Here is a 144,179-nt window from a genome sequence, read left to right as displayed (position 1 = left end):
CATAAAGGAAAAATCAAGTTTTTAAGAAGAGTATTTCTGTCACTTTGTTGTCAAGTCAAACAAGGCGGGGACACAGGACTTTTCTCTTGCCCTTTTTCTAGAAATTTTCTCACAAGGTGGTCCTAAACTGTTTGCCCAAATCCCAGGGCTTGGATCCTTACCAGCCCCATGGGAAAGTAACAGTCATGCAGGCAAAAGAATTTTGGTTGATCTTACATTGATGGAGGCTATGGGTACCATAAGAAACTAAATGGCTATTCAGCAGATAGATAGCAGCAGCGTGAAGAAGAAAGGATTTTGATGCAGGCTGCATTTAGATGTTTAGCTGCGGTGTGGGGAATACGTTGCTTCACACAGCAGTTTGCACTTTATCATGTGGAAGCTGAATTCTTTGGGGTTTTTTCTTAGGCAAAAAAATCTTGCTGTACTGTTCTTAAGACAGCAGTTCCTCCCACTGGAAAAGCCCAGGCACCTCAGCTTTAATTCTTGTGATCTAACCACTTGGCTTGCCTGCTCAAGCAATCTATTTGTTTGATATCGTAACTCAGTAAAAACAGAAATCACAATAAAATCTTCAAAATATTTAATAGAGTGGATTTTGACATTTCGTAGATGGAGATCTTGGGAGCCCTTTACCCTGTAGCTTCAATGAAGTACTTTGCATCTGAACAAATTTAAAAACAAATGTATGAAAGGATTTTGTTTTCCATGATTTAAGCATAGTTGTAAAGAACACTTAGCACCTACTAGGTTTGTGTAAATGTATAAGCTGTTGCCAATATTGTTTAATCTGTATCTGTATTACCTTGTATTTACCATCTGTTCCTTGAATGGAACCTCTGCAATGGATTATGTTTAACATTAATTTAATGAAGAAAAATGGACCTGTAATTACGTTTTCTAATAAACTGTTGTCTCAGCTTTATCTTTAGTGTCATTTACAGCAGGTGGGAAATGGCAAGGGATTTTGCGACGGTGCCTCAGCAGCTAAAGTGGGTCTTGGTTAGGCCCTCTGGAAGGTCACTGTCTGAACCTGTCAGGATTAGCTAGTGCACTCCTGGGGTAAGCTGGCCCTATTTCCAATGCAAGGAAAAATTCAGTAGAATAGGGCATATTGGAATTCCTGACTAAATAATTCCTTATAAATAATTAATTGCTAATAGTTCAGTTAAATAGGATACACTTATAATGAACACATCTGTTAATCTGCAGGATTCCACTTGATAAATTCAAAGTTATAGACGAGTGAATTTAAACCTGTTCACAGCCCAGTGAGTACACAGAAACTGAGTCTCTGTTTATCAGGCTAGATCTGATGGTGAGTTGAGCCTGGTTTCACTTGTGCCTGACACTACCGTGCTGTTACACACACCTTAAAAAGCTGCTCAGCCTTATTCACTTGGTAGATAGCGGTATCAGGGAAAACAGGAGGTCGCATTATACCTGGAACCCAAGTCACAAACCAGGATGCTGTGTCTGTGGTCCACCATGGTAGGCTTTTGTAGTACACTTGTAGACTCCAGCACTCTCTTCTGTTTCTCTGGCACACACGTGCAGTCATCCTCCTTCGCGATCAACACTCCTCCGGTCAGTACCCTTTCCTCAGAGATCTCACCCAGATGTTGGAGGACTTCAGGACTGGGGAGAGAAAAAAAATTAAAAAAAAAAACCAAAGCCAAGATGCCACTATTACGTGAAAGAATCTTCTCCCATATTTCTACCTATTGGGTGTCCTGGTTTCAGCTGGGATAGAGTTAACTGTCTTCCTAGTAGCTGGTACAGTGCTATGTTTTGAGTTCAGAGCGAAGAATGTTGATAACGCTGATGTTTTCAGTTGTTGCTCAGTAGTGTTTAGACTAATGTCAAGGATTTTTCAGCTTCTCATGCCCAGCCAGTGAGAAAGCTGGAGGGGCACAAGAAGTTGGCACAGGACACAGCCAGGGCACCTGACCCAAACTGGCCAACGGGGTATTCCATACCATGGGACGTCCCATCCAGTATAGGAACGGGGAAGTGGGGGTGGGGAATCGCCGCTCGGGGGACTGGCGGGGTGTCGGTCGGCGGGTGGTGAGCAATTGCACTGCGCATCATTTGTACATTCCAATCTTTTCATTATTTCTGTTGTCATTTTATTAGTGTTATCATTATCATTATTAGTTTCTTCTTTTCTGTTCTATTAAACCGTTCTTATCTCAACCCACGGGTTTTGCTTCTTTTCCCGATTTTCTCCCCCATCCCACTGAGTGGGGGGGAGTGAGTGAGCGGCTGCGTGGTGTTTAGTTGCTGGCTGGGGTTAAACCACGACATTGGGTTATCCTGTTTAACAAACAGCTCCAGTTAAGCCCTTCAGGGACACCAGCTGTGGGAAGGCTCCACAGCTAATTGCGTTCTACTTACATCAACATAAGGGATATAAAGATATAGCAAAACAGTAGCACAGTCAAGTTCCTTCTACCCAGATTCCTTTTTTCACTTTAGGGCTGTGTCCTTCCAGGATCCTTTTTCTTCATCACCTTTCCAATGTACAGTACCTTTCCATTTTATCACCTAAGAGTTAAAAAAAAAAAAAAAATGTAACAGATAGCCACCCCCTTTTTTCACCAATAATTTCTAGTTTCCTTTGTCAGCTGAATACCTTTAATTAGTGGGTCAGTGTGGAATAAAATGGAACAGAAATCCCTGTTACACTGTCAGAATGACATAGGTCCTAAATACAACACTAGGCCACTGATTAAGAACAACCATTTTTCTAGACTGAATTAAAGAAATCTTGCGATTCTGCTGCTACTTCTGCCACGAACTGAGACCGAATGCAGTCTCTGAAACCTAGAAAATAATTTTCTTTAAGCTCTTCTCTCTAGCTGATATTATTTCCAGGAATTAAGGAGGCCCATCCATACTATGCAGCTGAGAAGTGTGCAGCGAGTCCTAAGGTAATGCTCACACGAGACGTGAAGCCCTAGACGCCGGACGAAAGGGGCTATCTGACGAGTGACAGCTCAGATATCTGTGCACCAAAGTCTCTGGGTTGTTAAATTATATCTCTATGTGTAGGGATTCCTGATGTGGTACAAAGCCGGAGCAGGGCTCTCCTGAAGTATGCCTGTTTGCTCACAAATCAGGATGTATAACTGCTAGAACCTCCTTCATTAAGCCCTGGATGATCATCAGTCACACTGATGGATGATTCCATTACACAGAGGCATAATGCTGGAAAAGCTGAATTGACTGTTATTTCGTAAAAGAGGAATCCTGTTTCAAAAAATTAAACTGGGTTAAATGTCATGGATCTTAATGGGCTTCCAAAGTTTTAATACATTACATTCTACTTGGTATGGCATATGTTATAATTTATAAGGATTAGCTCATCTAATTTCTGTCCAAAATCTTCATTTAAAAAAGAATTTGGGGAGAACATTTACGTCCATAGTCAAAGTTGAACTGCTTTACAAAACCCTGCAGTGGCTGCCTATGATAAAGAATCCCAATCCCTCCCATACCACTGTATGACACATACGGTGAGCTGGGAGCCTAGGGGAAAACTTCCTTATCACATGCATATCCCATGCACCGCTATGAAATGCTGTATTTTTACCATCATATTCAAGAATGAATAGAGCAATCACTAGGAACTTCCTTGCCAGGCTTTTTTCTGAATGTTTGGGAAAGCTTCTGTTAGTTTACACTGTAAGCCCTCACCGGAATATAAAAATACAGAATTGCCATGAGACCATGTCAAAATAACTAATAAATTACTCACTTTTGAGACAATATAGCATATTGCAGCTGGAAAGGACAAAACTATACTGGTAAGTCAGTATTTTCAAGTGATGCATTTATTAAGATTTTTCAATTTGAAATAGTTGTCTTCAGAAGGTTTTAGCAAAGAAAATGCTAAGGACATGAATAGTCACTGTATCATCTGATAACCCAAGCCATTTGTATCAAATGGGACACCCCAAAACTCATGAGCCCTGGATCTGCGGCTGCTTCTAAAGAATTCTAGCTTAGCAGTACAGTCCCAAGTGCACTTACAGGAGAGTCCTTTGAAGACTAGTATGTCACATTGAGAAGAAAAAGCCTGGTTCATACATTGTTTTGAAATTTCTTCCGTGCCTCATAGAGAACATACAAACAAAAAGAAAGTAAAAATATACAAATAAATCTTCCAAGAAAATGTTGCAATGAAAGAAAATGACAAAGGATTTCCTTTGTTTGAAATAGTAAATACAAAGAAAATCTCTACAAACAAACTCCTTTCAGTAATGATACGAGTTAAGTTCACAGCGTAGGTCACGAGATCCTGAGCCATTAATTCCATTTCGGGAGGAATTACTGGAAGAAATTCTTCATAACCCCGGTGAAGTCTGTTGTATTTGACAGCATGGCAAGGTCTCCAGCTGACTATAGAATTATCACACACCACCGCTGTATCTGCTTCTTGCAGTTTCTTCAGGAGAAAACAAGCCCACTATAGAAAGCTGTAACACTTCACAGATAAATAGGAAGTCTCTGCGATTTTAAGATATCGGTCACGCAACATGGAGACTGCCATCTTCAGGTCACTAGTTAAACTATAACACACCAACATCAGCTGGATCCGATGGCCCTTGTGAAATCAACTGAGGGTCATCGCTCCGTTCCTAACGTGTCCAGCCGCCTGCCTCAGCAGGAGGTTCTGCACACAGCTGGGAAGGTCAAGTCCATCTGGAAGCCTCCTTTATGCCCACGGTATTTTTTCCTATGCTTCAATATCTTCCAATTCACTGATTTAATCTTAGTACTTTTTCCAAGAGTGCTTAATTATTAAACAGCGTACTCTTGAATTTATCCTAGCGGGATCCAGCAAAAAGCTAGAGTTTTTTCTCAACCCTTTATCTGTGACGAGTTGATATCTATGTGAATGATGTATGGGAAAAGGAGCTCCTAGAAGATGCTGGTCACTGGCTCAGTGCCAACCAACATTGTAGGCTGCACGCTGTGTGAATGCAGCACATCTATTAAAATGCAGAGGAGATTTTTTCCCCTGAAATACCTGTGGAGAAAGAATGCCTTCACGTTTATTCTGTATTTATTGGTTTAGCTGAAAACATGCAAAAAAGACATTTAAAACCTGAATTTAACAAAAAGGACACAAGCAATCTCTTTCAGCGCCTTCTGTGTAAACCTCTGGACATTTTCTATATGAAGGTATCTGAACAAATATTTGTTTTCTTCACATATTTAATTGAAAGTGCTTTGCTTTTTCCAGCCATTTCTTCCAGTCACATAGCTGTGACCACACTAATGTCCTATTTCTTCGGTATAGCTGGTATTTCACTACAGCACTCTGAAGCAGTAGACTGTAAATCCAGGGAGTACCCAGCAAATGTTAAAAGAGGGAATTAAACTGTTAAAAATGCCCAGAACTGCTTCCTTTCTTTTTTTTCTCTCTCTCCCTTTTTTTTTTTTTTTTAAGTCAATTAGGGAAGATCCAAAAATGGCCAAAGCCAGCAAAAAAACCCCAACACTACTAAAGGGAACATGCAAAGGGCGCTTTAAACATGGACCTTTTAAAATCTTCGTGTTTTATTATATAAAATGAAATGTTTGAATGTTTACTTTCTTACCTTTTTTTTTTTTTAACTTTATTTAAAATCACAGTTGTCACTCTGTTCTTTCTCTTGATTTTCCGTGTGGGGGACTGGTACCAGAGGCATTGTGAACACTTGCTCCTGAACAGAAGAGATGGGAATAGTAAACTGTATAAAAAGTTGCTTTAGAAACGGTTTCTAATGGTTAACTTCAAATTCTGAGCCTGCTAGCCAAGAACATGGATGCTTTTTGAATACAGTGGAAATAATATCTAATTTTAACAGATGAAATAAATGGAACTAAGCATGTAATAAGTGTACTATTCAGTATAAATACAGCAGAGATGGTCCAGTAAAAATTACCTAATGAGCATTAGATTGCCTCCTCTAGTTACAAAGTAAAAACAAATAGCTTCTAACATCCCGCATTAGTAACAGGCCCTCAGGAAATGCCCAAACCCAACTTTAAAACATCAATCTCCAGTGTAGAAAATTTAATCTTTTATTTACTAGAAATGATGCTACTATGTACTCCTTGTATGAACATCAAGAAATCGTACAGCCTAGTTTTTCACTGTCTTGAAAGCAAGTGAAGACAGCCATGAGAGTACTTCCAGATGTTAAATGAACCCGCCACATTTCACGGATTCAGGGTTTTCTTTTTAAGACTGTTTATAGAACTTTGGAAAGAGCACAAGGTATCATGTTATTAAAAGGTAGGGAGGAACATTTTATTTTTACAACAAATTAAAGACATGACTTAGTTTTTTGCAATCACCATTAACATCTGCATTCCAAAAAGGAAATAGCTCTAGGTACCTATAACTAAGTAAGTTCCTACCATTATATTAATGAATTTGCACCAAAGAACATGTCCTAAACTTGGATGTAACAAGTTGCAAGGCACCCAGACATTCAACTGGGTCCGATGTTATCATGAAGTTCACAAAATTTATACCTATTTAGGCTGCCATGTTCAGTGCAACGAACTTTGTGATCCTTTAAGTATCAATTCCCAAACAACAGCAAGAATTAGAGAATGACTTCTCAGAAGTATTGCAGAAAAGGGGTATCTCTGTGCCATTGTAGGAAAACATGCTAAGATCACACAACCTTCCTAGAGCAAAGCAGGAGCGGTAGCCCATGGGTTTCAATGCTTCATACAGCATTTACTGTCTCAAGAAGAATGCAAGAGTATATACAAATGATAAGAAGGAAGAGAGGAAGATTAGGAATACCCACACATTAAAATAGGAGTATCGCCATTTAAGACAAAGTTGAATTAATTCCTTTACTCTGAAGTTGGATTTAGTTTGATGAGAATTGGAAAGAACGATCATCATATTTAACAATTAACATGGTCTGCATTTTACATTAACAGGCTGGCAGTAAGCCAAGTCAGTTTGGTAGCCTTGAGCTTGCCTAGTTCTGATTAACTTATATCTTTTATGCAAAAATTAACTCACTTCTGGCATGTACTGTTCTTGCAAATACTAATCATGGCATAGATTAGATGAACATGAAACAGATTTAGCATATCAAGTTCTACTAAAGATTGAAGGTGTGCAGTCAACAGCAACGTGCTTGCCAAAGGCAGCAAAACAGGGAAAATAATGTAGAAAACAAACCCTCGTCTGCTTAGTTACACAGCACCATAGTCCTACTGTGTGACAAAGAACTTTTATGGCAACTGGCAAGCGACCAGGAGTTTTAATGATCACTCTGTGAGATGTCTCTATGGAATGATCAAGGTTATTCAAAGCAGGTTCCACTTCATGAAGCTGGTGACTGTATAATAAAGTCATCTACAGGTCCTAATCTAGAAATTATTCTTCTTAGATGATGAAAGTAGCTGCATTGTTTACGCATACATTAGTTCTGCTATACAGGAGCAAAAGTTGGTGCAGGTTCTTACAATGAGATCAGTAAATCATACTTTTCAAAGCCTCGTATGCAGCAGGTTGAAGATTCACCTGAAGCTGAGCTTTAGTTCTCTTCCTTTCTTCTCTTTTACCCATGACAACTTAAAAAAAAAATAGCCATCTGGCATCCCATCTGGCTACAAGTCCAATCTTACAGTTTCTGGAGTTGCTTTTATATGTCTCCAGCACTGCCTTTGTGGAAGAGAAAAGAGTCCCTCCTGAAACTTTACATAATTTGGGACCTTTTGGAAGCTCTGAAACAAACCAGAACACAAGGATGGAAGTCTACCATTCTAGTTATTAATAACTCTGAAAAAATTAAATTGTGCTGAAGAAAAATGACAACACCTGTTCTTGCCTTCCAGGTGCTTGAAACAACATAGTTGCTGAGCTTCAGGGATTAAGGAAAGAAATTGTATTTGCCTGCTGCAGTTAGATACGGAGTCTTTAGGGATTCCAAAAACTGCATGAAAACATGGAGGAGAGAGGAAATAAATCACATTTATGGAAAGAAAATCAGTCAGACCATCTTTATAGTTTTCCACTCAGACAAGAGAGCATACACATAAGCCCAGTTGGTTTCTTACAAAGAATATTATTAACAGAGGTGATTTTTCAGCCAAGTATTAAGCTTGCTTTAGGAGACAGAAATCAACATGATTTACTAGATGATAGAGCCCATGGACCTTTATTGTATAGGTTCTTACATATAGCAGGGCAGCTGGTGCTGGGAAGGGCACTATAGGACTTAAAGGAATCTATCATTCCTTCTCAAAAGTTGCAAAAAGTTGAGCCATTCCTCACATACTGATTTTAATGAAAGGAATTTTATCACTTATATTTATCCTGTTCATCTGTGAGAGCAGCATCTGATCAGTAACCATCATCGCCCGTAAATATGTTAACAGCCTCTGTACTGGGAAGTTTTTAGCTAGCGTGAGTGAAATCCTTCAGCTGAGACACAAGAATCCTTTTTGAATGGGAAAGTTACTTTCGCATCAGTGTGGTGGGAATTTGGCATCCTACTCCCTTAAACAATACGAAAAACTTCAACCTGAAACAAACGCCGATATAAATCTAACAGCACCCAAATATATCACATGATGGAAAGCCTTTAAGATCACAGCATGAACAGTAGCAGATGAAGCAGATGGACCATCAGCATAAGCAGTCAATGACATGGGTACAAAAGTCTTGCATTTATAGAGCGCTTTCTTTACTCTAGAGAAGTTTTACACCACAAAGTTGTGCACAAAGAAAGGCTGTGTGCTTTCCTTCTGCAAAAAGGGAAAATAGCTCTGGAATTAAATAGATGGGCTTAGGCTTGTTGCCACAGTAAATCTCTCCTAAATCCTTTCACCCCACTCCAAGGGTGGGAGTGGGAGGCGCAGGACACGGTAGGGTTAGCCAAGACTTCCATTTCTCTCAAGAGGACTGGGATTGCTTCAGCTGCTAGGATGAGGAACATGGATTTATGCAGCATGTTTGGAATAGCACTTGTGTTAAGTAATATATATTACTTAAATTATAAATCTTTTTTTTCTTCTCTAGCATATATGACATGCCTATACCATTTCTGGAGTAAGGAAAAAACCCCCACATTTTGAGTCGTTTAAGATAAATTCATACAAAATTGCTGCATAGTGTGTATGATGCTGCCCCACTGACGTTACAGGGAGTTGGTTGTGTCTGAGGATCCTGACTGATCTCTTCTTGTTTACCCTTTTGATAACGATGCCAGGCACTTCCTAAAGTTACACTGCATTAAAAACGGAGTCAATGGAAATTTGCTGATTTACACCAGCTGTGAATTCATGCAGGCTTTTAGTGGAAATATCACATGATTCTTATAGTGGAAAAAATAAACTCAGCATTGAAATTGATCTCTGTATTATTCAGGTAGTCTGTGTGTATATAGAGTAACATGATGACCTGTTGCTCTTTATAGTTTTAAGAAATTAACAGGTGACTTCAAGGAAAAAAGTCCCTCCTGTCCCTCCAAGAAAAATCATTGGTAGTCTGCTAGTATGTTTTCCCTTGAAATGTTTTTAGAATAATGGATGAAGTGACACAGAATCTGTAGGTGAATTCAAGTTATAAAAAGTTATAGCTGTCTTCTTTATGTAAGTCAGGTTATTTATATCAAGTTTAATATAGCCACAGTTTCAATCCCTGTTATTTTAACTTATTTATTTAAAAATTAAAGAATGCCTTAGGTTGCCTGCCAGCTGTATCACAGCCACATAGGCTATCGTGCAAGAGATCAGTCATTTAAAATCAGTGCATGACAAAGTGTAGGAAAAAGAAATATTCCCACAAATGCAAACATTATGAGGGAAGTGCTTTATATGTTGTAAGCCACATAGTCAGCTGGCTGTTTTAACTGAGACATTCACTTCTCTCTCCATGTTTATAAATAGCATTATGAAGGGTGTGTTATATGCTCTAAACTACCCCAAGAACATAATTTTAATATTCCACAATTCATATGTTCATTTACATATGGTGAGAGAATATAATGTTAACATTCAGATTTGGAAGCCTCTAAACCCCATATTGTCCTGATGGAAATAATTATGATGAAAGCAAAGCAACTGCAAAACTGACTTCCAAAATCCTGGGTGACACAAGAAGTCGCTGAGCTCCACCATGCACCAAAGCACAAACTTTCACCTCATTCGCTTAACTTGTTCAGGAAGGTCTCTAGTGTAAAAAAATGAACTCATGCCTCGGTTTCTGTGACAGGTCAATTTGGTTCTAGTTTAATACTGATGGGGAGTTACCTTTCAGGCTGATCAGAAGAGACAGAAAAAAAATAGCAAGAGAGAACAACTAGACACAATCCCATTAGTCAGTTGGGAGGTGATGTCAAAGGCAAGTTCCAGTACAATTATTAACTGTGGTCACGTTAGCCTAAGATAACAAGCCTTTATTGAGGAGTAGCTGTAACCAGGCGTTAGGCACAAAATGCCCAGAGGAAGCAATCAATCAATCCTCAGAGCCGTTGGCTGTGGCCGAGATGCTCACGGTGAAGGTCACCATGAACCCGGCACAGCTTTGCCCTGAGGGGATCGCACCAGGGACGAGCCAGGCAATGGTCCCCGTGCATAAAACAGGGCAGGAGTGGACACGAGGCTGTGGTCTGCCTAGAAATATCGTTATACCAAGATGACCAGGCCTGGGGACACCAGCTCAGCAGGGGTTTCTGGAGCCAACCAGCAGAAGAGGCTTGCTCTTCAGGCCCTGATGTGTTTTTCCATCCCTAGGATGAATTCCCACTCCGAAGCAGAGGGACTGGTTCATCACGTAAGAGACAGCAACGCAGTGCCCAGGTAAAAGGTCCCAAGCTTTGAGCAAATTCAAGTGCAAAGGGAAGTTTACAGATGGAGACACGGCTTTGAGAAAACATGAAGGAAGTGGGAAGGGTTTGGGAATGACACCTCATTTTTAGTGTTAGGAGAGGAACGAAGGTCCTACTGTGCTCTGGTTATTGAATGTGAGAAAGCTGATAATGAGAAGGCAAGAGAAAGTCTACTGGAATAATAGGAAAGGGAAGACTCTTCCAAACAAATGAAGCTGGGTTAATGGGCAGGATGGCTTATGCTATGTGAGTACAGACCTGAGCCTTTGATTTCCGAAAGAGTGGCCTCTTTGGAGAACAAAGCCAGGCACATAACCCATGCATGAGGAATTTAACATCCAAATAAGTACAAAACTTAGTGGATTTCAGGACAGCTGAGGATTTACATTTCCAAGTGAGTCAATGGGATCGCAGATGCTCAGCTCTTTGAGAGTCAGGGGCTCATCTATCGTGATCTGAGCAGCTCCAGTGGGGGAGGAATCTGGTACCGCTCTCAGAGGAGCTGAAACGGGCTGATTACTGCTAATGATTCCACTTCCCACAGTATTATCTCCATATGTTTTTGACAGAAGGCTGTGTGAGGCTTTTCCACCTGGGGTGTGCAATGGACCTGAAACAGCTGAATCACAGTCCTGGATTATTTAAATGTGACTTAGGACATAGGAAAGTTTTAAATTCTTTCCTAGGAAAATTCAAGGTAACTAAGTAAGCATCCAAAGAAACTTCAGCATCTGCTTTCGTGTGTAATCAGGCACACAAAACACATGCAAAGTTTGGACTAGAGGAATACAGGAAGCTGAAAACACTGGCCAACTAAACTGGATCCACTGAGATAAATGATGGGCATCTCTTTTCCTAATTACTCCTTGAAACTTATTTCTCCCCTATTTGACAAAACTAAATCATCTCAGTAAATCATCATCAACCAACCATCTAATTATTTTCTGAAGACCCCATGATTCTCCCTCTTCGCTGGTCTCTAAGAATTCCATTTCTGCTGCACAGAACTTGAACCTAGAAGTCTGTAATTCTCGGTGTTTTCCAGAACTAATTATCACAAATAAGAATGGCTATTTGAGAAATGCAGAGTGTTAGAAGGTTATTTGAGAAACACTGAGTATTTGAAAGGCACAAAGAGTTACTGAGAGGAATAAGGTTCCCCTTGCATGTTATGCTGCTATTGTTTTACAAAATTATATAAAACCAACTGAAGGTCTAATGAACTTACATAACCAGTTTTGGTAAATTGGTGTAGAAAAGGACATTTGTGAGACTGAGACACACAAAAATTTTGAGATCATTCAACTGAAATATGTCACCTGGATCCTGTTTAAAACCTAAAAGTTTGCTGGCATAATTGGGTTGGTTAGGAAGACAGAAAGGAAATCCATGCCTTGCCAGCAAAGTTCAGCTGACTAACAACCTAAAATCAGTGTAATCATTGCAGCAAACCCCACACTTTTAGCAGTTCAATTTATTTCCTTTGAGGATCCTGTGTATAGGCATACTATTCCACCATTTCAAGTTCCATCTCTCCCAACGATACTGCTGATAAGCTTAACTGATATATCCTTTCTCATTTACTATGTGAAGGCACAACAATGAACAATCCTTCCAAAGAAAAAACCTCATATACTGCTAATCTAAATATCATCTCCTTAATCTGAACTTTTACAATAAATTTAGTTGGCAAGCATGGTCTGGAAGAGATGGAACAATTAGCCTGCTTTACTGGGATAGAGTTTTATAACTGCCATAAAATGACCTTGTTTAGCCTGTGTTTTTTTGCCATTCAAATGAGGAAGCCCAGCTAGGAAATGGCAAATGATAAATCTTACCCACATTTTCTCCACCAGACTGACTGTAAACTCAGCTACGGTGATGCTAGGTAGGTGACAAAATGGCTCCTTTGGTCTTATTAAATGACCAAAGGTATATACATGGGCACTGAGTAAACAAAAAAGAAATTAATTTCAGGAATGCAGGCATGTTCCTATATAACTGGGACTGCACAGGGATCGCAAGACAAACAGCCACCGCTACAACCAACAACAACTTCTGTATGGTAGAGAGGATCACTTAAATCCGAAGACTAAGCTGGAAGTTCCTACACACCAGCAGAAATCCATTTCATGGTCAAGATCTACCCTGTTACATCATTTTCTTCCATTGCCACCATTCTGTAATATTATACTTAACTTACTTAGGTTCCAGAGAAGTCCTGCTGGGCCCATCACAAACTTGGATTACACTACCTGCTATCCAAATGAGCATTTTAGTCTGATCAGCAATGAGAGTTGACAAGATTGACCTTTGAATGGGTTGTCAATGTACCTTCTGCCATCATCTTCTCAAAAGTGGCTACAGCTGCCTATCCTAAAGTTTGTCTGGTTGCAGGAAAATATAGAGAAGCTATTTTTAAGTGATATCTTTAATTCAGTTAATGTTGTTATGGGTTGGAGTGTTAAAACTGATAGATGATTTTGTCTTGTGTGGTCAATAAATGATGCAGCTTTTGCTTCTGAAAACATACTCTTTTTAATAAAAAAAAAAATTAATGAAATCTAGTAGTCCCGAGATGTTCTAGATCATGTCATCTCTTTGTATGGAGTTTTATGCGTTGTATTTGTGATGTAATACCAAAAAAGATACCAAAAATCTGTTCCTGGGTTCCATTTTCTTTTTAGAAAACAATCTACCACAAAGTAAACACTTTCCTCTTTACACAGTTTCTCTTCATGAATGTGATCTCCTTAGAGAAGACAGAAAGAAGATTACTTTCCAGTTCTTATTAACAGAGGTTCTCTTTGTTTCAGCGATGTCTCCATTTTACTATTTATATCTATTTTAGAGTTCTCAACAAATATCAGCACATCACATAAATTAAGAAGGTTAAATAGGGGCAGCACTAAAAAAAGCAAGCCAGGCTTAACCCTGGTGTAAAGGATGAATTAAGCACAATGACATCAAACAGGAACAGGAAACTTTGAAAAGCACTAGGTGATTACTGTCTCTTAATTTATGAGAAGGATTAGAGCATAAATGCTTGAAGAGAGCACACAGAATAGAATAGGTGCTTTTCACTACAGAATAATTATGCAATGTAAGACAAGGACGTCCTCTGCCTACTCATCTTAGTGCAAAGCACTCATCTCTAGCCATAGAAAGCCTAAAAACTTCTGGTGTTTTAAAAACTTTTTCTCAATTACATAGTAATGAGAAATTCAGCCCTCCCAATAAATCACTTCAACCTGCCCCTTTTGTTCAACACTGCGTTCCCTTGTTCCGCTCTTTATTATTAACTTCAACTCCACGGGGCATTACCATATTTAACATCAAGGACTTACAACCTGTACTCCATCACCCACAGAGCTGACAAAGGTGCGATGAAAGCTGTGCATTGCTGATGTTGTGCCTTAGTGATTTTCCTCTATATGGTTAAAGCTGTAACTAGTGATCGATGTGATCCAGCCTGACCTTTTTCCAACCTGTCTTAGCAGCTCCCCTCTTTGTATGGCCCCTCTGACATTTCTTGATTTAAATACATAATGTACAGCTAGACTGTTTTCTCATTCCTCTTCCAAAAAGATTAAAGCATGAATGAGGGGACCGTGATCGTTTAAAGGCAGGGCATATCTGTGATATTTCGAAACAAACCAGAACATTAGAAAACCACCAGGAATTTGAGATTATCATTATAGAGCTTGCTACATTCAGGAATTTCAAAAGAACCCACCACAAGAACTGTTGCAAGAAGCAGCCACAGCTGTATCACTGAGAAGACATACAAGCATTTTTTTTTTAATCTCTCTTTGTTTTTAGTAAATAAATATCCACCTTTGAGACACAAGCTGCCTCCTGAAACTGCCCAAAGGACCTTGCAGGTCCTGAACTTAGCTTTGTTGTAATTGCTAGCACAAAGTTCTAATGGCAAAAGGTACCACGTCTTGACATCTCTGTGGCTGTAGTTGGCTCCAGACTAAAAATATTTCACATGAGAAAATGAAAAGCATCACGGAAAATCTTTGCCTTGATCAAAAATGAAGATAATAGCTGCTTTACTTTTATTCTGGCAATGTATTACATTGTATTAAAAACACATTTCTATCTATTAATTGCAAAATGACATTCTTTTTTTCTTTTTTTGGATTGTCCTTATTGAGGCTTCTGGGAGTACTTCAAGAAACAAAGGAGAATTGATTTTTCCATTTAGTTGTGTCATCCTTCAGTTTTCAACAACATATTCAGACCACTAACTGAAACGTTTTGTTTGACCACATCAAATTCATGCATTCTGATAAACTACTGCAAATATCTTACTCTTGTCTCAGCATGCCTGCAACAGTGTATGTAAAAATGTCCTTAAAAGAGGGGAAAATCACAGCAAGAGGTAAAAAAAAAAAAAAAAAAAAGACGGTAGAAATGACATATTAGCAATGAAAAATGTTACTAAGAAGAAATATATTTTTGCTTGGCACAAATAAGAGCCTTCTTTTTCATTGCCAAAGTCAAGTCAGATTACTTTTCAGAGTTATGCAAACCTCAAAGTTTTGCCTGGAGGAGATCCTGAAAGAGAATTTGAGGAAGGTTCATTCCAATTCCTGCTATTTGATCCACAAAGGAGAAATACTGCTGGCATTAGCTCAGCACACCCTGGGATGCTATTGGCCTGTCATCCTTGAAAGAAGAGAAGTATTGCTGGTAAGGAAAAAGGCAAGTGGTCTCCATGCGTGACTTTCAATGAGCCCCAGACACAGGTTATTAGAAAACTAGACCTTCACCAAACAGGATTCAAAATCCAGTGTGAAGTTAGTTGGCTATTTTACATCAGTGCCGCTGTCATCTTCAGTATTTTTTTGTATTTCAGCTCCAGTTATGGATCAGGATCCTTTAGTGCATTTGATAAACATAAGAAAACCATCAGTTTCTGTGCAAAAAGATAGAAATGACCTTTCCTTTTATAGTTCCAGATTTTACTACCAACATGACAGGCTTTTGACAGCAACGGGACGTCTTTTGTTTGTTGGCATTCCAGTGTCCATTCTGTGACACCAAGAAAGATGGAAAAGACGCTTTTGGCACTCGCATACTTGTATCATGCTACAGCTTGCCAATAGGAAAGGAACAGAACCTGAGCCTGCAGGGACAGCCTGTATTAATGGTCCATTAATCCAAAAAGAGCAATCGGTTACCTGTCAGACAAAAAGAATTTAGAAAACACTTTAAGTAGCTTCTCTGCTTATCAGCAGCGTAATGAGCACAAATCTGCCTTTTTCTACAGTCTTCTAAACCAAAATAAGTCCCCTGCACTTAAAGCAGGAGAGCAGCCATTAAACTTTCAGGAATGTGTTAATACAACATTAGTGCTTCTTAAGCAAAGCAACTTTTCCCCAGAGCACTGTCCCCCATAACTCTTTCTTCTCCCTGACAGAGTGGAACTTTATCGTGTCACTGACTACAATTTGAGAACAATCTGCCAAATGTAAAGAGACAAAGAAATTGTTTAATCCTCTTATTTCCTTTTCATCTTGCTGTTAGAATTAGTATTCTTTTCTGATTGCTTTTGTCGTGGTGTATAGCACTGACTGTAACATTGCCTATAGTCACATCATCCCAGGAGCGACAGCAAGACGAGAGTAACGTCCCATTACTGCTGGGACATTTAATTCACCTCTGCCATGTGAGAGATTAGTCTCTGGACTGCAAATTCAGTAGTGTTTTACAGGACACCAGTGCATAGCACTGCACACCTTTCTGCAATATAACAGAAGTGAGAAGGCTACTTGAGACAGCAAACTTTGAGAAGAAAAATTCTCTGACTCATGTAGGACAGTGAAAATATTTGAACAAATCACAGTATATGACTTGAACCCATGTCCTAGAATGGCAGACAGACATATATCCTGTCTTCTCTTTTCTTTCTTACAACGAAATATCAATATAGAGTCGTATAGAGCCATTTTCCTAAGTTGACTTTTCACTATGAAAACAACCCATGGAAGAAAACTTCAAATGCTTAGACTTTTAATCTTCATTTTGCTAAACCTATCAGAATCCCGGGGTTTGTAAATGTCCCCTCAGCCTCAGATGGTCTCTTTAGGTTTTTTAATTGTGTATTTTTTATATTATTCCAATGAAGGGAGGTCTTTCTTTTGCTGAGAAAACAGATGTAAAACGGTAGAAGCTCAATGATGTGTGTTACACTGTGCTTCTCTGAGAAGCAAACTTGTAAAACTGGCACCCTGGGATTCCCTATTTATTACCTTGCAATTATTTCTCGATCAAACCTATCCAGTTTAGCACTGAAAGGATGGGTTTGCTACTGCCTGTCACTGAGAGCTCAACAAAGGAAAAGCCTGATATTTTCTGGGTCATACTCTCTGAAAAGATCTTATAATGAGAATGTTGAAAAATCTCACTCACAGTATGTGAGCCAGAACCCCAGTTACCTTCCACTTCTACAGGACTAAGAAAACCTCCTAAAGAGTAGCAATAGGTTATTTAAAGACCAAAGTAAATAGATCTGAGTCTAAGTAGACGCAGGAAACAGATCAGTGTCTCTTGATTGCGCCAGGGGAGGTTTAGACTGGATATTAGGAAAAATTTCTTCACCAAAAGGGTTATCAAGCATTGGAACAGGCTGCCCAGGGAAGCGGTTGAGTCACCATCCCTGGAGGTATTTAAAAGACGTCTAGATGTGGTGCTTAGGGACATGGTTTAGCGGTGGACTTGGCAGTGCTAGGTTAACAGTTGGACTTGATGATCTTAAAGGTTTTTTCCAACCTGAACAATTCTATGATTCTGTGATGGCGAAATCTGTACAGTAAGTTTGTGACAAGAGCCCCAAGCTGGGTCTCATCCAACAAAAGTCTTTCCACCGGGTGTTCGTTTAAGCCCATAAAGATGCAGATTAGCTTCAGCCAGCTCAGGGCAGTGATGTATTTTTGTATATCCTGTAATCTTTTATCATTGGGGGGCATGACTACATGGTGTTTTTGTAGGCAAATATAACCCAGTTCCACCCCTACCCCACTCTCTGCAGTTTTTTTCCCTTAGAATTACTCCCATACCAATCATGGCTACATGAACTCCAGTTTGCTTGGATCGGGGGGAGAGAAAGACCATGCATGCTAGTAAAATATGACGCAAATACATGCTAGAGCCTGCAGCTAGAGTCCAGGAAAAGGTTTTTGACAAAACAAACACACTGTTGTGGTCCAAGACGTCTACAGCTCCAAGCTGTATTACTGCCACGACTTCAGACCACTGCTGTGATGGGTTTTATAGGGATGCAATGACATTAACTAGTATTGTACATAACCGTGGTATTTTCCTAAGTTGTTACAGATGTAGATGAGTTAAGTCAAACTTTCTCATAGAACTGGACCAGCTTTGTGGGCACAGGGCTCCTTCACTGTGATTCCATTTATTCTAATTTGCTGTACTTTTGGCTGTGTTCATGAGGATCAGGACACCCAGGGGCCCAGGGAGAAGGGGCTGTTTTCCTTTAATTTCTCCTTGAGGCTGGGGCTGCAGCAGAAGCTGTCCTGCCTTGCCACGCGTGCTGCTCCTCACGGCAGCTCATCAGCTGGGAAGGTGTCAACCATGTTAAAACCAAGGGGCGAGTTTATAAAGTAATCTAGAGGGAATGAGAAATTAAAAGACCTAATCTGGAAGAACTGCATGTGCTATTTCTGTCACTGAAACACTGGAGACAGCCCAAAAGACAGCTGAAAGAATAATATGACCCTCTAGAATATTTAGAATAATTTTAGAAGCTAGATCTGTTTAAACTTCCAAAGGTGACCTGCCACTAGCTAGACCCTAGTCTGGAGTGATAGGGATAAAAAAACCCCTGATATTAGAGGATTTTTTTAAAACATATCAGACAAAGCCATACTAAGACTGAAAGACTGGAAGCTGAAGCTGCATAAATTCAAACTGGAAAAAAGGTGACCACTTTTACTTGATAGCAGTCAATCACTGTGAGAACTTCTCATGCACAGTTTCCCCATCACTTCAATCTTTTAAACAAAAGTGGATGTCTTTCTAAATTGTATCCTTTTGTGGAATAATGCAGTCTGCCCTGTACTACCTAGGCAGTCAAATATTCCCTTCTGACCTTAACCTACGAATGATTATAAACTTGTTATATAAAGTTACTTGTTCCTATAGAACAAGTTTGTCTCCTCCCCACTCAAGGTGATGATATTTTCAAGACATCAAATGAAACTAGCCAAGACAAGGTGTGTTTGACAAAAATGTGCTGTTAGCTGGACTTCTGTGAATCACAAGTGTACCTGTGGGGATGTTAGTAAGTAAATCTTGAGGCTCAGATCCTAAAACACGCTAGGTAAACCGCCGGTGCTGTGTCACACAACTGGGTGCAGTGCATCGTCCTGGGCTGTTCTGGAGGGGACAAGCAACCCCTTCTGCCCTTTCTCCACCCCACCCGTGCTCACTAATAACGGGGATGCAATTTGCATTCACGTTTACAGTGACTATTGTGTGCGCCCATGCTCATTTTCACAAACAAAACATACCCCATCAATAGGTGCATTTTTTTTTCCTGCCTTGCAGATGTTGTTGCAACAGCTTTGCAGAGAAGTTACAGGTGGGCTTTGCACTCCCGTTGGGTCCCGCTGTAGAGAGTCCCATACAACAAAAGCTTGCAGGTGTTTCCCATATCTTTGTGGTTATTCCTTTTGAAACGCATCTGTTGAAACGCATCTTGCCTACTGCTTAAAAAAATACTGCTTGGCAATGCGGGTTGTTTACCTTAGCTTTAACTGCCCACCCACACTGAACCAGAGTGCGTTTTATGTTATTTAGAAAGGCCGCGGGTACAATGCGAGCCTTTGAACAGCGAGGCTTCCCTCCCGAGTGGGAGGCTCGGAGGGGAAAGGTGACCCAGAGATGTGGTAACATTTTTCACCTCGACTTCGCTTTCCAAAAGGGCAGTGCTGTAATCGTTGGCACCGACTGCTTTACCACCTGCCGTCTCCTCAACATCCCAGCAGAAAACTGCACAAAACCCAGCTTGTCTTTAGGTAATTGCACTTGTAAAGTAGGAGCAGGTCACTTCAGCATTACACATGGCATCTTATTAAGCACCTCGTGATACATAAAATTAAGACAAATGAAAGAAAATTTCCTAAAACACTTCTGTGGTCACAGGCTGTATAGCTGACTTGAATTTGGTAAGGTTTCCTAGGCTATGAGTCCATACTTCCTATAACCTTTTGGAAAAACTTTGATTTAATTTCATTTCGCTTCCATAGTAATTACTGATATCCTGTGAAGCAATCAAAATAAAACAAGCGATCGAAGTAGGGCATAGGAAAACAGGCCCAAAACACAGCTAGCCTAACGTAGATGGGGGCCGTACACAATTTGCTTCTGAATTCTCAACATGAGCTAATAACTAAGTTAGACTTGCAAAGTGGTCCGGAAGGGACCTGGAAGTCAGAGGGTTATATTGGACAGTACTAACCTACTTTACTCTGTTAATTTTATTATGGGAGCAGCACAATGTTGGATTTTTTTTTTTTTTTTCAAGACACGGTTTATAAACTACTGGGATTTGTTTGGATGCTGCCTTCCAAATTCAATGCTTTTATTTTTTAATATCGTCATTCACTGGATAGGCCAGTACTTGCCAAATTCTAGCCAGTTCCTTTAGAAGCAGTGCCCAAACCAGGCAGGACCTCACTAGCACCTAATTGCTTTTGGAAAATAAACATTTTACTTCATATTTCCAATGTTCTGCCTAACAACATGGTAGGTCCTCTGCTTCTCATGCATGAAGAGAGATTAATGAGGACTTGAGTACCCACCCCCTCTTCAGACAGCCATCTACGAATAGGTGGGAAGAGTTGCTACCTGGTGCCTACCTCTTTCCTTTGCCTAAACTAGACAGTTAGTTTGGTATAGGATCCTAACTTTTAAACAGTTAGTGGCTAGTGCAATAAATCCTATCATCTCTACTGTGAAGTTTAAAAAGTTTTTTCACAGAAATGTTTTGCACAGAAAACGGCACTGTTAACTGTAGAAGTCTATCAGCATGCTCCTGACCTTGAAGAGCAATTCTCTAAAGTTTCCATAGGACAGTAATCTACACATTTTTTTTCCTCGTTGCCTGCTAAAAAAGGAAACTCTTTATATTTTTGGTACAATAGATTCCTTGAGATGTACTTCTTTGTAGCCAAATGCTCTGTAGAGCACATTCCTGCTACTCTGTGCAAAAATTATATTTCATTTGCTTCCAGTTTGGTTAATTCTAAGCAGCAGTGAGACCTAAGAATAATGACTTTTATGTACTGGTATGTTATGCATAGGAGTCCTAAATTCCCTAAGTCTTTTATGATTTCCAGTATTGTAGTGGTAATAATAGAAGTTTCAGAAGAGTTGCATATGAGCAACTCTTAAGCAGGCAAAATTCTTCCAGTTGTGCTAAATTGGTGTAGGCAGCTACCACAGACTAGTGGGTCTAGTCCATATTCCTGAAACTAGGCTACTAACTAAATATAGTTACTTAATTACATTACATACCTGAAAGGTAAACTTTCTTATGGATTTTAGGATTTTGTGTATCCACAGATAACATCCTATATAATTCCATTTAAGAAAGTCCAAAACAATTGATGTATGGTGATAGTTTAATGAATGACAGTCTACTTTCCAATCTCTCTTATTCATCTTTTCCCCCTAGATACCTTGGTCTTCATGCCACAGGTACCCAAGCAGTTTTCATGATAAGATACACTGTCCTAGCCCCTTATTTAGAAGCTTTTTAAAATGTACTTTTACCCACAAAGTACAGCTCAGCTGCATTTGAAATAATTGCCCTTAAACAAATCCAGCACGTTCTACTTCCTTAACAAAGTTGTCCTGTATCATTAATGAAAATTTGGATGGGCAGGGAGAAATAATACACTGCATAAAATTTTGAGCTACAGAACCACACACTTGATGCCTCCATCCATAAACGTTCCCTCATTTCTAACAACCGGTGACACAAGGCTGTACCAAGTGTTATGCAGGGCCATGTGGTTACCTATTCAGGCAAATGAAAAGTAACGTTCATAACCAAAGGCTCTTGACCTAATGATGACCCACTCGCTCCCCTTCTTAAGAGACTTCTATGAGGAAAAAAAAAAAAAAATACACTAAAGTGCTTGTTTGGGTCGTTTTCTGAGGAGAGGCAGGTGGAATCTCGTTAACCTTGAAGGACATTTTTCTGAATCTAAGAAACACTCCTTCGTATTTTTCAGATTCATTATACTGCTGTGGTTAAATTAACCAGAATAGCTTTCACATGCCTGTGCAGTCATTTATGAACAATACTGGTCATTCTGTCCTAAGATGCACTAAAAATGTGGAATGGCTCTTTCTATAGCATGAAAGCAAACATAATGCTGAAGCGGTCTAGATGAACAGAGAAACACATGGAACAATATAACCTAGGTGTTACCTCAGTCACCTTAAATATTACAAAATCTCCTTTAGATGTCTGTAGCTGGAAAAAGAGCAGAAGACAAAGAAACTGAAGAACTATCAGTGGGAAGGCTAACCCAGGTAAAATTAAATCTAGTAAGAGAAGATGGAATTGACTCCCCTGTAAAGCCAGATAATTTAATTTTCTGCTTTAAACTCCACAGAACTCACCGATGGAACAACAAATAAAAGACATGAAAAAATTGAATGGGAAATATACAAGTTAATGCTGTTTGAATACAAAGTGAAATCAGGCATCCAAAGGTGGTAGTATCATTGCAAAGGGCATTTTTACACACATTTCACCTCAGAGGAAATCCCGTTGTTATTTCTGAGGGAGTCACCCAGGACCTGTTCTACAGAATGAGCACATACCTTACAGAAACCCTTCCAGTGAAATGCAATGAAAATAGAGCGAAGTCCTCTACCAGAGGAGCTCTGATGTACACCAGCTGAGGGCCACCCCGCACAAGGCAGCTCCAGGAACAGGGGTTCTGTATTAAGGAAAGCGGGAGACAGAAAAGGAATGAAGCAAAAATGTAAGAACATTAGAGGCTTACAGTAAAGATTTAGTAAATACGAGGGGAAAAAGACCCACAGAAAGACAAGAAACTTCCTTAATATGTTAAAACATATCAAAAGATCTATATAAAAAAGATACAGAGCCATCGAATGGTTCATAATTTTGCACCTTTGTTCAAACTTTGGTAAAAACTATATCACTTAAATAATATAGAAAGTATATTGTTTAATGCTGTTGAAATCAGTCCAGCTGAAATTTTATGCTCAGCTTTGAGAAACTGAATATAGTTTTTGACAAATACTGATGATAGAAAGAACAACAAAACTGAAATCTGGGTTGATGGTTATCATTACTAGAGAGTAACATTATTTGGAGGTCATCAGCATGAAATAAAAATATTCCATGTAATGTCACCTCAGACAACTTTTTTCTTTTTTAATTGGGCTTAAATTTCACCTAAGTCTTTGGTATAGGCACCAAATTTGGCTCCCCAAAGGTGAAAAACATAAGTGAAATATTTTCAAAACAATTTTTGAAACAGTTGGTGCAGAAGAAGATGATCTGTTATCAGACAGTACAAAACCAAATAAAATTGTTTTCACAGGTAGCATCACCTCCTTTTTGCCAAAGAGTTTTTAGTTCGTTCTCACTGTAGCATTCAAACCCAAATAATTAACAAACCAAAGTCCACTGGTCATTCAAAGCCCTTTACCTTTGTGAAGAATGCATTTCAGATTAAGTCAGTCCTCTGCAGAACAATGTTACACTTATGTTGCATTGGAAGTAGAGCAACACTTTGCATTTTCCCCATTTCTGAGCTTTGGGAAAATAATGGCTGGATCTGCAGCCTCTTACCCTCCTACAAGTGCTGGCCTCTTCAGCAAATTCTTGTTCCTGTCTTGTCTTCTGGGAAAGCCTTAGATGTAAAGGCTTATCTTAGTGATTTAAACACAGCTACCTAAGGACGTGATGGATTTCCTTTATTTGCAGTCTTCCAGTCAAGACTAGATGGATACCTAAGAGACATGTTATAGCTCAAACAGAGAGAGAGGTGCCTGATGCAGAAATTACAGGGTCAGATTCAAAGGCCTGTGTTATGGGGGAGGTCAGGCAAGGTGAGCTCGTACTTCAAACCAGTGCATCTACACTATAAATTTCAAAGCTGTCTGTAAAAGTATGAAATGCACAAGGAATTTAATGCAAAGCATTTACCTTTTCCTTTGTCTGAGCTGTAACCCAAGGCTTTGCCTTTCTGCCACATCATTTTGAAAGGAAATTAATTTCCCTGCTCGCTAGTGCTACTGAAATTATTTAAAGCAAATTCTCAGCTACCACTTACTTGAGCATAGAAACTTTGTTAACCCCAAAGCTCTCTCATTTCAACACTTCCCTCCAACAAGAGCTCCACCTGAAACAAAAATAATTTCTCTCCTTAACCTTTCAACCCAGAACTCCCTATTCAGCTTTAAAAGTAACCTCAGGGAAGAGGATTTCCTTCTCCTTTTTCTTCATACTAGATAGTTACTCACTTACCTGTTTTCGTCTAGTCTTTCCTCATACCGTGATCCTGAAAGGAGCTGGTTCACAGGACAGTCACGGAGCATCACTGAAAGTGAAGAGGGACTACCGATGGGAAGCTCCTTGAAGGGTAGGCCTACGTTTGGGAAATCTTCAAAGAAAGGATGGAGTGGATACACACACATATAGCACACTGGTGTTATGGAGCTTCTGCCTGTCCAGGTCTTCTCGCTATTATAGAAATGTAAAATTTAAAACTCTTTATATGGTGTTTACTACACGGCTGTGGGGCAGAAGTCCTCAGTAACTCCTCAGGCTCCCCTAACCGTCTCAGCTCTCTGTAACTTTGTGGCTTTTTCTGCCCCTTTGGGAAGGGGTTGGAGAGAAAAGAAGGGGGCAATAGAAAGTGGGTCCACTCTATCAGACTAGACGTATTCAAGGGTGATAACCAAAGGCTGAATTAACTTGGCTGTTACTGTCCGCACCTAGAGCCAAAGGCTGCATTTGGTTACTACTTTCCTCACCTAGAACCAGGCTTTGCTCTATAGCCAAGAGCGTCAGCTCAGGGGAAACACTGACAGCGTCCTATGAACACATTGGTTTCTCATGTCCTAACATCTTCTGAAGATCAGGCAAGGACAGCATGTGTCACATTTAACTTCTGTACAGCTGCGAAGGAAGAGTAGGCACGCAGCACGCTGGACCTAACTCTAGGGTCATTTCTGGAACTTGAGGAAGCTCAAAAAGAGAAGGAAACAACACTAAAAAAACAAGCCTCCTGCTTTGGAACAAAACAAGCCAAGGAAGTGCCAGGTTATCGTGAAACGGAAGCAGCTGAAAAATAGTAAAAGAACTGATACTTGCATTATCGAGAAAAGACCTCATTCGAAATACAGTGTTGGGGGGAAACTGGAAACTGAAGTCCTGTAACTCTGAACAGAAATGGGATCTTGTTGGCTACCTGCAAAAAATACAACTGTAATGCAAATCTCGGAAAGTGAGAGCTGCGAGCTGAGCAAGCCTCGGTGGGGGGTGGCAGCGGCTGCCCAGATTTCTTAGCACTGGGCCTTTATGAGCTGAGCACTTTACTGAGCATGTTTTCTTTAATATTTATTTTCACAGAATCAGCCTGATCTCATGTTCCAAGAATGAAACCCTGGCATGGAACTGGCATATCTGCTAGTTAATGTCAACATTTGATGTGCAATCAGAGAGCAAACAGGATTTCATATTGTGGTAAAAACTGAATTACTATTTGCTTTAATTCTATTTTCTTTGTGTCCGATACATTAAGAGTCTTGTAAAATAGTGAAAGAATTTCATTCTTACTTGGGGGGGGGGGGGGGGGGAAGTATCTACATCTACAAGTTCAAACAAAATGTTGTAATATCTAGCTAGTAATGAATAGCTTGAAACATCCTTTGCAGAAAATATCATAATAAAAGACCCCAGTGATTTGCAGAGTACTAAACTATTAAGGAGGGAAAGAGCATACTTAACTGTGAATGAACTACCCTGTAGTAGAAGAAAATTCCTCCCTGACTTAAAAACAGGCAAGGCCAGGCTAAGGTATCATACTGAGTGGGTACAGCTGGCTGTCTAGCTCTCACCAGCTATAGAAACTATGCCCTGCAAGAATAACCCAGTTTATCTGTGTGTTTTATTGTCCTCTACTCTTCTGGACAAAAGCTCACAGGAGATCATGTTTCAGACCATGATGTCCCAAGTCTGGGAAGAACTGAGCTATTGGGACTCCCACTGCTATAAGGTGGTGGCTCAGAACCACCAGGATTTAGTCTTAGGCTCACAAATACAGTAATGAATGACAACCACCACTGGCACAGCACTTCTGTAAGTCTTCGAGCAGAAACACCTGCGGCATATCCCACCCTGGCAGGAAAATGGAGCTGGTGACCTAACAGTCTTTTCCACCTCTAACTTCTGGGGTTTTATGAATTGTCAGTCACACCTAAGTGTGATATCGCTATAAAAATCCCAGCCATGTAAGAAAGCTGGCAGAAGTCTTTGGCTGTGCAACTCTGTGGTTTCATGCTTAGCTGTGTCTGAAAGACTGCAAGGAGGTAGAAGACTTTTAAGAATCACTGTTGACAGTTGCCTTCAGATATACTCAAAGACACCAAATCCAGATACATAGACAGCAAACTCACCTGCAGTTTGGGCTGTAGGACAGACGCAACTTTGAAAAAGACAAAAAAGGAAAAAGAAAAACAAAGCAAACTCCCTCTAAACACCACCTGTACGGAGGAGAGACTGATATGGCTTTGGTGTTCAAAAGGTTGGCAAGGACTTCTCAGTGTTGCAGGAATTCCCTAGAGCAAGGCAAGGGAGCTAACGCGGACACTGTACCCACTGCCTTTCTGCTGAGACATGGCCATGTAAGTCCATAGAAGTGATTGAATATGGGTTATCCATGACACCTACCTGGCCACTGCTGCTCTAACACTGGGGCAGAGCTCAGTCTTTAGTGCATTTTTCTGCATAATATGCTGCAGTAGGAAAGTTTCTTTGTTTCAAGCACAATAACAGTTTAATGAAGCAATAAAAATATGAATGGAGCAGAGAGGCAGGACTGTTTTCTTCTCCCCCTCAAAAATCCTGTAATGGGAAAAGAAAATGCTGGAAACCAGGTCTTCAAATCATACACCAGTACTCTAAACCTGGGACTGTCCTTCATCTCACTGTATAATCATGAAACAGATTTGGTTGTATATTGTATATATGTACATGGCATCTGTATTTTTCCAGAATTTGAAAGTGGTTGTTCCATAGCATGGTTTAAATCATGCTTTAGAAAAGGGCCACTCAAAATGTAGAGCTGGAAAGCAGAACTGCTGAGAGCCCTCTGAGGGATTTTAAACGAGATTTCGGTCCAGGTCCCTCTCCACCATGTCCTTATGTTGGGAAAGTATATTCAGAGCTGACATGGCTTTCCCAGGTGTTTTCTACTGGGACAGAGTGCAGACTGGGCAGTTAATCATGAGTGCATTCAAGTGTCCTAAGGTCTTTGGGTGAAAGCTGTTACAGACATTGAAAAAGTGTTTAATAATCAGAGCCCCATGTCCTGAGCGCGAGCTGGGTTCACAAAAGTTCACACACCTCTTAAGAGGTTTAGGCCAAAATGTAAGCAGGCCAGAGTCAAGCTGCAATTTCAGATGGCAGCAGGGACTACACGCTGCTCAACTCCCTCCCAGGAAAATCATGGCAAGTATGTCCAAACTGCCCTTTGGGGTGACCCATGCAATGCACTTGAGATGTGAGCAGATCTCAGAAGGTGCACAACACCCTCTACCCAGAGAAACACCCATTCAAATCACCACTAAGTGATCTCTGCCCAGGGGCACTCGGCTTGAGGTTTTCATTTTCTTTTGAAAAGAGAGCACATACTGAATTTCCAGGACCATGACTACGTCGTAAGGTGTATGCTGAGTATTACTGCTATTATAAACTGCAGGCACGAAGTTACTGCGTGCCGTTGTTTACAGTTGACAAAAAATACTTTTTATCACAACTACCTTGCTTTCAAATAATTTCAGTTGAAAATACATACAATGACCATCCTCGTGAGAAATCAGCTCAGAGTCTTTCAACTAACTGCAAATGCATTGGCAAATCGAAACACCCTGTTCTTCCTCATTTGCAGTATGCTCTGATAAAAAGAAACTGGACATAAGAAAGCATTTGTCCTCTGGAGGAGGAGGAGGAGTGAGGATGAAGACTTTGCTTCTCCCTCTCTCTTTTAAGCTGAGGATGGAACAGATTCAGCAGGTTCTTCTCACAAATACAGACAAATGCAGTGCTCTGGTCCAGTGGGATAGTAATGTAACAGACACTGTATTCCATGGTATTACACTATATGGGCTGTTATGACATAGCAACCAAGTTGTAAAATGCACACACACACACAAAAAAAGAAAGAAAGAATTTTTGACAAAAGAAATGAAAAGGTGATTTCTATTTCAATTTTATGTGAATAGAGGCAATGGGAGAAGAAAAAGCTAAAATCACCATAAATGAAAACGTCACAACCACTGTGACAATTTCCTAGGGGTTTTTTTCCCTAGTTTCATCTGATGTACTTTAAGATTACAATTGAAAAATGTTTTTTTATTATGTAAAAACCTTGGGCAGGATTTTTTTCCTCTTATGAGACAGGAATTACCCAAACCAACCTTAGATGGCCAAAGGTGAGTTCATCTGCAATTTCTGTAACAGTTAGAGAGAAGATAAACTTTTCGGTTCTCCAGGAAGTAGGTGTGGAAAGGAAAGAGATTATTACCCTGTACAAATCAACATATATGCAAGGAAGTATCTGCAATAAGGCTGGCTTAGAGAGTCATGTCAAAAAAGTATTAAATGCCCATTGTATTCTCAAGTTAGAAGTTCCCCACACAGGTAGCACCTCATGCCACCAGGGCGGGGGTAAAGGCAGTCTTTTTCCTTTCATAAACTTCTGGCAGCTGCCCGACTGTCCGTACCCTGCCGAGCAGGAGCTCTCCTGCAGGTCTGCAGCGGGGCTGGGACAAGCGGGACACGGGCCCTGAGGCAGAGGGACCGGAGGGGTGGCACAGCCTGGTGCAAACATCTCAGGTGGACAAGGACGTCAGGGTCTGCATCCACTGCTCTCTTCTGCAGGGTGGAGGCTCGCTGCTGCCCTCCTCATCCTCCTGGTTTAAATGCTTTGGGGTATTGCTTGCATGGGTTTTTTTGACGTGTATCATATACTCTTGTACACCAACCGTATACAGTTTTTGTATCGCTTTAGACAGCGCAGCAAGCTCCTTAACACAATGCTGAACCGTGCCATGGCACTGGGGTTTTTTTCTGCCGTAAACCGATTAAGTATTAAGAGAAGTTAATCATTAGACGGCTAGTTGTACATTAAGACAGACTCCCTTCTTTGTCTTCCAGCGTTATTAAATGCCTTCTTCTTTGAAATGCCACATAAAAGTGAGAGATACCCTTTCTTTAAAAGTCAGGCATCTAGTCAAGTTATGTTTTATATTAGTTCAGCGACAAAGAGCCCTCCTTGTTTAAATATAGAAGCGTAAAGCAGATAAGGTTAAGTAAGCTGGCTGCTGTGAGAGTGCCAGGTCTGCTCCCTGTTCAGATAAGCAGCTGGAGGGGCAGGGGAGTATTCGCCCTGCAAGATTGCACCGTATGACTTACAGCGTGGAGACAAGGGTACGAGGCGAAAACAAATTAAGCTGAGGCCAAAGATGCAAATGGTCAAATATATTTGTGATAACACGATGGAAGGCTGTTGGCATCTCCTCAGGACATTTAATGGGTTTTGAAAGATAGTTTGGAGCGGAAGCTGCTTCTTAAAACAACTTCAGAAAGAGAGCAAACGCTCCCTGCGTACGCTGGAAAGGGGTGTACGTGTGTGCCTGAGTGTGCTTGCTTGCACGTGTGTGGGGTTTTATCCTTCCAGTTAACATTTGTGTTTAGAGAGTTTCAGGAGTGCTTTCAGAAGTAATGCCGTCTCCTCAAAACACACACACACACACAAAACCCTAAACAAGAAATGAATGAACAGGGGGGAAGAAAAGCAGGACTGAGCGAGACAGCAAGCAAATCCCCTTCCCGAATCACTAGAAAAAAAGTTTCTCCCCAGAGGAATGATAAACTGTATTTTTGCTTACCGGCTTTTACAAGGCAAAACTGTTGCTCAGGAGAATAAACACCTACTTTGTGTGCCCCCCCTGGAACCACGAGGCAGTCAAGTCAGGGCTCAGCTAATGTATGATCTATATTTACCTGTCAAAAAAACCCCCTTATTTAGGTTCTTGATTTACAATCCCTAGTTTTCATAAAAGTCAGTCATTCCTAGTGAAAGAATGCAGAGTAGATTTATAGGATTTGCATTATGCCTTAAATCTTAATAGCATTTTTAGAGCACTTTTATGACTCATCCTAAGTAATGTTTTCCCTCTATTTTCAAGACATTACTGTGTAAAAACAGATCCAAATCTTTACCTTAAAAACAAGATCATTTTAACCAAGCATGCTGGCATCAACTCTACTGCAAGGATAAACATTGTCAGCAATGTCCTTATAAGCCTCTGTTTTCAAGGGTTCATAGCTTGAATGTAAACCCTGCTTTGTACTAAGGTTTGTCTGATAATATCTCAACCTGCATGAGCACTGAATTTGTTTTCACCATCACAGTCAAAATAAAATAAATCTCTGGAGGCTTCTGTAAATTAGATGAAGGTAAAGGGCCTGACTCTGTGCCTTCTCCCCCACGCCAGGCTCCTCTTTTCTTTGAGAAGTCTGCTTGAAATATAGGTCAGCTCAGGTTCAGTCCAGTTAAGAGCAGAAATATCCCAAGTACATTAATCACAGGCATACATACAAAAATGCTGGCTGGGCACACGTGTTTGCATCCGTGCATGGACACAGCGAGGCAGTGCTGGCTGTTAAGCAGCTCTCTCAAGAACTGATGTCCTTTAGATAGAAATTTAAATATTATGAAAGAAATAAATAATTAAGAGAAGTGTCCTAAAATGGATTTCTAGGGAATGAGTTTCTTAAACATTTTTTTAGGAAACCAAGCAGCAAGTCGGTCGTGCTAATATGCGATTAGAAAATATAAATATATATATGCTATACTCACTAGTAAGACCTTTCAGTAGGACTACTGACAGCAAGCACAACATTTAGGAGATGTATTTGCAGAAATGAGGTCCTTACTTAATGATGGATTGCACAGAACAGAGATCTCCGTATGGTATCTTTATTGCCAAAATCGCAACCAACAATGGTTGCGTCTTTTGGAAGAGTCCTACAAGAGTTGACTTCACCTGACAGAAACAACAGTGACGGGGACCAAACAGGTATCCCCAAATTCTCCTTGGGCACAAGCCTGCCTGCCTCCCCCCTTTCCTTTTAGCTGTATGAGGCTTGTGTTCCGGGCTGCACAATAATTCAGCTTCAACAAGAGAGATGGATGACACCTCGGCACAGAACAGTCAAGAGCCTGGAGTGATTCGCACAATTTTGGCAGAACTAGGAACTGTGGAGGCAAGACAGACCATTTCATTTACCTCTCAGCTGAGCACTACTGACACTATCCATGGCTACAGCAGGCGCCGTGCCATCCCGGGAGGATGAAGAGCTCCACGAAGGCAGCCTGGCCAGGTGCTGGGCACTTAATTTTCAAAACCTAGGCAAAACACAAGAGACAAAACCGAACTATCATCTGGATCATTTTCTTGGTATAGGTCTCTCAATTCCAGTGAGATGCCATTTTGAGTATGTAAATTTTCCCCTAGATTTTGCCATGAGGGTCTTCAAAATGGCTTCTTGGAAATACAGACGTAAACATATCAGAATCCATGGCTCAGACTAATCTTCAATAGTTTTATTTTACATTTTTTCTTGAGATCTTACCCTTTTCTTTATGAGGAAAGAAATTGAAAAAGTTTGGGGTTTGTTTTGATTTTTTTAAAAAAAGAATAAGTTCTAACATACGGTTACTTAACCTGAAAGTGTTCCAAATGAGTCAAAAATCTCTGTTATACACCGGGCTATTATGAGCTAGAGTAAGTATACATCAAATACTACCAACAGAGAAAGAAAAATAAGTTGGGAACAGCAAACATTTCCAGTAAATTATAAATATGCTCGAATAACATTTCAAAACACTCAGAATATTATCCCACTAAATCAAGTATTTACTCTGGATCCAGTCTTGCAACCTTCAGTCAAGTAGTTTCATCCATAGTAACAGGGTTGCGAAGGTAAAGACCACTCACTCGAGTACACATTTTTAGAGCCTGCTGTTTTTCCCTTAAATGCTTTAAAATTAAAATTTTCCATTTACAATAACATTTGATATGAAAAATAGGTTTTAAAACATCAATCTCCATTCCAAGCTGGTCAAACTTTACAGATAAAAATCAGTCATAAACACACAGCTATTACCTTGGTAAATATTTAGATTTTTCAGTAGTCTTTCTTCAAGTGTCAGAAAACAAAGCAATTAATTTAATTTTTGTGTAAATAATAATAAAAAATCAGTATCTACTATGCATAGAGAAGTGCATCAAAATATACCATCACATCGTGACACTTTATATTAAAAATACCTTCTGCTCAAAGAATTTATGAATCAATAGTCATAAAGCCTTTTGACTGGTAGGTGTTAAAAAGCAAATCATAGTTTGGATACATACAGGCTACTTCTAAAGCCACAAAAGAGGTCAGTATCTACAAGTAAATAAACTCAAAATTCCTACCTCCTACATTCCCAACAACAAATAAACATTGATATTTGTATACAATCTATTAAGCTAAATTCTGAGAGAAGAATAAATAAATAAAGCAAGAAAAAAGAAAACCCTGGGGACTTATCAACAGAGCTCAAATTACTTTCAGACATCCACTATTGATTGTACATACATACTTTAACAGGTATCAACATGAGATGTGATTATACAATATTCAGAGTTCTTGGCTTTGGTCAGCCAAATAGTTAAACAGATGCTTAAACTGGAGTGTGTGAGGAGCCGTACTGAAACATCACGTAACTGCGTGCCAAACACTTAAGCTCTACAGACTGCTACCCCGGAGCGGGTTTTTGCTGCTTTTCAGCTATTTGCAGTGTTTAAAGTTGAAACTCGAGTGCAGTTTCTCGCATCTTTGCAGCATGGGAGGTGGAAGAAATAGCTGCAGACCAGGCTGAGGTCCGCGACCCAGCCTGAAAACTCACAGCTGGCAGCTCGTGGAAAACGTGGGCTTAAAGCCTCTGAAACCCTGATCAGCTCTTCTGTGATGGTGAAGGCTCCTGAAGCCCCTAGGAAAGCTCCTTGAGTCTAGACAGGGACTCGACTGCAAAAGCTCCATCTGGCACTCTGAACGAGCTACTTTTTTCTGCTACCCTACCTGCTGGACCTCACCTAACAGGCAGTAGCAGAGCATCCCTGCCAGGTAAGACCCCACGTGAAATACTGCGAAGCAAAACACCAGCAAGAATTCCTGTCTGCTGACTTCCAACAAGGGTCCAACCAACAGACTCCTGCTCGCTTTACCTCCTGGAATTATCTTATATTAGTCGGAATAGCTCCATCAGGACAGATTGCATAAACACTCTCCCAAAGAAGGGCGGTCTAGTGACAAACTCTGCCTCCAAAGACCAACGGTGTACGTTCCTGTCTTTTCTCAGAAAGCGAAGTGTCTCAAAGGCCACTAGTGGTCACTTTTTCCTCATGATTTCAAATATCTAGAGTCAAGCGGCTTAACGTGCTGACAGAAAAGCTTTCCCTCGTAAGGCCGGTGGAGCAGGTTGCCCCAAGAGGCTGGGAGGTCTCTGTCCTTAGAGGTTCCCAAGGCCAGACTGCAGGGAGCCCTGCACAACCTGGCGTGATCCCAGAGCTGACCCTGCCAGAGCAGAAGGTTGGACTAGAGCTCTCCTGAGGTTCCTTCCAGCCTGAATTACCCTGGAGTGCTAAGAATTCATTCTCCCTCCCTCCTTTGTCCTCCCTCTGCCCCCCAAATTAAGCTTTCTCTAGGAATATTGTCATTTGTGCCTTAACATTTTCCTCAGAAAGCCTGCTGACATCTAAGGAAAGCTCAGTTTAAGACAGAATTACATCTTTATGAATACCGTTAGCTATCATCTCATCCATAGACTGTTACTTTGCGACTGTCAAAACCACAATGATTTTTCCCCCCAAAGTGAGAGCTGCCAGCTGCAGCTTCCAAATGACCACTGTAATGAAACACTTTTTATTTTCAAACATGTCATTTACAGAAGCAGGAAATGTTTTTCACCTCTTGAACTTTCCAATAGCTCAGGAGCATACTTTTTCCCTCTTAACAAAAGCTTTTAACAATTCAGATGTATAGTCTGTGTGGAGGAGTTTATGGCTGAACACATTGGAATAGCTGGATGCCAACTGAAACTCAAAAGGCAACGTCTTTTAAGCTAAACTAGAGAACGTAATTTATACAGAGAGTGAAAATATTTTATGCAGACAGAAGACTAGAGTGTAAGAGACCATGAGAAGCCAGTCAGTCTTCTGCCCTTGGACAACCAACCTGGGCTTTTCCAAGCATATGTGTGCCTTGGTTTCCTTAAAAATAAACCTTCTCTGGTAGAGATTCCAAAATCTCCCTTAGCAATTTGTACTTCAAGATGTTAAACGACAAGGATATTATCACATGCTCTGATGGCTTTGGATCTCATTGTTATTTGAAACATATCTCGTTTTCGGTCTGATTTTTTTTCTCTCACGTATATACCATCCAAGTGGAGCTTATACACCAACTGACCTTGTGCTAAATAGCCATGTTTACATGCTACCTCACTAATCCGTACATGTGAGGAAACCTATTCTCTGACAGCTTAGGAGTTGTTCATTTAAGCATTGAATCTCTTGACCACTAAGAGCTGAACATTCATTTTGCAGGAGATAATAGCATTGACAAGTAGGGGCAAGTTATCAGCCACAGACACAAAAATGCATATAACTTGTTGAAGCATGAGTTACTCTTGCTCTAGGATTACATTAGCTCACACATTCCTCTCTTGAAAGCTTCCTTTTATTAAGAATACACTGTGTATGCCTTAAAGCTAGCACTCCCTTTTTGGCTTCATCCAATTTGGAGTATGAATAAACCACTTCAGAGAAAACTTCTCTGGAGATGGTGAGAATAGTATCGGCTAACGCCATGTACTCCCTACTTTAACATCTTGTCCCAATGCTGGCTCAAAGTCTGTTGATCTGGTTACCTTATTGCATGATCATAAGCAGACATTGCAAAGGTCTTTTGTGAGATACTGGCTCAGCAAAGATGTAACAGGGTTTAAGCCCGAGTCTCCATCCCAGCTACAGAGAGGCTGTTGGAGGGAATGGGAGGGGGGAGAGAGAGGTCAGGGGGGATTTTGAATTAGGAGTGACGAGACAACAGGAATTCATTCTGCAATAGTTTGGAAAAACAAAAGGTTATCTGTGGATTTTTGCCCCCCCATACAATGGGAAAGCAAATACTTCTGGAGATTTAATAACCTGGTGGCCAGCTACTCACTTGGTGGTCAGGTGCTCACAGGTACGTGTGACCTCTGGGCTGCTGAGCTGACTCTGATGTCCTCATTTGACCGAGTTCCATCCTAGCCATGACAATCTTAGCCGTAAGATCTGGTTTTGGAATCAGATGCATTGCTATGAAAATTTCAGTCCAAATAAATTGCATTTTCTGGTGAAAATGCAACCTTTTATTCAGCTTTCACCTTCTGGCCAGCTCCAGGTGAAGTTTGGTTACAGGATAGATGACTTCTTTATCCGGGCCACAGGATCAAACAAACATCTGTCAACAGAAATGCAGGCTTATGGGGTGATCAGAAGTTATGACTACTTTCCAGAGCATAATGTAAGAGGCAATAAATTTTTTTTAGAAGATGGTAAAGAAGTATGTGGGACTTTAGCCAACTGAAATGGAAGAGTCACTTTTTGATCAAATAGACCTCTACAAAACTCTCAGTGTGCTGTGGGCCAGAAGTTGTCCGAAGGTCATGCAACTTCTGTCCTCCGTAAACTTAGAAGACGAGGTATAAAACAACACTAAATCAAACACCTGTGGATGGCAAACATCGCTCCTCAATATTGCAGGTACCATAATAAAGGGGAAACCTCACAGTACATTATGGACATCCCTGGCAGGAGAGATCATTTCTGTTTCCTCATGCGACAAGGTAAAATTCTGGAGTGAAGGCTCAGTGAAGAGCAGCTCTTATGACTTCTTTCCAATGCTGGCATACAACAAAGTTTCATTGATTTCAGATGACCAGAAATGAGATTACAAAGTACCTCAATAAGGACTAATTAATCTTTCTGTGCCTGTTAATTTTGTGATACTGCTGTATATCTGAATGGATTTATAAGGGAAAAAAATAGCAGCATGGCTTCTTTATTCCCCCCCCCCCTTTTTTTTTTAATTGAGATTCTGATTTGTTACCTTTTTAGAAAAAAAAAAATCAAAATATATGAACAGATTCTTTAAATTAGGCCTGGGTCTGCAGAGAGAACAAAGGGAATCTAAAGCAGTCATCACCTTAAGTAGTTCATGGTTTGGTTTGGTTTAGAGGATTTTAAATTTGACTCAGAATGCTACCCGAGCAAAAGTATAAGCCACAATCCCCAATAAACTCAAATCTATAAGGATCACCCATGACAATTATAATATATTCCACTTGCAGTTTTTTGTATGAATACAATTTCACATACAGCAGAAAAAAATGGAAGTTAACAGAGGAAACCAGACCTGGTTTAGGATAAGGTGTTTTACTAAATGCAGTCTTTGTGTTTCATCGATATTAAAATAAGCATCACTAACCTGTTGTGCATTCGTGCACACCTGAATTAGTGATGATGAACACAGTTTAACTGCCTGCATTTAAACAAAAGCCTCAAAGGCTTGAGAGGGGTAGTTAATCCCTGAACAGCAAATTCTGACAGTATTCACCATGATTCAAAATCATATGCACCAAAAAACTCACCAGGCCTCACTGACCCACCTACCTGAAAGTTTTTACTAGAAAATTGTCTTGCTGCTTTTACTGCACAGTCAATTTTGGTGAATTGTGTATATTTTTTTATCAAGGTTGAGCCAGACAACACTGCAAGAGTCAGGACAAGCACAGATTTATGGGTACAAGTTCTTCCAACTACTTAATTTGCCTTGCCCTAAGATGATCCCTGTTGCTTATTTTTAGTGAAATTGTCCTGTTTTTCAGGAAGCCAACCTACTTTATGTCTGTTTGGAAGAGCCTGACCAGTCTTCTCAGAAGATCTGTCCTGCTTTGGAAAGCTCATCCCAGCAGCTTTGGGCGTTTCAGTCACAAGAACGTTTCTCTGCCACTAACGGATCAGAAACAGCTCGTATACTTGGAGGCTGTTGACATTGCTTTCTTATGTTACTAGTTTGTTATGAAACCTTAATTTCTTCACCTTGGGATATTTTAGGTAGCATTTAGGTTTCTGCGTTGCAACCTGTGCGTGAATCAGTGGTGGCAAACACGTCACGTTCACAAGAGATGCCCACTGCAGGATTCAGTAGAGGTTCAATAAATATGACTACTGCAGTATTTTCTCATCTCATGATTTTGCAATAGTAACAACCAATTATGAAATAAAGTACATAATATGGCTTTCCATCTACTTTGTCTTTTCAGTGCTGAATCTGCCACTAGGAACCTGTAAACTCCTACTCTGTTATGTAGCATTTTTTAACCTACAGATTTCAGAGAATTTGCTATAGGAAGACAGAAATCACCCTCACTTTACAGACGGGTGAGCACAGGAGAAAAAAGCAACTGACTTGCCCACATGGCAGCTCAGGGGCAGAGCAAGGTGTAGAATGCAAACCTCCTGCCTCCTCCTGCTCCTGCCAGGAAAGGCTGGGACATTGCTTTTGAAATTATGCAGTCGACAGTCCTAAGGAGAAACCTTCCTATGGTAAATTGTTTACTGATATTTGCTCAACTGTACCTTACTTAACCGCCTATCCTGTTATACGTAACCTAGATAAGTTAGTCCAGCCTTTCAGAAGAAATTGTGTTATGCTGTAGGCAGAAACTAAGCTCCGCACCAGGAGTGCTCCTCCAGCCTCTTTCATTAGCTTCATGTCTGACTGACTTAAAACATTTGTTACAATTTTCCTGGAATCTTAAAGTTTCATTTGGAAGGCAGTCACGGTAAAAAGAATCTGCTGGGTACATAATGTGAAAATATGATAGCTAATAAAAAGTGCTGATTTACCAGCAAGAAGACATGACAGCTTCTGCTTAAAAAAACCCAAACCAACCAAACAAACAAATCCATCAACAAACACTAATGATTCTACAATGTTTCCACTCAATTTGAATTCATGCTCTGGATTTCACCTGATAGCATGGGACAAAGTGAATCCTTGCAGCATCATGCCAAATGCGCTTTAGACTGTCCATTAAATGGTCTGTAAACAATATTTTCAAAAAGTGAACCATATTCCTTACAGATATCAGTTGCAACTGCCACTGGAAAGTTTGTTTTATTCTGTGACCAGCAGTGTTGAACACGCAAGTAATTTGCTGCCTCATAGAAGGGAGCAGTGAAGGTTGCCTGCTTCTGAACATCATGCTAGGAGGTCATGCAGAAATGGAGAGCAACCTTATAGACACAAATCTAGGTTTCTTTATAACCACTGATATCCATTAAAAAAATAACAGATCAAGCTGCTATTTATGTCTAGAAATGTCACCAGAATGTGCAACTAAGGACACATTAGAGCCATCGCTTTCTATCAATTAGCAGCATGGGAAACATCTTCAGCGTATCCATGTCTGGATTTTTCTGCTTTGGGTAGGTAACTTGCCTGGTACTACAAAAGACAGCTTGATGAAAGTCTTTACCAAAGGAATCACTACTGCTGGGAAGTTCAGAAATGATTTTCAGAAACTGAAATCTGATCACAATAAAATCTGCGTTCGGCTCTCAGACAGACAGCAGTAAAATGATGCCTCGTGAAAGCGCTTCTAAGCGGGAAGGAGATCAGCAAGCCGTTTGGCAAAACTCGCATGCAGCGTTTCGGCAGGGGTCTTCGAAAGAAAGAGAGCAACTCTGTTACACAAAGACACCAGAAACGCTGAATTTCACCGCGCGCATCGTCTTAGAAAACAGCCCTTTGTACTTTGTAAAGAGCTGCAGTGGACAATGATTAAACTGTGTAACCAGGGGGAGGTAGCAGTGAAAACCTTGGGGCACGTATACATCCCGCTGTGCCCACACGATACGCCGGCAGAAAGCGGGTCGGCTCCGAGTCGGGTGCTGGGGGACCCCGATAGCGCAACGCTACGTCCGAAGCCATCAGCCTGGCTCAGGGGGTCGGACCTGGCTGGCATCCAGCAGCTCTCCGGCTTTGACACACAGGAACGCCCTCGGCTCGACTTCGTGATGAATGGCTAGAAGCTGAAACTCGACTAATTCAATTGGGAAATACAGCACATGGCTTTTTAGCAGAAGCTGTAATTTTAAATGAGACTCTAAATCTGGAGAGGGCATCTAAGAGATGACCTCCTACCTAACCAGCAGCCGTGGGGCAGCTGCGGACTCACATGGCATCTTGGAAGACAAGCTGGCTTTTCTACCCTAAGAATTCATGTGTATCAAATATGAACTTCATTTTTATCCTTTCCCACTGTCCAGAGATGTCAGAAATCTGTTTAATTGCGTAGACTGTCAAGACTCCCTGGGAATTATGTGTAATTTCTCTCTCTCTCTTATAGAGAATCCATCTTTGCTCTGAATAATTACTGCCAGAGCTGAATCGGAACCTGCCAAAGTTGTGGAAAAGAATCCAACCCTTTTCTACAAACTTTCAAAGCAAATATGAATTTGCCTTGCTAGTCCTTTTTTTTTTTTTTTTTTAAACGTGCACTGTCATTTGATTCTCTTTGAATAACTTAGCATGAATGAATTTAGTGAAGGATCTCCGGGCAGATCCTCAGCTGGTATACAATTGGCTTCAGAAAAGCTATGCTCAGTTACATCCTGAAGATGCATCACAGCGAATTTGAAAAGCTCTCTTGGAGATTATTCACCTCATGTGAATGCAACTGTTCCCATCAGCTATCTTATTTTAAGGATTTTAGCTATTGAGTCAGAGGACAGACAATAGTATGGGATTGAGCCCAAGCAATTAACTCTTCACTCAGTTTTATTACTGAATCCTGAACTGGACTCCCACAGAGAACCTGTAACACTATTAGTCAAAGAAAAAAGAGCAAAATTGTAAATAATCAAAAGTTTGGAAGACAAAATTAAACAGCAGCCCATGATTTGCACATAGACCGTTTTTAAAAAAACACAAACCCAAAAGGACATTAATTGAAATCTTTAATCCCAACAAAGCACATTCTGAGATAATTACTGCCATAAAATCCTCTGCCACAGAGACACTGACAAGAAAACCATCTTCAAAAGTTACATAAGCAGCATGGAACTTGAGAAAAAAGTTGGCAAGGATGAAACCCTACAGAGATGTGAAAAGAAGGAAAGATTTTGGAGGGAATTGAGCCTTTCAGCATAAGTCATTCTTCTGTGAAAACATGTTATTTAGAAGACTCTGAAACAGGAAAAGGATGGGGAAGATTTGCTAGCAGAAAGCTAGTTCCTCTTATAAATAAGAAACCAGTGGGTAAAAAACATGAATAGCAACAACTGGATCTTGAAAAAGAGTTGAGTCAACTGTCCACAATACAGGTGATTAAAAGTGAAATTACACAATTTCTTACTCATGGCGCATGAAGTGCTATAATCTAAAAAAAAAGGAAGGTTTTTTTCTGCTATTGGGATTCCTCCATTCTTTCCAGCTACAACAGTTTCCGAGATGCGCAACCTTAAAACTGTCACTGTCCTTTGCTCCAGTCACGCTTATTTTGGCACTTACTCAAGGATGATAGCAACTCTTGGAGCAAAGCAATGTTCAGTCCCTGCCATAGCTGTGCTTCATAAATGTTGGGTTTGGTTTGTATTAGTGGGGAAATGACACGTGCTTTTTAATATAAACAAGGTTGGCCAATATCTTAAATCACTTTCTCACTCTCTATGTGCTGGCTAAGAAGCTTTAGACTGACAAAGAAATACTTGCAAAGATCTCCAAGGCGCTCTTTTCCTCAATAGCAATATTGGTACAAGCCCCCAAAGAGCGGTGCCCATCGGTACCGTGTGTTGTGCCAACAGCTGTCCTAGGAAAACGCTTCAGTCCATCCTACCAATTACTTACTCTTATACACATTCAGATAAAGATGCCTTTGACGTAAGTTTTTGCTGAAAATTCTATATGGCAAAGGGATATACTCATCATGGACAATATTGTTGATATATTTTTAAATGTTTTTAAGAGTTTCATAGCTAGTCAAACATCTCTACAAACAAATATAATTGCTGAAATTTCAAAACAAAACAATTTGGGCTTTTTTCCCCTTTTTCTCATCAAGTCTGATTTTATACTTTGGAAGACAGATATATACTTGATATACAGAGAGATAGCCCTCTAAAAGTTAAATTGAGTTACTGTGAAAAACATTCTTTCTCTAGTAAGGCCAAAAATACATACAATATAGAAAATGTTAGCAGTTGGTTTTTGGGTTTTTTTTCATCTTGCTGACTCTCAGTATTCTGAATATTATGCCAAGGCATATGGGCGGGTCCAGAGTTTGGTAGTCATTCCCATGAATTTAATGCAAAGTACCACATAGTTGCACTGCCATTGTAACAAAAAATTGCGTACATCTTACATGCATAGACCCTTTCAGAAGCCTGCCTAAAGAGACAAGATGTTCAACTGCCAGCACTGCTCTAAATATCCATCCTGATGAGGGTTGGAGAACAAAGACAAAAGTTACTTTAAGCCCTAGAGAAAATTGCTTCAGCTTCCTCTCCCACAGGCTTAGAGACACAGAGGCTGAGCAGGCAAAATCAGGAGGCAAAACCATTCCCTAGCTTTCATTTCTTACTACTGCTGATGCTGGGGAACAGCCCTGATTCCTGATTCCCTATCTGCAGGCAGTCCTGTTTCTGCTAGCCGCTGCTCCCCAAGATTTTCTCTGTCGGGGCTCTTCTGCAGAGACACAAGTTGCAGTCCCATTCGGTGTGTGCGTATATTAGACAAGCAGTGTTCAAGTGCCCGTGCATCAAGCATTAGGTACAATTTTCAAGCTTGGTTTGGTTTTGTGGAAGTCTCAGTAAACTTTTAATCGGGTTGCTTGTCTTCATGAGCCTTCTGTCCTTTCCAGCAGTCAAGGATGAATCGTGACATTTATACTTACCTGTGAATAAATCTACTGAAAGGCGTCTTTAGAAGTTCTCACCAACAGAGCGAGAAGCCATGAGAAACGTATATTTTAAAAAGAAAGTGAAATGGACTCCTTCAGAACAGATATTCCTGATTCATGCAAGGATGAATGACAAAACCCCAGAAAAAGCCAGACCTATAAGCACAGACCAGGGGAACCGACGTCGCCCTGCCAGCAGTGGCCCCACTTTGCTGCTGGGAGAGGGAAATTCATTTCTTGGACCTCTTATAACAGAAGAGCTAAGCACAGACTGCATCAGTGAACCCAGAACTGCTTTTGGGAGGGAGTTTCTCCGACATCGCCAGTGTTTACATCATCTTTATTTACGTAAGCGATTTATCACTCTCTGGGCTGCAACCGCTGTCAGTCTGAGCTGCCTTCAAACTAGACCTGCAGGTGAAAGACTCAGTAACCCTCATTACTCAGAGCACCTTACTACCTCCTCAAACCCCATGGCGAACAAGTCCAAAGTGAGCACGGCTCCCAGGAGCCAAGAAAAAGCAGCCCCCAGACCCGTGGGGCGCGGGGACCCCTTTCCTCCCTCCCCGCGCCGCGGTGGGACCAGCTCCGGCCGACAGCCGCGGAAACGCTGCCGTTCCCTGGTCCCTCGGGCAGACACCAAACAGGACCTCAGAGTAAATGAAAAGCTGGGAGGAGGCCAATTCGATAAGGACTATGAGCTCCTTATATATAATCATTTCTTAAAGCCCTAGATTCAGGGCGTGAGCAGGTCCGTGCGTTAAAATAGAATTAGTTGCTTCATGAAATAAACCATCTGTACGCGAAGAAAGCATTAGCCAATACTTACCTTCATGTTCATCACAAACCCGTCTTCTGTAAAGACATTGCATAGTATGTGTCTTCAGGGGTTTTGGTGCATTTTCTTCCTGGTTAGTTATGCTCTTTTCTGAGAAATGGTGTGAGTGACACGCAAGGTACAAATACACCTTCCTTGGTCCCCAACCCATATAACTCGTGAGCCTGCAATACAGAAAGGGCAAGGAAACGAAGGGGTTCTGGAGAGGTCAGAGGATGGCACAAACTCCTCGGAGATGCTGTCAGGATAAAGGTGAGAGTACTTTCGATATCAGATTCATCGCTGCCCTTGTTTTCCTACCGCTTTTGACCGTGTTAGCTGAAGAACTATATCTAGCAAGTGAGATGCTTTGCTTTAGGCAGAAGAGCAAACCTCCCCGTACCTGTCATCCACCTAAAGCTCCACGGGGATAGGCACATAGTCGGAGCAAAACCATGTGCTTTGCGGAGCTGAGCCTCAAGAATCAGCACCGCTATGGATTCTCGTCACTAGTTGCAAATATTAGATGCTTCTACCAAAAAAAATAAACCCGTTTCTAGGTTGGTTTTCTGGCTGAAAATGCAGGGATTGCTTCCTGCTGAACTAAAACTGCTCTGGGCTCAGAATCATCTCACAGGGCTTTAAGCACCGTGGCAAGTCTGCACATTGAAAGAGAAATAGTTCAGTTTGGTTTCCCTTCAAAGGGGATGCCGATAGGAGTGTTCAGCATGTGATGCAAGAGTTAATAAGCTTTAATAACAATAATAAAACATTATTTCAGCATATCTGTTGTTCAAAACACACCGGTGCCTCCAGTTGGTTGTGCTCCCAGTACTTTTTAGTTTACTTAAATATGCTAAAATCATACTAAAATTCACAGACAACAATTCACTGCTCACCAAAAACACGCAAGCCAGCAAGTGCTGAGGTATATATCTTTTGAAACCATCAGAGAGAACTTTTCCTGTCATAAATTTTCTCTGCTCCTTTCTTCTTCCTACACATACACACAAAAAATAAGCTACTGTGATCTCTGCTGGTACGCAGGAATGTTGCCAGCAATTTACCGTGGATTATTGGCACAAACATCCTCTGATTCCCCAGGTAAATGCAGAAACAGTTGTCACCTGAAGATAGGATACACTTGCTATAATTTCTGCGCGCAACAGATCTGCTCTCAGTATTTTCTAGAAAGGAAATCCTCCCTTTCTTTTAAATAATGAATAATTAAGAGGCAATCCTTCAACACAGAAATAAACTGAACTAGACTTGACCACAACCAGCCACCAAGTTTTAAAGCAAACTCTACCCTGCCTGCATTAGATGCAAAGTAATGTTTTAAATCGTACTTATTAATGCATTTTCAAGCATTTCTTACTTGCCAAATCAAAACAGATTTCGAGTGACTTGTAGCCTCGTGTTTAGTAACAACCCTAGCTCCTATTCCTTGCTGCCTTATAAGAAAACTGAACACTCTTGATGTCCTTCTTTCCAAAGGGCCTGTAGCTATTTATAAATGACACTGAAATCCATAACTGAGATATTGCTCCTGCTTGGCTGGTGCCTTGGAGCTGCCACTCTTTAAGGACTGAATATAAGGAAAGAAAAATCCCTAACCCTTTGGTTCACGTTATTTCACTGTACAAGTGATGGTCCCCCCAGCTCCTGCATTTGCTGATCTCTGCTGCCCTCTCCTGCAGGAGCTGGAAACTCTCCTTCGAGGATTTTAATTAAATAACACGTTATTAGGGCTGTTAATGGTGACGTTTAAAGCCCGAGGGGGATAGGGCAGGAATTTTAGGATTAGGGAAAACTGAAGCTGAGAAGTGCTCACGACAGCTTACTGAATGGAGTAAGGGACAAAATAATAATAATAATAATAATAATAATAATAATAATAATGAGAAGGAGGAGAAGGAAAAAGATATATCAAAGTATTGATGTGTATTTGAAGGCTCTGCTAGGGAGATATCCATCAAGAGAACAGAAAATTTAAAAGTGGTAAGCTTCTCTATTGTATGTATATAAAGAGGTAAATGTTCTGTTGCTCCCATGAGAAGCAGAGCAGCAATTTTTTCTGCTTTTACTTTCTCATGTAGCCACAGCATCAAGCTGAAGCCCAGCCCAGTGCCGTTCCCTGGCCTGCCAAGGCAGTCCGGTGCTTCGGGAGCGGGATGCTCTGCTGGGCTCTGCTCCCCGTGGGGCAGCCACCGCCTCGGAGATTCTCCAGCTACAGCTCCGAACTGAAGCAGCCCAGCCTTCACACTACCTTCGGGTGGTAGAAGAGGATTTTTGTAGCTTCTTCAGTGTATAGAACAAAAGTCCATCTTATTCTGCATACTGAATCTGCATACATCTCTCTCCTTTCCTGCAGAGTCCGATCTTCTCCTTTATTTCTAACCTCAGTCTCAGCGTTTCATCCTTCACTGACTTTCACTCTACCTACTGTTTTTTTGTTTGGGCTTTTTTTTTCCCCCCATCCTGTCTATCTTTTCTTTTATTATTTAACTCGTTCAGCATTTCTTTCAATAAAAGCTGAGGAATACTAAGAACTAGATTGCCTATGAGATCTGCTTGGGACAACAGTTTTAAGACTGATTTCACACTACCTCTTGGCTTTGAAAGCTGAAGTCACATAAGATCTTATCACAAAGTACTGGAATTTCACAGAAACACAAACATTTTAAAAGTTCATCAAAAATGAAAACGTGGTGGAATGGGAAAGAGAAAAAACTGGACTTTGCAAATAATTTTGTGGCTGAGGAATTTGCCTGCAAAGCAGTCAGAAAGGATAAACAGATGATTTCAGTTCAGTTCAAAGAACGTGTCTTGGCTTTTTGATGAGATGGTTGTGGCATAAAATAATAATAAAACCTCCTACACATTGGCTTAGTCCTACTGGGAGAAAAAGCTGCTACCAGAGAACATCACAACCAGGACCAGGCGATCACTGACAAATTACCTTCCTGCTCTCTTTTCATATTAGCAAGGCTGCTTTTTCTTGCAATGCATTAATCTGCCTTTCAGCTTGCTTTTTAATCAAAACCAGGCTTAACTTTGCAGAGTGGAAAAAGAAAGCAGATGCTGAGGTAAACCACAGAATAGAACTGGAAGAAACAGTCAGAAAGAAAAGTCTCTTTGGCTTGATAAGTATTTAAGAACTATTTTTCTAGAGGGAAGGGAAAAAGAAAATACTCCATTTTGTTCATTTGGGAAAAATGGCTGTGCCTGCCTTCTTTTCCCAAATGTAGGAAGAATGAGCTGGTTTGTATGGTATTGCATGCAGCAACTCCTATTTAGTTGTGTAACATTCAAAAAGCAAAAAACCTATGTTGATAGTTTGCAAAACAGTCCTCTCGGATTGTGGAAATAAAATTTTGGGGGAGTCAAGAATTAAAAACCAAGCAAACAAGTACTCCAAATTAATCAGTCGTTCTGTGTTCAGCTAGGGAGGGATTGTATGGAAGCAACCAGAAGTCAAGATACAATACTTCAATTACTGTAAATACCACTTAAAATTTCAGATGCAAGAAATGACTGCAATAAGAAGATGGTAAGGTAAACGAGACTCAGATATTGGTAACTTCATACCTTGTTTTTTTTCTTTGTGTTTTTTTTTTCTTTTAATGATTTCCAGCTACTGATGGTACACACCATGAGCATCTGATGTACACTACCTCCAATGCAAATGATTGCGTTGGTATCTTCAGATATAGATGTTGCAAGTCAAATTTTGTAATTCAAAATAAAAAACAAACGCCTCACATATTTCTCTCTCCCCAGAGGTTTCAGTCGAGAGCAGGGTTTCATGTCTGCACAGGCAACCTGAAGCCAACCTACCCTAACCCCAAACCCTCACATCTGCATTCACCTCTGTGCCTTTGTAAGCATATGGTGAACCAGGCCAGGGAACTGATCCAGCAAAACGTTAACCTAAAAAACCACAAAGACCTTAAAACAAACCAACCCCATTATTTTCCAGCCAGTTCAGCCTCCAGACCTCTCTCGCGACTCTGCCACACAAGCACCAGCGCGACGTGAGCGAGGACGTGCGGAGAGGAGCGTGGGCGCGAAAGAAGTGAACATGGGCACGAAAGCACATCATTTTCTGATCCAGCTGACCAGGCACTGACTTAGCCCTGGGCTTGTGTGACTACGCAGCTCCTAGCCGAGAGGATGGACAGTGCATGCTCCTTCATTCCCGAAAAAGACATTAGATATAGCCACAGTGCTGTAAAGATATGCCAGATTATTCAAAGAATTAAGAACAGAACAGAAAAGGCATTTGGGGGAATTCTCCTATCAGCCACGGGAAAAAAACTAATTAATGCTCTTTATATTCAAGACAACTGGCTTATCTCAAATTGTTCAGGAGAAACTGCAGAGTAATGGCGGGGTGTTCTAGGCTCAGCAGAGATGCGGATGCTCGGGGGAACTTTTCTTCAGCACGTGGCTTTAGGTTGAAACCCTTCCAACCAGGGCGGTTCTGCCAAGTCTCCTCTCTCCAGCCAAAAAGCATGTGCTAACAGCACAGCTCAGCCCTGTTTGGCCCCAAACTAGGGAGCAGAGCAACAAATACGTAGCAAGAGAAGTGTCTAAAGCCACTGACCTCTTTAATTAGAAAAATCCTGCCTTGTCATTCTGAGAGGTCAAGAAAAGACTTTCTGATTTTGTTTTCAGTTGGCAAAGGCCAAAATTAATGCAGAAGTTGTAAGGGTTCTTCTGATTATGAGGAAAGATCAAATTATTCTTAAAATATGAACTTACGTTCACATGACTCTTGACATGCATAATTCTCTGGTTTCAAAAGACGCTTCCTCTGGCAGGACAAGGAGTGGAAATCCTGTGCAAAAGGGAGTATAAAGCTGCTGTATTCATAGCTGTGTACCAGTGCCCAGGATGCCCTTATCGCCCAGAAATTAATTTGAAACAGCTTCTTCGCACATATTTTCTCAGGCAAATGGAATTCTGTTAAAGTGGACAAATAACTTATTATTTAATAAACCATATTTTCCACGCCTAAAGATCCCCAATCGTTCTCCAAACATTAGGTCCATTGCTTTAATACGTGTCCTCTTGTTCCCAAGGCCATTTTCTTCTGTGACAGAAAGGTGGCTGGTTACCAAACCACCAAGCAGTACACAAGGAAGAAGTTCATCTAGGAGCCAGAGAAGAAAACTGATCAAGAAGATTGCATAAAATCTGTTTTGACAAAAAAAAAAAAAAAAAAAAAGCATGAAAAGAGTTTCTTTTAGCCCAGATTATGAGTTTTATGAAAACTTGCAAATCTAAAGTGCAATGGACAGTGTGGAACTTGACTGATGGAGTAAGTCAACATACTTTAAGAAAGTCTTGCATTTTATAGCTGGAGGTGATGAGTCCTGAACCACCCTCTCTTGTATGTACAAAACTAAACACTGTGATAATGGCAGAGCAGCTTCCTCAGCAGAAACAGAGCAAGCTGAGGTGGGGAGAAAGACAAAGATGCCAGCGGTGCTCCTGGGCAGAGCCAGGTTTGCATGTCCTCCTCCTCCTCTTCATTTCCCCAGCATGGACTGGAGCTTTTATTGTCATAGCACCATGCTACAGCTCCAACTTGGCTTAGGAGGTGGTTGCTTTGTTTCATTTACTGCTGCCATTTCTGTGCTGGTGTATCATGGCTTAGTAGTAGCAAAGAAAGCAAAAATGGGAGGGTAGCACAGAGGTAGAGCTAGGACGGAACAGCCTATTTCCAGGGTCATTTTGCTGCCATTCATCTGCCCCTAACTTCATACTTTGCTCTTCATCTGAAAAACAACTTCTTTGTAAAAAAAGGGGGAAAAGAAAAAAAGAAAAAAAAAAAAAGAAAAACCCCACCTTTCTCCCAAACATAAGAAAATTATATAAAAACCCACAAAAATCAAAACAAGTGTTCAGAGGTGGAGTCCTGAGAACTGAGGTTGGAAGATAAGACCAACTTTTTGACATGGTGAATAAGGAGTACAAGAGCAGAGTGATGTGATCAAAGCTGTGGTCTTGGAAAGTGACAGCTGCAGCAGCAATCTTGCTGGTTTTCCATAACACAAGATAATGCTAGGGCTGAAGCAAGAGAAAAGAATTACACAGTAAATCCAGACAAGAGATACAGAGCCTGAGGAAGATGCATTATATGGAAACCATCACCAAAACTTTCTGACACAGCTCAGATATAAAGACTAGATAGTAGTTCTGCAAGTAACATAAAACACCAGACTAATTTACTGCTTATATAAAACATTACCAGAGGCAGAAACCAAAAAGGTAGAGAGAGATGTATCTAAATAAGTGGCAGATGTAGAAAATTTGAAAAAGAGAACACGGATACTTGACAATTACTGTTCTCTGGCATATTAAAAAAAAAAATCTGTCTCAGTAGCAGAATGGCCTGAGCACTTGGAAATGTGCTGAAAGGAGTTAATATTTTATTTATATTTAAGTATTATGCCTCCAAACCTGCATGTGTTGTACTGCACTTTGCAGTGAAAATATGTTTGAAAACTTGTTCTGACTCCCAGATAACACAGTGACCACATTTCACAGATTCTCCAAGAGAACCGATCTACCTGCCAGAGAGACATCTCACACCTCCTGTACAGACCGCAATCTGAGATGCCACACCAGAATGAAGAAGAGAACCTGAAAGTCTTAAGAGCCCAGCGTACTGGAACAACCTTGAAGACAGTAACTGAAAAACATACTCAGAAAAGACAGGTACGTAGAAATGCAGTAACCTTTGCCTTTATATCAGTGAGCCTCTAGATCCTGCAATCATCAGCGATGGCAGAGCATCGCTGTGAAACGGCTAGCAGTTTCACCGGGAGGGGATTATGAATATCAGGTATTATACTACCAAGGAACTGTGATCTGTGAAGACATACGCTGTGCACATTTTTCTGAGTCAAGATCTGTGACTGCTTGTTACAGGCTACTGTAAAATTTCATTCACAAACAATGGTGGAAGAAATATTTTCAAAGGGTCAAAAATAAACTATTATTCATGAGCCTATGATTGGATTCAAAAAAACGGGCCTCACAGCAATGAAAGATTGACTCACTAGGGTCTTAACTATGAAACAAGTGTTTGAAAAAAATGACCACTCACCAAAAAAAAGCACAAAGACAACCTTCTTTTTGCAACTGACATTTGTTGCCTATAGCTTTTTATTAGTTACAGCATGTGAAATAGGAGCCAGGCAAGTCTAGTATAACTCTATTATCTCCTGCTACACTAGGGTGAAAAGTAATGACAAAACACAGCTTTTTTTTTTTTTAAAGCACCTGTTGGCATCTAGTTTGAACAATATATAATACTCTCACTCAATAACCCTCTGGAGAGCACTCACTGAAATGGAGTTTGTCAGTGGGAACTGCACTGAACTACAGTCAGTATTTGCTAAATGAAATAGTGGTGACAATGACATGGGAAAAAAGTATTTTCAACTTACGGATCTGATTCCCAGAAAGAAAACCATTCGGTTGGGCCAATAAAGTCACTCTGAAGAAGCATTTAAATGTCCTTGCCTTTACCCCCTGCTGAGTTTGGAGTCTAACAGACCACCCTTGCTTTACCTGCAGCATCTGCTGCCCTGCTCATGAGCCGCTCCGTAACGCGGGTGATTACGATCCCCTCCTATCCCCCACCATTCCTCCTGCTGCTGCTGCATTAACAGGTAAGGAGGAGAAAATAGGAAGGTGGAAGGGGAAACTTCCCCTGCGAAAGGGGACCAACAATTTCAATGACTATCATGGAAATAAACCTAGTATCACGTAATCACTTATGGAAGATTTTCAAGCCTGAAATCAAATTTAAACTTCCCTTCCTCCAGCAGGCATAGCGGGGCACCACTTACCCTCTGTAATTGCATTTTGAATATGTTTGTTGGTTCCCTTCCCTGAGTATACACGTTCTTCCTTTCCTTCCACAATTGTTATGTCCAAGCTAGAAAGCCATTTAAATCTTAAAACAAACAAACAAGTTAACAGCAAGTCAAACACAAAGAAATTCTAGAATTTTAAAAAAATTTAAAAATCTAGGCGCTCTAATTCAGGTATATTTGCATATTTTCTATTATTATTCTGCCAGAGCAGATGGAATCAGACAGATGAGGTACCAGCTGTAATCCCTCCTAAGGTCTACCTATGATCTACACCAAGATGTTAATGTTACCCTTTTCAGTCTTCCACAGTTTAGTTGTCTGGTCATTCCATACCCAACGCATTACAACTTGATTTGTTCGGATGGACTGAGTAGACAGCAAAGTAAGAGAGAGCTCTGAAAAGGTCAGTGTTCTCTATGATAGGAGGTTGGAAGCCTTCTGGTAGTTGATTCTTTAGAACAGACTGCATCCCTGCAACTTCAAGCTCTCTTCATTGTCTGTTACTGTTAAAATTTGCAGGAAGTAAATTAGTGTCTTCCATTTAAGTTGTCAGCATGTACTTTCATAGGATCTCTTAATTCACTACACATAATAAATAATTGTCAGAAGTCTGGCATTTTTAAAAAGGTAGACCTTGTCTTTTGATCAAAGGAGAAAAATACAATAGGGAAGGACAGTACTTTGCATGTGGACAGCAAAGTTTAATTGTATGTACTGCCAACGTCTGCCCATCCTTTAGGGAAGCCAGGTTTCAGATCTGCAAAGAAAGTTTGTACACGGGTTCCACAGAAAATAACTTCAGTGTGTCCAAATCCACCAGTCTGCTTCAAAAAAAATTCAATTTCAGATTTTATCAAGGTCCTCCTTCTCCCTTTGAATCAACAGGTGTGGACAAAATACATTTTGCCTGTGGTGTAACTTACTATTTCTATGAGATTCCACCTACACAAAGCAACATACGACATACCAGCAACTCATGCAAGTAGGTAGGAAGTTGGAAAAGAATCTGAATTATCTTGGGAAATGAACATATGCCGACTTTGCTATTGAATTTTTTAGCACTACAGCCTTTGAAGAGGTAAGAACACAGTTCTGCTGAATCTCTTTATGAATAATCCTGTACTAAAGCTGACACCTTTAAGCAAAATGTTTATGCCTTGCATATATGCAAATACATTGTCAGCATCCATCCCAACTTTGTTTTGCCATTCTCCCATTCCTACATTTTAACAGAAGCCTTTTAAACACTCTTTCTGCCCGACACCAAGAAAAAGGACTTTTAAAGACTTTTCCTCTCTAGTTCAATTTAAGAATTGGCAAGTTCTGCTCCCTTCCCAATTTCTGTTAGTTTTTCTCATTCTTCTTGGAAATTTATGCTGAGCTTTGATATCTTTCCACACCTGCCTTACTGAACAAGGAGGCAGAGACTGTTCTTCCCACAGGATTGTCTCTGTGCAGTAAATAGCTGATATTCTCTCACTTACAAATACAGCTCAACGTGTGAAAAATTGTGCAGGATAAGGCCTTCACACAGCCAATTCCAGTCTATTCGATTTTCCGTTCTCTGATTTTTCCGACTTAATACAGAAATTTTAGGTGCCAGTTTTCACTAGTCCTCATACAGTGGAATCATGAAACAGTAAGACATGCCATGTTAAGCAAACTAAATTACATGCCAACACTTCCTAATCTTAGCTCTTTCCTTCTTAATTCTGCTTAACATTGCTGCCTTCCAGCAGAACCAGATGAGACACTTAGAAACTATCACAGCTGTGGCTTCTATCTTCAGTGTTTAAGTAGAAACTGAACAACTTACTATCAAGAAGTCCCAATTCAAAAATACTAATGGGTGAGCATCAGCCTCATTAAAGAATTTTATGCCACTACTTAGATCTATGGATACAAAATTTTTACCCTCAACTCATTAATGAAGTCTCTTACCAGGTTCACATTAGTATCAAAGTTGTGCTGAATTCTGCAGAGAAAGTAATAAATAAAATAATTACTAAAAAAAAAAAAGGCCCTTACTCTTTTCCAAGCTGTTGTTATTCTACTGCTCGCCATCAATTAAATTTTTAATTGAGCTTTTAGAATACAATTTTGGGCAGCTAGCGATCACCCAAATGAAACCCATTTCTCATTAAAGAATCTGTGATCGTCCTTGTTTTCTGTCTCTAGGGTCAACTGCTGCAAAACACCATCCCTTAGATTATTTACTCGGACACTGAACACATCAACATTCTGGACCAGGTTTCCTTGATGTATAATATATGCCTCTATCTGGCTGCAAAGCCTCTAAATTGGCAGACTGTTTGCATTTTAATGAAAGTAAATTATAAATAATTTGCAATACAGTACTAATCATTTTTACACTGCAATAAAATAATTCATTTTGTCATTTTCCTTAGATTATTCCCCCTGAATCAAATGTATGTGTGAGTGTGTGTGTGTATATATGTATACACACACATACACAAACACAATATGTAACTAAATTTTTGGAGAAGTACTTCAGAAGCTGATCCAAGTTAGGCAATTTTAGACACTGTTAATCAATAAGATTAATTTACAGAGACTGGCTTTATTGTGAGGCACATCATGCTCCAATTAAAACTCTAATTAGGGCTTGCTTATACTGAAACTAAGCTGCTAGACTATTTTCTAGATTTTTTTATTTACAGCTAGAACAAGTAAATCCATTACCACAAAACTGAAATAATTTGGACTTTAAGAATCACATCAGAAACTGAAAAAAATAACCCTGTTTTTAAAATGAAGTACTGTCACAAGAGTCCCATGATAATATTTACCATAAGCTTCTCTCAGGTTGGAAAACCACTAGTTGAATGTGAGCACACAGATCTAGAAAGAAAATGTCTGCAGGACTGAATGAGCTTCACACAGATGTACAAATTTCAGAATGTTTCACTGTAACGAAGACAACTTATGCATCCTTGTAGACTCAAATAATTTGCACGTGTTTGTGTTGGTCATACAAGACCAAAACGACTCGTATAATATTATGACAGGGTAATCATCCTAGTGATGCTATAAAATGTTCTCCATCTAGACAACCCAAAAAACCCTCCTTATTTATGGACAAAGGCCCTGGCCTTTTGCAAATGAATCTTAAAATAGCTACCAAATAATCTGCTCTGATAATCAAACATCATGCTTAATTAATGTAAGACCCATGTTGAAAGACAAATGAATAAAGAATCTTTAATACATTGGCTTGCAAGCTCAATTCCTCTACAGTTTCTTCATTGCCAGGAATGGTCAAACACAGGTTCCGGAATTATGGCTGCGTTACAGACTTCACTGCTGACAAAAGCTTCCAAATGCAAAACCTGGAAAATACAGACTATAAACTTCAGCTGCTACTTGAACTATTCACAGTGGTTTGAGGAAGGAATTCTCAAAGGGATCTAAAGGAGTTAAAATCATATTTATTGGAAACTTTTAAAAATTCACTCCATTCACTTTCTTTCTATGTTCCAAACTCTCGGGCTTGTCCTTCAAACATACAAGTGAGAAGCTTCACACATTTCATACTGTACAAGCCAATTAAACATCAGACAGTTATCTGTACGTTTTTTAAACAACTTCTAAGCCAAAGTGACAAAAGAATCCTAAGGGGCATGAGGAAAGTTATGTGAACTAGGAAGGAGAAAAACAAGACTGCACTGGTGTGGATCTCAGCATTGCTGAATGCATTTCATATTTTTGAGAAGTTGATTACCTACATTGATATAAGTGTACCTGCCTCCTAGACAAAACCAAGATGTGCAATCTCGCTGGCATCAGCTGAGAAGCAAGGAAAAGTCTTGTATTACTGTCTGCAGGGTAGCATGAAGACAGAAAGGAAGCTTTTTTCTTTTATCACTTATTTCTGTGCTTTTAAAAAAATCAGAGAGCGCAGACAATGACAATTTAACCTGTACAAATTTTATGTTTGCTAGTAAAGCTTGAGACTTAATACTACTCAAACCCAATGTTTCATTAGTACTAATATGGAAAAGGTGACTAATACGTACAAAAGATAATCACTTCCTCTACTAATACCAGCCCTGAGCGTTGTGCCGGCCCAGAAGGCAAAATGACAACAATTACACAATCAGCATTCAATCCCAGTGCAACAGATGACGTTTTTGTATTAAATAAGGACACAGAGATTTTAAAAGTTTGTTTTTATTATTGTAGTGTGACTGCATTATTATCTAAATAAACTTTTCAATCACTTTTACACTCTATTTTCATCATAAAGGTTTCACTTGGGAATGCCACACAGTATTCTGCAACTTTCACACTTAAAGTTTATAGAAACATCCAGTATTAAAAGGCCTTTGCAATGTGTTTCTTTTAAAAACATTACATTTATAAATCCAAGTGTACATTAAAGCAGATTTTTTTTTCCAGAGACCCATTGACAAACAATTCTAAGAACAAGTTTGCATGTGCTTACATTAACTCTATAGTAACCTTGTCCATGAGTACTGCTACCAAACACAAGAGTAGGAATTGAGGAGTGTTGTAGTAGTCAATGTGACCCAGAATTTAGGCCATTGTTAACGACAAGTTAATTTTGCTCAACTCTGTTGCTCACCAGTTAATACTTAAGGCAAATCTCATTGTATACTTGTCTTCCCAAGCTAAAGTAACTATATAAGCACTGTTCATAATACATTGAACAAAGTATTTTGTGGTGTATGTAAGATGTGGCAAGATAGATTGCAGTTAAAACACTTTTTCTATTTAGGACAATGAAACTCACATTTTCAATTTGTATAAAAAACATCATTATTGAAAAGCCTAACCTTTCAAATTTTATCAGAAATGCTATTTTAGATTTGAACTAAAAGTTTTATGGAGTTAGAGATGTCCCGAAGCTGGTGCTCCTTTAGGAAGGAGTGCAGAATACGTATCCACAAATACTCAAACGTAAGGAGAATGCAGACAAGCCATGAATTAGATTCAAATGAGAGACCTTTTACCTGATATGATTGTTTTCACTACTGCGTACTAAACTTCAGTAGCTCCAACAACTTTGTAAAAAGAATATTTTTATTTTTTTTTTTAGCCAAGACTGATCTTCACATGCCACAGTCATCAATTTGCAATGGCAATTGAACATCAGCATCCACTCCTTGGCTGTAAAATTGCTCGGTCAATCAGTAATAAATAGAAAAGATATATCTGACATACGAAACAATAATGAAAACAAGTACTTAAATACTGAAATACTGGCACAGAAATGAGAAAAGATGTGACTGGTGGCATCCTTAAGTATCTAGACCATAAGATGTGTTAGCATAAAAAGTATCTAATTAAAAAGCCAGCATTTTGGCTTTGCACAATGGTGGGGGTTTTTTTACCTATTGTTAATCACACATTCAAATAACAAACAAAACAATAACTGTGGAGATAGCGTTAGCAGTCTCCTGAGTATTCTTGCAGGAGCCTACCTTGCTGCTTTTGAGGTAGGATCTTCTCTCATCCTTTGATCCCATGAACCAGTCAACACAAGGCAGAATTTAGTCCCTAAGGTGTGCAGGGAGTGCACGCTTAAGAATAACATGGAATATAACAATACCTTAATTGAAAAAAAGGACGTTTCATGGATTTTTTGGAATGTTCGGAGACTTTCGTAAGTAAACCTGTTAAAGATTCCATTCCAGACAGTTATGAAAATGACAATACAGTGAACTGATTTAAAATAACAGTAATTTTAAACAGAGAAATTGGATTGAGAAAACACAATGTTCCAGGAAAGAACTGTGTTTTGTGATCTCTATTTATTCTTTAAATATATTTATATTTTTATAGTACAGATTGAATCATTTATACATATAAATACAACAGTAGTGAAGAACTATAAAGATTTCATTTTTAAAAGTAAATGGAGTAGACTTTTACACAGGTATAGAACTCTTTCAGCACATTTTTAAATTTGATTTCTTCTATAGTTGAAAAAGTTGGAAATATTCTTGTGTAATATTGTCATAGGCTTCTTCCCCCTCTCGTGAAAGTGAAGACAATTTTAACATAAAAATAAACATAAACCAGTTCTTAATCTTGCCTCCACACACATTTAACAATATTTGCTCAAATCACACATACCAGCTATTACAGCGATTCAAAAGAAAAATGTATTTTCACACAGTGGAATCTCAGTCTGATAGACAACCCAAATCTCCTCATAATCATAAAATTCTTACTCTTGTGTCACTTCCTCTTTAGGCTGTTTGAGCTCAGTCAGTAACTCTTTACCAGTTTCTCCTGCTTTTGAGGCAAAAAGAATAGCTCCCTGTTTAAAGCCCAGAAGCTTCAAGCTTCTGGCATAATCTGCATATACAGCATGGATCAACTTATGTAAAGGAAGCATTAAGGAAAACACAAATTAATAGCAAAATGAAAAAACTTGGAATCTTTTTTTTTTTCCTTCTCACTCCTTAGCTCTCCCAAGCTGAAAATGCTGAATGTTGCTGCCAATTGTGCTAATTCAATATTTTTCAGCACAAATAAAGACAAAAAAGGTGCTTTAAATTCTACTATTGAATGCATATTAGCATTTATCAGGTAATATGCAGAGTGCTATAAACTAGAACAGATATATTTCAGACACGCGTAAGTACCTACCATAACACCATGTCATAACTTGCAAAAGAACTTAAGAAATTGTAAGGTCATACTACAAGATTTGTTCATTAATTAGATCTGGAGTGACCTACATGACTTATTAGTGGCTTCATCAAGCTGACATCAGTGATGACTCCATAAAACACAATCAGGTATTATTTACATATGCATTTGTATTATATGCAATAAATAATAAATTAGAGTAACTGTTCAGAGTTTCCAGAACATGAGGTTAGATGTGCAGACTGTATTGCGCAATCAGCTCATCTGGTCTCGACCTTTCATTTTCTTTGTTTTCACTGTCTCAGAACTGACTCCTTCATAAAAGACTTCAATCACTAAAACAGTACGTTGGTGTATAGAGGGGTTCAGTGAAGGGATTTTTTTCCTGAGATACAGTGTTTAGAAGATAACTGAACCACTGATTTCACTATACAGGCTGCAGTAATATTTCCAAGTTCTGCAAAGAACATTTTATCATCCGTTCTTTTCTCTGCTATGATTATTTTTTTTCACTTTTACTTTGTACACCGGTGCCACAGGCCTCAAAGAACACCAGGAGGAGGTAGTGTTATGGATTTATGCAAATGACTCCTTTTCACTTGTTTCCTCACACTACCTTCAAACTACACAACCTGGAAAATAAAAATAGGAACTTCTATTCCCGTGCAGTCTAGTTCATCTAACATTGGCTCACGCATACTCACTGTGTATGAGCACACAGATGCAAAAACAGGATTTCAGAAAAAGGATATTTGTATCGTCATTAACTTCAAATGCCCCATACTTCAGACAAGCTTCGACAAATAAAGCCGCTCTATCAAAGTACCTCATACTGTTAAATGGAAAAAAAAAAAAAAGAGAATAAGTTGTTAGGACACAAAACAGAAGAGTATTCCAAGACATCGCATCAAAACACTTGCACACAGGCTTTCTAAAACTTTGCACCTAGGTCTGGAGTGGCAAATCTCTTCGGCACTGAGGGCTGAACAAGGCTTCCGATCATCACCAAGGTCAAACAGTATCACCGTTTAGCTGTCACTACGGCACATACCCACACTCCCACAACACACGCTGCTCTCAGTTTCAAGTGTTGCTCTACCTTGCCCTCTGCGCCTTCACGCTTCCCAGTCCTTGAGCGTTCACGACATCACAGCAGTGCTGAGTGCTTTTGTCACGGCAGTGAATGCTGCTACCCTGGTCCCGGGCAGTAAGTACCAACAGGTCATACTGTTCCCACGTCCTGCCTCGTGCTCCCCTCGCACCCGTCAGTCTGGCGCTGCCCTCTCCCCAAGCTTCTTGCACCCCCTCTTCCTCCTTGCATGCAAGTAACTAACATTTGATGCAAAATTTTTGAAAGATCAAGGCTCAACTTGCTCAGAAACAATCATAGCTACTATAAACTGTTCCTGCTTGGTCAATGGGTGCTAGCAATCTTAAAGTCTGCAGTAAATTAAATGCCAATATATTTACTGAAACTGCAACAAAAAGATCAGTTCAAGCAGACAGAAATGATGTACTCCTGAGGCTAAAGTTCATTAAAGAAAAACACGCTAAAATAGAAACAAATGTCAGAAATCGAACTGCAGACCCCCTCCCTCTCCCTTGACTTCTGAATCACAAATGCTTAAATAACAAATCTTGGACAAGACAAAATACAGATTGTGGTGTTTCATCTTTACCTATGCAACATCTCTGCGACTTTTGTAAAGCATCCAAGTGACAAGAGGACAAGAATGGCTTTGGACTTCTGGTTGACTTGTGGAGAGCAAAGGTGGTCTACCCAACGCTTTAACACATCAGCACACTCCTCTGAGTTCAAACGAACCTTTAAGAGATGGGAAAGCCAGTTATGAATTCTCAGCTGCTAACTAAAGAGAGCATTCTGCTCCTGTTTCATTTTTTTTGCAGTGAAACACTTTGGGCAGAAGTAAAAGCATCTGAATTTACAAGTTTTTTTTATAAAAAGTACACTTATCCCTTGGATTCATACAATATAAAGGAAAATAAGAAATATATAGGTATAAAAATACTCCACTCAGTATGGAGTGGAGTATGGACTCATATGGCCACTTCATATTTACATGATTAACATTATTTTTACCACAAGGCTTTTCTAAAACCTCAAGTATCAAGTTAGAAATCTTTATCCTTTCTGAAGAGTTAAGGACAAAACATCTTTATTTTTCTTAAGAGTGGGATTCATTCATTTAGAAAATCTGAGTATGACTTTTTCCATACTTTCTGCAGGAAACATAAGAGAAATTTTACTTAGAGACACTGAAAGATCATCCTTACTGCTTCCTGTCCACTATAATTTGGAGAATTAATGCTGTGTCTAAGTACTTTTACTGTAAAGACATGTGCATACCAAAACAGAAGTTGATGCAAATTTACGTGGTTGGTGCTAACTTTAAAATCAGTACACATGCTACACGGAGCTCAGCACAAAGTCACTGCCTAATTACTTATCCACTTCCAGGAGTCGTTTTTTGTAGCTGTTTATGAACTCTGTACTGCTGCAGCTATATGCAACTTCACAAATCACCGCTCAAAAATTAGCAAACTGAGTATTCCAACAATTTTTAAGCTCAAATCCTGTCATTTGGATGACGAGGGCAGACCCCCGTAGTCAAAAGGCTGAAGAAGAGTCTGTCAACACTGACTGAATGGACTGGCTTGTTATAGGTGAACACATGGAAAGAACTGGTGATGATATTTCAAATTGATGTTTCAGTTTTTTAACTTTGGAGAACTTTAGTACCCATATCAGCCTTCATACCCACATATAATAAGTAGGTCATTTACGTTAGCAAACTGAAAATCGAGAAATTACATACCTTTGCAAGCCATGCTGCACGATTCCATTCACCATAAGTTTGCAAGTAGCGACAAGCATCAGCAGCCTTATCGATCAGACACAGTAACTGTACACCTTCTGGAAAATAACAAGCACACTATATAATAAGTTAAGGGAAAAAAGAGTTGCTATATAAGTGTGAGCAGATCATTCATCCCCAGAAAAAGGACCTTCCTTATATCCTTCTTGGCATAGGAAGATGTTGAAAAACCCTAATTTCTACCACCTGGCTCTCCATATAGCCTGGTTGTCAGTTATCATATCTTTTTCCTGGGCTACAGAACTTAGGACATCACAAAGCTCTCATTTATCTTTGTCCTAAATACAAATGACAAGGAGTTTACTGGACTTCTCATCATAAAGAGATAATGATCTTTGTAAGTCAAATAAACAGATTTCATAAATCATCTTTTATTTTAATTTAATGTTGCCCATAGTGTAATTATTAAGAGTGAAGTGTTAATTGTCCACAGAGTGGAAAGTATTTTTCCAGGCAAGTACAGACATTTGTACTTTCTCTGCATGTCTTTGAATATTTCAGTCAATCATCATGTTGTGAACATCTCTTGCATTAAGCAAAACTAACCTGCATATGGAAGCGAAGTTTACCTGTACATGTAAGTAAACACACTTTTTGAAGCACGTTCTGAACTGGAAAGGAAACTAAGTCCGTATTTCAATTTCAGCAATAAGAAACTATTTTTTAATTAATTCTTTAATTAGGAAGTGGAAAATAAGTAGCTTTATGTGCTCAACCTCTTTCAGTGCAAACAGTTGCTAAGAGAAGTATTCCAGAAATACATTTTTCCAATGAAAATTAATCAATACAGGTTGAACTTTATAACTTCAGTTACTGCTCATTTTTGTGGTAAGTACTCTAGATAGTGCATACTATAACATATGCAACATATGAGATGTTACAACTTTCTGCTCTCCCATCTCCATCAGCAGCCTTAATAAGATCAGAATTACTCATTTATAAGCAAACATAAAATTAAAGTCACATTTTACCTGCAAGCTTTCCATTGGCTATCATGTTGGTTGCTACCAGTTTAATGGTACTTTGAGATGGACCTGATGAGGTGACAGTTGTGACCAAGCAAGCTTTGAGTGAATCGCAGTAATAATGTGCATTCTCTGAACTTGTTTCTAACAGTAGTTGTACTGCTCTGTCAGTCTGGCAAGAGAAAAAAAATACAACTTTGACCACAACATATTCACTTTTAAACAAGTCTTTATATTTTTACCCTTTTAAAGACATGGAACAAATAACAATAATTCTCAATATTAACTAAATATTATTATTCAAAATACATTCTATATATTATTATTATTATTCTAAATATTATATTGTTATTCTAAATATGTTAATAATTCTAAAACAGACTACAAAAATATCTACCAGCATAGTAATAATTAAGATCCTATTTCAATAAAGCATCCTTAGTAAGGATAGCATTTAAACACCCATCATGAATATAATATTTAATCACAGGCTAACATTTCTAGAAGACACCAAAGAAAAATTTAATTCAGAATATTTATTTCCTTTTTTACATAATCTTTTGCAGAGTTATAAAAGGAAGAGAAGCATTTAAAATAAGCAGAGAAGAAATAAAATTGTAAAGATGCAGAAACTGGCCAGGATCTCAAGGACTGATTCAATACTTGATATTTTAAAACAAAGGTAGAATTCATGCATTTAAAATGTTTAGCTACAGCTGAGCACCTAACCAGTGGGGCTCATTACACTGGCTGCAGACACCTGTCTCCAAATCAAATGAATCACTGCAGGCATGTCATCTCTGCCTCTTATTAAAATGAGGTGCCTGACTTTTACAGAGGTCAATTTGGTGAGGTCAGTCAACTGATGGCTTAGATAATTACAGAAATAATGAAAAACCACATTAAATAGAGATTAAAATACAGTGATTCAATAAACTGGCATTTTTTAACTTCTGTAAACTGGCATTTTAAACAGACTATCTACAGACTAAATATTTCTGGCATCTTTTACTGGTAACATTTGTTGACATGCTCAAATGTACAGTGGCATAGAAATCAGTTATGTTTGAGCTAGTAACACCAAAGCTATTTTTGGAAATAGATGCAGCACAACTGCATTAGTAGGGAACAGCTCATGATATATACTGTACAAATGCAACAATATTCTTATCAGGGTCTCAGTGAGCAGCTCTGTGTGTGTCTGTGTCTCACTGCTCAGTACAGGTCTGCCAGAAGCTTAGGTACCTCCTCTGTTACCTAAAATGAGAGTACTGAGTGCAGACTGAGTCATCCCAAAGATGTTAAGTTTTAGTTATTTCTGGGAAACTCAAAATGTAATTTTTGCTTTTCTAGTCACAAGATGGAAAGAAAGATTTTTACAGGGTTCCCATGAAAATGAAATAATCTTACGCAGGTAACACCAAACATTACCATATACCATTTCATTACACAGAGTCTGCAGTGTAATAACATATTAAGACAGCACAAGGTCTATGCACAAGGTGAATAAAAGTATGAAACACCACATATGAGTTAGACAAAACTTTACTTGAATAGCGTAAGTACATAAAATGGACAGGGAAGAAGAATAAAAAATTCAAATATTACCCACAAACCTGGCCCAAAAGAAGAAGTTGATCAGCACATTTCCTGGTATGATCATACGTTGACCTCTTCACTTCCTGGAGATTTACCCTTTCAAGTTGGAATTTCTGCACAAAGAAGGAAAGACATTTAAATGTAAGACTACCATAAGAAATAAAAACAAGCATTTAAAAGATATGGAAGTATTTTGAGAGTTTTTGGAACACCGCCTATTTTTAAATAATAGGGAGTGATTTAATTCAGAGTGGTATGTTACTAATAAAAGTGAAATATGTATAGTGAAAAGCTGTAAGATAATACGAAGGTTACAATGCTGAGTGTTTATTGTGCTGATGACATTCTTATTAAATATATTTTTGGACTCCTTGAAATACCTGGAAGTAGTAATTTTCACACAGTATGTCATAGCATATATCCAAGGGATTAACCAACTGTTCCTGAAGGATAGCTGTGTCTGTTGGTTTTGCAGGCTTTTCCTGGGATAAGCTGTGCAAATAGTGGGCAGCAATAGTCCAGAAATGCAGCTCAGATTCATCCCCATACAGTCTGAGAAGATACAAATCAGGATGTGAAATATGTTCGTATTTTTTCAAATGCCACACAGAAATATTATACATTTAAAATCTCTTTTTACAAAGACCATGCATTCTTGTTGGCACCACAAGTACTTCGCATTATCAATAGGACAAACTACAAGAGAAGATTAAGGAATGACATTCAGCAAGCTAGATAAGTAAGACAACTGTTACAATAGTAATTAAATTCAGTGAATGTTCAGCATATAAATATGTGGAAATCGATATTTTATTATTATTTTACACTTAATCACTAATACCCTCTTTCAACTACAAGAAAGTTACTAAGTTTGAAAAACACCTCTGAATATAGACAGACTAAAATTAGCTACAGTTTAGGCAGAACAACAACACAGAACAAATACATTTGAAATAAAAAACAGGCCTTTACCTGTTTGCATATAATTTATTGTGTGTTGTGAAGTTCTGAATTACATTTTTGGACATTGTACAACTAAATGTAATGTAGTTAGCAGAACTGCATTTATGAAAATACCACCAAGACTGAAGGAAGTTCTCTGCATCCACCAAGCAAATACAATTGTTTCAGTAAAGTAACATGTCTAGTCTCAGTCCTGAAAACACTAATACATGGGTAACAAAGTAGTTTAGGAATTGCACTGAGTTAAAGGAGAATTAGTTGAATACTTAATAGGATCAAGATTTTATTAGGAAATATTTGATATAGTTATCTGAATCTCTACTACCTGGCAACTAGGAGACATCTTTGCAAGAAAGTAAAATCCGGATCAAGAAAAAGTTTCTTTATGTCACTGCAAAAAGAGAAGACCATAAATAATCTGTAAAATGCTGTGCAAGTTTTTATGTTTGGTTGGTTTTGAACACAAATAGGATATTTCACCTACAAATTGAAAAAAATCAAACCCCAAAATACACAATTTCTTTTCTGAAATGAAAAAATGCATCTATCAAAATAATTACAACAGGAAGTATACATAGTTCGAAACATAATTGATCTCAAGAAGCAAGTCACCCTACCAGTTTAAATACAAACAGTGAGTCCATCAGGAACACCTTATTCTTGTAATAAAGGGAACAACCACAAGGGTGTATACAAAGCTATAAATTAGTCTGCAGTGATTCTACAAATTACAAGATTAATTTAATTACAAGTAATTTTGCAACTATGTAGTGCCATAGCATAAGAGATCCACATGCATGAATTTAGGTTTTCTACAGATGTTTTAACTGGATAAAAATACACTAAGTTATCTTTTCCATCCTACTAAATGAAAGGACAAAAGGAAAATGGAAAAACTTCCGTCTACTAGCTTCAAGTATAATTTTCATAGATTAAATGGAATGTCAAAATCTGTTTTCTGTGTAAGCAGAGCAATGTGCGTGAACATTACACTGGAAGTATATCTTCAATAAAAGGTTTTTAGAATTGTTCGTCTTGTCTTCCTCAAAGCTTAAAGATCTTAACAAACCTTGGAGCGTTTAAGTAGCAGTGTCCAATGCAGTCTGGACCAACATCAAAGAACCATACATCACGGAGAAGTGTTGCCTAAAATATTACGAATGCTCACTGGTCAATTACAAATTATATACTAACCCTAATCAGTATCTTTAAATCTCTAGTTGTCAGCCATTACTATGATAAGTCCATGTTAAAAATTCAATACTGACTTCCATCACACTTTACATATTCAGAACAGTACATTTTGACTGTTGAGTCAATATTTACCAAACTACTTTGAGATAATTTGCTTATTTAAAAAAAATATTTTTGAGATTGTATTATGGTTTTTAATTAGAAAAAATAGAAATAAAAATTTTAAATCTTCAATAAAATGAATAAAGCACCACCCTCAGTAATTACATAAAAATAAAAGCTAACTGTGTTTAAAATAAAAGTTGTCATTACTCAAGCTTATCTTTAGAGAAGTAAAAAGCATTCTTTCTTCATTAAGTTGTGAATTGCCACAAACTTCAGATTTTTTGCCTTCTCTGAATTCACTAACTTACTCAAATTTTAATAGGAAAAGTCTTACTTGGACAATGAATTCAACTGCTCTTGAAGAAGGTTTTTAATATTTTCATTCTCCGGATAATCACTGGATTAAAAAAAAAAAAAAAAAAAAAGGTTCCTGTATTACCAACACAAGAACATATATGGAAACTATCTAACAATCTTTAATATTCTTATGGCAAGCCATTCATGCAAGATTCTTCGTCTAGTTACTAGTTCCAAAATAGTAACGAAAGATTGTTTTTGTTTTCTCTCAACCTCAGAGTCAGTGCCACCAATCTTTCTTTTCCCACTTTTCTTTTATTCATTAACCTTGAAATTAATGAAAATGACAATGCCTAGCCCATTATTACGTGACCACCAACAGCACACGAACACAATAAAGGATAGAGAAAGGTGTTCCTACTATGATGTGAAGCATGGTGCACTAGAAGTAAAGACAGGCCTATTAGACTATCAGTTAGGCTATCACTTCCAATTATACTTTAGGAACCAACTCTGACTATAATTACATTAACTTCTTGAACAAAGAGAACACACAGTTGTTCTCTGAAGTAATATAACCTGTAAATGACATTAAAATATTGCCAGTACCTTAAAGACAGCAGTTTTCAATAGCCAAGTGCTACTGAAAGTCAAAAGAAATAAAACACTTGACCTTAAAGACTTTTCTATTTATTACTTTTAGTAATAAATAGTGAAGCTATTATCTTTTTGACTGTCCCAAAGAGTGAGGAAACTTATATGTCTAACAGTTATTTGCACAGAAAGACTAACAAAAAATATAGGATTTTAAAAAAGACTAATATTTTATATAGAGATATGTATTTCTTCTTACATGTTTATAATATCTAAAGAATATTTCTCATTCCACGGCTGATGCAACAAGAATGCTTTCAAAGCTAAAGAAGCCCTTGGAACAAGCAGATAGGGACACCATGCAGGCTCTGAAACAAAAGAAAAACATTCATTGTTGAGTGGCTAATGTGCAATAACACTGTGTTCAGTAACCATAAAATGTACCACCTTGTTTGCAAGCACCAGAAGAAAATCATAAATCACAGTCTTTTCATATACATAGCATTTTACTAGACGCAAAAGCTTATCTTTACACTCAAGCAAAAACATTTCATAGAAGGTACAGGGTTGTCAACCATGCTCAAGTGGGAATTTCAGGACACTCCATATTGAATTTAGCCACAGACTTCTGGAATACATTATACTGGCATTAAGTAGAGCTGTATATGATGATTATTGCTATTACAAGGACACGCTGGAAAATAAGTACAGCTATACCAAAATGTACCATAATGCATGTTTTAGTTTTACTTTGCAGTCGTAGTTTCTACAGTGTAATACAAGGATTAATACCCATCATCCAAAAAGGATGTTGTGAAGTTTAATACATGTCTATATTAGCAAAGAAATTAGATGGAAATTATAGTACTAACTGCTGTCATACAAATTTAGAAGTCAGTAAGTCTGTATTCAGTACAAGGTTTGGATGATATGTAGTAAAAGCTACCCAGTGACTTAGAAGTAAAGCAAGTACCAACCAGCTACATTACTAAATATTCAGCAATTCCCTGTACTTCATATGCACTGAATGATGTAGGAATCTTTTAATTACAAAATCACATTTACAAGACTATATCACAGTGTAGAGGCAGAAGGACAGCTAAATCACAGGCAACCTTAACCCTGGCATATCCTAATTTCAGTGTGCTTGGTTTTAGAACATTAATTTTTATAGCTTAATATTATACAACATTCATTTGATAGTAAAAATAGCTGATAGTGACAAAGTATGTGTTTCCTCAACTCCCACACCACAGGTCCCCACATCACAATTTTGTTTATTACACGCCTTAGTCAGAATCTACATGTTTTAAGGAAATTGTATGAGTAAAGGCAGGATTGACCAAAAAGACCAAAACAAGAGGAGTCATTTGGAACACCAGTAATAAAAAAAAATTAGAAAAATATAGCTTAGTTAACTATTTAAATAGTTAAATATTTAAATTCCCTTCTTAAACATATGGCAAAAAAAGTCAAACAGCACTGATATTGCTATTTTAGAGTTCAGTGGGAGAATCTACTTTGAAAAGCAATGAATCAGTCTATAAACTGTCTTTGATATCTGGAAATATCAGAAAAGTCATTTTCACACATTAACAAATGTTTCAAAATCATGCAACGAATATCAGTGATGTAGGTACTGATACCTAATTGATGTACAGATGCTTTTTAGGTCAACTTGCTAGACATCCGTACAAAAAGCTCTTATGTTGTTAATTTATATTCCAATTAAGATATTAAAAAGTATAGTTTATTTAGGAGATTAAACTTGTACAAAAACCCCATGCATATGACCTAAGCCTAAAAAATTTATCTGCATCTATGAAAACCACTATAGGGACACCTAACCCTCTGCATGTGACAATTCTCTGTTCTAACAGAAGTGCTGAACATTTTTATGGTCCACTTTCAAAATGAAGTATCTAGCAGTCAATAGCAAAAAAGAAATCAACATACCTATTAAGTCCTGTTCATCCATTCTAAAACATGACGGTTTCATGGACAAGTCTAAAACTCTAATGCACCCATCATCTGATGCCAAGACCACTTTGTCTGAAGTGCACCAGTCCACATCCAGGATTCGGAAATTGACGTTTCTTCCACTTCTTAAACTGCTCACCATTTGTACCTTGAAAAGTTGAGTTATTTTTCATTTTTAGTAGGCTCTCCATCACACAGTGTAAGACTCTGTCACACGCCCACAAGGCACACCACAAGATTTGCAATAAAAGGTGTAGTTGGTCATAAATCATTTTAACGATGGTCTCTTCTGGAGAGTAGGGAATTTGGAAACCTTGGAGTAGGGCACATGGTTGCCCTGAAACAATACTTTTTCCCAATTGAGAGCTGAGAAAAGATCCTTTTGAGCACAGCTGTACAGCTGCCTTTTTTGTTATCTTTTCTGACATAAAATTTCCATGGTAAACTGGTAGAAATTTGCACTCCCTCTTTAATTCCAGTCCCTGATCTAGCATATACATCAAGGCAGAAGTGAGGTTCTCATTAATTAACTCATGCTCTTCATAAACCTTAATATACCTTCTTGATAAATACTGACCTTGTCTAGAAATACATTTAGACATACTATTAACATAATATTATGGGACTAGGATGATTTATTGTCCACAAACAAAACAGAGATAAACAAAATGTTCTAAACTGTACTTCTAACCACAGGTCAGTAGTTAGACTTTTTGTAACCCTTCTGTAGCACCACAGAACATTACAATTGTTAATATAAGGAAATATTAACAAAGCTTCCACTGCAATCAACATTCCTTTCACTTGTTCTAGAGCAAAGCATGGAGTCAGAGAGATGTAAGGGACAACAGCTCTAGAGCATGATTACGCTTAGCAGTGAGAGAATTAGAGAAAAATGTGAAAATATCAGACAACTGGTTGTAGGCAGAGCTGAAATTCTAAAGAGAGGATTATATGGACAGATAATAAGACTGAGACTATAAAATATTTCTACAGATATTCTGGGAGTTTTTCAGCTGAAAATGTGAATTAATTTTAAATGCTTTCCTGTAGGAAACTTCCTTGTCCCAGAAAAAAGAGTGGGAACAGCTACAGGAGGAATACCCTATGGCATCAAAACTATTCAAACGTACTTCAAGGAGAGACTCATGGGATAATATTCTGCTCTGCCAACATAATTCACAGTTGTTGGTCATATCTGCTGTCCAACTCTTATCATCAACAGAGAGTTTCACATTGCTCAAATTAAGTGTCTGAGTTCGGAGTTGGTACTCATTACAAAGTGAGCAGAAAAAAATTAAAATTACTGTTTCATACCCTCATACCCTGAACTTACTCCAGGGGGCTAAGTTAAAACGGTACAATTATCTTTCCTTCCCCATGGTACTATAATCCCCTGAAAGACCTATGAAGCAAACCCCAGAAGATTTGTGAACATTACTACAGAATTTCTGAGTAAGATGAGAAGCTATACAATGTTAATTAACAAGTGTCTAGCTTTCTGGTATTTCCTAACAAATTAAATCCATGCACTGAAGAATACATACTCTTGACTACGCACAGAAGTTAAGAAACCTGTAGTAAAAATATTCTCTTGTCCACAGATTAAATTCTAAGATTGACAACTCCCCCTTAAATTTTCAATGTCTGCTTCAAAAACATTACAAGAGAATGAAAGAGTATCTCAGAGACATTGTCAGCTCTATGACTGAAAGGTACTTTTCACTGACGACAGCTTAAAAATGCTTTATAGGAACTAAACAACTTCTGAGAAAAGCCATACAACTTTATCATACAACTGTCAGCAAGAAATCATGACTAAGTAAAACTTAATCCCTGACTCGTTCTGATTTTCAGAAGTAACATGTATATTTTGCAAAGAAGCGCGTAACAAAAAACCAGACACTTACCTCTTTTGAATCCCAAATTTCTGCTCCATCATTGTACATTGCAAGAAGTTTTTGGTTTCCTTTCCCTGGGGCAAAACGTATCTTTTTCACCCAGCTTCGGTGTGTAGGAATCCCCCTAAGAAAAGAAAAGCACAAGATTAGTATCAATCATCCTACACCTAATATTGTGGGTAGTTGTATTGGCTTTGTGTGGCAAGGTTTTGGTAGCGGGGGGGGTTACAGGGGTGGCTTCTGTGAGAAGCTGCTGGAAGCTTCCCCTGTGTCCGACAGAGCCCATACCAGCCGGCTCTAAGACGGACCCACCGCCGGCCAAGGCCGAGCCCATTAGCAATAGTGGTAGCGCCTCTGTGATAACATTTTTAAGAAGGAAAAAGTTGGGACAGACGGAAAACGGCTGCTGGAGAGAGGAGTGAGAACATGTGAGAGAAACAACCCTGCAGCCCCCCAGGTCAGTGCAGAAGGAGGGGAGGAGGTGCTCCAGGTGCCGGAGCAGAGATTCCCCTGCAGCCCGTGAGGAAGACCACGGTGAGGCAGGCTGTCCCCCTGCAGCCCAGGGAGGTCCACGGGGGAGCAGATATCCACCTGCAGCCTGGGGAGGACCCCACGCCGGAGCAGGTCGGTGTCTGAAGGAGGCTGGGACCCCGTGGGAAGCCCGCGCTGGAGCAGGCTCCTGGCAGGACCTGTGGCCCTGTGGAGAGAGGAGCCCACGCTGGAGCAGGTTTGCTGGCAGGACTCGTGACCCTGTGGGGGACCCACGCTGGAGCAGTCTGTGCCTCAAGGACTGCAGCCCATGGGAGGGACCCACGCTGGAGCAGTTCGTGAAGAACTGCAGCCCGTGGGAAGGACCCACGTTGGAGAAGTTCATGGAGGACTGTCTCCCGTGGGAGGGACACCACACTGGAGCAGGGGAAGAGTGTGATGAGTCCTCCCCCTGAGGAGGATGAAGCGGCAGAAAATAACGTGTGATGAACTGACCGTAAACCCCATCCCCGTCCCCCTGTGCCGCTGGGGGGTTGGTAGAGAATCCGGGAGTGAAGTTGTGCCCGGGAAGAAGGGAGGGGTGGAGGGAAGGTGTTCTGAGACTTGGTTTTATTTCTCATTACCCTACTCCGGTTGATTTGTAATAAATTGAGTTAATTTTCCCCAAGCTGAGTCTGTTTTGCCCGTGACAGTAATTGGTGAGCGATCTCTCCTGTCCTTATCTCGACCCACAAGCTCTTTGTTATATTTTCTCTCCCCTGTCCAACTGAGGAGGAGGGGGACTGATAGAACGGCTTTGGTGGGCACCTGGCGTCCAGCCAGGGTTAACCCATCACAGTAGTTAAATCCTTTCCATGAATGTTGCAGATCCTGATATTGTACAGATTGAGGAGAACAATCTATCTATGTATATATACACACACAAATGGCTACCCAAATTATGAAAACTAAAAAGATTAAATGATTGAAATGAATACTACAATACTTAACACATTATCAGAAGCCACTGCAGATTTAACGTAAGAAACAAGTTTAAAAACTTTGATAAAACGTTACTCCATCTGAAAACACAAAAGATGAATGTAAAGAATTTTAACACAGTAGGCATTTTTCCCCTCAAACACCACAGATGACCTCCTACAGTGAAGAACAAAAATGAGGGGGGAAAAAAACCCCATTCTAACACTCATTATCTCATGTTTGTCAAACTTAATTTGCATTCATACCTGGATACTCGAGCTTTCAAATCCCAGAAGTTTAAGTTTCCATCAACATCTCCAAGAACCAGGATATCCCCTTTCCAGGCAATACATGTAATGCTACCCATACTTCCCTGGAAATATTTAAGCAGAACAACAATATCTTGTGATTAATAAAGCCGAACATAGGAACAAACATTTCAACATTAGTGTTTCATTTTTTTAAAATATCATATGACATGATAGACCAAATTCTGCTCAGTTAAAACAGACACAATTCTATCGAATACAAGCATTTATCAAGTCAGTCGTATTTGCTTCAATATGCTTCAAAAGACGTTTCCTTGTAAGAAATTTTGGGTTTAAAGCAATGGAAATCACTTCTCTGTCTCTTGTTGCAAGGAAGCACCAACATGACAGACCTCATTAATCACAATACTAGCATATACTAAAGCAGGAAACAAAAATAAAAGAATTCCTAATTGTAAGTTCAATTTATCAAAGCCTTCAAGAACAACTAAAAAAAGAAAGACTGTTCTTCAGAGTAACTGGGAAAAAAACCAAACTTAAAACTCACAGTGCTCTGGCCCACTCAAGCCCTCCTTATGACGCAAGAAAAAATCCATTAACAGAACATAGTCATGTTTCAATAACATCCTCTTTGTTATTCAAGATTTTTGTATATGCTTTACGAAAATTCTTGAAAATATGTCACGTAATTTATTCAGAAAGCAAGTCAGGGTCTATGAAGATTTCTAACTTGTAAAAAAAAAAAAATCATTTATTTCAACAGCGTTTTCAAAAGAAAAACTGTTATGATTGTGAAAACAGAATTGCTGCAGTTTTTGAAACTGGAATTTTTATTTCATATTTCAAACTACCACATTAATGACTACTTGCCACTACAATGCATATCCCTGATATTTTTTCTGGCAATCATAGCTAAGAGAAAAATTAAAGCATCAATGATATAGAAAATTGGAACTCACATCAGGAGGAATTCTTGCACTGTCCTTTACCGAGTTTCCTTCTACTGTGAGATGATAAACCTGCCCATCAGCACCTGTAAACACAAAGTGCTCTCTGGCAGAAATGTTCTGGCTCAGCTCTGATTTACTTTCAGCTTCCTGTAACAAGCTTTAAAGAGAACACAATGAGACACAAGTATTTCTTTCTTGAAATTATAATTGCAAGGCAAATTCTCCCTAACTAATTCACAGAGGCAGCTCAAAAATGCATATATCAGGGGCAAATAAGTTTTACTTCAAGAACCAGGTAACTAATGGACTGCTACAGACACACCTGAGAGAAACAGGTACACTTTCATTCAGCAGTAAACCAAAGTTCCATGTCTAAAAGCTAAAGGGAGGCCCATAACTTTGCTTTGCCCGGTATGTACTCAAGAATCAGTTTCAAAATATTCTGTTCTATAGAACAACAGCACATGGTGGAAAAACAACTGATGCAGAACAGCATTGTATTATAATAAGAAATACCTGATCACAGAAGATTCTACGCTGCTGACTTCAGTATCTGATGCAACCGTCTGCCGTGCCATGGCCTCTCGGGCTGCTAACTGCTTCTTCCTCAGGCTTTTTAAGTTATGAGAAGGTGACCACTCCTGTGAAAAATTGTCCAGGAAAAATGGAAAAGACAAATGTTTACTCCCTGAATTTACTGGGGATTCTTCTGTTAATTACAACTATTTCAATGAAGATTGCTTTCTGTGACACCTCCCTCCATCACCCAAGGAGCAGACCAGATTCTTCCACCAGTACCTCCTTTTTTCTTGCCTCTATTTGATGACAAATGAAAATGGAAGGGTGAAAGCACTTACCTGTACGCTACAGATACAGTAACATTTTGCTGCAAAATTATTCATCGATTTTTATACTATCTCAACATATTACATTTAATAAACAGCAAGTAACAGATTTTATTCCTTACCAAAGCAGTTGCTGTAGGGAAGTTTTTAGACATTTCTCTGAGCAGAGTGCATGTTCTGACATCCCAGATCTCCAGTGGTTTGTCTTTAAATACTACAGCTAGATACTGCCTAAAACAAATAAGAATTTACTACAGCAAAAGTAATCACTCCATTTTAATTTGAGCATTCTTGTTGTTCATATCAGCACTCTGGAAATCCTCAAAAACTAAGAGGAAGCAGAGTAAATTAATCTGGCTCAAATCCCACTCTGAAGCTTGTGATTTCCTTGAGTTACTGAGGTGCAAAAGAGTGTCTGAAAAAGAGTCCTCCTTCAAGGCTAAAAGAATTAGAAATTTCTGTCAGGTGGTACTGCTAAAGTAGTAAAGAAGACAAGCAAAGTAATTCAGAGAAAGCAGCAGCACCTCTAATTTAGCCATATTCAGCCTGAGTCGATGACTGCACAAGATATCAGAAAGACATACCAAGACTGTAGGTTGGACAGATTTTTTTTCTCTACTCCAGACGCATGCCACTTCCCTAATCCAGTGATAAATGAACATAAAATCCTCTTACACTAAACCACTTGTCAGTCATGTCTTCAGACCTTTCATCTGTGGAGCTAGATGAGTAAAACACCTTCAATCCACCACTTTCCACATTTAACTTGAAAATACAGCTATAGGTACTCTTCGCAACTGCAGTAGTCTCTACTCAAATGAACTATCCTTTCTTGTTCTCACTTAACATTCTAGTCTCTTCATCTCAGCCACAGCTGTTCTTAATTTTTAATGTATTAATAAGACCATTATATGGTTGAACTCTTCCAAATTCTCTGGAACACATACATACTTCTGAAAATATTCATATGCAAGCTAGAGAACATTAATTTTTTTCATCCACTGTAAAGAAAAAAGCTTTTAAAATTTAGAGACAATGTCTTATTAAATTCAACACTAATTTCATTTACACAGGAAAGTAAAGTAATCTCACAGAGTACTACTGTTATTATTTTGATACTATAAAGACCAGGGCCTCCTGTCCAAGCCTGATCTCAAAATAAGCAGGATTTGATGGTAAACAATTTGGTCATTTATCAGCTGACTTCTCAAACAACTATACCTCACATCTGGTTCTCCAGTAGACAATTATTATAAAGGTGTGAAATACATACTTAGAAAAATTAATAAATACATGAAAAATCATCCCACCTCTCATGCCATTCTAGTTTTAAGAAAGGCTTATGTTATAGAAAAGGGAACTAACTCATAACATAATCAAAGTTGACAAAAATTGTTCAGCACTTTTATTCTCCCTAATATTATCAAAATGTCCATTTAGTGAACACAATTCTTAAAATAACTAAAATATTAACAAATGATCTTCCAACATGATTGGATCCTGAAGTGACAAAGTCAACCACAGAAACATTCACAGCTTTTGCACTTTGAACTAATGTTGTAAAGTATTTTTCTCTTGATGCTGTTGCACATCTTTCTATACTCTCTGGAGTGTTTTTTCCTGGAATTTCTATTAAGGCATGAGGATCTTCATGCAGTACAGTAAGATTTATAAACTTCACAAGGCTAATCTACTTACTTCAAATGAGACACCTTTATCATTTCAATAGCTGGCTCGTCATTGCCTCGCTCCCCACGAAATGCAATGCTCCTGCCTGGAACACAATAACGACATGGGGGAAAACAGAAATAGTTTATAAACTAAATATAAATATAGAAATAGTTTATAAACTATTCTGTTTGTGAACAGAAATAGTTTACAAACTAAACTTGAACATCTCCAAGTAACTTGCTGTATCTTACATTACTCTTGTCGTTGCTGAAGTTTTACTGCGTTTCAGAGGAGTAAATATAATGTAAAACCTACTGTCTAACACAATATTTGACCCGCTTCCAGAGCGCAACTACTGAAATCGATGCATCATCAACATGACATAAATAAAGAGAGAGTTCAAAGAGTTATTATTTTCCACTCAAAGCCAGTGAGATATACTCTCAATTTCCCAAGGAGAAAATTCATGAGTACATTTCAAGTTTTGTAAGAGAAATTATCTCTGCCATAAACTAAGTCTGAAAGTATTTCCATGGTGAAGTACTAACTCATTCTACATTTAGTAGAACCATTCTCTCTTTCTTTCCAGCTACAAGAATAAACCCTAAGAACCTAAAATCTTATCCCCAACAAAACTTTCACCTGTGCAAAGTGTTGCAGAATTAAAGGTGTTATACATATCACTAAAATAGTGATCTACAAACAGCAGGGTATCACAGCATCTCCTATGCAAGTTTCATTCTCCTTTGCTTTCAAGGAAAATTCAAGTTTCCAAACTTTAGCTACTTTTGTGGCTACTCATAACTAAATTACTTATCTTATGCCAATTATGTGAATAAATCTAGTTATCAACAATGCTAGTTAGAGCTCTCATGTCAGAGGCCAGGCTACAGGAAACCTTCCAGCTCTATTTTCTTCATTAGTGATAAAACACCTTAGGAATTTTCTTCCTTATTTTTGTTCAGAAATGTAAATGAGAATTTTGTCGAAGTGTTCATGAAGTAAATACAAATCAGCACAGTTTTCCTAGGCCTAAAATAGAAAGTTGGGCTAATTAGTGATGGAAGAACCAACAATCAAACAGTTAAGTAGTTACGCCTTGTAAGCTTTAAAAGAGGAAATGTAACATTTTTTAAGCAAACTATATGCTAAGGTCTCAGGTATTCACGTTTACTTGAAACTTGGTTGCCTGTGGAAATACCGAACCTTTTATCACTTATATTTATAAATGTTTCAATACTGATTTACAAGCTGAGTGAAAAATAAAAATCACATTTTACATGAGATTAAGTTTACACAGTACATATCTTTTTTGTTTTGATTTTAAACATATGAACAAAAGACATTATATGGAAAAAAATGACAATACTGACATGTTAAAAGAATAGCCTCTTTGTGCAGCACCCTAGAAATACAAAAATTGAGTCTTTTCCATAAGCTTAAAAAAAACAATTAAAAAAAAAAATCACTTTATGCTACATAAAGCAATTCAGAATTAGCCATGTGTTACAAGATTCAGGCTCTTCAATTAGAAATTAAATGGGTCCAGGTTTTCCCATTCAAAAATAATTTAAAATTATTGAAGTGCTTCCTATTTTGGGCTGTCTAATCTCCCAAATTATACCTCCTAGTATTGTGCAAATATTGACTTCAATCACAAATATATTTGTCATCCACTACAAGGCCAGAATAGTTGAAAACCACACATAACCTGTTAATTTTGCTATCAACAATATATTTTAAAGTCATTTATTTTTTAACCCTTCCAATTCTTTATAGAAGTATCAGATTTTATTACTAAAATACCCATTTTACATTCATACACACACTCAAATTCTGGCCACGTGCCTGGCCTACCTTGAAAAATTATCTGTTGCTGATACAAACCACATTAAATGGTTCAACACTATTTCAGGTGCACATGAAACAATGGGTGTAGACTGTGACAAAACCCATTTGGAAAATATGCATTTTGGGAACAAAATACACCACTAATACCCAAGCTGTGTGAATGCTTCTAAACCTCCTGCTGACTCATATTCATTCTTTTAATAACAAGTCCAAGCCACAGACATCTTTGCAAAGGTGGTGTTTCAAGTCTGTCTGTAGAACACCAGATGGAACACATTACGTGGCTTCACAAGGACAGAAGAGCAGAACCAGTTAAAATTCCTCTTTATTATTTTATTTTGTCATGACAACAGAAGGAAAAAAAAAAAAAAGAAAAAAAAGTAGTAAGAACTTACATTTGTCATTCCCCAGCAAATCTGTCAGCCTCTCGTACAGATTTCTCAGGAAATACTAACCTGTTGGTAGGTCCACCAGCTGCAGCTCATTCCTTACTAGCCCCAGATTGTTAGGTGTTGATGTGGCAAAGGAAATAAACCCAGTCAAGCTTATCCACTCAATTCCCCTGTCATCAGAAGAGAGTACACAGAGCATATTAGCCAAAATATTTGAATGGCTAGAAAACAGCCTGGACTGAAGCACAATGATTTTTTTTTTATGCATATTCTTCAATTTGAAAACAGCACACTAGTAATTTTCTACACTTTATGGAAACACTTTATTTAAGCATAAAAAGAAGCTACACATTTACAACTATGATGTAAATATAAAGTTACCAAATTAAATTACAGAGTTTTCTTTTCAGACTACACTAGTTCTTGTTTGGTTAAAACTAAAATTTCAGCTAGAAACACTGGTAACTTTTGCAAAAATCCCTCACAGATACTCAGCGCTAGAGTGGACTAAAAGCACTGCTCTCACTAAATCAGTGGTTTACCAGATGGGAAGAACTATCAAGTAACTCAAATTTGCCAGCATACAGAAAGAGAAAAATATTCATATGGATAGCAGGGTGGGGAGACTTGATTCTTTCAGTCCAGAGAGAGGAGAAACAAAGATGATAAAAAAAGAGAGGCCCTGAACAGATTTCGACGGCTATAACAAAAGAACTGAAAACCTGGTAATTTTTTTTTGTTCTTTTAGGTCATGCCAAGGCAGCCACAAACCATATTACCTTGAAGTGTTGCAAGGATGTAAAGTTACACTGTATACAACATATTATCAGCATGTATGGATTCTAAGCAAATTCTTGAAATATACCACAGGCCACAAAAGGATAGAAAGTGGCACTAGGTGGTACTGTTCCAAAACAAGATAGTCTTCCGTCTCCATTTCTCACACACGTTTTGTGCCAGCATAAATTGCCGAGTGCTTTACCTGTGAAACAGATCAAGGAACTAATCTAAAAGAAAATTGAGACTGTTCTAATACATACATATGCCCAAGTTCATTTTAACATGGACAAAAGGATTTAGCTTTTCCTCAAATCCTTCAAACACAGACTACTTAAGAACTATTTCCAGGATAACTAAGTCTTCCATTACATCAATTGTAAAATCATGGTCTGTTTTGCAAGAATGTGTGTGAAATATGAGGAAAATAAATAAGAGTATTTATGATTTACTGTCAGTAAATCCAACTCACATTGTATTAAGTAGAAGTTTCCTAAATGCAATGTAGATGAGTAAAAGCAAAAAGCACTCCCATAATATTTTCCATATGTAAGTTACAGCCATATTTCTCTTTATTTTTTTAGTTCAAGGTTTCAAAAAATGGGAAGCTTTATTCCTAAGTCCTCAAGTAAATTTAAAAATTTAGGACCCAGTTCTTTTCCCACCAGGACCTATGAAAGTTCAACCAATAATTTTGATCAAAATGAGAAGTATTCAATTATTAATTGAAACATTACAGGAATGATTGAATAGAAATCTACAATTGCAATAATGTGTGACATTGCAAGTCTCTGAAGGGTCATAAACACAGGGAGCTTTCAGAAATGGAAGAAATATGAATTCTGACACCTTTCTATTTTTTATCTATTATTCTACTATGTGTTTTGGAAAAAGCACAGAATACTCATAGAGCATTGTTATTGCCAGTAGTTATTCACCATTCTTGTTCAAAGACCTGAGACATCTTCTATACCTCTTTCAGCAGCTCAGATTTAACACGACAAGTCCTTTTTCCTTGCTGCCGCCTGGCCATCTGTCAATACCAATAAAAATCTACAGAAACCCAAGACACTTATAATCAAAAGGAAACCTTAACTTAGCTAACTACTTGCACCTGAAACAATAGTCATACATGTAAATTGCGAATCTGAAGACAGTGGTTCAAATTTTAGTGAAGGAAACAAGTAACGCCTTCCCTACTGAAATATCTCCATTTGCAAAATTTCCTAATAAAAAGACACCTTTGTCTACTAGTATTAAGGGTTACCTTCAGCTGTAAACTATTTCTCAGACTGAATGCACTCTTTCAAAATATGAAATTCAGGAATTCTAGACATTCAACTTGTCTCAGTTACTTCAGGGGTAAGATTCAGCCATTTTGATTAATGTTTCCAATGCAAACAAATTACACAGTGTACTGAAGTGGATAAAAACACAAATGACTTTTCTAGTCAGGAATGGATTGTTGTGACTTTATGACAAGGCAGCTGCTACTCAAATTAATTATAAGAATTATAAGAAAAGGAGAAAGGTAAAACTGGAAATCAAACCATATCTTAAAGAATACTGTATTAAAATCTCAATCATATTATCAGAAAATGCTCTCAGCGTCAATTTTTATTATTCAAAAAGAACTTTCCTTGTAATTCAAAACTATTTGTATGGCCTACATGTCCAAAAGTGAACAACAGCAATGGAACAAGTTTTTCATTTTTAAGAACAGGAAGGTTAAGAAAAAGAAATTACAATTAAGTGCTGAACATGGTACATCTGAGATAACGGTACATCCTGTAATAGCAACTTCAGAATTCAATTCCGAATACACAGGATTTCATTGCGACTCTGCTTACGCTTGTCAGGCAATGCATATTTACTAATGCACAGAAATAAATCTAGCACACCAACCTGTTGACAGAAGTGGTAGGTATTTTTCATTCATCTTTCTCTACGTGAGGAAAGTTTTTTTAACGAGGTGATGAACGTTTGCAAAGCAGTTTCCCAAAGGGGAGTCTGCTTAACTTCGACTGCTAAAACTCAGATGTAATGCATACACATTCTTGTTACAGTCAGTGAGATTTTAATTTAAAAAATTGAAGCTGTTGCAACCTGAACTTGCTGAGCTTCAGCAAAAAAGAATGAGAAGCACTGCTGTAGTCATAGTTATCTATCAGAATAAGCAAAAGTAGCAGTGAGAAGCATTGCAAATGCACCACTTTCACTGAACTAGAAGCTACATCGCAGGCATTTTATTTACGTGTCTCAAATATATTCTCCTCTGCATTGAAGATTTATTATCATCTCCTATCTTAGCACAATAGCTTAGATTGCTCCACTTAGAAGACAGAACAGGTATCAGACTTAAGTTATTTCATGGTTCTTCTAATTCCCCTTAGTAACAACAATTATTTGCATTTCTCTCTATCCTGAAGGAAGAAAGACTGACTTGCTCACAGTTTCTTTCTGCCAGCATACATGCTAGAGTCCCCATCTGTTTTTTCCCCTCACTTATGCTCCTAGCAGTGGCCTGATTGACTTTTGCTCTTTGTGTGTTCTGAAGCATTTCTGCTGCTTCTTGCCTCAGTCTCCTAGTAAAAAAACAAATTAAACTCAAAGGTAAAGTATTTACTCACATAATTCTAAACAAGTAGTGAAATAGCTAAGTAATAATCATTGACAAAATGAATATTCAAGGCTACTCACAAGTATGACCTATCCTAAATGAAGGACAGAAGAACAATTCGCCCTACTCCTAATCACAATATAGAACTGCAAAGTTTACAAATAATTAAAAAAAAAATAATCAGCATGTGACTACATATGTAGCTTCTAAAAAAGAACACTTTAATCTCAAAAAAAATGTCAATTGCTAGCACCTAGACAAGTCGGTGGCTGTTATTGTAGCACAGTTGTAAAGCACAGTTGCCGTTCCAAAGACCTTAGTGTTATTACATTCTTTTCTTAAACTACAGGGCACTGAAAAATGCTGGCCTTGAGTTACAATTTCAGGGTATTCTCAATTACATACTAAAATAATGGTGTTCCCCGAAGGTGTATTTTCAGTTAAAATTGAAATAGAGGCATTATCCAATCTATCTGCATTTTAGAGGTATAAGTAAGAATTCAATTCCCACTGAAAGAAAAAATGTCCATGAATGTTAATTAAAAAAAAAAAATAATCCCTGTGCCTTATTCTACATTGCTTAAAGCATTCCCTTGAACTTGTAAAGATTATGTAGAAAGTCACTCAGACCATTAAGAGCGGGACTGAGGCAATTAAAACAAATATTTAAAAGTTACCCAGATAACACCTTATGACTAAACAAAATTCACAATCACTTGAATTTTTTTCTAAAAATACCATTTGTGCAAGGACAGCTGCTAGAAAGACAATGTATTCTTAAAGTTTTTCTAAAGTTGCAAAACCTTTGCAAAGTGAAAAGCCCAAACTAACCATACTTCCAATAATACATGAAGTCTAAACAAAAGATAAAGAAGTATTTTTTCAAAAGCATATTTCCTCCTGTCTCCCCATCTTAATTTTTATTATTTTTTTTAATCTGTGAACGTTAGCAGTGGTTTTAATTTTGACTTCTATAATCACCTTAATGAGAAAAAAGCAGTATCCTCTTGTGCTGCATAACAGAACATAAAATGAAAATAATTTTGTAAGTAGTTAATGGTATGAAACAAAAAACCTCAAATGGTTTAGAACAGAAAGGGAAATTCTATTCTTACAGCGCCTACTAATCACACCAGAAAAGTAAACATACTTACTGATTTTGGTGGTAGATTCAAAGCAGGTTTCCATAATGAATTCTTAGAGCTATCTATTCTCAGACACCTATACTTTTCTTATCTTTTTGTAGAACGAACAATAAAATGAAGACCCTACCCTGATGAATGCTTCATGCCACAACTCTAGTACAAATTTTTACTAATATTACTACTAAAAATAAATATTTTATTTTCCATGCTTAAATCTGTCTAGAAATATGTATCCAGCAAGCACCGTCTTGAACATCTTTGGCATTAGTTACCCAAAAAGTTATGCCATTGTGTACACACAAACACACAGTACAATAGCCTTAAAACTTACCCTGTTCCTTACTTAGGATGGATAAATACTGAGTCCTGTATTCAGTCTTTAAAATCTTTTAACAATAAAATTATTTTTACTTCGGTTAAGACTAGAACTGTTTCAACAGCAACTTCAGCCCCAAGGGGGCAAAGTAAATAAACCTTTGCATACAAAACAGAATTATTTCAAGGACACAATCTGTGAGTCACAACAGTTATATAAACAAGACACTGTAATAAAGTTTCTTGTCCTAGAAAGACTTCTTTGTACTACAATGCACTAAAGAAACTGCAGTAGTAGACATGCATCCTAGATCAGCATGCACAGATACAATTCAAATATTTTGTTCAATGTAATTTTCACTCTAATTTTGTCAGTGTGTTACTGCTTATACATAGCAAAGATACTGTTAGGGCAGACTACTCAACAGGCAATCTTCCTGAGCATCATTAACAATTAAACAAGACACCCACACTGCTAATACAACGTTAGTTAGATGTTTTAGTATTTGTCTCCCAGAAGGATTATAATAGGAATTAAAATTAAAATCTTACTTGACTTCACAGGAATGGATGCTTAACTCCTTGTGTAAGAGTCCACTTGTAAGATGAAACACCAGGACAGAGCCATTACTTGTACCTATAAAGAGGGATTTAAAGAAATAAAATAAAATAAAATAAAATAAAATAAAATAAAATAAAATAAAATAGAGAGAGACTCGTTTCGTTCTTCTCTTCCATACGTTAGTGAAAATGCAGGATTTACAGCTATTTCTCTCTTTTGTCTTTGTTTTTTTTCTTTTTTTAACACCTGTAACTTATATTTTACAATTTTAGAAAAGGTGTTTTGATTTCTAGTGCTTAAACCCCAAACATTAAAACCTCCAAGGTTCTCTGCAGCCAGTAAAATTGGGTCAAGACGTTTTCCTGAACCTACTTCTAGAGCCTGTAGAAAATCTGTTCATTCTTGCATTTTCACAACATACCCAGTTGCAGAAGAAAGGAATGTTTCTTTTTGTTTTGGTTACTCAAGATGAGTAAATGCCTCAAGGAACAGTATTAACTGTTATGCACCAATAATCCCAGGGGAGAATCATGGGTAGATTTTACCGAATCATTAAAGTAATTTGCTTTCTCATCCCTGAAATAATGACCTCTTTCAAATTACAAATCAGTACCTTAGTAGGTATTAGCTTCAATTAGATCAAATACCTTCTGAAACACTGAAAGTTACAATTTTCTATTAGACACTGGGAAGACTTACTTGTTCTTCTCTTTTTTCTTTATACTCCTATCAATGTTATTAAATACAACTATGGATACCCAAAGAGCCATTCAGGTACCTTAAGTCTAGAATGCTGCAGACCTAGCTGTAAATGCACTTTATACCTACCTTTTAGTTTCCTAATCTTTATATTTCACCTGTTTTAACAGCTACAGCTTATATAAAATCAAAAGTTACATTTTAGTAGCATCACATCGTGTAATGACAGCTTGCCTACATTTTAGAGTGCAACTATTAATGGTACTTTTAGCTCAGTAATAATAGAAGTATTACGAGAACTGCACACATACATACACGCGTTAATATGGCGTTTTCATTACTGGAGTGAGATCGTCTTTGTAAGCTCCTGCATAACATTCACTTCGCAATACCTCCCTGCCCTGCCTAAAAACTTAAGAAGGCAAAACTATAGCACAGGCAACCTTAAGAATAACAAGAATCTCCCAAGTCTGACTTGCAACACGCAGAGTCTTGACTGGGCAGCCCAGAATCAAGTGATATCTTACATACATCAAGAGCACGTCTGAACAACCCAAATCTGGAGGTCTAATTTTACAACCTACTACAATCTTTAAATTACAGCATCTCTGTGTCTACTGTTCCAGTCCACTGACTGCAGAGAAAGACAGTAGCCTGTATGGATACACTGTGAAACCCCTGATGTAGTCTGAAAGGGCATGCCAGATAAATCAGATTTAAATAGGGAGAACTCAGAGTTAATAAATCAGGTGCTCACTGGCAACTATTCTAATATCTAGATGAGTTTAACTACATTTGTAGTAAGACAGAATAGATTCATTCAGGAAGAATAATGTGCTTTAAGTGTATTTTTAGGTACTTACATCAGAACAAAAATACCGTCTCTGTTACATTCATTTACTTATTCTAGGAATGCAGTGCTGCAGAAGTCCATATTTACAGATGTTTAGAATGAAGTGAGAGCAGCATGTAAAATGCTGTGTGTATCAACAGACCAATATCACAGTAAATGAAAAGATAAATACAAACTTGCTAATATATTGCAATTTTTCAGGTAGCATTACTTAAACCCAAGGCACAAAAAAAAGAATGTGAACACTATCATGGATGCAAACTAATACAAGGGTCACTATCTGTGATTAAATACACAGGATCGAAAGACAGATTTTTTTTTTTCTCCTGTATAAGTAACTATATTTGTATTTAATATAGAATACATTATTTTCATAGCAACTAATAACCTATTCAAGGCACTTACCAACAGCAAGGATTGGCTCATACTGTTTAATGTTTTTTGTTGTAAGAGGTGGGCACATGCGGATAGCAAATGGAGGCAAAGGAAGTCCTGAAAGAAGTCCAGTCAGCAGAAATTTGAGGTGCACTTCTTGCAGAAAAGAACTCTTTAACTGTTCTTCTCCAGCATTTGTGCCTTGCCCTGCTTAAAAATTAAAGCTCTTGTTAGTAGTAAAGTTTAATCAGAGATGTTATGGAAAATTATCAGACACAGGAGTTTATAAAATAAAAATTACAAATAACCTAATGTATAAAACAGCAATGTTTATTTAAAGACGCATTCCTTCCTGTTGAACTCTGTACGATGAAACTTTTTGGAAGATTGCACTTCTACTAATTTCTCCAATACTAACCTTCTTTCCTAACACTAAGAAGGAAAAAAAGGCCAAAAAGTAAGGGGAAAAAAAAAGCCAAAAAGGGAAAAAAAAAAAAGCCAAAAAGTAAGTGTAACCACTTCAGTCTTCTTCCAGAATTCAAGGGTAGCTTTTATTTATTTTTTTTCTCCTTTTGTTTTTTCAAAGTTAGTTACAAATATTTTAAAATTATTAGATCAATTCAAAGACTTATGGAGGTTTAACTCCAAACAGTAAAAACTGAGTGCAATCTACTGCTAGAAATACAGTGAATTTGCTTAGATACAACAATAAAGATGGGCACAAAAGAGATGTGATTCCACTGCTGTATACCTTCTGCAGTCAGCTGTACCAGTCTGAGTAATGTAAGGCACAAAATAAAAACAGCTATGATGTCAATGTCTACAGGAAACGCAGATAAGAGAAAAATCATGCCCTAAATGTCATCTTTAAACATATGAGATGAAGTGCAAAAGAACCTCCCACAGCGGTAAGCTGCCTGCACCAGCTAATACAGACAACTTTTACCAAAAGCAATTCCAAATCTGCACCTCTGTATGTCTGAGCAGCACTAGTCGCTTTTCCAATAAAAATTAGTTTTAAAATTTAAAGGTAACCACCTTTATGGAACATTTCTCAATATTGCACTGTTGGTAGCTATCTAGATTTCACAAAGATGGGATTCATCAGATAAATTGCCTTCATCCATTTAAGATTATTTTCAAAAAATGAAGGAGTTTTGGCCAAATTCCATTTTAAATTACTTTTTTTTAGCTTGGAAGAAATGAGCTTTGAACATCGGTCCTCAACATAAAATCCTCAAAAAGATTAATTTGATAATTTATTTAGCAAACAGGAATTCTTACTATTTAAATTGCACAGAAAATAATTCTAACGTATGTAGTTCTTAAGTAAGCCAAGATGTACAATGATTCAAAAATCCTAGAAATGAGTAGCAGTAATATTAGTGAAAGAAATACTTACCAATCATGTTGTCTAATGAGAGGTCTGGAAGTTTATTTTGGAATGCTCCTACAGGAATTCCACAGAACGAGACTGGGGAATACAAAGGTGATGCACTTGAACTGCTGTAAAAGAAATGAAAACAAGTTCCTAATACAAACTGGATTGCCTGATGACTTAGGTCCTTGATTTTATTTTTTTCCCCAGGTGGTTCTTTCAGTATTCCTACCACTTACTGCTTGCAGCATATTTTGAGATTATTCCCACCATCAACTTCAATGACCAACTCTACCAGGAGATAATGCACACAAAAATGTACAAAATTCAAAATAACTTCCATCTTCCTTACAGACCTATTTGTAAGTAACAGAAAGAGACAGATGTATCCCTTGTTCTGAAGTAAGCACTGAATGGAGGCTTTTAAATGTATTGTGTATTAATATGTAGAGCTATGTTAATGAATACAGCTAAGCAACAATCATAAATATTTCGACATTTAAGAACAGAGTCCCAAACTTTGAGAACAGTTCTTGTTAACCTAAACAAACTCCTTATACAGGTTCCAGATGACGAAACCCATAACTGAAGCAATGCCATTCACCTAAACATATGAATCACGATTGCCTCTGCACATACAGCTACAGCAGAAATTTACAGTATTACCCATGTTTAGAGTCTTGTGAGATATCTATGCATCAGTTTTTTGTGTTATTTTTTCCCCAATGACTGTGACTGGGTTCCAGCACAATCTCCGTCTAAAAGGGACTCAAACAGCCCTTGCAGCCTTGGCAATCATATCTTGCTGGTCTAAGGACAGGTCTATGTCATGAGCAAAGACCAAAGACTACTGACTGCACCTAGCTGGACACAAAAATGCAGTTTAAGGTACATACAAAGCCTTTTTCTTTAAAATCTCACTTTAACAGACTTTGTCTTCAAATTTTCAGTAAAGACCATCAAATCCAGCAGGATCAAGAGCTAACGGAGGAAGACTCTTTCAAAATCCATTAAAGACTCTGTGCCAGCTAGAAATATGCTTTACTTTTCAGTACAATCCAACCATATCCAGAATCCTCTAGGCTCAGTGGTTCTTTTTTATTACATTTTTCCTCGTTATATAATCATGACAAAGATGAATGTTTTAGAAATGAGTCTAAGAATACAAGAAGTAAAACCCAGCAACATATGGAACCTAAACAGCTCTCTTGGATACGCATCACAAAGAATCCATCTAACAGTATTTTTGAGAATACCAGGAATAAAAACATTAAATCACTGATGAGCAACAAAAGGATCTATGTTGAAAATCTGGTACTACTGACATTTAAAAGTGTACTAAGAATTCTATTGTTTTTTTTTTTTACAGCACTAAGTTATTTATTTTTTTCAATAGTACTTTCAAGGGTTTATTGCAGCAGCATGACCTTAATACATTGAATGTTCAAAGAACTATACCACTTCATAAAGTATTTTTAGAGACTGCTCAAATTCTAAAACTCTACAGGCTTTGTATATAAAAATATTATTTATACCACTGTATTCCAGCCACCTGCTGTGTAGCCTCATATTCCTGTGTGTCAAATTCATACAAATCTAGCAGAAAACCTTTCCCCTACTAAAAATTTAGTCCTTTCCAGACTCATTCTGAAATCCTTTCACGTGACTGAAAGTAAGGGATCCATTCCTCAGGAAAATTATATAGTCTGAAGAAAGCCAAATGAGAAGAAAGTGTTTCCCCCAAATAATGTGAATATTCATTCTATCTTTTGCTTCCTTATTCCAACCACTTAGTATGGAATTATTTTTTAAAGAAAAAAGAGTAAATAAGTTCCTTCGCTTCCCCAGAGCAAGGGAACTAATCTATTTGGACAATATATTTTGTTCCTCTTCCTTTCATTCATACACATGTATAGCACATGTCACACTACCACACATACAAGGATATCACTGTTGCTTTTAGAATATAATTAAATACTACACACCACTTGTAAATGTAACAAATGGAAGCTTTGATAAGAAAAATAAATCCCATTACCTGTTACGCACATTTCTGCCAGAAATACTGGATTTTAATTCCCAGATCATTACCCTGCCATCACTGACTATGAGAGCTGCAGAATTCTCATTCACTGGGCAACACACCATACTGAAGGGTCGAACCGTTTTTGTTACCCTGATTGCATCACACTGACTTCTTAAATCGTAAATCAACTCTTGAACTGGGTCTGGATCTGTAACATCAACGTCCCCCAGAGGGCAAACAATTAGAGTGGAAAACATATGATGTGATCAATCAACAGAGGTAAATTTGCAGCATGACTGAGCTCTTTGGTTGAAATCCACATGCTTCCTGTGCAACAATTAGGAAAAAAACAATCAAAAACTGTATACTGTTGATGTTGCTGTAGACAACACAGCTCTGAAAAGTTCTCCAAAATGGAACTTTGTCTTTAAAATATCTTATTCCACATGAATCTTGCAAAATCTAAAAAATGACTGGTTCATATCTGGGCAGAAAGTGCATCTGTTCTCCACAATACCAAACTCATTTAGTTTATTGCTAAACCTGGAAGTAAGTAATATAGCTCACTAGAAATTACCAAACTGCCAAAACCAAACCAAACAAACTCTAACCAAAAAAATCACTTATTTACATTTACAGAACTGTTTTCCCTTCTTTTTTCCAGTCTCCTCCATTATATTTAAAAGGCCATTCTTAGTAACATTTCATAAACAGGACAAAGGTTTAATAATTTAGATTTTAATCTAAATTTAAGTCCCTGTCTTAGTTCTAAACCCAATTCTTCCAATTGACCAAATGATTTCCAAAACCTTGTGTTTGCCTGAAAAATGTTTTTTCCTAAAGATAAAAAGAACACACTAATCATCTTTTATCTAAAACATTCTTGTATATGTGACTGTTAAGCCACTTCATAATTAAGGTATTATTTAGTGATAAAGGGATTTCAGGATATTAATATATCTTATTTTGCACTAAATATCAGAGAAGTCAAAAACAATTTGGGGAAAATCAAGCATAAATTTAAATTTAATGTATAAGAGAAAAAAAAACACTAGAAGAACTGTAATTCACCATCCTGTACGAGGTGTGACGGTTAATATTGGTGTTATAGTATTAGTTAAAATGCCTCAAAGTTCATTTCTGGACATTTTTGACAAAACTTACCTGGCTCTTCATTTGGAGTTCCAGTTATACTGCAGTTAGATCTGCGAACTCTTAAAGTTATACAACCATTTTCATGTAGACAAAATAACCCATCACGCTGAAAACAAGGAATTACCTAGGTAAAGAGATAGTACCTTATATTGCATTACCAAAATTTTATCTTTTGCAAAGTACACTTGCAAATGAACATACAATTCCTGCTGTATAAGCAAGTCACTAAAAATGTTACCATTAATGCAACAGTTCAATAAATTTCTTTAGCTATTGTACTTGTGACTAAGGAAGTCAATTAATTAGAGAAATTCATTGAAAGTTTTTGTTTGAATTGTTTGCTGGTTTGGGTTTTGTTGTTTGTTTTTTTTAAACGTTGATGTACTAATATATATACCTTTTAGCTATCACTTTTTTTAAAAAAAAAGTTTCTCTTTTGGTATCAGAATTCGTGATTCTAAGAGAATAAAGATGCATCAATAAGACCTCAGACTAGACTTAGCTGTCTAATTAAGCAAAGGCTAATGCTCAGAGAACTAGTATTAACTTGTGTATAAGCAGCTTAATAACCAGAGAACAAAATATCCTTTTTCCACAGCACTATTTCCACATTGGTAACTTTTGTAACACCGCAAAATGAAGTGGGTTTACTGCAGAGTTCAGAAAACTAAATTAAACAATGTTTGGTTCAGAGGACATTTTTCCGCCTGATGACCTAACTTCTTTTCATCCTCTAGAACTTATCAAAACACAACTATCAGTGGGTCACGAACTAACATATGATCTTAATAAACTATTACAATAATAGAAACTAATCAAATTTTCATTACCTGTAAGAAAGGCACACCTGTTCTTTCAATTGCAATCACACCCACTGTCTGATTCACTTCCAAGTCAAGAATCAAAATTTCTCTGGGATACAATAACAGCATGTAGTTTCTTTTGGAAGGCAAATATGACAACTGAAGACAGTCATTGAGCGTTACAGATTCAGCACTGTAAAACATCATAAACTTCAAGCAAGTTGTGTCAACAAATACTTCAAAATAAAATTAACAGTATAAATTTTCCTGCAGCCACATTTTTTTCAAGTATTTCCTATTTTGATAACTAGGCAACTGCAGATTTCCATTTAATTCCTACAGCGGTGCAAAGCATCACTGACCTTCAAGAGACACACACTCTGTTGACTTTTATCTAAATAAGATTATAGAGTAATTTTTAAAATAGCAAGTGATTCAAATGGAACAAGTGTAATTCTTGCACATCTCAAACACAAAGCAATTCAATTATGAACAGTGCTAGCTGTCATGACATTTACTGGTATTCATGGAAAATTACCCTTAAACATACTGCTTACTTCAGTTTTTATATTATTATGCATATTACTTTATTTTGAAATGAACTGAACTAGCCTATCAAGAATACCAGTTTTCAAAACTCAGAGAAAGTAGCAAAGAACAGGAAAGTTCATCATTTTGTTGAACGTTAACAGAAGATTGGCTGCAAGGTAAAGAGGTTCATTAGGTACATGCAATCCAATGAACTGTACTTAAGTCATGTTGAAGAAAAACATCATTATACTGTGCTCAGTTTTGAAAGCCTCTGAACTCATTTAGTGTATCATCCCTTTTGAGGGGTTGTGTTTGTTTTTAATCTCCTCATTCTACCACACACTAAACCCCCCTTACATGCTTCTTGCATCTCATTCCTTGCTTCAGGAATATGAGTCCCCTTTTGTCTGCAATCACTCTACTGACGATCTCCTGCTCCTCCTTCCTCAAAGTTTTCCTAAACTCATATAAAACCACATATATCATTGGTGCTACAATTTTTCTTCCCTTTTTCCCGTTCTAGTCTTTTCAGGTGTTCTGGATGGAAAAGGAGTGAGAAAAGAGAAGACTATCATACCTTTGGTAATATTCATATACAACTTAAAATGCAAACAGGAGAATGCAGAAATAGTATCTGTTCATATGCTGTTATTACAGAGCGTACATAGGCTGCAGGAGCATACTCTCTCAGTATTTGCAAATCAGGTGTTCTGTCCGATGCAGCACAAATCAGGCATCATAGAACAGAAAATGATAAGATCATGCCCATTAACTTCATATAAAAATCACAGTTTCTTAAATGATTACCAGAGGAGGTATCAACAAGTCTTCTCTGCAATTTGCAATTTAAACACCGTCTTAAAACAGAGTAAAAATTTCATATCTGCACTAAATTTTGGTGTCAACTGCTAACTGATAATACAGTCTGATTAGTTTGTTCTCACATTCACTAGAGCTTTGAGAAATACTTTTATTACTCAAATAGAAAATGTAAAAGGAAAAAGAAAGAATTCTACCACACAAAAAAGTGGCCTAGAGAATTTCTAACAAAAAAGTCTCAAAATGCAACAACTTTAGTTTTAAAGTCAGAAAATACACAAATAGAAATGTATAAATTCTAATTTTATTTATACACTATTAACTTAAAAAACACCTCCTACTGTAGTAGCATGTACAGAATGACAATTCTTCTCAAATATCACTACTTACATAATTTTTATTCTCTTATTATATATCCCTTCTCATTCCACAATCAAAATGAATTACGTTAGCCCATTTTCATCTTTTTTTTTTTTCCCCCTAAGATGCTTCTGAATTTACACCTGCATGAAAATCTGTTAGTGAAGGGAGAACATTGTGTCATTAACTTATATAAAACATGCTGGGATGATATGGCTGTTTTTATGAACAGGCTGTTTTTATGAACAGAACTGGATGAATGACTCTCAATGTTGTATTCTTAAATAATGTCCTCATATAGGCTATCCACCCATCTGCCTACCCCAATGAATTTTCTTTTTTTAAACTAATTACCTTACAGGCTTCAACCTAATTATATCTATAAAATATATAGACATACAAAACATTATCTGAGAAGAAATATTTGCAACCTACCTTGGTTTTTCATTACTGATTAAGATTTTTACTTTATCGAGGGCCTTTTTGGCCCCCGTAGCAGCAGCCAATTTGTTGTGAGAAGGACTGGAATGGGGACTAGAGATGTAAACTTTCTTCCCTGAGCTGGCAGGAGCTTTGGAAGGAGAGAAGTCAGAGATGAAGACTATTCCTTCACTGGTGAGCACTGTACCAAGAAAAACAATTTTTATTATAGCAAAACACAATCTGCAATTTGATTGCGGCATTCCATTGTAATGAAATTTTGGTGGGGAGAAATGCTAATAACTTTAATAATACTGTATTAGGTAGAAAACTCATAATTCTAGACAACCAGTACCTTCTACTGAAAGAGCAGCAGATGGTCCATTACAATTAATTAATATCCACAAAACTCAATTTTTCAAAATTAAGTCGATACTAAAAAAATACCATGGGGATTACTGGCAGAAACCTCTTGGTTGTTCAGAACAGTTATTCTCTCTCATCAACTATTTTTCTTAAAGCTTCACAATGCAAATAGAGGGCAGGGTTGCTCATATTGGCTGTATCACCATTTTTTGTTCTCATGCAGAGCATGGCTCAGAGAATCATTAACTCACATTATTTATGTTGCAGCATAAAGATTCAGCTAAGCTGTAAAGATGTAGCTAAGATTTTACTACCTGTTTATAGAAGGTTGAATGGTATGGCAGATAAAAAAAAATACAACTACAAAGCCTGGAAACTGCACTGTCTCATTAGAGATCAGGAGTGATGAAGATAAATTAAAGAATGAAATAGTGAGTCTCTTATTTCTCTTAGTTTCTTTCTGCTACAACGTGAATAAATCTGCACTACATCTCCCTTGACATCTGAATTGCTTCTGAAACTGATGCTCACACTTTATTCCTTTAAAAAAAAAAATCCTTTCTGTTGAAAATAATGTTTATTCTTAGTCTACTCATCTCACTGGATTCTCCCTCAGCATCCATCCTTTTATAGCTTTTTATGTCAGTTTAACAGGGCTCTCTATACTTGGCTTCCTCCAGCTCCCTACCCCTATCTACACACTTTACACCTTCTTTCATAAAGTCTCAGACATTTCTTTTCAGATCTCTAACTTCTCTACTCGTGCCTACTTTTCCCCTCACCCCACACAACAGCATCTTATTTTAGAAGATTCCATATTGGCCAAAGACTCCTCGTCTCTTTTTTTTGAGACTTCTTGGCATTTATGATGTTATTCTCTCCAATCCATTACTTTTAATCTCAATATTAACATTTTAGTTTAACATTTTTCCTGGTCACACATATTCAGGTCACACTATTTTATACATACAAACTTACAAGCTAAGTGTGATGGATCAAATGGGTCAAATGAAAAAGACAGGATATTTTCAGCATAACTTTTCTTCCAAAGTTTGGTGCCTGTGTCTGCATTCCACAGCACAATATAGTTAGGTGGGTGAACTGCAAGCAGTAAATCTCTAGAAGCATCTTGATTCCACAACCACTGCATATCTGTCAAAAGAAAGAAGGAACAGTGACATTTCAAAAAAAATTTTGTTCTATTTTAAAACTATTCTTTTGTAATACCTCGTCTTTAAAGAAATGAATAGTGACTTGTTAGTAACAAGATGCTTCTGTTTCACAATTCTAAAAAATAAGTTCCTTTTATGGCCTGAATTTATGTTTTTAACAAGCAGCAATAAACTGGGTTACACATGTCTACACAGACGCACACAACCCACATCTTATCTGAAGAACTCAGATCTTTTCAGCCAGTGAATTCCTATCTGAAACAACATGCCATACTGTACAGAACCACTGTAAAGTCAAAATGAAAAGAACCACACACCATCCCAATTAATATTTGGGGTGACATCATGAAAAATAACACCACCCCAAATTAATATTTGAGATGGTATCAGTATTGGACCTGGAAACAAATGTCTTCTCCACTTCAAATACTTTTTAAACAGTAAGTCGCAAGTTCAAGAGTAAAATGAAACTGACTGTAACACACAATCAAGAATACAAGTACAGTGCTTAAATGCTAGGGTCAGTCTGAAGAGGTATGGTTGCCAATCATCACAGCTGGGCATCATTTAACCATTCAAGATAAATGGACATAAAAGACTACGTTTTCTGTCAATAAGAACAGAGAGACACCTCAGTTACTTGAAAGAAGCTGTATTAGAGCTACCTATATGCTCCGTGGGTCAGTGGTTTAGACAATAGAAAGGGTCAGGCTGGCAATGGATGAAGTGCCCCCAGTCCAGCTCCTACCACTCACTGCATGACCTCATTAAGTCACAGCTTCTCTACACCATATTCATACACATTAAGATGCTGAAAAAAAACTTCCTTCCTCAGCCGTTCTGTTTTATCAATACAGCTTTTTCAGAGCTAGTAAGTGCTTCTCACTGGGTTTCAGGGGGAAAAAAAAATAAAAATAATCCAGCCATGTGTGTCCTAATCAGTTACACTGTAAGTTAACAAAAGGTTAACTCCTTCTCAGCTGAATGCAGAGTTTGGATCAAATAAAGAAGAGTGCCTTACACTGATGCACCACTTTTCTCCTCATTGAAACAGTGAGGCTCCAGCTGTTATCCTACAAAGCTCTTGCAGATAACACAGAGAACCAGCAGATCACTCTGGTGCTCGATATCTGTATTTGCACCATTTTTTACAGGCTTGTAAAAAGCCAGAGGCCTCAAACAGATGGAAAGGAAAAGAAGCTGCTTTTGTTAGAGGTTATTGCTGAATCAAATGAGGGACTGAGGGCAGAACAGAATTTTAATTCTGTTGCTTATTAACTTTTTTTCTCACCCAGCAGATTGGAAAGCCTTCATTGCAACTGAAAACCTGCAGAAATCTTCAAATGGCATGGTCAAAACTCCACCAAACATTCAGTGAATTGATGTCAGGAGTAAATATAATGCAACTTATAACAAACACACAAAAAGAAATAAAACTAGTAAAATTAACTGCAGTCAATAGAATAAATTTTCAGTGTCCTACTATCAGACTTACAGACTTACAATGCTGTATCTACTTTCACAGGATTTATAAAAACAGAATAATAACAAAAGCCAAACAACTTGATTTCATAAGTGGGCTTTCAAATAATAGAACTGAAAACAAAAAAACGACATATAACACAAGCATCATCACAAGCTTTTAAAATAGTCCAAATAACCTATAAATTATTCTTAGAAAGCCATTATGGTAGTTTCCTGGTGGGGGCGGGAAGTGTTCTAAATTTTACTTCAGAAATAATTTGTAGACATATCGCTAGCGTGGACAGCAGTAGCAATGAACAAAAATCCAGAACATGCAGCAGAGCATGTAGATGCTGCTGTACTTGCGGAGTTATCCCTCCCAGCTAATTCCGAAAGAACCAGTCTGATGCTGGCAGCAGGTCACTGGCAGCATCAGCTCAGGTACTGGAAGCAGACCAGCCACAGGAGCACAGCCACAAAGCTAACCAGATTCCACCAGCCTAGCCAGTCAGCTCCTGGTCAGCTCTGTTAAGAGTGGTTCCAATAGACAAAAGAGTGTCTACCACAAGTAATTAGAAGCAAAACCCCAAGTTTTACAATAGTAGGAGAGTACTACTATCAACTACAAACTGCACCTATTAAAGCAATAGTAAAAACGATATTGAGTGTGTGATGCACCAAGCAATGAAGTCTAGATCTTTTGATTCCCTCTTCCGAGTTCTAACCACTACCTTAACTTTTTCATTGACAAAGTACAAGATGCTAACTAATGAAATGGAGCATTTGATGGATGACACCTTACTAATAGATGAGCACAAAAAGAAGCAAGGATAAAGACACTTAATTATTCCTTTCCAATATCTCTTAATTGTGTTATACCTGGCCAGTGGCTACATTTTCCATTCTCTCTCCTTCATCAGGCCAATTAAGATAGTACTGACCTCTATGCCAGGCTTCTAGACATTTCTCCCTCTAGCACAAGCAAACATAAATCTTCTACAGCTTACATCATCATAAATGCATAGCTCCTTTCTCCAGGCTTTTTTTTGTTTGTTTGGGGTTTTTTTGTGGGATTTTGGTTGGTTGGTTGGGTTTTGCTTTAGTTTTTTACTTCCCCCAGAGACTTGTGAAATTCCTGAATGAGATCATGATTTTTTTCTCTGGTAATGGGATAAAGAGTCTTCAAATATCCAGCTGCCCAGAACTGTTCGGGTAGAGTTTACTGGGTATTTTTAAGACCTTCCCAGCTGCACTGGGCTACCACCCACAGAACAGAATCAAAAGCAGCAAATACCACCGCTAACTTCCTCAAATAAAAGCCAGCACCAGTTATTTATACCATCTCAAAATTTCCTCTTTCTCTTGACTGTGTTAACTCTTACCATTTATGTCTACTTAATTACACTTGAAACCTAATTCACGTGTCATACTCAGTTTCAAGACTTCATACTACCAACTCTATGTGAAACCTACCTTATTTACAACTGTCTTCTACACTAAAATTTACACAGTATCTTCCTCTTTCTCCATTTCACTTTTCGCATCTTAATATTGCTACGCATAGAAAAGCCTCCCTGCTGCTGTGAATCGGACAACTGCACAGATTTTCAAAAAAACCTGCTCTAGTTATATTGCAAATGTATGTTATCTTGCTAGTATATTTGATCAGAATTAGCTATATAATGAACTACCTAAATAATTATCAAAGTATATGTACATAATCAAAACTCTTAACTTACAGCAACGTCATAACTGTTAAAGTACTACACCACTACGGATGGCATTAACATTCAGGTGCAATGCAAACTGCACTACATCCCCAATTCAAAAGCAGGAAGATGCACTTGACACTGTAAATATTATTTCAATCAATAACATTAATAAAAATAGATTCTAACTTTTTTGTCAGAAGATCTTGGAAAATATTACCATAATGAATTAAATCTCACAGCATCCCTCTGGGAGACAGTAAATCTTACATTTACACATAAAATGAGTAAACAAACATACAGAAGGCTAGTAATCCCAACAGTAAAATTCAATGGCAGAACTGAGCATAGTTTACAAAACCTATGTGATGGATTTGTACACAATGCTCCATAAAGTAACTTCCATGCAAACATCATGCACTATCGTTACCTTGAATTGGTTTGGCGTGTTCTTGTATTTCACAACGAGCTGTTCCTGTTGCCACATCCCATACAATTATTTTTCCAGTAACATCAGCAGAAGCTAAACGTAAAGAATATGGAGAGCCAATATTGTGATGGTAATTTTCTTTAGCCCATTTAACCTGAAGATACAGATGATAATTGGTCAAAGGAGGCAAACATATATAACAAAGACACCATACTTCATATTTTCAGGTGGATAAACAAATAACAAAAAAGCATAGTAATAGTTAACGTTAATAGCATCTGTGTAGGCATACCTTTAAGCTACCATCCGTTGTGCAAATTTAAGGTATGTTGCAATTGTGCTGCATGACTGTATGGTTGATATTTTCAAATTACATAAATCAACAGTCCTTGTTCCTGAAGGTAACTACAACAATCCATAAATATATGCTATATATATGTGTAAAAAGTTTACTCAAATACTTAGAAGAAACTAAATGGCAACGTTTAAGGTTCTGTGGGCATCCGCAAACCTATACCCACTGATTTCCAAACAAACAAAAGTTAAAAATTTACCACCCAACTTTTATATACATCCTAAAACATGTCATTTTCCTAATCTGTCAAATACAAGTATACTATGGTGTTGGGGAGAACGGAAGGTTAGTCTTTCATCTATGCATTGCCTCTTGTTGAGCTATTACTGACATTTGCTATCTTCTTCATCCTTTTCAGCATGTTGCCACTGCTGATTTCCACATACCACTTTCTGGTTTGGGACTTCAAGCTGCACAGGCTTGCAAGTTGGTGATACTTACGAAAACTACGCGTCTTGAAATTTGAAACTTTCTGTCTACAATTCTCCAGAAATTATGAAGAGGTGACACTGACTCCTTCCTTATCTATTCAATATGGACTTGTTTTGTTATCTGCTTTAAAGGCAAACTTCTGCCCCTAAAAGAGACTGAAGATACTAACAGAATAGAGAAACCTTAACGCTAAGCTAAAGGGAATTTACCTGCTACAAAAATGATGTTGTAGCTAGCTAGCTGTGTTCTGTCACAGTACCCGACAGAGAAAGGGTGAGGCCAAACACAACCCCTTTTGCAGATATTGAAAGCAAGACATTAAAAAAAAATAGAAATAGAAAAAGAATTATCATTAGCACCACTAACTTTGCAACATGAATTAGATTTATAACAGCATTCAGAGGACTGTAGCCACCTTTGTGCTACCCCTCTCAGAGGTGTGACCAGGATGCATCTCAAAAGCCTAGCTGAATAAATTAAACAAACATTAAACATGTACAGCAAGCAATCTTCAAAGAGCTCTAGCTATAAACCCAAAGTGTGTTTCTACCAGAATCACAAAGAATTCTTGGGAGACTCTCCTCTACCTTCAAATTTCAGTGTTGCAATTCCTGCTTCCCTGCTGTTCAAAAAAAAAATTACCCATGAGGATACCTGCATGTAGTTATGTAGCTATTAAAAAAAAGTAATTATAGAAAACTGCAAAGCTGTTTCTTCTTCAGTAAAATATGTATTACTTCGAAGCAAATTCCAAGTCTGGAAAGCATCATTTCCCAAGGGAGGACCTGTCACCAAGCTATGAACAACAAAAAGGAGACCTTTAACACAGTCAGTCTCAACCAGAGCTCGTGGCTTTCTAAGACCGTAAGCCCTCTTTACGCACTGCAGTTGCACTGCTCCAGCAAAGTCCCCACACATGACCTGATCCCTCTGCTAAAAGAAATTATTTTCTTACTGTACTGGTCCCTGCCTCTCTACCCTGACTTCAAAATATAGAAGCATTGGTCAGAAACAGGAAACAGAGGTGAAGTAGTTTTTAATTTTCACAGTCTATCTCACCTGATTAAAAGAACTTTATTATCACTGTTTATTAGCATATCAGAACAGGCACAAATGAAATTTCAATACTCAATCAAAAAATTGCTCCTGTAATTACGTTTTCTTTTGTAAAAATACTCTTTCAAGTACTCTTTGTAAAGGCACAAAAAAAAAAAATCAGATATAATCCACTCCATACAAAGTTATCGGTATCCCACAAACACCATCTGGACATACGGACAACTAACATGGATCCATTTTCACTGAAACCATTACCTATTCCAGACGCTGTTACGACAGCCAAGGGCCAGGAAGTATTTAAAGAAAAGTAGTTAAACAGACTGTAGAAGGATTATGAAACAATAGCTTTTCTCTTTGCTTTCTTATTGTAGATAGTGGTGTGTTTTGAAATTTTTCAAATCTGATGCATGGGTTTTGGGGAAGATCCCCTGTAGACTGAGTTTGCTGGTGTGAACCTCTACACAGCAGACTTCTTACAGATCCCCTCCAGCTTATCTATGCTTTTAGCATTCACAAACAAAAAAAAGTCAGTTAGGAATTGAAGAAAATTTCTTGCAAATGCATATAAAGGTATCTGCAATGATCATGGCCTCATAATGTAGTCGTGGTTTAACCCCAGCCAGCAACTAAGCACCAAGCAGCCACTCACTCACTCCCTCCACCCAGTGGGATGGGGAAGAGAATCGGAGAAAAAAAAAAAAAAGTAAAACTCGTGGGTTGAGATAAAGACAGTTTAACAGGACAGAAAGGAAGAAAATAATAATAATAATAATAATAATAATAATAATAATAATAAAAATGACAGTAATAATAATAAAAGAATTGGAACATACAAAACAAGTGATGCACAATGCAATGCTCACCACTTGCTGAACAATGCCCAGTTAGTTCCCAGGCAGTGATTCCCCCCAGGCCAACTCCCGCCAGTTTATATACTGGGCATGACGTCACATGGTATGGAATACCCCTTTGGCCAGCTTGGGTCAGCTGTCCTCGCTGTGTCCCCTCCCAACTTCTTGTGCCCCTCCAGCCTTCTTGCTGGCTGGGCATGAGAGGCTGAAAAATCCTTGCCTTAGTCTAAACACTACTTAGCAACAACTGAAAACATCAGGGTGTTATCAACATTCTTCTCCTACTAAATCCAAAACATAACAATATACCAGCTACTAGAAAGAAACTTAACTCTATCCCAGCTGAAACCAGGACAGTATCCACCCCTTATTCTATACCATTTACATCATGCTCAGGTTCCATACTTTCCAATACATCCTAATTAATTACCATTACCTTTTCTGTCCTTTGATATAGGTAGATAGATAGATAGATAGATACACAGAGATATCATTCCTTTAGTGTATGGGCCATCCCTATAAAATGTCCATTGAGTTCATTTAGTCCATGACTTTGGGCTCCACCTGTCATACCAGTCTTTCTTCTGCTGTGTTGTCCCATACGATGATGTCATCAACATATTGCAGGTGTTCTGGAGCTTCACCCTTTTCCAGTGCAGTCTGGATTAGTCCATGGCAAATGGTGGGGCTGTGTTTCCATCCCTGGGCAGTCAATTCCAGGTGTACTGGATGCCCCTCCAAGCAAAAGCAAACTGTGGCCAGCACTCTGCTGCCAGAGGGATTGAGAAAAATGTGTTAGCAATATTAATTGTGGCGTACCACTTGGCTGCCTTTGACTCCAGTTCATAGTGAAGTTCTAGTGTGTCTGGCACAGCAGCACTCAGCAGCGGTCAACTGTTAGTCTCCACTCCCCATTAGACTTTCGCACTGGCTATATGGAACCATTAAACAGTGAGGGAGTTTTGCTGATGACTCCTTGGCTCTCCAGTCAATGAATCAACTTATGAATGGGAATCAGGGAGTCTCTGTTTGTGCGATATTGCCACCGGTGCACCGTTGTGGTAGCAACTGGCACTTGTTCTTCAACCCTCAGCAACCCCACAATCGAAGGGTCCTGAGAGAGACAAGGCAGGGTAGGCAGCTGTTTAATTCCCTCCGTCTCCAAGTCAGCTATACCAAAAGCCCACCAATACCCCTTTGGGTCCTTAAAATACCCTCTCCTGAGATAGTCTATGCCAAGGATGCACAGAGCCTCTGGGCCAGTCACAATGGGGTGTTTCTGCCATTCATTCCCAGTTAGGCTTACTTCAGCCTCCAATACAGTTAACTGTTGGGATCCCCCTGTCACACCAGAAATACAGATGGGTTCTGCCCCTTTATAACTCGATAGCGTTAGAGTACACTATGCATTGGTGTCTACTAGAGCCTTTATACTCCTGTGTGTCTAACGTGCCCAGCCATCAAATCCACACAGTCCAATAAACCTGGTTGTCCCTTTCCTCCACCTGGCTGGAGGCAAAGCCCCTCTAATCCTGGTCAGAGTATCCATTACCCACTTCTTGTAAAAATGACTTAGAAGTACCTTCGAGAGGATCAGAAATAAGATCAGCCCTTCTACTCTGTTTGGACACTGGACTGGCATTTTTCCTGGAAGAATCCCCTTTTGTGGTTATTTTTTCCTCGCAACTCAGGTACCCGTGCATCTAGGACCCAGGTAGGTTTTCCATCCCACTTCCTCACAACCTCTCTGTGGTCACACAAAACCACAGGGCACCTCGTGGTGTGTACTTTCTATATTCTCTCTCTTGGGCAGAGGAATACTCACTCCTAATAGCTGAGATACTGGTCCGTACAGGTGAGGAGTAGGACATATCCTCTTTGAATTGCTGGAAATCCCAGGACAGCTTCTCCACAGCCAAGATGCAGGCTCGTAGGGAGCAAAAGAGGTTTTCTTCATACTGCTGGAGTTGGCGAGCCATTTCATCCACCGTTGGTGCCTCTTCATCTTTCCAGGTCAGTACTGCCAATGGGTTGGCATACGACGATGGTGCGCTCCGTACAAACTTCCGCCACCCACGTCGTGTGCATTGGACTTCGTCTGGACCTCTGGGTAATTGTGTGTTGTCCGGGTCATAATAAATCGTGTCTAGCATGGCTAATTCCCTCAGGTACTGGATACCTCTTTCCATGGCGGTCCACTTGCCTGGTTGACATGGAACATCTTCCTTGAAGGGGTACCTTTACTTCACGCTTGACAGGAGTCACCTCCAGGGGCTAGATGAGGGCTTGTGTCCCTTTTCCAATTGCCTTGTCAATGCCACTTTCCCTAGAAAGCGATCCCAGCTGCTTGGCTTCCCTACCCTCTAATTCCAGGCTACTAGCCCCATTGTCCCAGCAATGGAGCAGCCAGGTGATAATCTGCTCACCTGGACAATGGCTGAAATGTTTTCACATATCCCACAACTCACTCAGGGATAGGGATCAGGTGATTACCTCTGGTTCTGCCTCTTCCTCCCGTTCTCGTGATGACCCTGGTTCATCTTCATCCCTCACCAAGTGAACTGATTTTTTTGTATATTTCTTCTTCTGTATGGGGGCAACTGATACTGGTACGGGTTGGTTCTCTGGTTCAGCTGTAGTGCCTGTTGCTGGGGCTGGAGTGGCCACAGTGCCTGTTATTTTGTTGCCAGATCCAGAGACCTTCTCTTCCCCTTGAGGGTACTGAACAGCGTTGAACAAGGCTCGGTAGGCATGGGCCAGGCCCCAGCACATTGCAGTGATTTGTGTCTCCCTGGAATTGTCAGGGTGACATCATACTTTTTCCAAATGTTCCACTAGTTTTTCAGGATTCTGCACTTGTTCAAGGGTGAAGTTCCAAAACGCCGGAGGTGCCCAGCACCCTAGGCATTTGCCCATACTATCCCACACACCCTGCCTCGGGGAAGATCTCCAGGTGATATTCTTAAATAGTTGTTTAACCCTAAACAAGACCTGAACCACATTCAGGAGCATGCTAGTTCCTAGCAATAGGATCATGCCAGCTTCAACATCCCAAGGATACTCAAAATTTTCAAAATTCTCAGACACTATTGTAATTAGCCTGGAGGAGAAGGGGAAAGGGAAGAAAGGTGTTTCACCCGTAGATTGGTGCTCTGAGGAGAAAAGGAAAAGGGTGTAATTATTAATAGTTTCCCACAAATGGCTCCCAAAGCATACAGTAGACAATAATGCTGAGTACAAATACCGGATTAGTCCCACAACCAATAATTTTATCATACCATAAGCCAGTGTTACACAGTACATCAAAGCAAAAACCTTAATCCACCTCCCACAGATGATAAGCAGCAGCACAGGGACTATATATAGCAAGTGAGGTGATACATAACTCTAAAAACGAGCGCCACAACTCTAAGAGCCAATAAATCAACATTGTGACCAGCCAGTGACTATTAAACTAACATAATGAATGCTTGTAACAAATTTGTTTTAACACGGTCTGGTCAGATCTGTTATCTCAACCCTTCGTGCCCCACGTTGGGTGCCAAAAAGGACTGTCGTGCTTTAACCCCAGCCAGCAATTAAGTACCATGCAGCTGCTCACTCACTCCCCCCAACCCAGTGGGATGGGGGAGAGAATCAGAGAAAAAAAAAAAGTAGAACTCGTGGGTCGAGATAAAGACAGTTTAACAGGACAGAAAGGAAGAAAATAATAAAAATTATAATAATAATAATAATGAAATGACAATAATAATAGAAGGACTGGAATATACAAAACAAGTGATGCGCAATGCAATTGCTCACCACTCACTGAACAATGCCCAGTTAGTTCCCGAGCAGCGATTCCCCCCAGGCCAACTCCCCCCAGTTTATATACTGGGCATGACGTCACATGGTATGGTATAGCCCTTTGGCCAGTTTGGGTCAGCTGTCCTGGCTGTGTCCCCTCCCAACTTCTTGTGCCCCTCCAGCCTTCTTGCTAGCTGGGCATCAGAAGCTGAAAAATCCTTGCCTTAGTCTGAAGACTACTTAGCAACAACTGAAAACATCAGGATGTTATCAACATTATTCTCATACTAAATCCAAAACATAACAATATACCAGCTACTAGAAAGAAAATTAACTCTATCCCAGCTGAAACCAGGACAAATGTCTACTTCTTAAAGCAGAACAGAACTTCTCTTCATTTTTCCTTCTCATAAACTTGTCATTTTCTTACAGTCTATTTCTGTTAATAAAGCACCAGATAGTGATTTTGAAAAATTATCTTATAAATTACATAAAAACTATTTGGATTTCAGCATTTGGTTTCCTATTGAAATAATGTTACTTCTCAAAGCTAGCGAATGTAACTGAAGCACACTGAAATGCTATCACTAGATAGATCAAAAACTAATTTTGCTACAACTTATTATCTAAGCTAAGTGGAAAATTTTAAAGCAGAGTCATCATTATAGCTGCTACCTCTGTACCACTTACATTTTCTATTTTTTTTACACAATTACAGACACTGGAATTGATTTGTTCATTTTAAAGGGTTGCCTAAAGACAACTGAGGCTAATGGTAAGCTTACCCAAACAAGTTGCCAAAAGGAAAGCAAAGGTATTGATTAACAGAGTGCCGCTTGCTCCGTGGTTGCTGTTGTGTACATACCTTTGCTCTGAGATAACAGAAATAACCTCTCCTTATTGAAAGTCAGGTAAATTGCCTCACATTTGTCCTCAGAGAGATTATTCATATCAGCAGCACAAGCTCTAAGCTGACAGCAACGTTTGGGCAACTCTGACAATCCTCAAGATTCAGCGAAAGATTGGGGCAAGTATACAAACATGCTGGAAGAAATCAGTTTTCTGTCCTTTGTGACATTTTAGCATTATTTTTAAACATGTCACAGCACAAAAGTCTCAAAAAATGACATAAAGTATCTATTTTGAAACCTAACCCTTCTACCTTCCTTTTTGCCAGCCAGTTTCAAAATTCCCTCTAATCAAGCAAAACTAATTCCTAAACCTTATGACCATTTTTAAATGCTACAGTATTGTTATCTATATGGCTCCTGGCCAAGATCTTGTATGGATCTGTAACACTTTTGCCCTACCCAGTATTTTCGCCCAGGATTTGAACAGTTTGTTTATTATCATAAAAAAGCACACCTAATTGGACTCTGTAGCACAGAAACACATTATACTATATAAAGATACATAAACACCGCCACCTGTGTAACTACTGAATGTACTGAAATTTTAAAACAACTCACCAAAAAATTGAAGCTCTTCAGTATGCAGAAAGACATCATCAGAACATGATGTCACAGAAGCCAGTAAATTATCAAACCCAAAGACAAAATAATTGTGTTTAATTTTAAAATACCAAAGTAGCCATTTGTGATATAGTATTAGTGTATCTATATGAAGATGGCCTATTTAAAGGAAATTACATGCGGGGAAAAAATAGCGTGCAATTTCCAGAAGGCACATTCAAACTTTTTCTTTTACTACAAAAACCACCAAAATCCCCCTATTTAAAAATCTGTTTTTCTTCATAAATTACTGACTGCCTTCTAATATAGCATTTGGGCTAGGGACTATCAAACATTACATCTGCCAGCCAAACATTCCGCTAAACCCTGACTGAATCAGTCATTCTCCACAGTCAAAGAAATGATGTATCAAAGAAATACATCCTGTTCCACACTTGACCCAATGCCAAATGCTCCGCAATTTCAAGTCAAGAACCTTCAAAGGAAAGTACAGGTACCCTACACTTAAGCTTAAATTTTAGCCATTTTTAATCGCTAAAATAAATGTTTGGGTTTGTCTGCTGTTGTTCCTTTTCTATAGATAGGAACAGAAGTAAAAACTTAAAAGTAACTTTCTAGTCGAATGGTATACTGGTTACCCCCACAACAGGAAAGATCAGCAAGGGCATCAATAAAGAGATTCATCTGATATTTTGTAATGTTCATTTGAAATTCTGTCATGCTAAGAGCTTTCTTAGAAACATTTCTGTCTGTGCTCTATAACACTACCAAACGCTTCTGTATATTCTATACATTCTACAAAGGTATACATCAACCTCAGCTCAAATTCCAGCACGTACGGTTTGATTTAGCTGTAAAAGAGGTCACGTAAAATATGGGTATTTTACAACAGAATTTATGTGAAAATCTAGTGCAATGTAATGTCAAGTATTTACAGTGTTTTAGAAAAATAATATATATACCAGAATAAGTAATATACCTTAAAAACATGTACATCTCACCTTGACAACACTAGCTTTGTGTCTTTCCAAAACCTGTAAAGTCTGAGCAGTATTGGCATCAACTATCAGCACAAGAGAATGACATCCATATGCAATCAAACCTTGCCAGCCCCTAGAAAAGCATATATCATCATCAAACAAGCAAAAAGAACAAAAAGCATTTCACATCAAGAATGAGGCTTTTTTTTGGTAAGTTGAATGCATGCTACTAAACACAAACATCAAGCAGTAAAAATTATTTAATAATATAAAACTCAAAAGCATTATAAAATGCCACTGCTGCACTGTCTGCTGAACCATTTGCTGATGGAACCCTAAGCCACTGCAAATCATCTCTCTGTGTCTATCTATGAAACTACTCTTCTGTAAATTTAAGACATCACATAGGAATTCATGAAGAGCGTTCCCAAATTTTTTATATAAGCACGCAGGTAAGCAATATATTTGCAATTGTATAATTAATTGCATCTCTTTATTTTTTTTTTTTTAAGGCAAAAAAGGAGCATGTGAACAATTATTACAGTAATATCGAAAATCTGCTGAGGCTTGTCTGACTTCAGGAGAGGTTGATGCGGCCACTGATGACAATTATAAAGCTGTGGTGAACGCCAAGCAAGTGGGAACAAAGGAGGAAAAACAAAGTTTCAAACTAAAAACTTCAGAGAACCGCAGCGTTCGCTGCTTTGCGAGCCGACAAACCTAAAAGCCACAGTTTTAAAAAAAACAACTTGGTTCAGCTCATTTATGTTCTCTCCCTAAGACTCAGCAGTATTAGGGTAGTGCTTTATAGCACAGCTGGGTGAACTCATCGTTCAGAGCAACGAATGCAAAAACCCAACATAGGTACTGGCTTTGTACATCAAGCAAGGGAAACAGAAACCAGAAGCTGCCCCGATCTCTGCAGTTCATTGCACCAGCAAGACCCCTGCCTAGAGAAACCAACGTCATTGCCAGAAGCCACTGGCCCACGCTCATCTACGGCCACGGCTTCGTTCTTGCTCGAGAGCCGGACAGCAGCAGCTCCCTGCCAGCCTCTCCAGCGAGGGAACGGCAGAGGACGAGACCCGGGGGCCGCCTCAGCCGCCCCTCAACCCTCCCCGACCCCGGCAGACCGTCCACCGCCGCCCGGCCCCGCGGCCCGGCCCCTCACCAGTCCGCCGCCCCCCTGTTCGGCGCGCTGAGGGCCCCCGTCAGCGTCCGCGCCGGCAGCTTGATGTTCACCGTGAAGCGCTGCATGGCCAGGCTGGGGACAGCCGGGGCCGGCGGGGCGACGCGACCCGAGCACCGGCTGAACCGACCGAGCCGCGGCCCTGCCCAGCGCCTCCGCGCAGGAAGCGCCGCTCCGCGGCCTAGTGCCGCCGGTCCGTACCGCCGGGGTCCGCCGGGGCCCCGCGGCTCGGGAAAGGCAGTTCCGGGGCCGGCCACGCCCGCCGCCGCTCGCAGGAGCTGCGCTAGGCCGCGGCGGCCGCCCTGAGCCGGGGCCGGGCTCCTCAGCGCGGCGGCTGCTCGCTTCCCGCCATCTCGGGCAGCGGCCCGGGGCGTGTGGTGTCCAGCCCGGCCCGCGGTGCCTCAGGGCAAAGCCTGAACAGCCACCCGGGCCTGGGGCCACGGGTTTTTCCGCCTCGGGGGCTTTGAATCACACAGCCTGGAAGGAAAAGGGGCCGCGGGGGTGGGCAGAGGCCCCGGCTGCCTTGGCCCAAGAGCTCCGGGGAAACCGGTGCTTGTTGGGAGTCCGCGACTGGGGCGCCCGAAACACCTCACGGCGCAAAGGGCTCCCTGTCAGATCGCCGGGTGCACGGGTGCTGCGGGACCCGCCGCTAGACCCAGAGCATTTCTTTCGCCACGGTCATTTCTGCTCCAAAGTCGCCTCTTAAGTGGCGAAACGCAACGGGGACGGCCACTGCGTTGCTGCCGCGTCCCTCAGGACCAGCATAAAGCCCTTACCTCGCACCACGAGGCAGCAAGTCGTACCTAAGGCAACCCACCCGCCAACCTGGCCCTGAGCTGTCACTCGTGCTCGGCAAAGCCACCCAGGCTGACACATCCCTGCGTTTGCGCTGGGGCACACCAGGCTGCAGAGCGTTGGAACATCCACAACTTCTTCCTGCGCCGCAGCATTGATAAGGCGGCCAGAATCACGTAGCTCTGGGCACGTTACTTGACATACGTGCACTGTTGGGGGGTTTGTTTATCTTAAAAATAGAGATGGGTAGTAACTGTTTATTTTGTTATTTTTCGTAGTGAAAAAGATGCCACTAGATGGCCAAAGTTGGCAAGATTGTAATGCCAGCCACGTTTTTGTAATGCCGCAGTGTCACTTTGTCACAGAAGATGCAATAATGCTGTTCCTCTTTTTTTTTTTTCTTTTCTTTCTAATCACTATTGAATTTGTGCAAGTGGGAGCTCAAGAAACGACCTGCAGCTGACATCTTTTCCAGCTCTCTTCTAAAGAAATCTGCTCTTGAAGCACGGTACATTGCTCAATACTATTTTCAGGTCACTTTAATATTAGAACTTATTTCTCAAAACCTTCTCCTCCCAAAATCTCTCTCTTTACTCTTAACGCTGAAAAAATCACTGTTTGGAGAAGTAGAGGGCTTTTTTGTTCCTTTTTCTTTGCTACCGTTTGAGGACAACATGATCTACGCCTCCAGAGATCAATTTTGTGGGAGCCTGAGCGGCCACTAGCTTCATTAATTTAAAATATCTTTTGCTAATTCTGTGGTTTTACTCTGTGTCCTTGGACAACCTGCTGCTGCTCATGTTTTTGGAGGGTTTTGGTTGTTTGCTTTGTTTGTTGGATTGGGGTTTTGTAAGAAGGGTGCTTTGGAACTTTTTTTGCACAACAGGAACAGAAGCTCTTCTTGACAGTTTTCCAGCCATTTTCTTGACGTTGGAAAACCAAGGGATAAATGAAAGGGTTAAAAGAAATAGATACTTTAAGGTAGTTGAAGATAAGGACAAAGGTACCAGAAGAAGAGAAACAACAGAGGAACTGAGGGCTGTGTCACCAAATTGGTTGAAAAATTAAGAATCTAAGGGTGGTTTTCAGGATGAGGTAGTGGGGTGAACACCAGGGTGCATCAGCCAGACAAATACGTACTGAAGAGTCATCAGAGGGATGAAGGGAAGATGAGGAAGAGGCTTGTGAACAATGATAAGGATCATTGGAAATGCTGAAAGGAATAGGAATGTTGTGAGGTGTCAGAGGGAAAGAAGAGGTGTGTACTGGATGAACTACGTGTGATTCCTGGGGTCCATCCGTAGCTGCTCACCGACACAGAGACTGATGCACAGCAAATGGATGTGAACTAAAACCAGAGATGCTTTTTTTTGAGGTGGTTAACAGCATGCCCTCTTTCACATCTTATTGTTAATTTAAATCATTGCCAAGCAAGAACGCAAAATACATCAAGGGACTTAAGTCCTCACATTCGTCTGTAAATACAGTGATACACTTTTGACTGCTATGCAAACAATAAATATCAAACTTAAAGCTGTTTAACTGCATAGTCGGTAATGCTGTTAAACCCACTAAAACCTCTGGGAGTAGCAAATGTCCAAGGTATGATACCCAGTGGGAGAGATTCATTCCAGGCAGCTCGAGCTCAAATTGTCCTCACAAAGTACATATGGAGAATGAAGTTGCGGGTGATCATAAAAACCATTTTAATAAATTAATGATTAAATAAATAATGAGAACTATGATTTTACATAGCTTTTGGCTCATGATTCTAAATAATTTTTCTGTGAGTTTGAACAAGGAAAAGTGCGACCAAGGTAGAGACGTGCACAGTCTCCCTCTTTCAGGTTTCTCTTTTGTATAATAATTACTGCTGGAATAATCCTGTGAAAGCTTCTGGGACTTCTTTAATTTCCATGGCCTTAAGTTAGAGCTCCAGGAGCTCCTGGCATCCACCAGTGAACCACCACAGTCTGAGACTGTGCGCTGTTGCATTCCATTATACAAAACCCAGTTTGAAATCGGGATATGTAACCAATTCATATATGCTATGGGGCAGGGTTATATTTGCCTTACAAATTATGTTGCTGTCACTTTAGTGTTATCATTTCTACGCCATGCATTTAAGGCTTCTTAAGTTCTCTCCTAGTTGTGTCCCTCGTTGAACGGGGGCTGACAGTGAAAACTATGGACAGAACTGATGCCATTCTCTCTGTCAGGACTCGGGCACGGAGCAGGAGACTTGCACAGTTGTCCTTTGCCTTGTACAGCCTCACAGCTGTGTGTATACCTTACACACCCACAGCTCCGTGCCATGTCCTCTGCTCCAGCAACGGGAACCTCCTCAAATGGCAGACAGCTCATCTGAAACAAGCTGCCCCTCTGCACCTGCAGCTTGAGATCACCCAGTGTAAAGGCAGACACAGTACAGCCGCGTCACTTCACGGACTCCGTGTTCAGGAAAGCCATACAGGAAGGTAGTTCCCTTGAGAAGACATGTTCCCCATCACTTGGCCTGACATGACACTGTCTTTTCTCAAAAAGACAACCGAGACGTCTGCATTCAGAATCAGCAGAGAATTAGGTCCTCTTTCAGTGAAGCACTCCTGTCCAACAAAGAAGCGTGAGCAGTCACAGTCTTATTCAGCAAAGCATGCTGTGCAACGAAACACTTCAGGTATTTCTAAAGCTGCACGAAAGAAAGGGGATGGAAACATCTCAAGGCATCCCTGAATGCAGGTGGAATTCAACGTGACCTCTCTTGAGTGTTAGTGTGGATAACTTTGTTATTTAACATCAAGCAAGTGGGGTTTTTTTTGCAAAGGGAATGTATCTGAAGTCAAGATTCATTTAATCACAGCCTAACTTTATAATCCTAATAGGGATCTTTGTATGTCATGTTGTATTTTCAGCAAAAGATTAAACAAAGGGTATTGATGGAAGAGATTCTATTTCTGGGACTTCAGAGTTCTGCTAAAATCAACATAAAAATAAAATCAATATATGAATTTCAGACTGAAACATTTGGCACCTAGAACCCTATCAGCTTTATGCAAAACCAAATGCTTTCAGCTCAAAAGCTCAAAAAATATCCAAAACCTCTCCTCCAAGTGAGCATCTGTAGTCTAATCCAGTTGCACTGAACTTGCTGGACATGTAAACTTTCAAAGGTAACGGAGCAAACTATGAAGAGAGCTCTAATGACTGCCTGCGGTCTCACTTTCTTTTGACTAAGTGTCATCAAAGGAAAAACTTCTCAAGTGGTCTGCTGGTTTTCTCTAAAAATATTTTCCTTAGCCTTAAGCATTTCTCTTTTTCTAAGGGTCCAAAAAGATGATTAAATGTAGAACAAATGGTTATTTTATTCACAAATTAAACTTAATTTCTGTGGTGCCAGTTTTCTTCCATTGCTTTCTGATTTCATCCTAGCTCCAGGTATCAGTGACTGCTCTAACACAATCACCGAGAGGCTCTGGCCCTTATGTTTCCTTTTGTATCCTTCTGTTGAATACTTCTGCTGATGAGTATTCACCCACCCCCTGAAATATATTGCTATAACTGAGTTCACAGCTGGGGTAGATTTGCAGTCTGCCATTGTTAAAGAGAATTTTTGTTAAATTTACTGTTTGGGTTTCAGGTATGATTTCAGGACTTGTCATAATAGTTTGTTAAATACTTTGAAACACAGCATCAGAGAAGTCAGAAGTCATAAATAAAATGAGAGGGCTAATGAGTAGGACAGGGAGCTCAGTCCAGTTCTACCACAAACTTGCCAATCTCTGAATCATGCCACCTTAACTAATGCTGACCGATGCAGTCCCATGCATTAAACACTACTCAGAGAGAGTGAGTTTATCAGAAGCTACATCTCTGCCTCATTTCCCACTCAGTACAAGATAAGGAAGCACTTTTTTTTCCTTCCGCTTTTCTCTTGTCTGTTCAGTTTATGAGGTCTTGAGACAGGGTTTATCTGTTACTCTGCATTTGTACAGTGTCTCCTGTGCTCAGAACTCATGGAAGTTCTGAGTTAAATTGCAACCTAGAGGCCCTACGTGAAAATAGTAAGGCAAAGGAATAACAGTGTACCCATCAATCCTGTAATATCCTGTACACTGACAATGTGAAAAATCTCCTGAGAAATTCGTCAGATAAACAGACATAGATCTGAAATATGGGTGTAATCACTCACAGACAAAAAGAGGGAATGAGAGTACTAACCCCAGATATCCACATCTAATGCCCATTTGATTGATTTGGACTTGAAAAATCAGATTTTTTCCTAAGAAGGGAAATAAAAATTTCCCCTAACATAACCCCGAGCTTTTTTAGTGGTGACTATTGCTAAAGTTCAGACTCTGGCTCTTGTGCACGCATATCTGCTCTAGGTAAGCATGGGAGTTTTATGCCTGGCATGCCAGGCACTGTGCAATAGATATCCATGCCACTAAATGATCCAGTGAATGGCAAAAGGAGAGAAGCTCAGAGTATTTCAGAGCTTTGGAAATGTCCTAGCAACCTGAGAAAGCATTTGTTTACTATTTTATTAGGTATGTACATAAAGTAATTTTTTTTTTTTTTTTTTAGCTAATAAGCAATTTGTCAGCATCAGTGCATTTTACTCTAAGATATAGGATAGAGTAACAGTGATGTGAGGTTTGGATTTGAAATCTATGTGAAACAATGCAGTATACTCAAGACTGATAAATCAATCAGTGTTCCTGACAACCCAACGTTCCATGACATAAATGTTTAAGGAAGAAGAAATCTCTAAGAAGACAGGCTTCATGAAAAAGTCATGGAAAATGAAATAAAGACTGATTTTAAGAGCCATCTGCAACTCCATAACTACCGCTAATGAAAATGCGAATGTAGTAATTTATTGAATTTGATAAAGTGTATATTGAGAAATAAAAGTGTCCTTGTGTATTCAGCATATTAAATGGGTGGAAAAAATGTTAATCCATGGTATTAAAGTTTTGGGTTGTGCATTTTTTTTAAAAACTAAATTCAGAAATTCAAATGTCCAGAAACCACGGTAACCATGTATATCCAGTAAAGTGTTATTAATTGTTCCACGTAATATATTCTATGCACCAATATTTAGGTTGGATACAGCCCACAAATTATTCTTATGAGAGCATAAACCTTCAGTTATTCTTATTTCATGATGTATAACATTTTCATTAAATGGCTTTCACATTATTCGGAAAATTATATGTTAGGACTTGTCTGATTCCAATGCCCAGTGAAGTTTGGCAGTTGATGTCAAAGTATGGCCCTGCTTCAAGGGCTTAGATGGAAGACATCCATGGAAAATCTCAATATGGAGCAAAATAACTGTGTATAATTCAATATGTGGCAGTGCAATCTGCATGTGGCAAGGAAACAAACAGCCTAGCATATCAACCACTTGGACCATGATGATTCCTTTACCAGTGTCTCTCCTCAACAAAATGGGATGTGAATTCTGTGGTCTGGCCTCGTTTATGACTAACTGATCCTGTGCAGCTCTGAGCCTCTTATAAGCTCAAGGGAAGCTGAGGATCCTTAAAGCTTGGTAAGATAATACAGTATAAAGAATCAAAAAAAAGGCTAAGATGGCCTGTGAAAGATAAATGTCCCTGTATAAACATAAATGGCATTAGCAAACAGACAGCAACATTAAAGTAAGATTTTGTTGACCGCGTTTGATGGGCCTCCAGTCCTCGTGGCAGGTAGTTGGCTATCAGTTGATGCTATGGATGACCACTGCTTTTATGGGTTATGGATGTATTCCCACCAGTGTCTCTGAGAGGTATCAGCGGCTTTAGGTAGTACTTTCTGGTAAGGCATTACGTATTCAGTCTCAGTAGCAGCTTTGTAATTGCTCGTTTTCTTCTAATAAAATAACTTTTAAGAGTGTTACACAATGTTTTGCTATGGGATTGGCATTCTTCGGTGAACCGCTCTTTTTTGAAAAGCATCCTGGAAAATGCTCGGATCTTTTTGATATACTGACATATATTAGGTGGAGGACCAAAGCCTTGCAGGTAAACAGAAGCAAAAAGTAGATGTTCCAGGAAAATTCTGGAAATATGATGCACAAAGCTTGCTTTCCTTCTTACTCGGCACAGTGATGACCTGTGTCTTCTCTCTAGCTGTGCCATGATTTCTTTTTCCTCTGGAGTAATTATAAATTAATCACAGGCAGGAAGAAAAGATGCAGGTTTTAGAACACAAGGTGTAAGTGCACCAGAGTTCCTGGTCAACTTGATTTGGGATTTGTCACTTTTCCAGTTTAAATAAAGCAAAGAATGATCACCTAGGAACCAGTCTGTAAGAATCAGAAAATCATGCAACAGTCTGGCAGAACAAAATTATGATCTATGCAATCTGTATATTGGCAGCAGAAAAAAATATCCGGATTTGTGACAGTAAGCCTAATTCTACACAACTGCTGGAATCCAAATATTAAATAAAAACGTTAAAAAAGTCACCTTCTGAAGTTTGTTCACTGATGATGCTTTACAAGCTACTTTACAGGTTGTGGCTCTTGGGCGTGCAGGGGAAGGACACTGGTGAATCCTGGAGGAAGGAGTAGAGAATGGCCTTTGAGATTTGGTTAAAGGATGAAAGACGACTCTGGAAAAGGCTCTGAAAGCAAACCAGCGTAGTGAACAGCCCAGAAGCGTGGACCGCTGGCTGTGGGAAGCTGTGCAGTTTGGATGGCCTCCACCTCATCAGAGGGGAACGCGTCTGTCTGTGGGACTGACCGGCCAGAGCAGGCAGAAGGCAGCTCTGCAGAAACATCACAGATATGAGAAGTGGAAAGAAGTGGAAGTCAATAGCAATTAGTTTAGATTAGAGTCTGGGAACCATGGGAAAAAGAAAAATAACATGGTCAGTGGAGTCAGGCAGGTCACAAGGGCTTTTTCTTCAATAGAGCTGACTCCTGCCATGGCTGGTTTTCACACTTTAAACTGCTTTCTCACGTGGCATTAAGTTACTGAAAGAAATCAAGTGAATCTTAGGACTTTTTCTATGGTGGTGTGTTACTGTTCAGATTTCAGATTTTAAAGAGCTTATGTAAATGCTTCCTGTAAATACAGTAATTATTTGATCTGACTTTGAAATAGTGCTGAAAAAGCAAGTTTTATGATCACCGATAAGGGTAATGTAGAGGCAAAAATCCTCACAAGACCCACCACATTTGACATATAAAGCGTCCTGTTCTTATAAATGTCTGCATGGTAGGAAATGACTTGGCTGAAATACTGTATCTATTAATAGACAAATACCATGTATCCATATATATGAAAATCATCCTCTGAAGAGACCATTTAAAAAAAATACTGACATTATAGTAGAGATCAGACCCCTGCCTCACCAGCTATGAATAAAATGTATTCCTTCACAGTCCTGTTTGAGCTGTATATGTTGGTTTATATTCTGTGGCATCAGCAGTATTCATCTATTTTTCCCCTTCAGTGAAAGTAGTGGAGAGAGAGAGTTGTGTCTTTGCTTTATTGGTGATTTTCTAAAATGTTCAACGTCCTCTTCTTTAAAGAAGTTTTGTTAAATTGTAAAATTGTTCTCCCAAAATGCAGCGGATGTCAGAGAAATAATTATAGCTGTTGGTTTAGTTCATTCTCATATATGCAAGAGACAGTTTGACTGGCTTCAGCCATGTGATAAATTGACTTTAAGGCCCTCCATACTGTGGCAATATTCCCATACTTGATTTTATTTACTTTTCCATTTCTGACTGTTCTTTCTTCAGCACAGAAGAAAAACAAAGGCAGATTAAAAAAAAAAAAAACCCACAACCAAAACCAAAACCACACACACACACACAAAAAAAAACAAACAAAAAAACCCCAGGCCTTCAGGGGTTGGCATGAAATTCTTTTTAGGAGTTTTATCAGTTAGACATCTCATGCCTCAGAAGTATGATCTCTGTTCAAGTGGGAATTATGATGAAATGCAGGACTAAGAAATCTCTGAAATCTAGGACTTCTACAAGGATACACAGTGTTCTTCCATGCCTCATTAAGCTTGCCTGAAATGACCCAATCAGTATTGAAAAAGTTCAGAAAAGATAAACTACTTGAGGATTTTTTTTTTTTTTAACTTCACTCATTGTAGGGTCATAGAGCAGAGCTGTAAGAAATGTGTGTGGGAACTTAAATTTACAGGGCAATTTATACAGGAATGCACAAACGTGTAGTGATTTTTTCACACAAGTAATATTTGAAAGCATCTGACAACTGCTTTTTCAAGACAAACTTATGTGGAAATAACCTTTAAAAGCAACACTGCATAAGGTAATTCAAGAAGTCAGATTTTTCCAGAGCGGAATGTGGCTGGAGAATTTAAAATCTATGGCATTAAGTGGAATTTTGTTACTCCTGAAAATGTACTTCTATCTCTTTCTTGCCAAACATTTTCAGGTTATTGCCTTGAAACTCTGCCATGCAGGAGTTGCTGTATTCTTGTACTGCAAATACTGTCCCCAGATTTCAGTTTTCCATTGTTTCTTCTCTCCAAAGCAGGACTCCCATGAGATCAGGAAGGAATGAATATATTCAGTTTGAAGCCAGTTCTCTCAGGCCATATTTACAATAATATACTTGATGACTAGCATTCTTAATGGGACATAAATTGTGAGAGTAAGAAACCTTTATTTCCAAATATTGTTATATGTAACCATTCCCTTTTTTTTTTCCTATAAAGCAATAAAATAAATTTCACTCTGAGCCAAATCTCCAATTCTGACAGTGCTGAGTGATAACAAAAGTACTTCTTTCCATTAAAATTACAGCTGAACTTTTATATTGATAATTTCTGTATCTACATCCTAGAGCAAGTGCTCTTTCTGCAGCACGCTTGGGCTGGCACAAAGCAGCATCCCACTCCTGATGTCCCTACCACTGGAGCCTGCCCATCCAGCTTCCAATTTGTTTTCCTAAATTATGAAAGTGCTGACAGTAGGTTGAATACAAAGCAAAACTGTTTATCTTCCTCTATGGACTAATTCAACAAATACACATTTCACTTACGTCTGTTTTCATCTCACTTTGCGATGCATTTGTCTGCAAACTTTACCAGACCTGGCAAGTTTAGATAAAATATTTCTGTACTTCATTGTGCTAAACCGCCCCAGATCCCTTATAATAGGATTTTCACAATATCTCCAATATGGGAAGCAAGAATATTCTTTCACTAGGGACATGACATATATTCATCTTCCCTTAAGGAGGAATTAATTGAAAAAATTACCACTGCCAAAATTTGCATAGTTTAAGGACCATCTATTCCTTAATTCTTAATGGATATCATTTGATAAGTACCTGTATTGATGACCATGTGGCATCAGTATACTTAAGGCTTTCAGTACAGGAGAAATGACTTTTCTAAGACTGTTAGTGCTCTTGATGGATGTTGCAAGAATATTTCTTGAACTCACTTTGGGAAAAAACTGAGTTTCAAGGCTTATATGTCTCTACTAAAAGCACAGTATCTGATGTCACCAAAGTTCCCATCTTCAAAACTTTAATGCGCAGCAGATGTAAAAAACAGGTGGCTGCTTGCGGTAGCAATGGAGAGAATTACGTTTCTGCATGCTGCCTGCGATGCAATGCTTAACACATGAAGCATTTCTCAGATACTTTTAAGAAGCAGAGCCTACCTCAATCCCTTCTGCTCTTTGACAATGTGTACAAAGCATGAAAGAAAGGAAGCCCAATGGATTTGAGAAGCACCAATCTTCTGAGCAGTCAAATGAAAGAGAAACCTGCTCACATTTTATCACACATTATCAACAATCTAAGCAATATTTGATATATTAAAGTAAATGACATGCATATCAGAATGCTAGTGCCTCCTACATACTGTGGGAAGGTGCTCAGTTCCCTCCAGTCCTGGGATGATGTTTGTTCACATGATGTCATTTGGGATTCAGGGAGTGCCCTAACTCTTCAAAGTCAAAGCCTGCATTTCTCTCTGAATGTACTCCTGGCCACACGAAAGGCATCATGTTTTAAGCAAAGATCAGTTGTATGATTTTTTTTACAAGGTAGAAAGATTATTGCAGTATCAGAATGAGGATATGATTCCCTAGTCTGGAGAAATGTTCATGCTCGCTCTTTGCTGAGGAAGCTATCATTCTTATTTCAATAGGGAGCTAGTTCCCTATAGCCTAACATTCCCCTTCGATCATCATGTCATTACCAAAACAGGGTGATGTTGTGGTCCATGGTTAGAACTTTGCACTTGGTGCTCAACGTGCCAAGCTCCACAACCCAAGCTCCTAAGAAGTTACTGAAGTATCAGACAAGAGACAGCAGGGAAATTCTAAAGTTGAAGGACGGCAAGAAGACAATGAAGCAATGCTGATCAACATGACTAAGAGCTCACCTGCTACCAAACCTGGGAAAACACTGTGGTAAACATAATTTTCACAGGTTAAGTCTTCAGCTACTCTTGAAAGGCTTCCTTCATTTTATTTCCTCTTCCCCTGCAAGCCCAAAGCACCTTTTCCCTGCTTATCAATTCCGTTCTGTCTTCATCCTTGTACTTTCATGTTCCTTCTCTTTCTCTCTCTTTGCTACATTTTGCACATACTGGGGAATACATGTGTTTTTCATATAGTGAATTATTGTAGATGAGTTTTCCATGATAAAACAGTTCTCCAGCTCCCTATTCTCTGCAGAATTTAAATAAAATATCCCTGATTTGAAGACAGAATGATCTATCTGAATCACATCCCAGATGTGCAAGCTTCAGAGCAGAAAATATATAAAAAAAAAATTAAATATTTAGCATGAGTTATACAATATTAAAACCAAAGGAGATCTGAAGTCAGTGGTGATATTTACAAAGCATTCTTGATTTTGTTTAACCTGTTAACAACTAATTTCTCACATAAAACCACAAGTTCCTATATCTAACTTCCTAACTTTTTGTAGAATGTATCCCTGAAATGTCAATGCGTACCGCTCAAAACTTCTGACTTACATTTGGACAAGCACATTAAAATGCAATTAAAAGCACATTTTACATTTAATTTTCTTTCGCTTCATAAATATGAGTATTCTGACTTTTTAAGGATTTCTAATAATAAACCTTTTTTGTTATATCAAATGTAATATGTGATAGCCCTTGCAGGGCCATTTTCAGGCTAGTGGGAGCCACAATCCTCCTGTCCCTAAGCGATCAACCTCTCAATGCTTACTTACCCAGGAGTGGATGCTGAGGTTTCTGCTTCAGAGACCTCAGGTGCAAAGACCATTTGCTCCATTATCTCTTCAGTAGAACAAGAGTTGCTTGCTTTCTGCGAGAGGAAAGGCCACCAAGGTAGGTTGCCTTCCCTTTCCAGGAAAGGAGGAGGAACTGTCCAGAAAGAGAGAACTCACTACCATAAGTTAATCCTCCTCTTATTTGGCCTGAATATAAGAAGCTTTCATGCATGCTATACACACAATATTGTTGAGCACACAAAGTGTGCTATAGAAATTAGGCAGACATAGACCCATAAGATTTTGTATTTGTCAAAATTGTTTTAAGTGCGAAGTCTTAAATTCCAGAAGATTTTAAGTCCCCTGACTTTCCAGGGTGTAGAAATGCGGATTGGCATGTAAAAGTCAACAAATTGGATAGATGGAGATGATTTGCATGGCCAACAGTCATGATTTCTTGTGCAATTTTAAGGAAGAAAGCCAGTTTTGAAACATAATCTTGTAGTCCATAATATTTTGTCGTCCTTTGTAAAGCAATTTAAACACAAGTAATCTCAAGGGCTTGATTTTTACATGGTATCAACAAGCATGTCTAATCCATTGTGCTACGATTTACTGAGGGATAATTGCTCATTTACAGAAAGAAAAAAAAAACAACACAAAAAAACCTTAGCCATTTTTTCCCCTCTAAATGATATTACATTTCTTCAGTTTTTGCTTTATTTTCCATGTTTTTAAAACTTGGAAGGACTAGTTATGTGACTCACAGGGAAATATTTTTGCAACAGATGAGACTAATTATGCTGGCACTGTGAATATTTATACTGCTCTAGCCCTCTCCATATCCTTATTTATGCATTAAATGTTGGACAGTAATTTAACAATTATCTTAGCAAGATTAGAAATTACACAAGGATGGTGGCAGGGAGGAATAAGAAGAGAACCAAACAGAAACCTGATTATTTCAAATATTACCATTGGGACGGTATAATTAAGTGCATTCCTCATTTCATTACAAAGTTCAATGAAAAGTACAACTGCATTATTCTTAACAGTCAGCAACCTTTTTTTCCCAATTTCCATGTTGATCTCCTCAGTCCTCAGAAGGGCTACTGGGCAAAATGAGTTCTTGCATCTTTGATTAGGTTGAAAACAATCTGATTTGCAATTTTTCAATATCTGTTCTATTCAGTTCAGTGAGTCACTTTCTGACACCTTAGTGTGCAACAAGATTTAGTAATAGGCAACACTGTCAGCTTGCAGATAGATCACAAAATACTACTAAATATGTGGGAGGGGGGAAAATGATGGGTTTGTTTGTAAGTAGCTCTGAAGCAGGAATAGGAAAACTGTGCTACCCATACACTGTGTTTTTCAGTTACGTAAAGGAAGCCTTTACTGGTCAAAACTCAGTGGTACCCTAGATACCAAGAAGTTTTCCTTTGGTTAATTGTGATTCCTCACATGATATGAAGTGGCAATTAGTCCCGTTAAGTGTTTGCTGCTCATGTCCATCGGTGTTAGTGGCCTGGCAAAGGCAGGCACAGGAAGGGATCAACAACGGACATCTGCTTTAAAAAGAAAAGGTTTATCTTCTTATAATTGCAGTAAGAATACCTAGGTGGTGTAGTGCACTTAACATTCCTCACCACACACCTTCTAAAAGAAAGAAGTATCATGATGCTTATTTTGCTGCAGGAAAAACTGTCTCCCAGGAAGATGGAAGAGGGTCATCCAGGTCATCCAACAAACTGGTGGCACAGCTAGGAAAAATGTGAGTCTCTCATGTCCCGGTCTGATGCCCTACCCGTGTTCCCTCAAATAAAAGGATTCGCAAACAGCAGGAGGCTGCATAGCAAAACCCCCTCATTAACTGATGCATTGTGGATTTCATATCAGCTCTTCTTTGAAAATCACTGTTTAGCTGTAAGTAACCCAAGTGTTTCCCATAAAAGTACTTGTAGCACTGAAACCACTTGCAGCTACTGGGATACAAAACACATCTGTCAAAAGAAAATTCTCATTAATAAAGTATGAGAATTCTGGCTCTTTTACAAAGCCTTAATGTGACACAAAACCCCTTCTCACCGCTTGTGATAATTTTGCCTTTGAAAAGAATGAAGTTTTCCAATGTGAGCTCACATCAGTGGATTTACTGCAAGGATGAATTTGACCCTTTCTTTTCTCTTTTAACAGCAATGAAGAAAGCAGGTGCAATGAGAAGAAATAGTTGCAAAGACATGTGAAAGCAAACAAGCTGTTCTAGCTCTTCTGGTTGTTTGCACATACCGTGGAAGTGGAGCCGATGCTGTGCACAGACTGGGATGCGAACGCTCTTGCCATGCACGTTTGGCCGATCGCCCTCTCGGCAAAAGGGACGCTGCCTGGAAGCAGCATTTCATTCATTTGCTCGTGGCTTACCGAAATGCAGCCTTCATGTTAATATTTATCATATTAAGTAATCTCAGCCTTGATATTCTGCTGAGGAAGTACAACAGCAGCAAATTAATTGTTTCAGTGAAAAATTTTTGCCTTTTGAAACGAAGCTTGCAGATCTCCACAACAGCAACTGGTATGAAACTTGAGGCATTTACATTTTTAATTTTCCTTTGCCATGACTGGGTTTAATTAACAAAAATTACAGTGGCAGTGACTGACACAGATGCTGGAACTAATTACTAAGATGGCATGAATTAAGATTTTAAACTTAGATTTAATTTTGGGAAAGAACAATATATTAAAAAAAAAAAATCAACCGTACAGCCTTTATAAAGATAACGGATTGCACCAGTAAGATGACCTGTCTTTTACAGGAAAGTGGATTTTGTCAGCATATTTGCATGCAATGCTCTGCCATATTTACTGTAGCCTTTCCCAAAGGCAGTTGCTCATACATTTGCAATTCCTATCCATCTCTTTGATTAAACAGTTAAACCCCCTTGTAGCTTTTCTGTTTTTACATATTTTGATCCATTTGGTCACTGTAGGGATATGTTTTCAAAGCTGTCTAGAAGTATGCAAAGACTTTTGGAATTTTGATTGTACTACCTGGAGTCCTCAAAGGCAGTGTCATCTTCTAATTAAGAAATGGCTCTGAGTATATTAAAAACATATCCCCACAAGTTCATGGTTGAGGAAAAACAATATTTAGAAATTAGCTTGACTTGGGTTTTGTTATGCTTTATTGCTCTCATGTTTTTATGTACTAGGTCTTTTCCAAAAGTCAAAGAACAGGGAAGGACGGACCAGAAATTGGAAGCAAAGCAGAAATGGAAAGAAAAAGAATGGAAAAAGGACTAGAGAATGATATTTCAGTCATATCTAGTAGTGATAAATCAAACGTTTCTAAAAAGCTAGGTTGAATATGTCTGTTGTTTTCCCCTGCTATCTTTTACCCATACAGTCGGCAAGTGGCTGACTATTTTTCTGTGTAATCAGTGTAAATCATTTGGGTAAAAGTCCTGTTTTGTGGACTAGCCATATGTTACTATTTCTTAATGCCTTAGAGTTAAAAAGTTTGGATATTAGGAATCTCTTCTTTTTGTTGAGTTTAAATATATATTCTGCTTATGTATTTTGCAGCACATGCTGCAAAATGTTAATTTCATATTCATGATTTTTAGTTCATTTTCTGTGTTCCATAGATAACTGGTTTTGGTAGTGTCCCTTTTAACTCGGTGTTTGAAATAGTTGCTTTTTTAAAGGGCAAGTAGCAGATTCCCCAAATTTCTCCTGTTCCTACCTCATGTTTAAGGTCCATGATGGACGAGGGGATCTGCTTTGTCACACTCTCAAGCCACAGGACATCTTAGCCCTAAGGCTGAAGACTGGATAGTCACAAGTCAGAATGATGGAGACTCCAGATTTGTTTTTAATGCAAACTAAACGTCTCTCTTTTTAGCACCTCAGAAGAGAGTTTTCTTTGAAATGATGGAAAAGTAGCCAGGATAGCCTTCAGGGCATCAACTATTTTAGAAAGTCTCATTCTATTATTGCCCAAAGCACTAATGGTAAAGGCTCCCCTCTGGATTAAAGTGTATATTTGATTAGTTTTAACTACTTTCTCCATTTCATTACACTGAAAAAATATAACATTTGGATTAACACCTATCATTATAAATTTCCCAAAAGTCAGAAATTATGCCAGTAATTTCAAACTTCTGACAGTCAACTTTATAGCTGAGATACATCCAACGTTTAATAAAAAATTCTAGTCTAGCTGTAAAAGAAGGATGCAGTCAGCCTGAAGCATGACTTTATGTTCTTTTTGGCTTAGCATGATCTCATATATTTACTGGGATGCATGGAAGATAACAACCAAAACATGACCTACTCATTTCTAATGGAATGTAATCAATGACCTAATGGTAGGTCTCTGGCAGTTGTCAAGTGTCTCCATGGTCTTCAAGGACAGAGGAGCTCAGGCTTCTGGTCCATAGCGCAGCAAATGTGTGTTCATTTGTTGACCCATTCATATATATCCTGCTGTTGCCTAATACTGGCATAGTATTTCCATAAGCAGCTTGTAAGAAGGAATTAATCAATTATACTGTGGGAATGACGCATGCATCTAAACTGATCAACAGGACAAAGCTATAATTAATAGGATTAAGCAATCAAAGGGCAATCAATATTTCAGACCATAGACAGGATATATAGTAATGTATTGCGAATTCCATAGGCTTTCAGAGTAGTTTGGTTCTCTGACAGGTTGGACTAATAAAACTAATCTGTTTTTAAGGAGAGTGGTAAAACCATATTACTTACTGTAATACCATCCATTATGAAAAAAATACAGAACATACTTATACTTACTGTCAGTAAAAGAAAGTGCCTTAATTCTACAGACCCTGAAGGGTGCAAGAAATGAAATTCTAGGAAGAACAATGTCTTCTCACCACAATGATCAGGCAGAGGAAACAACCTGCAGCTCACTGTAACAGTACCCTGCGATTTCTTTATTAATATTACTGTTGTAATAATAATGTATATAATAAGTCTTTTCAGCCGGAGGGAATTTGATGAACTGATACTTACATAGTGTAAAATGTGAAAGTGGAAAAGAGAAACAACAGTGGCGTTCGGGGCAGACAGAAATTGCTCAGATTTGAGGGGTGCTAAGTTTAAGATTCCAGCATGTGCAAAAAGTGAAAACCAATGTGTCTTAACCACAGCCCCTCATGAACTTGACTGATGCCTCACACAAATGAAGACACTTGCTAAATCATGTTAAATCATTCCCTCAGAGCGGGAAGGAGAGTGAGGGGTGCTGCCCCAAACTTGACCCCAATATTCATTACAATACCTTTCCTCAGAAGTCGCCCATCACACTTTCACTTCAGAAAGTAGCTGCAAATGCCTCACTCTGCCAGGTAAATAGAACTTTTGGGGTTGAGACAGTCTTTATACTTTATACTCCACTTTATCCTGTAAACACAGGAGTGTTTATAGCCTTCTCGGTTATGGACCATTACTGGAAAGCTGTAAGAAATACAAGCTTAGGAAGCTCAGGATATCTTTAAAAACACATTTTTTTTGCCTAGAAAGCAAATCCCTTTCAAGGACTTTTGCTCAGTGAAACATCCTCTCTACCTGCATCCTCTTCTCTGCAGGCAGAGCTCATGGTGCTAATGAGGACTACAGCCAACCCTTTAGGGAAAACCTGAATTTCCCACTGTTGTGAGATACAGCAGAAACTTGTACCATTCACCCCTTGACTGGAACAGAATGGAAATTTTCCATTTGCTTTCCAAGTGTTCCCAAACTTCCTTATTTGCCTAAAAGAATCCCCTGTGAAATAGCAGTCTTGGTACTCATGCTTGTATTTGTCATTTCTTAAACACCTGTAATGAGGATAGACATCAACTGGATTATATTTTTCGATAAGCCTTACTTAAATCCTGATGCTTACTCTAAGTTACAGATTAGTTTATTAAAATGTCTTTCCTTACTGGCTCTCTTAAGATATACAAGTATGCTCACCAGTGCAAACACTGCCATTACCTTCACTTACGTTGTGCAAAATATTTTAACTTTCACCACAGAGCTGAAAAACAGCTCAACATGTCTGTCTGGCAAATTCAGTTGAAACATCCCAGTCTCCTTCCAAGAACCCAGTTCTCTCCTCAGACTGCTGAAATTGTATGACATTGAGGGATAAATCACAGAAAGTGCTAAGAACTGCCAATAGCCAGCACCAAAATCATGCAAGCTCCTTCTCTTACAGATGAAGATCTGAAACTCCTCCAAAACAATAAATAAAACCAAGTTTCCTACTGCAGATTTTAGTCATCTCAGAAAACTACCTCATTTCAAGATTCTTGGAGATGTTTTGTGCTGCATTTGCATTTATTACTATTCCTGAGGAGTAGTTGCTCCCCAGTTGCAATTCCCCAATAAAAATCCACTTGGAGACATTGTCGGTGGAATACAGAATTTTGGTTAAGAAACTAAGTTGACCTAAATCAAAATACATTGCTATAGCTCATTGAGTTTGTTTTAATATGCTAATAGAAATTCAGCTGGTGCACAACGCTTTTTTGTTGTTGTGATTTTCAAACATAAATCAATCATAAACTTTATAACAGCATATTAGTTCCTAGTCCATGTAATTTGCTGAACTTAAAATTTGGAGAAAGAAACTTTATTCAGAACTGCTGCTTTTCATTTCAACAAAGGTCTCCTGTAAGACTTTCATAATTTTGTACAGCTCAGGACTCTTAACCCTGACGCTGACTGCAGCATGAGCAATCCTTGCAAGTGAGGATGACCACATTCCCACGGACTGCTGTGCTGCTGCAGCGTGTGCCCAGGGGATTTTGTTCCTGCGTTATCTTTTCCTCTGCCCTTTGCTACCAGCTGAAACAGTGGCTGTTCAGGCTGGTTTGCCTAGTTAAGTGCTCAAATCCACACCCGATTCCTGAGTTCAAATGACCTGATTTTCCCTCGCAGTAAAAGATACTGATTTTGCTTAGTGCCTTTGGAAAACAGACTGTCCTGACACGGTGTGCCTTTATAGGTCTTCAATATACAAGTCTGAAAAATGTTGGCTTCCTTCTTTGGCTGAAAACTAGGTTAATTATGAGAAGCATCTGCCAATCTGGAGAGCACAATTCTGTAGTCCTGGCCATGTGGCACGCGTGTCATTAAAGACATAAAATCCAACAATTTAAATTAGGAGGAACATTAGGAAAAAAAGTTTTTTAATTACAAGGATTTCGAGAAAAATCTTCTCTTCTTCTTTCTGAGATGAGCTGCCAAAAGTCTCAGGACATTATTTGCAAGACACAGAGGGAAATTCCAGTGAGCTGGCTAAGATTTCCTCTCTTTATCACTACCAGACCGCAGATTCCCAGCCAGTAGGTAGGATGAATGACAACCACTCTAGGCTGGCTGCCTCTGCAGTTTGTCTTCTGCCACTTCTGATGATCAAAGCAGTCAGTGGCCTCACTCTCCAGGACCCCACTCCTGCACTGAGGGCAGGATATACTGAAAAGGCAATGGCACAGGTAACAGCGACAGCCTACGGTTTCCCTTACTCGAGGTCTGTGCAAACAGGGAACACAGTAGGAAGAGATGATGCTGATAAATGATCTGTGAACAGTAATGCACGCTCTACATAAGGGTGGGCATATGAAGCCCCCGACTCTGTTTTCTCTCCTGCAAATAGATGGCACAGTTCAAGGAACAGCTCTCTAAACTGACAACTCCAAAACCCCAGCATTTTGTTTTATAAGGGATGAGCAACAACGTGCAAATAAATCTTCAAGTTCTCTAGAAATGCTTCATAACCTTTCAGCAAAAGACCAGTTGTACATCCCCAAGCAGCACAGGCTTTTTTAAATTGCTTGGTTGAAGATTTGAAAAATCAATCTATTCCTTTTGAAAGTTACTGCATTGACAATCTCGTTAGTGACCTTGTGAGCTTCTCTGCTCTGTCCTGCCTCAGCTTTGTGCTGGAAGCACTGGTAGAGATGGGAGAAGTCTTCTGTTTAATCTCAACAAGCTGAAGACAACAGATACTCAGGGTGTAGAGCGCTAGTTTTTTGCTAAACAGTCATCAAGGATTCCATTTTAAATTGGTGACTCAGAATAATTTACATATAAAGAGTATGAATTTAAAACCTCTAATTTCATTCCCTGATGTCCAGCAGGTCCTAAATGGTCTCCAGGAAACTTGTTCTCTGAAAACTTTTGCAAATGCTTTTGAAAGGTACGATGACCTATTTGTAGGACAACATCCATAAACATGAATGCAAACCCGTGAACTTCTTTGCAGAAGGGACATCAGGAAAAAGACAAACAGGTGAAAATATCATTCAAAATATTGGCTAAAACCCACGGGTGATGTACACATATCTTGAATTTGTATCCATTGTAATGTCATCTCAGTTTGAATATTCAAGAGAAGTCCATTCTGAAAACCAAACAGCAGATTTAGATTTCTGAAACAATTCAGATTCAAACTGAGTTGCAACTTTTTTTTTTATGCCTAAGCATTTTTTTATTCTGCTGGCTAGGCAGAAATTCATGGGGTGGGCAGGGAGGCGGGGGTGGCCAGGGGAATTTACTACAGCTAAAACTTCTTTATACAGTCTGCCTCAGGGGACTTCATGGTGCCTGAAATGGTAGCAGACATGTAGAAGCAGCAGCTAACGTGCAGTATTTTCCAGCTACGCTGTACCAGTGTCATTCTGTGCTATTAACAAGTAGAGTAAATGTTAACCAGTTCATTGGGATTACCCTTTCTTTAAATAATGAAAGGAGCTCTTTTATATCTACTGAAGCAGTCCCAAGGAGCGAATACAGACAGTTCTGCTTAATTAATTTGTATCTTTTCCGCTATGAGTTTTAACCTCCCTGTAATAAAATGTAATAAGATTAAACTATGCCTTAATTCTTTGCTAAAAACGTATAGTATTGGTAGAAAGATGCTAAATCTTTATTCTGCAGAAGTGGGTAGTATATTTTGAAATCTGATACAGCTGCTGTTGAAACAAATTGTAGTCCCAAGAGGTTACAAAGTAAAAAAAAAAAAGTTAAAATTAGCATGATAATTTTGCTAGAGGGCTATCATCATTTAGATGCTTATTCCTTTTCTAACTCTCATTTCCTTCTTATCAGTGACATATGTTAAACATACACCTTCCTGATATATGGAAGGAGGAGGGGGTGGTATTGCAAGAACAGCAAATCATTTATGTCAGAAAACTTCCTACCTTCATGCTATGGGCAAAATTCGGGTTAGTGGGAAACAAACATTTGTATGGGTAAAATTAAAACTATTTTCTACCACCAAACCCCCATGCTATTGGAGCACTGATAGGCACTTACAAAGTTTTTTTGCAATGATGACGACTTTGGCAGCATTTTAATTGCATCTGTTATCCCTGGGTGTGTGTAGCCTAAAAAACCATGTATGATAGCTGCATGAATGTTTCTTGAAAGTCTTATCTGATGACATTAAGCTAATGAGAAAATAATGATCTGTGCAGGACTAATGTTTTTACTGTAATTTAATAACCCAAGAAGAGTATATTTTGGATCACTTTGTTATTTCCTTTAAATAATTTCTAAAACTGTTTGATTTTTGCTAGGCTATTTTCTTCTCCCAGAATGTCCAGTGGAAGCAAATACCAAAGCATGTTGCCTTTCTAGTCTCCAATGTACCGTGCTTTGATAAATAACTGGTGGTGATGACATTTATGGGAGTAAACCTCACCCATTTTTCAAAAGCCTGAGGCTTGAAGGGGCCTTCCCACACCAGTTCCGCGTGGACTTTACAAGCTGCAGTAGAACCGGACCCTGCGAGAGGCTGAGTGTCAGCACTTTCCTGAGCGTGTAGAGACATGCGCCGGGGTGACACAAAGCTTTTACAGCATCCTGGGACCACGGATGGGTATGGAAAAATCCTCGTGCGCTCCAGAAACGTGAGAAATTCATACTACCGTAATCCTAATAGCTTTCCTCAGCCCTTCCAGAGGCTGTCTGTGCCCCACTGCTGCTAAGGCCAAGTCTTTCCTGAAGTAAAGGAGAGCCAAGGAGCGAGGCAACCCGAGCAGCAGGGACTGAGACAGGGCAACTACCCCAAATCTCCACCAAGCCTGTAGCTGGGCAAGGAGTAACTGACCTCCTCTTCAGTGTCTGCAAGTCTCCCAACTACCAACCTCTTAATGCTCTCTGCCAAAGCTTCCTTTAAACTTCTCTGATCTTCCTAATCCAACAGTCCTCCACCTGTCCCTTCCTTATCGAAGGAGACAAAATGCCAGCCAGTGTCACTATAGCCCCCTGCCATCATGTTCTCATCCCACTAGCTACCCACGGAGCAGAAAAGTCTGGCCCAGGTGGAATCTTTTCACATCCCCAAGTTTGATCTGCTGCAGGCTCAGCTTGTTTCAGGGCAGTTTTCTACAAAATACTTCATTTACAGACTTAGGGAAAGCTCCTTCCTTCAGATGTCCTAACTGCGAGCAGTAGATAACAGAGTTAATGATTAAAGCTAGCTAGAATAAAACAAGTGTAACATTTTCCGTGATTCAAGGCACGTGAAACGGTGAATTGTTCCTATACCCTTCACAAGGGTCACAGGACACTGAACATAACAAATAATTAAGAACACTTACAAATAGTAGCTGCATTTTTTTAGATAGGCTAAGTACTTTGAATGCATTCACTATTTGAAGAGAGTCCTTAACTGCACGAACTAACTTCTATTTAAAAAAGTAACTGAGTAATTCAGACATGAAAATTCTGGGATTGCTCAAGGAAAGAACAAACATAAATATAAATGGTTTAAGATAGTCAAAGTCATTCAAGCAATATAAGCCAATTTTAGCTCTTATTCAGCTTTTATTGGCTCAGTATGTTCAGCGAGCCAAAGGATGCTCTCAGCTGCCACATGGCAAAGTTGTTAGACTCCACATTTCCAGCAAAGCAGAACACGTTATTGCCATTGAGTGCTGTGGGTAGTTTCTCTAATTATATGTCAGAGAAAGATGCAATAATGACCTAGAATTTGGTAACATATTTATTTCTCTTCCATAGCCTGTACAAAAGCTAACGAAATTCAGTAGGAATAATTTCCATTAAGCAATTAGGCTCCATATTAGGATTTTCATAGGCTCGTTATCTAAGCATACAGTTTGGAAAGATGATTTATTGGAGGTCAGCATTTGCTTATTCTTATGTATTTGCAGCATGATTTGTTATTTCCCATACTTAAGTGAAACATATGATCATGCAACTCTACTAGATTTCTTACAGAAACATTAACTTTTCTTAGCACTGCCTGAACATATGGGAGAAGGAAGCCCATTCCCTTTGCTTCAAATCACAGGGGTGAATGAAGACCATGAACTATTTTACATTTTGTCTCAAGAGAGTTATAAGTAATGAATCCTCTAACATAGGGTCACTGAATGTTGCTATTTCTGTTTTTGTCTCTAGGATGATGGCAAACCCCATTTTTCTTCCTATGCATTCTCTCTCTCACACCACCATCAGAAATTCGGCTTTTGCCTAGATAATAGCAATCATCCTTTCTCATATAATGCTACTGTTTTCACAGAGAAGATTTTTCTCCAGTTTGGTGGTGACTGACTGGATCTTTGGTGCCTTTTTCCTCAAGACTCCTTGTTAATCCCTAAAGGCATTCTCTAGTTTCCTTTCATCTGCTACCACCTCTTTGATCTTGGGGACTCTTTTCTTTATCTGTCTTGGAGCTTTATAGGCCAAATTTTCAGAATTAAAGCTGAAACTGCAAAGGAAAGAATGGAATAAAGATGTACGTTGTTAGCTCCAACCATGCTGGAGTATAAAATAAGATACATCTCAACCAAACAAAAATACACTGCAGAACAGGACAACAGAAAATAACCTAAGTAGCTGAAATCGCACATTACTCTAAACATGGGGGTTTCTCTGCTGTGAGCCACACTAAATATGAGCCCTTGCTGCCTGGATGTTTTTTTCAAAATAGCCCCTTTTTAATGGTATCCAGCTATGAGTGGAACCTGAGTCTTTATCCCTCTCTCAGCAGAAATGCATCTTAAAGATTAAAATCTGTGTAGTAAATAAAAGGTGCTAAGAATTTTGCTTGACAAGGGGTTTTTAAAGTTAGCCACACTTTGTCATATGATTCAAAGTCTGCCCTGGGATGTCTCAGATGTTGGAAATATGAATGCTGTTGAAGAGTGATCCAGTTAAGAGAAATTTATACACTCCTTGTTATCGATCAGGAGACAGAAGAAAGTCAAGAGCAGAGGCGTGGAGCAAATGAAGTACCACAAGTAAAAGACACACAGAGGAGTTGCAGAAAGACTTGGAGAAGGAGCAGAACCCCTCGGAGCCGCAGCAGGTACAGGAGAAGAGTTGGAGTGCTGGCAGAACGCAGAAGACTGACACGTTTGTGAGGTGTACTGAGGCACTATTGCTTTTCCTTTTCCAGCCCAGAAAAAGCCAGAACACAGATCTATACATTTATGACTGTAAGGACTCGGGGCAGGGGCTGTAGCCAAGCTCTCCGAATTGCTAACGACATTTCTGATTATCTGGCCTGAACTTACTTAAAAAGCCTGTTTTGCAGAGGATGACTTTTCTGCATCCTCAGGCCCCTTTAACATCTCTCTGTCCACGAAAAGCTTAAACACCCAAACCAGCTGATATACTCTTGGTCAGTTGTCTTTCCTGTTGCTTGTGGCAGAGGGAAAGGGAACTCCAGTCTAAATAGGTGCCAGGACAAATGGCACGAACTCCAGCAGCTGGGGAGAACAGAGATCTCATCTTCTTAGAGTCCCACAGAGATAAGAAAGGTGTCCCAAGAGGCAGCTGAGCAAAGGCACAGCTCTAAACCAGGCAAGCAAGCTGGTCTCAGAGAAGGGAGGGAACTGGGGACATTAGGGAGCGGGGAGGTGTGGGAAGAAGGTGGAAGCTTTCCTCCGGTACCATCTGAAAAGGACAGTGAATAACACGAAGGAAAATTGAGACAGCTTTTGGAAAAGAGGAAGCTAGTGAGCTTTGTTCACTATTCTAGTGGAAAATCCATACGCCTATCTGTATACTTTGTTAGTCTGTCCTCTCACCTTCTTCAGAAACACCAGGCTGGATGTCCTTTTTCCTTCCTCTGTGCAGAAGGAAGGTCAGGCACAGAGAGAAACCCACTGCAGAACAGCACGGCGAACCTGAGCCTGGTGCCTACCCAACCACCTGGGCACCTCTTGATGCGTGTCCTTCGCTCCCCAGTTTTTTGAATGTTTCCAAACTGGCTGCCTTTTTATACAGTCTGAAAACCTGTATTTCTAGCTACTCGTGGAGAAGTTGGTTACTTCTTAGACTCCATAATAAATTGCCTTGGTTAAGAACCTTTTTCACAAGAATTATAGCCTCCAATTTAATAGAGTTATAAAAGCATAACTTGAACTCTGTTGATTTCATTGTAAAGCAGAGAGATTTGGAAAGATTTAATAATTGATAAGACTTTTTGGGCTGTAATAAACAAGATTTCTTTAATCAAGTTTTTATGCGTGGCAGTTTAAAACAATATAACTTCTTCAGATGTATATTTCTGAATATGCATGGACTGTGAAACAGTAATATAAAAACATTTAAAAGAACGATAAACTAGACAAAGACAGTGAAAAATATAGGTTAGGGGATATTGATAAGCATAGTATTACATTTTGTAATATGATGAACATACTAAAATGAGATGTTATAGCAAAATCAATGCTCTACTGCTCAGTATGCAAGTGTTTAATATGGAGAAGTAAAACTTGTGAACATCCTGACCAGTTCTTAGCAATATCCATGAGACTATAATAAATTACACAAAGCCATTCATGCAGGAAATTACTCAGAGATTGTTACGGATCTCAGTTCTCCAGAATATCTCTTGTATTAACAAGTAACTACGCAGAGGTATCACTAATAAAAGGCACTGGAATGTGAGTTTGGGAAGAAAGAATTTGCTAGCCATAAGATAAGTACAAAACAGCTACTAATAATGAAACCCATCCCATTTTTTCTCTGATACACCTCAGCTGTCATGTAGAAGGACTACATAAAATGAACAAGTAATTCTGCTTCCACTCCTGGGTTCTCTATGGTGAGTGCTCCAGAGTGTTGCTGATTTATGTTATCAATGTCTGTGCACGTGTGTAATAATGAAGGGTTGGAAATTAAGCATTGGTTAGCTAGCACAGCTCAAGCACACAAAAGGTCTGCTTTACTTTATCCATGTAACAGCAGTATCGTTAATTTTGCTACATTGAACTTGGTGAAGGTAAGAGGTGGTCTGTGGTAGGTTTTGATGAAGTGGTAGGTACAATCTCAGCTAGCGATCTGGGCTTTCTCACCAGTGGCATTTCCTAGTTCATAACAAGATGTGACATTCCATGAACAAGCAGGAATCTCTCTGGAAACTCACTGACCCTGGAGCTATTCCCTGGCACAGCATCTTGCTCCGGACTAGATACTTCCCTGCTCAGCCCCAGTTTCTCTTTAGAGCCTGGAGGCCAAGGACAGCCTGCAGCACGGTGGCCTTTCTGGCACAAAGACCACGCTGCGGCATGAGACATCTTTGGGAAATTCTGCAGGAGAATGAAGACCAAGCGAGTGCAGGTCATGCAGTGGACAAACCTATGTGTGAGCTGGAGGGATCTGCACAACTTTAATTTTACAGCACGACAAAACCCCCAGGGATAAAGCCATGATACTGGGGCAGAACTATTTTTATGGTAGGAGTCATACTAACTACTGGCAGTCTGTGGTAACCTGGGAGGATTATACCACCTTCACTTCTACTAATTTATTTTTTCACGTAGTTTTAGTTCAAATTTTACAGCTTCCCTGATGTGAATTACAGCCACAGCTAGCTAAAGAAAAGGAAAAGCACATCCATGACGGTGTTGGGATTTCCTGACATTACTCCCAGACTTGTCTGTTTGGACAAAATTTGAAATTTAAAAGTAAAATATACAGGATGTTCCAAAATATTTTCATGTTACAAGCAGACAGGGACATTTTCTGTTTCCTAAGAACCTTCCCCACAGCCCTCATAGGTCAGACTTTTTCTCAAAGACCTGCTTTGTTTGCTGTCATTTTTACAGAGCTAACAGCAGCACAATTCTCTGTGTATCAACACTGATCTTTTTTCCTTTCTCAGGCCAATTATTCAAATCATTAACTGTTAGTACTTAATGAAATTTCTTGCTTCCAGCCATATTAGAAATCAATATAATTTGTCAGGCAGGTCAACATTCAATGCATTTTCTGATTAACACAGCTCATGCCAATAATATCTTTGGTGGAATTCTGCTTACACAGAGATATTGAATATATACTCACTGCAGAGGTAAACACTGACCAACATATTTCTTCTCCCCCAGAGAGGAAAGAAACTCTGACACTTCCAACATAATCAAGCTTTGAAGATATCCACATAAAAAAAGTTTGCATTCAGGATTGCTACAGACAGCAAGGACTGAACAAATGACATCTGAGAAGTGGCAGAAATTGAATATTGAATTATGTAACAGGGAGGGAGAAATCACATATGTTTCTACCCCTCCTCAGTCTAATATAATATCTATTAGCATGATGCCTGAGACAATTAACCTCATCCTTGCAGCTATAGTTTTTCACAAAAGTGCTTTCATGTGTGCTGGGTTGTGGATGTCAATGACACTACACTCATGAGTGGGCTTAAAAGTGCTCATAAAGCACAGGGTGCTCTGCAGTTCATCTGCTTCCCGACTGCAGAGCTGATTTTTTACACGGCTTTGACAGCACCGGCAAAGTAGCAGTAGGTAGAGTTGTGCCCAGTATCTAAAAGCCTATTAAATTACCGATGTATGAGCACTTGGGAGCCCATACCATATGTGAGAAGAGCCATCGGCAATGTCTGGAGTCAGACTTGCTGGCTGTAGGGACAGCAAATCTAGCCTTGCGGCTGCCGTCCTCAAGCAATGTAAGCACACAGTGTTGGACTTTAAGTCTCAGTTGAGAGTTAGGCAGTTGGTGTTTTAAATGAGGCTGATTTCCCAAATCTGGCTTGCCGAGTAAGCCCCACTAAGAATCAAACACCCAGAAGTATTAGACTTTCATCCCCAAAACATACCACCTGAGGACCCATCTCAAGTGACTCTCATCTGATGCCTACTGACCACTTCCCTTGACTCTAGAGCACTTTAGATCAGCTTGTAAATATACCTAAAAGAGCTGAGAAATCCTTATATAGTAAACAGGAAAAAAATATAAATAAGCATTTGCATCCAGAAATCAGGACCCCCACAATAGAACACTGGCTACAAGCATCCTTACTCCATCAGTCTCAAGCTGGATCCAAACACTGTGATTGTTATAACATTTTAACATGTTAGAGCTCTCTTACATACAACATTTATAATAAATACCACCAGTTATTCATAAATGATATATTTTTGTCATTTCCTCCAGGGCAATTTGTTTAAAACAATGTATTCTTTCAACCTTAAAACATTGTCTTGCTCTGCAGGCTGATGTATTACCTTGTAATTTCAGAGACACACGACCTTTACTACTGTTTCCTTTAATCCCTATTATTGTTATTATTTATGCAGATCCCAATAGCACACAAGACATTTGTTAATATTCTGTGCTTTGAAGTACTGAATGCAAACCAGGTTACCCATAGGAATTTATTACTTAAGCTTCCTATTTCATCATGTCATTATGAAATCTAGTATTTTTATAATACGATTCCCTGAATTACAGATTCATGGGGGATTATGTGGCTGTAAAGCAGTTTCCAGATAGAATGGAATGCCTTTTTCAGGCAATAACTCTTCAAACTCCAGAACTACTCTGATGAGAACTTAAAGGCACCAACCCAACCACAAGATCAATGCCCTGTATGTGCTGTCATTTTGGTCCGGACTGCAAAGCTTTGCCCAATTCCCAACGGCCAGCCGACCTTGCTGGCAGCAGAGTTCAGAGACAGAAGATGCCCAGTGGGGAGGTCTGTTGTAGTTTGCTGTGGAAGGGCAAGCAGATGGCCCCACCAGTCCTTCTCGCCTAACTCCTGTAGACATGTCAGATGAGTTTTTCAAAGATATAGCCCAAAGGGCAAATACTGATTTATAGAAGTGTCAAAAATCATACTTGCAGGCTCCTCTATTTTTGTCGTCTTTGGATCAAAATATTTCTTGCGTTCCAAATTTAGTTAATGGCTTCACTGGACATCTTTAATAAGAGAATGTCTGCAATCTTTTAAATGGAAGTTTGAGCCCTTTCCTGAGCCAAATGCTACTTATCACCCGCATCAGATGTAGTAAGTACACACGACAGACTGCTTGAGCCTTTGAGCTTACTAGAAGGGAAATGTTTGAGGTCTCTTGGGGCAGCTCCACACTCTTTCATGCAACCTGGACAGGCCAGATGAAGAACAGGCATGAAGCCTTGTGCCTAATAGATATCCTAAGCTGATTTCTTGACACAATATGGAGACTTCAAGCCCAATTTATGAGTGCTTACAGCCGCTATTTTGTACAGAAAAATGTGTTGCTCAGCAAATAGCTTCTGCTGGAAACTGCTCTTTACATGACTGTCCATGCAGCCCAACAAGCTGTGTGAGACATTGGCCACATTCAAATTCAGATCAGACAGCAGTAGGAAGCCTGAAGAACACCATTCACTTGTAAACTCTATCTGATTCAGGTTGGGTGCTTTCTTTTTGCCCAGTCTGTGGTTTCATTAGTGAGTAGTATCCTGAAGCAGGAGATGGCCACCAGACCAGAATATTTGGTCTGAGGATCTGATGTTCTCACTCTACATACTTCACTATGTGTTTTGGACTGATCTGGTCCAAGAGACTGGACACCCATTAGTGGTAGGAATGCATCTTCTGATTTTTCTTCTTCAAAAAGGATCCACCTGTGAACTCCAAGACCACTCCACAACACAAACTTAAAAGTGGTGAGGGGGGATAAGTCTGAGTTGCTCCAAAATCTCACTCCTGACCTGAACTAAAATGAAGGGCAACGAAGGTGGTGAAGGGTCTGGAGCACAAGTCTTATGAGGAGCGGCTGAGGGACCTGGGGTTGTTCAGCCTGGAGAAGAGGAGGCTGAGGGGAGACCTGATCGCTCTCTACAGCTACCTGAAAGGGGGTTGTGGTGAGGTGGGGGTCGGTCTCTTCTCCCAAGTAACAAGCGACAGGACAAGAGGAAACGGCCTCAAGTTGTGCCAGGGGAGGTTTAGATTGGATATTAGGAAAAATGTCTTCACCGAAAGGGTTGTCAAGCCTTGGAACAGGCTGCCCAGGGAAGTGGTGGAGTCACCGTCCCTGGAGGTATTTAAAAGATGCGTAGATGTGGTGCTTAGGGACATGGTTTAGTGGTGGACTTGGCAGTGCTAGGTTAATGGTTGGACTTGATGAACTTAAAGGTCTTTTCCAACCTAAACAATTCTATGATAATGTTGACCTGCCCATAATAAAATTGAGCAGCGATTATAGAAAGTTTTCCTTTTGCTGGTGGAGATTCTTCCACTGTTACTAATTTTCTGGACTAATTTACTCTACATCAGCCTCTCTGAAATGGGAAATGTTGGTGCATTACAATCTGAGTCAGGGAGAATTGGTTTAACAAAAGGTCAGCCTCAAAGGGTAACTGTCAGCTTTCAGTGAGTGATGCCATTAGTGGCCTTTTTCATAGAAGCCGAATAGCATTAGCAATGCTGCAGATTCGTAATTTTAACAGGACAATCTAACTCCAGCTGTGGTGATTTTTTTTTTTTTTTTTAAAATCTCTTAAGTACTTCCCCACCCCCTGTATGCTCACTTTCTCCCTGACCTTGGAGAAATCAGCACTGACTATATCTTTATTTTCTCTCATTTGAAGAAAGTGGTAATAACACTTATCTAACTACAGCCTTAACTTTCAGCTAAAAGCTTTGACAAGCAGATATCATAGGGATATGAATATTAAAGAAGAATCACAAGGTAATATAAAAGCTACACTTCCACTATTGACACAGAAGAGTAAGTACCAAATATGCTGAAATGCTTGCTATATAGCAAAGAAAAATCAAAGAAGAATTGCTGTTCAGAAGAGCCTCATACAGCTGATTAAGATGGAGAACTTTCAGATCCCAGTACATTTCATTGACAGAACTAGACAATTTTAAAGTTCCTGCAAGTTAAATCCTCAAATGTTGTGTTTGAAGACGTTTTCAGTAATTTTCAGTGAAGTAGTAAAAAAAAAAAAAAGAAAAAGGAATACATAATAGAGCATCTTCATGTTTACTTGATTGTAAATGGACTTTTGTGCAAAAAATATTCTCAGTCCTCATTTCAGCCACATTACATTCAATATAACACTGAACCCGCTAGTGGGAAGTACAAGTCTGCATTTAGTTCTGACTAAAATCAAGAATCTTGTGCACCAACTATATAGTGATGAGAACTGTCATATTTGCTCTCCTTGACAAGTATCCTGGTCCTGTGCGCTGCACAGCAAACCAACACAGATTGCCTGTCTACCAGCTGACAAGAGTCCTTCTTCCTTTACTGATAATTAAAGTCAAAATGTGGGTGTTGCCCTTCCCACGAAGAAAAGAGTTGGAGCTATTTCTGTTACAGCACTCCCCCAGCCTCAAAACTCTGGTTTGCTGTGGGGGTACTTTCCAGATGGACAGTAGGGAGTAGCGTAGCCAATTTACCACCATTTTTCCTTTGATCATGAAAATATTCCTGAGAAATACACTTGAAATCGCCACAGAAAACAACCTGATGATGCTTGTGGTAGCGTGGTTTAGTTTGAACTTCCAGTGCAGAAGGTGTCCAGATGCTCGAGGATAAAACTTGTCATGCAGATAGCTGTAAGCTTATGATCTCATCAACCTCTGTAGGTTTAAGATCTGGGTTCACCTGTGGGCTAAGCAGGGCATATCTGTGGCAGCTTGTCAAACACCACAATCTGGCCACATCAGTTAAAGACACAACCATGTCACATTTTAAATAACACAGGGAGGGACAGGCTGACTGATGCCCAAATTACATATATTAAAGAGAAAGAATGAGGCAGAACGGCTTTTCTCATCACATAGAAATATCCACACAGCGAAACTAAGGAAAGTTATTACCATTATCACCATGTTTCACAGCCTAAGGTGACACTTATAAAGCAGGTAGAGCACTGTAAAGGAAGAATCTGATCGTGACATTTGGGGGGGGGGGGGACCAAACCACAACCAAACCACCTCCCCACCCCCAAAATTGTGTGGTTTGATACGAGCCCTGCCATGTACTCACATCACTGACTCATGCCACATCACAAGGAACCAATCTTGAGATGTTCCATCTTGGAAACTTGCTCAGAGACACTTTTCCATTGTTTTTAGTAAAGCCAAGATCAGATCTTTGGTCATATTTTGATACCTTGAATGAAAACCAGAATAATCATGTCATGACTTTGTAGAGATCAGACCAAAAGTGTTTCCTTGATTTTAGGGCATCGAGTCTGCATCTGGATCCTTAAGCTCCCTTTGTTACATCTCAAACCACCCTTATTCATCAGCCCCATTTCAGAGCAGCCAGGAGAAACCTGGATTTATCTCTAAATAAGACACACTGTTCTTTTTACAATTAAGGCTAACATACTGAATGCAGTAGATTTCTTCTCCCACACTCTGCACCTGCAACATTAGGCTTCAGGCTGTTGGCTAACGGGTCCTTACTGGTCTACAAAGGCAAGACAACTGTCATTTCTCTACAATTTCCACAGTTTGTTTTTCCCTTTTTTTTTTTTTCCTCCCTCCAGGATAATTTAGAGTCTTAATCTCACGAATGGCCTGAACTAGGTGCCACACAAGTGCCTCTCTATGATTAGCTTTGAGGCTGAGAGAGACAGAGGTGAAGCATGTTTTAGATTATGAGGATACCAAAGTATCCTTTAGCTAGAAAATAGTTATCTTCCTTTTTCATCACAGCATAGGATAAACATAAGGACAGGGGGTAGAAAAAGTAGGCGGCATTCAAAACAATCTTTAGGTTATCAAATGCAATTTCCATCTAAGATGACCATGATGCTTAACGAAAGAACATGGGAGTTACCTGAGTGCAGTGAAAGGAGGTAAATTAGGTGTAGACAAAACAAATTTAATTACATGGGGGTGAGTGGAGGAGAAGAAAAGGGCAAAAGGGAGATGCTAGAATTAAGGGGTGAGAGAAATAAAAAAGTTATATGGACAAAAACGTGCTTAGTAGAGTGCAGAGAGGATAAGGGAGGGGATCTAGACTGGAAGCCTGAAAATGACTATTAAAAACAAATCTCATTGAAGAAAGAAAAGGAAATATTTGAAAGGAAAAATAGCTGCTAAAAGGAGATGAAAATCACAAGAGAAATCATATGTACTTGAAAGATTGTGAAAAGAGACAATGAAATAACAGAATGTACATGAGACCAAAAATAGCCTGAGAGGGAAATTAGACTGAAAAAGAGAATTGGAAAGTAAAACAACAAAAAGTGTTCAAGCAGAGAAAAAAGATCAAAAACATGGATGGGGAGAACAGAGCGTGTTGTACTGTATTTTATGAAAGGATGGAGCGTACTTACCACTTTGAAGGTTTCCCACTTTCTTAGTCTGAAAAGATTTAAACTAAACTCCATACAAGCAGTTTCCTGGAGCCTGATCATGGAGTCCTGTTTTACAAGGATGTAATTTCTCCTGTTTGTTTTTCTCCTTTTCAGATGTTGCCCCTTTCCATTACCTTAAAACCAGCTCACTGATAATCCCAAAGCAGCTGACTTCCTAACACCAGCTCCTGTTCACAGCATCTGTCTTTGTGGGCAACAGCAAAGATAAAATATGGCCAAAATAGCGTTGTTAGCAAAACATCCCTTTCTTGCCTGACTCCCAGCACCACTTGCTGCAGATCTCATTTTACTACCTTCAATTAGGTTTCTGCCCTTTAAGCAATAAAGTGTATGCCTGATTTTATTTTCAAGTTAATGTGTGGAGTCACTGTAATTAAGCAATAAATAAATAAACAAACCAAGTTTCAGCCTTCACTGGTGCCAATAAGCATCAGGTGTAGCTCTAGTGGTGTTTATCCAATATCAGATAGTAATTGGAAGCAAAAGTCATATGCAATTGGTTCTTGACTACCACACAGTGCCAAGGACATATGAAAATAATTTTCCTTCAGGTTTAAAAACGTATTTTATTTATTTTAAAGGAATATTTTTAACTGGTATCTTTGCTTATTTAAAATATTCTTTTTCACTATTCACTTCTATTCTTCAAGAAAATGAAAACAGCAGTCTGTTATTTCACAGAGCAACACTGTACAGAGATATTAAACCTGAGGTAGAGAGTCATAGAAGTACCAAGACAAGGAGGAAGCCATGTTTTAATTAGCAATCATTGATCATTAACAGTTTCATTCCTGACATAGAGAAGATTTTTCAGCGTATCTTGAATTTAAACATGCTGAAGTCTGATGGAAGCCAAAATTGACACAAGCAGGTATAGAAGTGCTCTGCTGAGGAGTTTTATAATCTGGTGTACATAGATTCAGAACTGTAAATACAATTATTTCATAACTCATTTACTTGTTAAAATCGATACCAAAAGAATGTACGAGTTGCTTTATAGCTGCAACATGCAACGGATCCAATAAGTGATATAAACCAGAGACATATTTTATCTTCATGCTTGCATAGCATCCTGTGTCAAAGAAGTTGTTGGCCCTCTTCACAGTCCTCAGACACATACACGCACCTCTGCAAGGAGATATTTTGGACTACTAGATAAACGGAATCATTAACAACACACAGAGAAATAACCCACAGGTGGTTGTAGGCTCATTATGAATAGGGTTTCTGTTTTTTTCTTTGTTTCTTTTTTTTTTTTTTACTTAGTTTCAATCCATCAAAGCCAATAAACTGATGGATGTGTCTAAAGTATTGTTCATAGGAAATAGTTACTTGATTCTTTATCGGGAAAAAATAAATAAATGGGAGGCATAGTAGGGTTTAATGGCAGAGTTAAAGCTTTTAGTCTCTCCTGAATCTCCTGCAGGCATCCATTTTTTTTAAAAAATCATCTTTTAAGATGCGTGATTAGGGCTTTAGTTTGTTTATTCTCTAGGTATCACAGATTTTCCTGTGATGGCTCATTTACTCTGGGAGAATTCTGTTCCGGACTTCAGAGATTCCAGCTTGTCTGCAACCCAATGTTCACAGCTCATGGAGCAGGCGGGGAAGGAGTTCAACAGTAAAGTGGTTTTAGCAGTGCATGGTTCTGTAATCTTAACTAATTCTACAATATAAAAAGGATAAGAAGCAGCGTTTCCTCTGTACTATAACCACACTTTTCCAGGAAGGCAAAATGGATTAATAAATATCCCCTCCCTGACCTATGGGCATCAGTGCCCCATGGAAATATTGGGAGGTGGGGGCATAAGCGTTGCCTCTGGCCTTTGCTTCATTCTCAGGTAGCCCCATGAGAAGGATGCCATCGCAGACATTTTTCAAAGTTCACGTAAAACTACTTTCTCTGATTTGGCTACCAGTGTCTTACTAGCCTGCGCTCCTCACTGCCCTCCTCTGCTTCACACAGCCACCGTTTGCCAATTTAGATGCAACACAGTAAAGTTTAATCATATCCCATCCCTGCTGTCCCTTAGTAACTTGGCTCTGGAAAGCTATAAACTGACTCTAAATAACTTTGATATTTTAATTGCATTTGGAAGATTTCCCTTCCAATGCGCTCTGACTGTGGCAGTGAAGCCATTCCAATGGCTAATTAATGCATTTACTTGCCCCTTGTCATTATGCAGTAAAATATGCTTTTCAGAAGAAGGCACGTTTGTCTGGATCGCTGGGAATTGCTGACAAAGAGCTTTTCCCTTTTTGAACAGCACCGAACAAGCCAAATTGAATGTTTCGTACACAGCGCTCATAACCACCTTGGAGATTTTCAGAATATTGTTTGATTGCTTCTCATCAGAATATGTATTTCTATGGCTCATTTTCTCTGAGATATAGCTTTTGTTAATGATGATGGGCTTTCACTTTAAACAAAGTGAGAATTTCAGTTCTTAGGTACCAATGCAATTCATTACAGCCTGCCTGTCACGGAAAGCAAATGCTGAGGCTGTGCATGGATGAAGTCCAACAGCACACACCTACCTACAGCAAAAAGACAAATGCTTGAAACGAAAAGCCCCATCTCATTGTATCAGTCTGTGTTTGAATAACCATTCACATAGCGGTGCCTGGGGCTCTTGCGCCATCATTTTGTGACCCTCTGACAAGGACCATTTGGATTTTTAACGTCTTCCCCATGGAAAGTAATTAAGGCAGATGAAAAACTTTGTGCTGCTATGGTTTGGGGCTTTTCTTTTGCTACTATTTTTTTTCATTGAAAAGGAAACCTTTCTTACAGCTCTTGGTACAGTCAGGTATTTTATAGCTTTTCCTCTATAGCTGCACTGAACATTCGTATTTGCTGGACTAACTCCCACAGCTGACAATTGCCATTATACTCAGGAGAAACACTTAAGCAGTGAAGGAAAGCTGGC

At 38.9% G+C, this 144,179-nt stretch overlaps 1 protein-coding gene across 6 annotated transcripts; it reads right to left on the bottom strand.

Annotated features, from left to right (window-relative positions):
* Nucleotides 1–55,116: 55,116 nt before the first annotated feature.
* On the bottom strand, nucleotides 55,117–107,752 carry WDR11 (WD repeat domain 11). 6 transcript variants are annotated; one of them, XM_052799097.1, is made up of 29 exons: nucleotides 107,591–107,750; nucleotides 106,441–106,552; nucleotides 97,485–97,638; nucleotides 93,688–93,861; nucleotides 92,359–92,545; nucleotides 90,241–90,406; nucleotides 89,420–89,534; nucleotides 88,268–88,463; nucleotides 86,254–86,357; nucleotides 84,882–85,061; nucleotides 82,915–82,999; nucleotides 77,569–77,675; nucleotides 75,290–75,365; nucleotides 73,714–73,822; nucleotides 73,263–73,387; nucleotides 72,756–72,903; nucleotides 71,794–71,900; nucleotides 70,088–70,202; nucleotides 68,154–68,325; nucleotides 66,457–66,565; nucleotides 65,641–65,703; nucleotides 64,333–64,398; nucleotides 63,425–63,596; nucleotides 63,062–63,157; nucleotides 61,452–61,617; nucleotides 60,421–60,518; nucleotides 59,263–59,408; nucleotides 58,336–58,415; nucleotides 55,117–57,313 (listed from the first exon to the last, which is right to left on the bottom strand). In XM_052799097.1, exons 1-29 carry the CDS (start codon nucleotides 107,674–107,676, stop codon nucleotides 57,156–57,158), a joined length of 3,672 nt encoding a protein of 1,223 aa, XP_052655057.1. In that variant the 5' UTR covers nucleotides 107,677–107,750; the 3' UTR covers nucleotides 55,117–57,155. The 6 variants fall into 6 exon arrangements, 5 of the variants coding, with proteins under 5 accessions (XP_052655057.1, XP_052655058.1, XP_052655059.1 ...); XM_052799098.1 differs by having other exon boundaries at nucleotides 84,882–85,058; XM_052799099.1 differs by having other exon boundaries at nucleotides 86,254–86,354.
* Nucleotides 107,753–144,179: the final 36,427 nt, after the last annotated feature.

This window comes from Harpia harpyja, chromosome 10 (assembly GCF_026419915.1).
Source record: "Harpia harpyja isolate bHarHar1 chromosome 10, bHarHar1 primary haplotype, whole genome shotgun sequence".
NCBI lineage: Eukaryota > Metazoa > Chordata > Aves > Accipitriformes > Accipitridae > Harpia > Harpia harpyja.
Note: the sequence above shows the minus strand (reverse complement) of the source record. Positions and strands in the feature narration are given on the sequence as shown.

Coding starts and splice junctions, on each gene's coding strand:
- WDR11 (XM_052799097.1), bottom strand. CDS start 107,676: ATGCAGCGCTTCACGGTGAACATCAAGCTGCCGGCGCGGACGCTGACG. Junction 106,553..107,590: donor AACAGGGGGGCGGCGGACTG/GTGAGGGGCCGG, acceptor ATGCTTTTCTAG/GGGCTGGCAAGGTTTGATTG. Junction 86,358..88,267: donor GGCAGAAATGTGCGTAACAG/GTAATGGGATTT, acceptor TTTCTTTTACAG/CAGTTCAAGTGCATCACCTT.